This window comes from Saccostrea cucullata, unplaced genomic scaffold, assembly GCF_032062105.1.
Source record: "Saccostrea cucullata isolate Sc308-1 unplaced genomic scaffold, CSIRO_AGI_Scuc_v1 ctg43, whole genome shotgun sequence".
Classification (NCBI taxonomy): domain Eukaryota; kingdom Metazoa; phylum Mollusca; class Bivalvia; order Ostreida; family Ostreidae; genus Saccostrea; species Saccostrea cuccullata.
In genome coordinates, this window is record NW_026934231.1 from 509,948 (window position 1) to 654,126 (window position 144,179).

The 144,179-nt window shown below is 32.6% G+C and overlaps 10 protein-coding genes and 4 non-coding genes across 17 annotated transcripts in view; 6 read left to right on the plus strand and 8 right to left on the minus strand.

The window, feature by feature from the left end:
• The window catches only part of LOC134240283 (uncharacterized), a 22,966-nt gene extending 1,537 nt beyond the window's left edge, over positions 1-21,429 (plus strand). The window contains exons 2-4 of the mRNA XM_062722386.1: positions 5,680-5,819; positions 17,709-17,758; positions 19,809-21,429. Of these exons, the coding sequence (XP_062578370.1) occupies positions 5,680-5,819; positions 17,709-17,758; positions 19,809-19,937 (319 nt within the window). The 3' untranslated portion in view covers positions 19,938-21,429. The remainder of the gene's footprint in view (positions 1-5,679; positions 5,820-17,708; positions 17,759-19,808) is intronic.
• A 9,075-nt stretch (positions 21,430-30,504) lies between these two features.
• On the plus strand, positions 30,505-46,173 carry LOC134240315 (sodium- and chloride-dependent GABA transporter 1-like). Its single transcript, XM_062722420.1, has 14 exons — positions 30,505-30,695; positions 32,611-32,745; positions 38,131-38,269; positions 38,533-38,565; positions 38,653-38,785; positions 39,021-39,239; positions 39,548-39,654; positions 39,747-39,871; positions 40,458-40,561; positions 43,421-43,561; positions 43,820-43,916; positions 44,039-44,118; positions 44,400-44,591; positions 45,425-46,173. Exons 1-14 carry the CDS (start codon positions 30,566-30,568, stop codon positions 45,608-45,610), a joined length of 1,821 nt encoding a protein of 606 aa, XP_062578404.1. The 5' UTR covers positions 30,505-30,565; the 3' UTR covers positions 45,611-46,173.
• Positions 46,174-49,259: 3,086 nt separating this feature from the next.
• On the minus strand, positions 49,260-65,443 carry LOC134240251 (peroxisome proliferator-activated receptor gamma coactivator 1-alpha-like). Its single transcript, XM_062722342.1, has 11 exons — positions 65,279-65,443; positions 55,647-55,778; positions 55,454-55,516; positions 55,318-55,360; positions 53,971-55,074; positions 53,627-53,713; positions 53,298-53,424; positions 52,232-52,353; positions 52,173-52,179; positions 49,862-49,913; positions 49,260-49,632 (listed from the first exon to the last, which is right to left on the minus strand). Exons 2-11 carry the CDS (start codon positions 55,750-55,752, stop codon positions 49,508-49,510), a joined length of 1,836 nt encoding a protein of 611 aa, XP_062578326.1. The 5' UTR covers positions 55,753-55,778; positions 65,279-65,443; the 3' UTR covers positions 49,260-49,507.
• LOC134240331 (small nucleolar RNA snR60/Z15/Z230/Z193/J17) lies at positions 52,096-52,177 on the minus strand. The gene has a single exon (XR_009986409.1). It is a non-coding gene; the product is annotated as a small nucleolar RNA snR60/Z15/Z230/Z193/J17 (small nucleolar RNA).
• Positions 53,783-53,864, minus strand: LOC134240330 (small nucleolar RNA snR60/Z15/Z230/Z193/J17). Its single transcript, XR_009986408.1, has one exon. It is a non-coding gene; the product is annotated as a small nucleolar RNA snR60/Z15/Z230/Z193/J17 (small nucleolar RNA).
• Positions 60,044-71,608, plus strand: LOC134240289 (uncharacterized protein C6orf163 homolog). The gene is made up of 4 exons (XM_062722394.1): positions 60,044-60,297; positions 63,224-63,426; positions 68,387-68,589; positions 69,615-71,608. Exons 1-4 carry the CDS (start codon positions 60,162-60,164, stop codon positions 70,030-70,032), a joined length of 960 nt encoding a protein of 319 aa, XP_062578378.1. The 5' UTR covers positions 60,044-60,161; the 3' UTR covers positions 70,033-71,608.
• A 1,024-nt stretch (positions 71,609-72,632) lies between these two features.
• LOC134240316 (exosome complex component CSL4-like) lies at positions 72,633-75,184 on the minus strand. The gene is made up of 8 exons (XM_062722421.1): positions 75,133-75,184; positions 73,892-74,013; positions 73,633-73,704; positions 73,440-73,528; positions 73,314-73,347; positions 73,156-73,206; positions 72,957-73,038; positions 72,633-72,845 (listed from the first exon to the last, which is right to left on the minus strand). Exons 1-8 carry the CDS (start codon positions 75,158-75,160, stop codon positions 72,730-72,732), a joined length of 594 nt encoding a protein of 197 aa, XP_062578405.1. The 5' UTR covers positions 75,161-75,184; the 3' UTR covers positions 72,633-72,729.
• Positions 75,185-75,384: 200 nt separating this feature from the next.
• On the plus strand, positions 75,385-82,208 carry LOC134240317 (protein FRA10AC1 homolog). Its single transcript, XM_062722422.1, has 13 exons — positions 75,385-75,440; positions 75,531-75,589; positions 76,268-76,354; positions 77,047-77,092; positions 77,502-77,578; positions 77,833-77,910; positions 78,140-78,224; positions 78,413-78,458; positions 78,743-78,856; positions 80,288-80,330; positions 81,034-81,131; positions 81,583-81,691; positions 82,060-82,208. Exons 1-13 carry the CDS (start codon positions 75,411-75,413, stop codon positions 82,100-82,102), a joined length of 915 nt encoding a protein of 304 aa, XP_062578406.1. The 5' UTR covers positions 75,385-75,410; the 3' UTR covers positions 82,103-82,208.
• A 3,408-nt stretch (positions 82,209-85,616) lies between these two features.
• On the plus strand, positions 85,617-88,375 carry LOC134240285 (uncharacterized). Its single transcript, XM_062722387.1, has 2 exons — positions 85,617-85,718; positions 85,940-88,375. The coding sequence occupies exon 2, from the start codon at positions 85,951-85,953 to the stop codon at positions 88,117-88,119; it is 2,169 nt and encodes a 722-aa protein (XP_062578371.1). The 5' UTR covers positions 85,617-85,718; positions 85,940-85,950; the 3' UTR covers positions 88,120-88,375.
• A 12,642-nt stretch (positions 88,376-101,017) lies between these two features.
• On the minus strand, positions 101,018-111,518 carry LOC134240287 (T-complex protein 1 subunit eta-like). The gene is made up of 12 exons (XM_062722389.1): positions 111,426-111,518; positions 109,779-109,932; positions 109,538-109,644; positions 109,312-109,437; positions 108,671-108,723; positions 108,387-108,558; positions 107,761-107,925; positions 103,898-104,031; positions 102,750-102,902; positions 102,427-102,578; positions 101,816-102,004; positions 101,018-101,596 (listed from the first exon to the last, which is right to left on the minus strand). The coding sequence occupies exons 1-12, from the start codon at positions 111,429-111,431 to the stop codon at positions 101,370-101,372; spliced, it is 1,638 nt and encodes a 545-aa protein (XP_062578373.1). The 5' UTR covers positions 111,432-111,518; the 3' UTR covers positions 101,018-101,369.
• Positions 103,034-103,113, minus strand: LOC134240329 (small nucleolar RNA SNORD35). Its single transcript, XR_009986407.1, has one exon. It is a non-coding gene; the product is annotated as a small nucleolar RNA SNORD35 (small nucleolar RNA).
• LOC134240328 (small nucleolar RNA SNORD35) lies at positions 103,723-103,802 on the minus strand. Its single transcript, XR_009986406.1, has one exon. It is a non-coding gene; the product is annotated as a small nucleolar RNA SNORD35 (small nucleolar RNA).
• Positions 111,519-111,660: 142 nt separating the features above from the next.
• Positions 111,661-133,002, plus strand: LOC134240288 (protein RFT1 homolog). 4 transcript variants are annotated; one of them, XM_062722392.1, is made up of 14 exons: positions 111,661-112,115; positions 112,656-112,741; positions 116,792-116,908; positions 118,277-118,466; positions 119,450-119,551; positions 124,135-124,266; positions 124,471-124,549; positions 124,647-124,697; positions 125,393-125,508; positions 128,533-128,677; positions 129,089-129,194; positions 129,384-129,512; positions 129,681-129,801; positions 132,723-133,002. In XM_062722392.1, exons 1-14 carry the CDS (start codon positions 112,053-112,055, stop codon positions 132,888-132,890), a joined length of 1,605 nt encoding a protein of 534 aa, XP_062578376.1. In that variant the 5' UTR covers positions 111,661-112,052; the 3' UTR covers positions 132,891-133,002. The 4 variants fall into 4 exon arrangements, 3 of the variants coding, with proteins under 3 accessions (XP_062578376.1, XP_062578375.1, XP_062578377.1); XM_062722391.1 differs by lacking the exon at positions 125,393-125,508 and adding an exon at positions 127,615-127,745 and having other exon boundaries at positions 111,662-112,115; XM_062722393.1 differs by lacking the exon at positions 125,393-125,508 and adding an exon at positions 127,678-127,745 and having other exon boundaries at positions 111,662-112,115.
• A 2,198-nt stretch (positions 133,003-135,200) lies between these two features.
• The window catches only part of LOC134240286 (armadillo-like helical domain-containing protein 3), an 11,260-nt gene continuing 2,281 nt past the window's right edge, over positions 135,201-144,179 (minus strand). Inside the window, exons 6-27 of the mRNA XM_062722388.1 lie at positions 144,131-144,179; positions 143,850-143,942; positions 143,422-143,496; positions 143,111-143,197; positions 142,928-142,984; positions 142,690-142,733; positions 142,467-142,527; positions 140,894-140,940; positions 140,533-140,608; positions 139,863-139,944; positions 139,589-139,693; positions 139,335-139,393; positions 139,168-139,233; positions 138,672-138,741; positions 138,199-138,259; positions 138,031-138,119; positions 137,612-137,697; positions 137,313-137,439; positions 137,121-137,196; positions 136,868-136,946; positions 136,635-136,751; positions 135,201-136,316 (exon numbers count right to left, since the gene is read on the minus strand). The exon at positions 144,131-144,179 is cut by the window's right edge and continues 59 nt beyond it. Coding sequence (XP_062578372.1) covers positions 136,227-136,316; positions 136,635-136,751; positions 136,868-136,946; positions 137,121-137,196; positions 137,313-137,439; positions 137,612-137,697; positions 138,031-138,119; positions 138,199-138,259; positions 138,672-138,741; positions 139,168-139,233; positions 139,335-139,393; positions 139,589-139,693; positions 139,863-139,944; positions 140,533-140,608; positions 140,894-140,940; positions 142,467-142,527; positions 142,690-142,733; positions 142,928-142,984; positions 143,111-143,197; positions 143,422-143,496; positions 143,850-143,942; positions 144,131-144,179 — 1,696 coding nt within the window. The 3' untranslated portion in view covers positions 135,201-136,226. The remainder of the gene's footprint in view (positions 136,317-136,634; positions 136,752-136,867; positions 136,947-137,120; positions 137,197-137,312; positions 137,440-137,611; positions 137,698-138,030; positions 138,120-138,198; positions 138,260-138,671; positions 138,742-139,167; positions 139,234-139,334; positions 139,394-139,588; positions 139,694-139,862; positions 139,945-140,532; positions 140,609-140,893; positions 140,941-142,466; positions 142,528-142,689; positions 142,734-142,927; positions 142,985-143,110; positions 143,198-143,421; positions 143,497-143,849; positions 143,943-144,130) is intronic.

Sequence of the window (144,179 nt, forward strand, 5' to 3'; positions counted from 1 at the left end):
AATGAGAACTCACTTGGAGTTAATTTATAAATCATCATTAAAAAACATTGAAAAATCTTTTAATACCACACAACGATTATTTTAATTTGTAATATGGTATATACTTTTTGCCTGTAAAATCAATCCAAAAGCATGTATACCTAGATTTTAAACATATTCCTCAGTGTAAATGAAAAATAGGGTATAATAAACAGTAATTAAGCTCAAAAGACCATTGAAACAATACACATTGGGAGCACAGCAAAAGGGACCTCTAAAACATAAGAAATGGCATCAGGTGCAAAAATACGGGATCAGGAGAAAGCATCTCTTCTCGACCGACTACATCCACCGTGTGCTCCTTGTCATGATTGGACAAAAAGGAAAATTCAAGACAGTGTCAGCGTGAAAATAATGTCCTACAATTCGTATAAAAACGTGGGACAGAATTCTACTAAATAATAGTTTGTATTTACTGACAAGGTCATTGTATCGACCAAGAACTTTGCATAATGATAACTTTAAACAAGACTGTTCAAATCCTTGTTTTATTAGCTTGTCTCGTTTTAAAAATTGTTTGAAGGTTAGTAAATTCCCTTCACTTAATTTTTGCAACAATTATGCATTACTAATGTTTAAATCAAATAAACAAAAATGCAAAGTTTTTCAAAGAGTGAACATGAAGGAAAAACTTAAAAAATACTAATCGACGAAAGTTTAGTTTACCAATATAACTGATGCCTGTCCACTTTTAAATTTGTATTCAGTCTCTATTAACATCTAGGAGTATAAAATACCACAGAATGGATACAAAAGCATTTAACCTATTTCATAGAGTCTGCAACATCTTAATGTTGTTATTTACACCTTTGAACCTGTATTTAGTTGGCAGCTCAGCCATTTATAATTGATAGTTAATATACTAAGTAATAAATTACATTTTTGACCATATTTTCCCCCCAAAATTATTATCTTTTTTTTAATTACTTTTTTGTTCTTATGAAAATTACAATTAATACTAAAACTGATTTTAAGTCTATGTTTATAGACTTTATACTGAAACTGCGTAAGTAAGATCGGTAAAATAGTAACAATAATTAAAATGCATGTAAAATTTAAGTAATGTGGTGGTAAACTTAAAATAACATGCAAAAGCTCAGTTTAGTGATGGTAAAACTGAAAATGTTAAAGGTCTCTAAAAGGAGTATAGAATAAAAATGCATGTCAAAATTCAGAAAAATGGTGGTAAAATTGAAAAGTGAATGTTAAGGGTCGACAAAGTAGTGTCTATGTAAAACTGCATGTAAAAGATCAGTCAAGTGGTGTTGAAATTGAAACTGTGTGTTGAAGCTCAGTAAAATGGTGGTAATATTATCTATACTCTAAAGCTTGGTAAATTATGGTAATATTAAGCTACAGTAAAGGCTAGGTAATGTTGTGGTAATGTTATAACTGTTCAAAGGCAAGATCGTTAAAAAGGTGGTTATATTGAAACGGCATGTTAATACTTGGGAAAATGGTGGTGATAAAGGCTGCCTGTGAAACTCGTTGAACGGTAAAATTATTAGAACTTGTTGCAAAAGCTCTGTAACATTCTGATAATGTTAAGCTTAATATGCGAGATCACATATGGTCATTGAAGAATGTTTCGTGGATGTTCATGACATTTTTCTTTAAAATCTAATAGAGCCAATTTTAGTTAACTGAAAAAAAATTAAGACCACAAATATTATTAAAAAATTATTTTATATGAATACTTAAATAAAAATCAAGTAAATTACCTTTTAAACTTTATACAAACGTTACCTCAGGTTTTATATGGATTTTCGGACCGGTCCGTAATATGGGGTATTGTGACGTCACCCGTATCACACCGTGCAGAATCGGTGTATTTACTATACAATTATAGCCTTTTGATGAGGTCAATCCCTCGATATATAGACCTTAAAGAAAGCACATCGACCGAGAGCGAAGTGCGAGGTCGATATGCTTTCTCTAATGTCTATATATCGAGGGATTGTACCGAATCAAAAGGCTACAATTGTTTTATCATTTTTTATCAGTTAATAAGAATTGTCTTAAAATCCTTCTTTCTAATACTCCATCCAGTTTGAGCTAATCAGATAGTTGGAACAATAAAGAAAAATAATAATACTAACTATTACTAAGTATATGATAAAGTGATAATATATTTAACTGCTTTTTAAAGGTCTGAAATGTGGCGTTATTATAAAACTGTATGTAAAAGCTCTGGAAAGTGGCGTTATTATTAAACTGCATGTTTAAGCTATGAAAAGTGGCATTATTATTTAACTCAATGTCTAAGCTCGGAAAAGTGGTCGTTGTTATTAAACTTTATGTAAAAGCTCTAAAATGGGCGTTATTATTAAACTGCATGTATAAGCTCTGAAAAGTGGCATTATTATTAAACTGTATGTTTAAGCTATGAAAAGTGGCGTTATTAAATTCCATTTTAAGGTCTGAAAAGTGGCATTATTATAAAACTGCATTTTAAAGCTCTGAAAAGTGGCATTATCATTAAATTCCATTTAAATCTCTGAAAGTGGCGTTATTATTAAACTGCCCGTTTAAGCCCTGAAAAGTGGCATTATTATTAAATTCCATTTTAAGGTCTGAAAAGTGGCGTTATTATTTAACTCCATGTTTAAGCTCTGAAAACTGGCGTTATTATTAACGACGTTCAATCCTGATATTTAAAGTCTTAAACTTTTTTTGCCAAGTATATTTTTAGTTTCTACATACATAGCTTAATTAAAATTCAAATCAAAAAATGGGGGTCAATATGCTTCTTTTGGCGCTACAGTATATTTGATATGACCTTTTTGCACTGAAATTTGTGTCTTAATTAAAAAGTACATCTTCGACGTTTTACCTGCAATATTTTTATCGAATTAAAGCACGAAACAAAATGAACTCTAAGTCTGTTTAGAAAAAGGCACTTTAAAATTGTGACTGAGAAAAAGTTTCAAATTGCTTCGCATATTTAATTATTTGACCTTTCTGCACTACTAAAATGTGATTTTTCTGGCATTGAAAATTTAATATGCAAGAAAATTATTTTAAAGTCTTAAACTTTTTCTGATTTTAAGCAAATACTTCAAATATATCTTGAATATTTAGAAAAGAACATCAAAAGTGAGGGTATATGCTGTAAATTTTCAGATATTACTAAAAAAGTGTCAATTTTACGTTAAAATTAGCTAAATTTTTTCCCGGATTTTCAGAATATATATACTATATTTGTCACACTTTGTTGAAAGAATTCATAAGAAATAATTTAATAGATATTTCAGAACCAGCATAACACATTTTATTGCAAAAAACAGCTTTGTGTGCAACCAGCATGGAAAAATAGGAATCCAAAATAAACAGTACTTTTATAGTTCAAAAGGGAAAAACTGATCATTTTAGTCTAAAAAACATTCCGCCACAAAATATAGTCCCTAGTTTAACTCTACTTGAATAGAATTTAATCGCGGTTTTTTCATTGAATATAGCTCAATTTGCATTGTAGAATTAAGATTTAATGTTAGAATTTTAAAATGATGCAGAATTTTATAAATACTAGTATGGGACATGACCAAAATCCACTCAAAAGCTCAGGATCGAACGTCCTTAAATTCCATTTTAAGGTCTGAAAAGTGGCGTTATTATTAAATTCCATTTAAATCTCTGAAAAGTGGCGTTATTATTAAACTGCATGTTTAAGCTATGAAAAGTGGCATTATTATTAAGTTGTATGTTTAAGCCCTGACAAGCGGCGTTATTATTTAGCTCCATTTTTAAGCTCTGAAAAGTGGCGTTATTATTAAACAGTATGTAAAAGCTCTGAAAAGTGGCGTTATTATCAAATTCAATTTTAAGGTCTGAAAAGTTATATTATTATAAAACTGCATTTTAAAGCTCTGAAACGTGGCATTATCATTAAATTCCATTTAAATCTCTGAAAGTGGCGTTATTATTAAACTGCATGTTTAAGCTATGAAAAGTGGCATTATTATTAAGCTGTATGTTTAAACTCTGATAAGCGGCGTTATCATTTAACTCCATTTTTAAGCTCCGAAAAGTGGCGTTATTATTAAGCTGTATGTAAAAGCTCTGAAAAGTGGCGTTATTATTAAACGGTATGTAAAAGCTCTGAAAAGTAGCGTTATTATAAAACTGCATTTTTAAGCTCTGAAAAGTGGCATTATTATTTACTAGCATGCTTAAGCTCTGAAAAGTGGCATTATTATTAAACTGCAGGTAAAAGCACGGTTTCATGAATTGATTTTATGCAACATAATCGTGTAAGTTTTGACGAAGATAAGGAATGTCTAAGCTAGCCTCCTTCTTTTGTTCTTTTAAATTTTTTTCCAGTGCCCTTCATGTTTCTAATGACAAATATTATTATGCCATTCTTCTCATAATTGTTAATATTTCAGCAGATATTGAAAACAGTAAACGCGTGATATCCAAAAAATATTTTTTTCTCTTCAGCAATGTTTCTTTACCTAATAAAAAATTGCCCTTTGTAATGAGTCTGCAAAAATCTGGTTGAAATAATTGTCTCCCAATTAATAAAGCAACATGTACAACCGATGAAAGCAAGGATTTGCATAAAATCATATCACAATGCAAACACTTATCAAAGGAAATTTTTGGAGGTTCCCGGAATTCGGTGGTCAATGACGTCAGAGTCGGAATAGAAACTTGAAGTTAATAAGCTTATCAAGAATTTTGCTTTTAGCAAACGAAGAATCGTTAGAGAATTGTTCCACCGATTGCAGTAAATATCAAATTATACTGGCATGCTATTCTCACTGCACTAGATAACATTGTGCAGCATTCGACAGTCTGATGCCCAACGTGTGTAGGTTCAGGTGCTGTGTATCCTCCAAAGTTTGCAGGATCATTATTAGGATTAAATACAAGTATAGAGAATCTTAACAAAAGAAATGAATATATAAAGGACTTATCATGTCATTTAACCAGATTATTTGTCATGACGTGTTATACACTTAATATCCGCTTATTTTCTGAAAGGTGAAGGCCGTGGTAAAATCAATTAAATCCAGAGTCCGGTATCATTTATTTATGTAAAGTAACAGTCTTATCACCAATCAGATATTGATGACAATCGTGTATTAGCAGGAAACAAGGCGCTGATTATTGATGTTCATGTTCATATTAGCACGATATGTATATGAAAATAAATTATGCATTTGATATGTTTGCAAAATTTTTCTTGCTCTCTCTCTCTCTCTCTCTCTCTCTCTCTCTCTCTTCACGCGATTGTGTTAGTGTGTTTGATTCTTTTTTTTATCTTTCGCATTAAAAGAGTAATAAGACCCCAAAATACTCGTAAACATTACTCATTAAAATTTACTTTTGCGTTGTCAGAAAAATGACCGAGAAACATTGGCTTTAATATCGAAGCAAAATTTCTTTAAATTCTTTTTATTGATCCAGATCACTGCATACTTTTTTTTTTATTATATACATTAATGTAGATCTTGCATCATATGTTGAAACATAAATACTTGAATGCAAATTAAATCCATGATCGTTTAGACAAATGCAGTCACACAAACGAATGAAATACAAGATGCACGTACATCCTATACAATATCTACGTTTCAATTGTGCTAAAAAATTAAAGCAAAACATTTTATTCTCTCTTCCATTTTTTTTCTTCAGAAAAGCCAAGCGTGAAGCAAAAGAAGCTCGAATGCTGGCGTACCAAGCGGACCAAGGAATGCCATCGATGCATACCGAATGTCATGACACAACCGTCTGGAACTTCATGATATCTGAGGAAACTTACAATATTTCGTTTAGTAAGAGTTTAAATCTTTCCAAACTCACATATTCATTATCACCCAATTTCCAACATACCTTCTGTTTTTCTGCTTACTTTGGTATTATTCATTGTCGGTCGTTTTTTCATTTTAAACTATTTTGTCACATCTTTGTCTTTTATTTAATTTTCATTTAGAATAGAGTGTAACTGCACGTGAAAATTTTTCATCACTGTTAACTCGAAGCTGCAATAACTTTATAATTAGTGTGATGATTGTAGCATCCAGTTTTATTTACAGGACCTGTTTGTTATCGTTACCTTTTTCATGCTATGTTAGAAAGTAAACACTTACTCAGCTTTTTTAAATTCACTTTTAATATTTCTTTTAGTAAAATCAGGATGGCACGTAGAAAAAAAGGTTTTAAAATGTAATTTTTATCAATGAGGATTGGGAGGTTTACATTACGTGTGTTTTTTTTTTATATAAAGTTGCTAATAAATTATCGTTATATATATATTTTTAAATTTTATTCAGCAGATTTTTAAAAATAATTTTTAATTAGAACGGAACGTGTAGCTTGGCTTTAAATGCGTATGTTTAGATCTAGTTTAACTATAGTTTTCAATAGATTAATTGTAGTTTAATATCTAATACAAATGTGACTACTATATTCCGTAGTATTTTAAGAATTTTTATAAAAATAACAATTAACTTTATTTGAAAAAAGATAACAAAATAGAGTTTTGGACCAAGATAAGGAATGTCTCTAACTATAACATTTCCCGATAAGATTGTTCTTAATCACTTTGATGAAATTGACAAGCATGGCCTTGGCTCTGAGTTATTGGTGTAAAGTGTGAGTAAGAATTATAATCTAATAATAAGTTAATATAATTTCAAACTGTGCAATAATTCCTTCTTGAAAATCAAAATTATTGTTACGTTGCAGCACAAAAACTAACATAAAGGTCACAAGCTCGTTTAATATCGAAATATCATAAATACATAGATGTTTTTGTCATCTTTAAAGAACTTTTCTTTCTTTAAAAAGTACAGAATTTAAGACATCACATAAAACTTGAAGAAGGTTTGGTAAAGTTCTACCTTATCTAATACCAATCGTACTAAAATGTTGACCAAAACCTCAAAAATTAGCAAAGTCGGTAAACTAAACTTAACTTATTGCCTTTTTGTACCTTTTTGCATGCAATTAATACTGACTTTTAACCAGGTATCATTTGTGTTCTTAATGACAAACTTTCATATTTTAACAATGTTTTGCTTAATATTTTAAATAAAAGGCCAAATATATTTAACATTATTTGAACCAGGTCCTTAAAAATGAATATTTCCATTTCTAATTTTTTTCTCTGCGATAACTCTTTGAAAGTTGTCGGAGTTTATTTCTTGATAATTCTGCCGGAATGTAAATTAGGCGGGTCGATAGGTCAGGAGCTAAGGAGGCCTAAAATGCATGCAAATCTCGTGCGCATCTGTCTCTGTGGCTGACGCTAAGGAGGCAAAATGTGCATGTAAATCTCGTGCGGCTGCCTAGGTGTTTGACGTCATTTGGCGAGGACTACTGAAATTGGCATGGAAGTCCTCGTGTAATTTAAGTCTATGTCTACATCTTCAAAGTCTAAATCTACCATTTTATTTCACAATGAAATGAAATTATACGGAATCACTGTCTGGTTAGGATAGTATGCCAGGGACATCAACAATAGTGGGAAACATGGGATAATTTTAGCATAACGGGCTTCGCCCGTTATGCAAATTATCCCATGTTTCCCACTATTGTTGATGCCCTGGCATACTCTCCTAACTAGACAGTGATTCCTTAATTCAGATTTCAGTGATTGGCCATTAAATCCAATGAAACAGATTTACAGGTATATAAGAAATAACATCGAAATTCCAGAAGAAATGACATAGAAATAACAGAAAAACATAAACTGTGGTTTCATCATATTTCGTTGGCATCAATTTTCGTGGATTTTGTAAAATAGACGTTTTCGAGGATACGTAATTTCGTGGACAAAAGCATTGCCTATACAAATGAATGTCATATTTCTTAATTCAATGAATATTTGAATTCGTGGATCAGCTCAACAACGAAATCCTCAAAAATTGGTGCTCAACGAATATTGATGAACCCACGGTATGGCATTTTGTTGACAGTAAGAGAGGATGACCTTAAACTGACCTTCAAGCAAATAACACTAAATAACATACATTTTTGTGATATGTGTATTTCTTAGAAAAAAGCGTAGATGTTACATTAATGATAGAATGTCCACGAAGTAATATGTTTCTATACTTAGAATGTATATTTTGTTAAATGTATTAAGATTTTTCCAGAGTTTTAAAATTTACTTTTTCTATTAAGGTAGGATTCTTCTCATATTTCTTGTATTTAAAAATTAATGAAATTTTCACAGAATCCAGAGGACAATATCACTAAGTGATGGTATCAGTGAGATTAAATTTGACCGTTTAATATTAGACGCAAGGTTAGGTCAAGGTCATTACCCTTTTCCTGGACATTAAGAATAAAACATTACTGTTTCCAATCATGCGATCCCTACTTGTAATGCAAAAGATTGAATGTTTTTCTTTTTGCATAAAATGATACTGCGGTATAGGGCCTATAAGATGATATTACCAAATTGACATCGATAATTTAAATGAAATGGATATTTGCTAATCCGAATTTCCTCTACTTTTCTTAAATTTTTAGGATTTGTTAGTTATTTTTATATGCTTCCTATATTTAACTTTTTCCAATTTTCTCATATAATAAACTTGTCACATAAAGGTACAAAATGATACAAAAATTAAAAGTTTTGATCGTTTACTAAGAGAGAAATAACAGTTTTTTACGGATTTTTGGCGCAAATCTGTACTTAGATTTGAAGCATTTAAAAGCCAACATAGTTCTTGTATGTGTGAAAAATCTTATTTATTTGATATATTTTGAAACTTTAATCCCTTATTATTAATTTAACTTACATTTGAAAATTTCTTCTAGTCTTTGATTGCGTAAAAATTATAACTAAATTCAATGTTCTATAATAATTTTGAGAGGCAGAATAAAACATATTTTCATACGCCAACATTCCGCCAAAAATATAGTCCCTGCTAGTTTTCAAACACAGTTTACCATTTCTATTTAAAGTTGTATAATTGTGATGAGGAAAGAAAAATATGATCTTTTAAATCTCTTACATCTAAATATATAAGACATATCAACAAATACACTTTGAATATTCCATCTAGTCAGAAACCAGAGAAGAATCCTACCTTAAATAAGAAATCATAATATGTTTCCTAATTGTGTCCAATTGATAGATTTTTTCTAGCGTAGACCGAAGAACATGGAAAATAATAAATGAAATTAGCATTCAAGTCATCAAGGATTCGAATTAATTAGATAATACTCGAAAACAATATAAAACATTAAAGAGGTACTATATGCAGTGTTTTAAAATTTACCTTTTGAGGTAACAGATATGCAAATTAATTCCGCCCTCAACAAACTTGTTCTATATTTGGATAATGTGAAATCATATTTGTGAAGCAGGTGTTACAAATCATAAAAGTCCTCTATTCTGTTTTAACAAACTATGTGAACTGCACTCGATATCCAATATCCATTCAATAAAAAATGTAATTACCTCACAGCATTGCAATTTACTGGAATGTAAAACATGCATATTTATTAATAAATTTATTTATTTTTCTTTTTTTAATGCAAATGTCCATGAATTTTAATTGAACCATTTTATGATAAAAGTATATAATTGTTACATGACATTATGAAAACCTTTTATTCCTTTCTTTTTCTTATTTTCAAAACATGCATTGCATGAATGATGGTTACAGTTTTGATAATCTGTTCATTTGTATTGAAAAAAAAATCCACAAGATTTCACAGGTTAGTGTAATTTCACTTTTACTTTGCACGCAGACTCTGCATTAATGGTTTGCTAATATCATCGATTATTTGAAAACTATGGTCTAGATGCTCTAATTGGATTCTTAAAGTAAATCATTTAAAGTTCTTTAATTAACTCCATCGTTAAGATCCAACGACTGAATAACCTTGAAAACAGTTTGTGTCCTATAATTGATTTGATACTTGAAATTGTGTAATTTTAAATGCTTATTGTTGTTTAAGAAATAACGTGAATAGAATTTGGAGCTTATTTTTATGTAAATTATTTAATGCTGACTTCACTTTGTTTACAGTAGAATAAGTTAATGTGGAAATCGACAATGCGCAGTGGTTATAATGAACCTCATTCCTTAAGAATACTAGTAGAAAAACTTAAAAAGTTTTTAGCTTTAGCATTGCAGTCTACACTGGAAAGGAAATTACCAACAGTAATTATCAAACAAAGCTGTATTCTTAACTTTTTGATAAGAATTAACCGGAGAATTGTTTTCATTACAGTAATTCAATAGACATACAGCTTATTTGGAGGAAAATATATGGAAACAGTAACCAGTTAATCAATGGGCTGACTTTGTATCCGAAAATAAAGATGACTTCATTGCATGTAAAGTTCGAATTCATTGCTCCTATATTTCGTTTGTTGAATTGTCATTCATTTTAAAATTTATAAATATTTGCAAGTTTTTTTTTATTGATTTCATAAAATCAACATATGAAATAACAAAGTTTCAGAATTCCTTGATTATGTTGCCATTTATATAAGCTGAGTCAAATGTTCTAATTTTTTTTTACATCATAATTAAGTTAAGAAATATATGAGGGTAAAAATCAATAGATGCTTATAACCCACTTTATTCTAAAGATGTTAAAAATATGAAGTGGCAATACAATCTACAGGAATTATACACTAAAATATGGCATTTCTATCTTTTGTTTTGATTTCCAAAATTATCTCTCATGCGTAAGGAGAAGTAACGATGAAGGACTTGTGTTATTTTAGAAATAGATTTTTGAACGATACCGTGTAAGCACAAAATGCTGATCAATACAGTTCATTGTATAAACAGAAGGCTTAATGTAAAATGTATTACTGGCAGGCTGAGTGATTAGAATCAGAGAATATTGGAATTCCTTCATCTATTTACGCGGACAGTGATGCCATTCTCGTTGCCATTGTTTGCAGATGCAAAGATACCGTATTTATGTCTGAACTGGATCATTATCCAGATTTGGACAAACAGAAAATCCTTTTTAATGATTTTACAGGCCGTGCGTTTTTTGACATAAATTTTTGTAGAGGAAAATCGAATCATATAATTTTGTTCATTGGCTTCCTGTACGTACATGTGATATACGGGATTTTTTTTTAAATTTCGAATAAACTTATTGATTTTTTTCCTTTTCAAATTAAGCTTTGGTAAATTCAAGCATCAGAATAAAATAGACCGTTTCTTTTTTGTCTGAACGCCCGCAACATTGATCTTTGAGGTGAATCGTATCAACTCAGCTTTTTAGTTATTTAAAAATAATGTTTTATTACTGAGCATATAAATACCATGATTATAATAACCATGATTTGATTTGATTTGAAAAACTATATACCTCACTTTTTGAGCTAAAAATATGAACATTTTTTCGTAGACATGTTTTAATAAAACATGGACTGATTTTTTTTTTGAATACATATGATAACAAATCTTCTGCAATAGATTCTTAATTGTATTTGAAAATCTGAGGCGGACAAATTATAGGAGAACTTTTATGATTATCTGAGAGTTACAATATCGATTTACCATGTTGTTAAATATGTCTTAAAAATCATTAATTGCACAGTTATGCCCATGAAATATATTATATATTGGCATCCCCCCTTCACCCCAAAAACATCATCATAACTGAAAACAAATTTAAGAGCCGAATCATCCTCATAATTGTTCATTTCCTAATGAAAAGCACTGTTACATTATATATAGAGTGATTCTATGCTAAACTGTAGTTGAGCTCATGAAGTACAGTTTACAACTTTTTTAAACACTAAAAAGATACATTTTCTTTTTGTTCACAATGGTTTAGTATTCAAAGTAAAATGATTTCTTGGTGGACGTGAATTTCATAACACGATCAATGATTAACATATAATCACAATGAAAGAGAACAGAGAGGGGGTCAATTATTGATTTTCACAACTTAAAAAAACAATGTTTCTTTGACCTTTTTAAAAATATAGACGCCTTTTAGTCTAGTAATCTATTTTCATGCTGTGTTTAAGCAGGCAAATATTTGAATATATTTAACTTCTGAAAAAAAAATAACAAAAGTAAAGAAGTATTATTGAAATTTTGAATAGCTCTTGTTACTTAACAAAATAAGTTCGAACTATAAAAGGGTACCTTAACAGCATTTCTGAAATCACAGAGTATTTCTTAATGTAAAAACTGAAAATAAGTAAGAGATTACTTATACAGAAAAGAAAAAGATCAACGAACGTGCCTTTTTTTAAAGAAAATAAATTCAAAGTCTAATAATGACCAAAGTGTGACAATTTAAACTTTTTTTAACGTTCATTAGATTTACAACACATAAAGTCGATAGAAAATAGACATGATTCATATTTATGAAAGTCATATTCCAATACCAATAACAAATATCAAGAGCAAAGAAACCGATGACCTTATATACATATGAAGATAACGAACAGTTATCAGACTCAGAAGTCAAATTTAAAAAAAAAACAAAAAAAACAAAGATTTGTAGCAGATAAAAAAAACAAAAAAAAAACCGACCTCTGATAATTTTAGAGATGGGATCAGATGCCATGCATGGGGGAGTAAGCTTTCCCTGTCGATCGGTCACACTAGTACTCGCTTTTTGTCATGATTGGTCAAACAGAAAAATCTGTAGACAATTTTTTGAAACATGATCTTTCAATTTTTATTAAAAATGTTAGTTAATATTCGCCCTTAAGATAAATTTTCGCCTTGAAACACTTTTAAAGCATTTTTTTTCAATTTTCGAATTTAAGAATTATTTGGCTTGTAAGAAAACTGTGTATAATTTGTGGGGTTTTTTGTGTTAGCCATATTGATTATTTTCTGAAGGGATTATGAAAATGCAAATAATATGGGAATATAAACATGATTTTTCAATTTTGTTAATCATTCTTTTCGAAATACGGTAATGTAAATTTCAGATAACTGTGGGAAATTTGTTCACATCACTGAGCAATGTTTGTTACAACTACAACTAAGACATTTTTAGCTTATGAAATAATTTAATTGGTGTTTTCCATCCTTTAAATGTTTTTTCTTTTCACATATATTTTTTTCTGTAAATTACCCAACCTACATATAAAAATTCTATGAAAAAATTATGAATGATAATAACTTAAAAAAATTATTTTGAAAAGGACTTTGTACATCTTCCAAGGATATATGAGAAATGAAAACGTGGTAGGAATGGGAAAAAAATATATAAAAGATGTCCCAAATTACTAAAACTTTGAAAAAGAAACTTGTCTTTGTAAATTGTTTCTTTTCAGACGTAAAGATCAAAATCCAAGTCAACCTGCAAACTGTTATTCTAAATATTGCAACCTCTATCATTTGGCTTCAAGTCCTCAAGTGAGATTTAGAAACGATATATATGGAAATTGTCAACCGCAAAAAAGTTCATTTATCAATGCCAACGCAGGTAGGTTAAGGTTACAACCAAATATTCTACTTGCCTATATGATATGACGTCATAATAAACTATATGACGTGAAGTTTAGAGATAACAATTTCTTATAATCGATATCTAAGATTGATTTGAGGCCGTAAAATTAATCAAAATATGCAGAGGCATAATACAAACAGAATTTTGTCGTTTCTGGGTCTCTGTAGTTATCACAGGGGTTAAATACCAAACCCGTGACGTCATAACTGTTGATCATGCAGTAGCAGAGTGAAAGTGAAACGTAACGAGAATTCATGTAAACAAACACAAGAAATCGGAGTTTAAAAGCATTTAGAATGAATATCATGTGTGATTCATGTGGGAATAAAGCTTATGAATAAGGTATGGTAATATACTTCAACAATTTCTTCGTAACATTAAAGCAGGGAGGGTGTTTACTTGCCGATCAGCCTTTCCTCTGTCGTTCGTAATAAATAAGATGCAAAAGTTCAACACTACGACGCACACATTGAAACTTAATCTTTGTTTCTATCTAAAGTTCTTATTATATTGTTTTTAGAAAGTACTGCTAGAATCGTATGGTTTACGGGAATTAATGCATTTTTTTCGATGTTATGAACAAAGTGTAAAAATTTTGGGAAGGTTTCGTCAGGAAGTGTTGAATAATTATTTCTGTGATAGGACAGTAGGATTCTAGCAGCACTTTTCATGGTACAGAGATGTTTTTACATAATTATTATTACAAATTGAAATTAATTATCCCCGGGGTAGTGTTGAACTTTTCACTTTTTCATTAAGGCATATTTTCTAATTATAGACGTCACGTGGTGACGTCGTGGTGAAGTGCTTCATGTAGTATAAATCCCATTGAAGTCTGTAGAATGCATAATTATAACAAAAGTTTTATGCTTGACTTTTCTGATTTATTAGTGTTACATAATTATAAAAAAGTCTTAATTCGCCGAATTCTGGTCCATGTGCTACCTTAACATACCCGCGAAGGTTTAAGGTTTATTTCCTCGACCTTTTCCGATGTGTTTATTAAGACCTTCTCATTATGATATTTTGAAGTTTAAATATAAATGGATATTTCATCAGTTAAATTATCTGAAATATAGACATAGGTGCCTCATCTATAACTTCGAGGTCAAAGTTCAAGGCCAATGTCATCTCCAATCCAAACATTCCATCCTGTTTTCCTACTGTAAGAAGTTTCTTACTTATATTATTTTAACATTTGAATCAAGTTTTCTGGATACCTGTGAAATGAAATATATGAAGAGAACGAACATTATTTTAGCTCAAAAGCCCATTGAAACAATACAGATCAGGAGCACAGCTAATTTGGACCTCTAAAATATCAGAGGTGGGATCAGGTGCCATGGAAGAGTAAACATCCCCTACCGAATGGTTACACCCATTGTTTGCTCCCTGTCATTATCGGGAAATAATGGAAAATCCCATAGATAATTAAGTGTGTAAATAATAGACTCACAATGGCTATGAAAAACGTCAGTTAGCATTAAAGTGATAGATTTTGTTTACAGACAAGGTCATTGTATCGACCATTTAACTTGAAAAATGATGACTTAAAAAGAGACTTGATATTTTTGTTTCATCTTATTGTTTGTCAATAATTTATCTCGTTTATAAATTGTTCTTACGTAGAGCATGCTCTTGCGTATCAAATCAACTGAGAGAAATAAACCCCATATGCAGGTGATAAGGGTATATTGCTGCATATGTGAGGGCAGTTGAGGATTGAAAAGTTATCAAGTTAATTAAAAGCTTTGTTGTTAGGTTACCAAATATGAAACTCTGAAAATGCAAAATGATAATGAAGCAAACTTCCACGATAATGAAACAAAACAATAACGCATTTTGTTTTTATTTCTGATTTAGTCTTGCATTGGACAGGTACACAGTTCTGTGACTTGTTCGTAATCACTCGATTAATTGATCATCAAACTTATTTTTCTGAAAGAAAATATTTATATTAAATTTACCTCATATGAAGAGGCATTTGCTATAACATTGTGATGTCTTGGGGGGATATCGACAAACCAAATGTTGCTTTTTAAACAATTACTTGATCAATAAACGATAACTCTCAAACAAGGAAAACCTCAAATAAAAAATAATCATTAGCCATCATTATTTGCTTTTCCTATTGCATTCAATTCAAGAGCAAAACACAGTATGATTGGATAACTTCAGTCAAACGTCATACATTCTGTTAAGTTGTCTAATCTAAGCAGGACTATGAATATTTCCGCTTCCAGTCAAACTCTGATAAAAAGTGTTTTTTAATCACTTACTTATCTTTGTTTAAATAATCATTTCTACATATCATAGTCTAGTTTCTTCATTTCATCATGACATTATGTTGTTGTTGTAATGTATAAAATGAAACCTCTTTTTTTTTAACATTTTTTTTAAATTATCTGAGTGTATTGATTTTTCTTTGTATTTTTTTTTTCAAACACACCGGGTATTTTTTCTTTCATTAAGTTCGATAAATCAATATAATTCTTTAAAATTATATGCTGAGTTCTAGTAGCAATTGCAATTGTCAACGCTTTATAGAGTTTGAGAGTTAAAAGTACGCATGTATTTTTTAACTCTCAATGTACAAATGTAGTTGAAACTGAAGAAAAAAGTGCTTAAAAAGAACATTGTTGATGTATATCGTTGGCATTACCTTAAAAAGTCAAATTTTTAATGCCTAAGTACGCATTTAAGTTAACAATCAAATTTCAATGACCACCCACCAGTGAAATATTATATACAGGAAAATATCAAAGAAACTTTACAGAAGTTTTGTTTGTTTTGTTCTTTTTTGTTTTAGTTATTGTAAATATGGACTGAAAAAAAATTCTTTTTTCAAAGACAATTAACGTGATTAGGAACACTTTTCAATGTTCATAATATTCGAAAGAATTTGTTTTCATATTATTTCTACAGAGAATTTTTCTCTTTTTTGACCAAAATATATGTTCAGCCTTGATACTGAATATTAATTCGTTGTTCATTTTCTAAGATTGAACCCTCAAAACTGTAGTATTAGTCCATATAAATAAAGTTTCGAACATCTTGATTTTTACGATTAAAATAAGGTAATTGACCAAAGTTCAGCGGCACACTTCAAGGAGAATATTGCTGGAAAGTAATATGTTTCATGTACCTGGTTGTCAGGAAATTAAAACTGTCTGAAAAAATCAATAACATTGGGAAATTATTATTTGAAGATATGCAGCTTTAGTTTAATGAATAGCGGAGTTCATTAAACCGATATATCGTAATTTTGAATCAGTGAACTGATTCATTTGATGACCTTTATAACCTTTACCTTTTTGCACCTTTACGCAATCGAACTGGAAAGTAGACAAAAATCGCTGATACATACAGCGTATGAGCATTGAATCAGCGTGTACTTTAATTTCTTAATATGTGTCGGCATCTAGAAATGTTAATTACCATTTTTCACCCTGTACTATCTTTGATAAAGTTTATGTTCTTAACATGATTCAGATATATAAAAAATATTTTTAAATAAAGATCAAAAACGTGTCTAATCAGTAATATACACTTTAACATCCTCTTTTCTTCTTTGAAAAATTGACGTGATTCTTTTTTTGTAATTTTCACACAAATAGACATGGTTGGAATTTTCTTTTTGGAACAATTGAATTACCTCAAAGTCAGATACACTCATATAATGCCAATATTATACATAGGTATAAAGAAGACCTAGACTTTTATCTTTCACTAAAAATGGAACGTTTTTGTCGAGTATTCTTTGTGTTAATTTTGAAATTAATAAACCATTGAAATATATTTTTTAATTCACGGAGTTAGCAAGAGTCCAATTCCCCAAAGCAATGACTATTTCAGAACGAAGCCAAGGAAAATAGCTCTGGTCGACAGACACTGGGTTCTTACTTCCTCAGTCAAATGTTTTTAAAACTGTTTTAATTTACTAAAATAATTTTTGCAGAAGCTCACTTAACTGGTGCACGATAGAAGTAGAACTAAACCATTCACATTTATTCCAAGGCGATTGATTTAAAATCATACTAGGAACATTATTAGAGAAATATTTACACTTATTTACTCTATTTATTTTTTTACTCGCACTATTTCTTTTGAATATCCTACATACCTTTGACACTATTTTTATCCTGATTTCTCAGGATTAGAAAATTATTTTAATAAAATATTTTTCGAAACATTTTTCTTTATATCTTCAATATTCATTGTTGAATGTAATGAGAAAATATTTATATTTTTAGGAATGTACACAGGAGAAGTTTACTGCAACGGGGAAAAACAAGACGCCATGGTGAGTTTGAATGTACTTTCGTATTATAGGATGCCATGTGATTCTGAGTCACTTAGAATCGAATTTGTAATTTGAGAAATGTTCAAATGGTGCTATATATCACTGTTTTAACAAACAGCATCCGTGTGTCTAAAAATCTATACGCTCTTCAATAATGAATGTTTCAGTTATTATCACGATCCCCGACAGAAAGTCAATAGTAATTAAAGTATTATTGAGCTTCGATGTTACAGGAAAAAGTATTGTATTAGGGGACTAATTGCATTCTAGTAAGCCACAGATACGACTTCCTTATTGGTGGACTTCGAGGTAGAAAGTTAATACAATGAAAGATTACATAACAGTTATTATTGTAAACAAGGCAAAGATAACGAACAATGATAATCTTAAACTTGCTTTAATTATAAAAAAAATGTGATTAAAAACAATAATTGTAAAAAATAAAAAAGACATGAAAAATATATAATTATATACATACCACTAGAAATTTCAGACATGGGATCAAGTTTCCAGGAGGAATAAGCATCCTCTGTCATAACCGCCCTTAGTCCTATAAATTGATCGATGTAATTCATAGTCAGTCGTTAGTCCTATAGATTGATCGATGTAATTCATAGTCAGTCGCTAGTCCTATAAATGGATCGTTGTAATACATAGTCAGTCGTTAGTCCTATAAATGGATCGATGTAATTCATAGTCAGTCGTTAGACCTATAAATTGATCGTTGTAATTCATAATCAGTCGTTAGTCCTATAAATTGATTGATGTAATTCATAGTCAGTCGTTAGTCCTATAAATTGATCGATGTAATTCATAGTCAGTCGTTAGTCCTATAAATTGATCGACGTAATTCATAGTCAGTCGTTAGTCCTATAAATTGATCGACGTAATTCATAGTCAGTCGTTAGTCCTATAAATTGATCGACGTAATTCATAGTCAGTCGTTAGTCCTATAAATTGAACGATGACTAGTCAAATAGTATTAGATTTGATAAAAAAAAAATTAAGGTTACTGTTGTAGAATTTTCAAAATTCTTACTTAAAACAAAGTTGTTGAAATCCCTTAAACATCAACTTATATGTAGCCTCTTTTTTTGATTTTCAAAAACGTCTTTCATTTTTATTTACATTCAATTTGAGTTCGGATGGTGTTGTAAGAAAGAAAGGTATGTGAATAGTTGGTGTGTTTGTTGTTATAAACTACATGTCATTTTCCATTTTGATGATCATTTCGTTAAAGTCGTTCATAAGCAAATGCGGACCGCTTTATTGTCTGATGGCTTGTTAATTTCTTGGGGTTTGTTTTAAGTTTTAATACTACGGGGTTTACTTGTATACCAGATCGGAAAAAAGGGGAATCATATCTTATCGTATTTTTCTAAGTTTACAATAGTTTTGTGGACGAGGCAATAAGAAGAAATGACACAAAACATTCATTATAAAATTGATTCTTAAGTAAAACGGTAGTTTATTTTTATGTTAAGAAACGTAAATACAACGAACAGTAATGATACTCAAAAGTGCAATTAAACGATATAAGTTGTAAACAAAGCAAGCATATGCTTTTGTAAAACATCAGAGAGGAAATCAGGTGCCAGGAAAAGTAAGCAGTCCCCATTAACCGGGTACATATATGATGTGTGTCTTTCATCATGTTCGGGTAAAATCTGTGAGAAATTCAATTTTTATAAAAGACACCATGAATTCGACCTATAGATATCGGTAGATTGCAATTTTTTAAAATAAGATATACTATTGAATAGCGAAACTATAGCGTAAGAAAATTGTTGATATCCTTATACAGATTTTGAAATTTTTTGTATGTCTAAAATGCTCTATCATAAAGAATTGTCTTGGAAATATAAATACCATAAGGGGTATATTACTGCATATGAATAGTTGACAATAGTTGACAGAAGAACAGTTAAAAAATTCATATTTATCATAAAGTTTAGTCGTTTGTTTGCCATCAATGTCTTTCTCAAGTAAAAATGTACCCCAATATCTCAAGTAACAAGTGTTTAATAATTGTTCTACCTCCACTCCATAGGAAACATTCAGTGAAGAAGACTGCAGCTGTACTTACGACTTTGCCATGAATGGACATAAAGGCCGCATCATCACACGTGATGGCGCTCCGAATACCTTGACTGTGGATGGAATGTTGGTACCCAATTGATGACAAAAATATCTTCCAATCAGGGAGCATCAGTGGGCGTTTTAACTTTTTTCCCGCCATCTGTGATAAATACAAAATAAAGAATAAAATATTTCGTGATAACTTTTTTAAAATGAAAAACTGTAATTTGAAAAGAAATTTTTGGTACATTGGAGGTATAAACAAGGTCGCTTACACTGATTTACTTAAACTAACTTTTACGGGGACCATACTGTTGATTTTGTTGTATACACGTGATACTAGTTTGAGCAAAGTCAGAAGATTTATATGACTATCTAATATACTACTGATATGTAAAAACTTTTGTTAATGTTGGATTTCTTGTGAAGATAATTTCACTTTTAATTTACACATTTCCCACTAGTTTGAATGTTTAGCTTTATAAATACGTCATTATTTGCAAATGCTGCATCGAATAAGCACTGTAGTGTTATTATATTTTTGAAGCATTATGTAATGAAACATTTGCCTGTTGTGCATTTTATCATTTCTCATACTATATTTTATCTTTTAATTATATCTATAATAAGATCTGTGTTTTATCTAAAATATATTCACCGTTATTTTAAATTTTATTTTGAAATGTTTGAATGTTTATTCTAAGTAGATACCTTTTTTATGTTATGGTTATGTTTGTGTAATTATTTAAAATGCAAATTGTTTTAATTCATTTTGAACTTCATAGAGCAGTCTAAATTGATTGAAACCTTTGATCTGTGCTTTAAAAGAAAGTATGAATGTGCCTTTCCTTCATATAGAAGATTTCTAAAAAACCGACCTCATTCGGTTTATAGGCGTATTTGTGGTTGTACCTTTATAAAGTTAAAAAACAATTAAAAGATAATTTAAAGGCAAATGATTACACGTTTTTTTTAAAGTTTTGTATTTAGTGAAATATTTATAAACAAGTATTGTATATTTGTGATATTGAATGAACTCATATACTTTATTTTGCGTGTAGGCTAAAAAAGAACAAAGAAAATGTAATATAATAATAAAAAAGATATCCGTTTTGGTTATATAACGTAGTATTTTACAAAATATTAATTTAAAAAAATTAAATTAAAAAATATTAAATATTTCTTTTTGAGATGTTAATCAGTGCTAAATTATTTTTCTGAATTGTGTTAAAATATTTTTTTTTATTTTGCAATGAGGGTTACTATATTTTAATACATCTCTTTTATATCATTGTTAGACTTCATAATATTGTAAATACCTGTTGTAGAACTCTTTTCATGCATTCTTTATTTTCGCATAAAATAGGTGAAGGTTGAATAAACTCGGCCTATAACACAACTCAAGTTTGTATTCTTTTTTGATTCCAAAGTGCCAAGGTACTGATATATAATACGTATGCGATAATAAAGCTTACATGATAAATGTTCTACACCAGAATTCCATTCACTCGTACGATCCCAGTACATAGTGTACACGGGCTAGATGAACTTGTTTTTGTAACTGTTACGTAAATAAAGAGATATTGCATTAACATGTTTGTTGTTATATTTCTTGGCAGTTGTTTAAACAAATGAGTAAACAAGTGCTTGTCAATCTGTGAATCTTTGCATTTGTTGGAATGTAAAACCGTTGCTGATTTTAAAACCCACAACAAAGACAGGTATTAAAAGTGTTTTTTTTTAATTCTATTTCACAGAATATTTTTTGGAGAAAAATAACAAACTATGTATTTCGATAGGCCTCAGCTTTAATAATTGTTTTATTGACAAATATTAGACACGCATTTAATGACCATTCTCACTGCTGGTAAAGTGCGAATCGAGAAAATCTTGGTTTCGGACACCAGCTACTATTGGCACCTGTGAAATATCTGGTTAAATACATATTTTTTGATGTAAAACAATAAAAATCACTTTTTAGAAAGCAAATTTATTAAAATGTTAAGCGATTGAATTGCTTTAATACCCCCAAAATGCTCAATATCGAAACATTACATGTAAGAGGCTGTTTACAGCGTGTTTTTCATGTACTCGCATTCGAATGATGCATTAAGTCTACAGGACTGATTGGACAGTTAAGAGGGCAAAGTTAACTTTAATTCAACGTTATTTTATGCCGTGGACACAAACAATGTGCTTCACATTAATTATTTTCATGGAATTAGTCAATAACTAGCAAATTCAATTTGTAGGCGGTACAATTGATTTCTGTAAAATTTTGACACAGGCGACTTTTTATTTGTGTAAATGCGACAACTGGTTTACGTCTCTGAGACTGTTGGTTTATGTTACTTAAAGTGAATATTATGAAATTATTCAAAATTGCATGAAAAGGATAATAGTTTTTGTAGTTTATTGTCATTTCTGGCCATTTCTTACAGCAATACGAAATGTTCCATCAATTCTTGTTACGCGGATATTGTGTTATTTGTTATATTCTTTTTACTTTTAAATGGATTGATATAGTATAAATAAGCAAGATAATGACACCAAATAATTTAAAACTGCACCAGGTATACATATACGAATGTCGTGATCAAGCGATCAAACTTTTTAAAGCAGTAAACGAATGTATACTGGTGATTTTTTTCCTTGCAATTTATATTTGTTCAAAGCTTAATGTTTGCATCCTAAGAATTGTGTTGCATGTAGTCTACATTTATCCAGTTATATCTCAGGCACGTAGTATGCCAGTTGGGGTGTACTTTATTTCCTGAAAATAGTCTTTAGCTTTAGTTTTGATTCATGGTTTTAATTTTTTATGTAGACATGCCCCCCCACTTTTTTGTAACCGTAAGGTAGCTGCATTTCTGTAACTTGCTGGTCTGAGAAAAAAATGATATAGACTACCGAAGTGCTACAATGCCACCCAAACAAAATTCTGTCCAAAAATTGAGCACAAAAGCTGCGATTGGTACCGGATTAATTCCTCCAAATTCTTATCTCAACTGCACAAAAGCTAAAAAGAAATCATGACCTCTTTAGAATTCTTCACGAAGCATGTTACAATTGAAACGATGTCATCTGCAGAAAAAATGCGAAATTGGCTGGTCTCAATTTCATGGAGGGTTATTTACAACAGATATTTGTTGTGGAAATAGTAAGTGAAAATTGTAAAGGAATTTATTTGGAATACCCAGTAAGAATTTTTTTTTTAGAAAGTGGCAGTTTGAATCCGAGAAGCAGCACACTTTTATGCACAATAAATACCGGTATACATTTTTTCCATCTCTCCCGTCTTTGTACAGATATAGTTTTGAGGTTTAGCCGTTTCATCTTCGCTAGCCAAGGGTTTCTAATACGCTACTTTCTTCAGTTTATGCAGAAATATGAGAAACCCTCCGATAGCAAAGATGGAAAAATGGAATAATTAGAGAAAGGTCCCCAACACACGATAAAGAAGGACTGCTCTTCCTAGCTTCAGAACGGCAGAGTTATGGTTTTATGATTAAGTCTTTATAGTCAAAGATGAAAACATGAAAACCATAAGTTAACACTACACTCTACAGTTTTGGAGCTGTGTTCTTCCGAGATTGAACATTTTTTGGGTTGTCAATCATCTGCGATCCTCATCTTTCCTACATATACATTGAAAAATAATGTCACGGTTCTGTATGTTTAATAAATAGACCGGTGTCTTTATGTCATTCAAATATAAGAATATTTTGTTGAGATATTAAAATATTCCATAGAAGTTGATCATCGGAAATATCTAATGCCATCTTTCCAAGTCAAAGGTTAAAACTATTCATGGAGGGGATGTAAAAGTAAAACACTCTTACATGCATGATTCCCTTTACATGAAGGGTCATGAATGCATGTCTATTCCCTTCAAATACCATGACTCCCATTCTTATTAATGAGAGGTCAATCTTTTTTCCTTGGGTGGGGTGATGGGGTTCCAAGGTCATTTTTGTTTCTTCTGCATGCATAGAAAGTTGTAGCTTTAAAGTTCTAGATAGTAAATCGAAGATGACTTGAATACAACATGGATCTAGAATTATTTAAAATTTAACTTTTGGATAGAACCTTAATGAACATAAATACTCCAGTAACATACTTTTAGTAAAACAATTTCATGATTTTTAAGAATGTTATCCAATATAAAACTAACCAGAGTGAATTTTGCATTTTTGAATCCTTTATTTTTCCACATAATAGAACAATTTATGTTGGGGGGGGGGAGTATACATATGCAATATATTTTTAATTTTTTGATAGAAGCAACCAATCCTCGAATTGGAGGTATATATTTTGGGAGTTTATTCAAGAAATTTGCACTATCTGATGTGTCAATATTAAATTTAAACGTATTTCTCGGGTAACAATAAATTTATGATACAGCAGTAAAACGTCGCACTTCATGAAACAGAACAGAAGCCAAACGTAGCAATTACACGTGTCAAGAGTCGCACATACAGCAACCATACTCGCAATATTATCAGAAAACTCTATATTGCATCAAAAGTTTTAATCTTGTGAAGCATAAAAGAAACAGGAAATCATAAATGATTCATATAGTATTTACTCATATCACTTTTAACACAAATAATGTAGTGTTAATCGAGTTTACCACTTTAAAAGCAAATATGAATAATCTAGTAAAATACATTAAACGAGTGTAATCTAAAGCATTTACGGAATTGCTCCTTATTTGTATTAACAATTGAAACCATACTGGACATTAATAATTACGTCATTATCAAATGTTCTATAATTTCTGATAATTAAGTTGACATAGACTGCCTCATTGATGTAAACCAATAGTAGCTGGTGTCTGAAACCAAGATTTTCTCGATTCCCACTTTACCAGCAGTGATTCTGTGCAGCCCACATAAATTACAGGCGCGTCATGGCATCTGGCCTTCAATGGTAATCCATAGCAAGGCGTAACAAGGGTGCTCCTAAGTGATTCAACTGTGATATCAATATAATTACTACTATACCGAGTAAGGTAGTGTACTCCATAGCACACTTGTATTGGTTTCTTGGGTACCCAAAGCAAGCCACCACTTGCTCTAAACGCAAAATCTTGTAATTTGATTTAGAAAGAAAACGATATTCATATTCGAGTTATAATTCATGTTCTTTACCTTTTTATTTTATTCTAGAATTAATATATATTTGAAAATTTATGAATTATACATAATTCTTTTGATTTTTTTATTTACAAGTTCATGAAACAAGAATAGCAGAACCTCATTTAAAGTCGTAATTTCTTAAGTTCTATGGTCGATACAATGACCTTGTCAGTAAATACAATCTACCATTAAGTAAAATGCCGACTGACATTTTTCATACTAATTGATTACAAACTGAATTGCCAACGATTTTTGGGGGTTATTTCCCAAACATGAGAGGAGCACACGGCGGGTCTAAACGATCTGCAGTGGATGCTCACTCTTCCGTAGTAACCTGGTCCCACCTCTGATGTTTATAGGTCTATTGGGCTCTGCTCCAACATCCGTATTGTTTATTTGGACTTTTGAGCTTGAACACTGTTCGTTATATCCATAAATTTCAATCAAAAGTTTTTTTCAAGAACTTAATAATATCAAAAACAGTTATTCATATTACAGTACTTTGCAGTTAAAATGCTATAACTTTGGGATTTGTTTTCCAAACATCGTGAGGTTTATTCAGAAAGTTTGTATCGCTTAGTTTTCAAAAGTTTGTTTTTATGTGAAGCACAAATAACAACTTTTGGAATATCAATAACACGAGTAACACTAAGAATAACGTCTAATAACATGAATCACAAATTGAGTTCGATTTATTCTAATAGAATTCTAATAAAGATAACAAGATTAGCAATATCAATCACAAATTTTATCATGTAATACCACAATATGTCTTAAAGGCACGTCATAGACAGCGGTGGATCCAGGAATTTTTTGGAGGTGGGTTAAATTCTTTTCAAAGGCAAGAGGTAACTCGGGGCACTGAAATGCTCAGTTAATCCTAGAAGAGCCCTGGTTTGGGTTTTGTGGGCAAAGCCCTGAAATCTCCAGAACTTCAGCGATATTTAGGGTAATTTTAATTATAATTATCATAAACAAAGACGAAAAATTGTAGGGAAAGCATTTAAAATCAGAATAAAATTGGCTATTTCTGGAAATATTTATTATAATTCTAAGGTTATTCTCCAACCTTTTCCTTTAGAATATCTGAAATACATATGTTGAATCAGGAAGCTTTAACTTGTAGTACTTCACATATTTTCCCTAAATTACAACAAATAAAAAAATATATGTCCAATATCGACCAGTATGTCATTAATTAGCGTATTTCATCTAAAAATAACTCTTACTACATTTGTTTGCCTCGAAAAAAGCTGCTCAGGATCATCATTTCAAGCATAAACTGTACTATGAAATTTGTCAATTTTGTAATACTGTATTAAAGTACATGTATATGTATGTACTGTCCCATATGTATAAAATTCAATATTTTTAATGTAAATGTTGTTGATTAAAGGTACTTTAAGATTCCTTTGTAACCATTTACATTTTTGTATTTATTGAATAACAGTTCAGGAGGAACAACTCCAATTAATCCTCGGATCTTTGGCTTGGATTATTTTTCTTCTGATCATTAAAGTTTACTAAGATAAAATTTTTTTTAGTATATTACATGATTGAGTGAATTTGTATTAAGCAAATTAAGCTACAGCTCATTCAGTTTATACACTTAACACCATGTAAACATAAATTTAAAATGACGAAAAATACGGATCTCCGGAAAATCCAAAGATGGGATCAGGTGCCCAGGACAAGTAAGTATCACATGATCGCTCGTCAAAGAATCCTATGCATTGATCTAGTAGACAAAATATTCTGTAGTCAAATTGAGTATAAAAACTATGAAATACCGGGTATGTCGACCCTATGATTTAATTGCTATCAAGGTATTACAATTTATGAGATGCTGATTAAAGCTGATATCACTGTAACAAATTATCTGTCAGTAGGGAGCCTCGTTTAAAATAATGAATCGAATTCAGAGAAGGCTCTTGAACATCTCGTTTGTCATCAACTTAGTTTTTAGTTAGTCCTTATCTTCTTTCCAGTTAAACATAAAAACAATAAAAGATATGACAGACTCTGTGATTTTTTAAATTTTGATTTCACTAATATTATTAATTGAAGTTACTATTGTGAATTGATAAATTATGGGTGTATAAAATTTTGATTTTGCAAGACATCACAGATCACTTCTTATTTCATTTAATGAAAATGAAACATATGGAGATAACGAACTGTATTCAAGAACAAAAGCCCATAAAACAGTACAAAATAGGAGCAGAGCAAATACGGACCTCCAAAACATCAGAGGTGGGATCAGGTGCCATGGAGGAGTGAGCATCCCCTGCCGACCGTCTACAACCGCCGTGTGCTCCTTGTTATGATCGGGAAATAACGGGACAATTCGTCGTCAATTCAGTGTACAAATAATGTACTAACAATAAGTATGAAAAACATCAGTCAGCATTTGACTCAAAGATAAATTGTATTTGCTGACAAGGTCATTGTACCGACCATAGAGCTTACGAAATGATGACTTTAAACGAGACTGCTGAAATTCTTGTTTCATCAACTTGTTTGTCAATAATTAACCTTAATTATTGTGAGAAGTTGTTTATACGTAGATCATGCTCTTGCGTATCTAATCAACTGAAATATGTAAACTCCGTATGCAGGTGATGAGGGTATATTGTTGCATAAGTAAGGGAAGTTGATGATAGAAAATTTAAAGTCATCACGTTTATCATAGAGCTTAGTTGTAAGATTACCATTATCGTCTTTTTCAAGTAAAATATCTAAATATGAAACATATGTCATCCCTGTGGTATTTTTTTTTTATCTCAAGCTCACCAGGATATATCGTATAGACATAAGAATGGAAATTACCATTGTTCATTGGAAGTACTTCGTCGATATATCTAAATGTCGAGTTGAAGGCCATAGCAAGTGTTTTTTTTTTCCATGCATAAGATTTTGCACAAATTCTGCTTCATTTGAATACAAAAATAGGTCTGCTCATAACGGAGCCTATGGGAACTCCAATAGATTATTGGAAGACCTGTTCTCCAAAAACAACACAAATATTGTCAATCAGAAACTCAAGCATCTTTTTGATGTCGACTTCAGAGTACTTGTTTGCACAATCAGAATATTTTAACAAAATATTTAATGCTAATATAATGGACATCGGTTTCTAAGGCTAGATCAAAGGGAACCAATGTTAGCATGATATGGATAAGAAGTGATCTGAGATGTCTTGCAAGGAAAGCACAAGCTATTTAAATGTATCTAAAATACATTTATTTTTGCACATGTATTTAAGATATATGTAAAAAGCTTGTGCTTTCCTTGCAAGACATTCGTACATTTACGGGGTACAAATGTCCGGATTTAACAAGACCTTTTCTAAGAAAGACCTTAAATAAAACATGTATTTAGATTTATCAAATGAAAATAACTGCACAAAGAAATTTCACTTTCAGGCTAAATTTTGACAATTTTGAATTAAATTATGATTTTTGGAGATATTTTTTCCAGTTAGGATGCTGATATCTTTGAAAGATATTCGAAATTTTTTCAAATTCATTTTATTTTGTTAAAACACGTTCAGTTCGTTATAACAAATTTCGAAATAATTTTGATAGGTTCTTAATGGACTTCCGTAAGAAGTAGAATTAAACTGAATAATTCGAATAACTGAGTCGGATGAGTGAGAAGTGGAAACTTCAGGAAATATTTCTTAAAACATACATTAAAGACAAAAAAATGTGCAATTTGAAAAGCCATTTTCAAAAATAAGAATTAAAGAATCTAATGCAGAAATTAAGGAAATCATTGTAACAGAGTTAAAAAGCATACTAAAATATTAGTTTTATAAAAAGAAAATCGATTTTTCATTATCAAGGTTGTGAATGAATAAAACATTAACACATAAATTGTTTTCATTTTTTGGTAATATTTGTATAAATGAAGGCATAGAAGTATTTCAAACAAACACATTAACACACAAATTCATGCATTTACAAAAAAAAATTGAATTGTTCTAAAGGTGAAGTCAAATGACTTTGATTTTGAATATTGTTCGTCATCTCCATATCCTTTATGCATAGGAGGAGTAAGCGCATCCCCCGTCGACCAGTGACACCCGCCGTGAGCCTTATGTATTTATCATTTAGACGAAATACTTAGTACATGTATCCCTTAGTAAAATATAGTGTAAAACTTTGTAAAGTCGTTAAAATTGGCATGAAACATCAATTTATCTATCAGTAACCAGCTTTGGATTAAAAATTGATCGTTTTCAGAACATTCTCTTGTGTATAGCATAAACAAGGAAATATAGTGGCAAATACAAGTGATAGTGGAATATTCCTAATAAAAACCAGGAAAGATGACAACGAAAAGTTGAAGTTTACTCGTTTTTCAAACAATTTAGTTGTTAATTACATTATCGTTTATTGTCAGTAAAACATCCAAACTTGAAAAAAAATATATGGCAGATCATGTGTTGTCCTTTTAATTTAAAGTACATAAAAATACATAGTGAAAACCTTAAATAATTTTTTATATCGTTGTTTTATCATAGTTTTCATAACATTCTGTTACATTTTTGTCATTGGAGGATGATTTTTGGATATCATACATACTATTACATGTATATGGATTTTTGAAGACTATTCAAGTTTTTGAACTTGTGTCTAATACCTTTGACTCTTTTTCAATAAATTATGATCAATTCAATTTGATATTTGATAAAAAAAAATGAAAAGGAATATTCATTATTTCCAAATCCCTTCTATATTTTGATATCAAATAATTCTATTTTCTGATATTCGAAATTGATTTTTTAAAAAACTAAACAATTTGATGTTAAAATTTGATTTTTTTTTTTTGGTAAAAAAAACCCTTAATTTTCTTACAACAGAAAACAATTATTTTTTCAATACCAAATTGATACGCATATCATTGACATTTTAGATTTATACTTCTGACGTCATTGGGATTTGCAAATTTCATGTAATGTCCTTTGAATTAATTGGATAGCATGTTAATTGCCCGAGAAGCCTCTTTCAAAGGATGCAAAATTTTTAAATATTTCAAATTCGTGTGCTTATAAATGAGTCTGACTTCATGCTCAGCTATATAATACTTGGTCTCCGTCCTTTACTAATGCTTTAATTTTGGAATGAAATAGACTGTCATTTTCATGGTTATCAGCATAACATCACTTAAATTTTCAAACATGAGCAAGAACACGAGGCAACGCTTTATTATAATTATGTAAATGACAATTAAACTGCTTCCTAAAATCTTGGGAATTCGGAAACAATTTAATGTATCCGTATAATAAATAAAAGTAAAAATAACAAATGTTTAAACTCCGAAGTTTAAACATTTCGGAAGAAATGTTTAATTTTTACTCATCTTAAATTTTATTCAATTTTTTTTTATCCATATTTAAAAGATATTGACAAATTGCATCATGCAGTGTTTTGAGAGAAACTGCATTCGATTTTCCAATTCAGATTTATAAAACTCCTGCAAACATCGCGACAGCGTTCAATTCCAGCTGAACCTTCCTGACTACAGCGCATATGCTTCAGAGTTCCAATATCTATTTTTATCTTTAACGACAGAAAAGATCATGGAGGCCGCTTTGATAAACGGACCAAGTTCATCAAAATGGAACACGCTTCAGTGCGCCATGGTGTCCTGCTACTCCATAGGACTGCACGCCAGCATCTCACTTCCATTTTATATTGTGAAATATTCAGGTATGTTATCAGATCAATTAATTCGTTGGCCAAAAAATTTTTTTGCAAGTAAATGTGTAGCGATTAATAATGAATCCGTTGTTTCAGAAACCCGAGTCTTAGTCATCGCTGAATCATTTCTTGTCTCCAGATCGATATGGAATTAATTCGTCTTCTAAAATTGCTATTGAGTTACCCTTGCTTCAAATCGTCTCTTAAAAATGTTGATTTGATTATATCACAACTAACTTTCTATGATAATTGGTTTGTTCATCTACTAGTATACTCTTTAAATATCTACCCAATTATCATAGAAAGTTGGATTTGATTTGATCAAATTAACAAATATAATTTTTTGTATAAAATAAAAACTTTCGCTTTTAAAAACAAAAATCTGTGATTTAAATAGAGAAAATATTAGTTCGAATGCCACTTAATTATAATTACTAAAAACAAATATTGAATTGAATGATGATTTTTTTTTCACATTTAATCGTTTTTATAATCACATTTACTGTATGAAACATATGGAGATAACGAACTGTATTCAAGATCAAAACTCCATAAAACAATACAAAATAGTAGCAGAGCAAACACGGACCTTAAAAACATCAGAGGTGGGATCAGGTTCCATTGAGGAGTGAGCATCCCCTGCCGACTGGTCACATTCGCCGTGTACTCCTTGTCATGATTGGGAAATAACGGAAAATGAGTGTGTAAATAATGGACTAACAATAAGTATGAAAAACGTCAGTCAGTATTTGACTCAATAATAAATTTTATTTGCTGACAAGGTCGTTGTATCGACGATAGAACTTACGAAATGATGATTTTACACAAGACTGCTGATATTCTCGTTTCATCAACTTGTTTGTTAATAATTTACCTCGTTTTATAGATTGTTCATACACAGAGCATGCTCTTATGTATCGAATCGATGAAGGAATATTGCTGCATTTAGGATATGGAAGTTGACAATTGTAAAGTTAAATTGAAGTCATCAGATTTATCATAGAGCTTGGTTGTTAGATTACCATTAATGTCCTTTTCAAGTAAAATATCCAAATATAAAACAAATGGGTCAAACTCTGTGGTATCTCTTATCTCAAGCTCACCAGGATATATCGTATCGACATAAGAATGGAAATTACATTGTACCTTTGGGAAATCCAATAGATTGTTAAAATATATGAGATATTATTTGCAGGAAAAAAAATTCCAATTACAACAGAAATTTCCTTTTATTTTCAATGGCCAAAGGCAAATAATACAAAAAAAAAAGGAATTCAAGTAAAAATCGTGTAAAAAGCACATTTATTTTGATTTTTTAAGCCCTGTGAATTTCTGCAAAAAAAGAACCTAATTATCTATAGAGTGTATTTTTATAATTGTTTTATTAATGCCAAGTCCGGAAATATCCTGGATACTATGTACTCAACGAAACAGGTTACTGACTAACAAGTTGATTTTACAAGGGTATCAAAAATCTCGTTGAAAATCAGCATTCTGTTAATTTATCTTGAGTAAAGGAAATTGTATATTAAGAATTAATTTTATTTTGACAAAGTATGTGTAAAAGTATACGATTTTTATCAACTGAATTGTTAGTAAATTGAGTTAGATAGGGGAATTCCGACAAAAAAAATATTTAATTTTTTGGAATAATTATTTTTAGAAATAATATTTCAACAAAAGTCATTTTATTTATGTGCAATTATTATAATACACAACATTATACATGTACATTTCTTAATTACTTAAGGAATAACTGTCTTGTTCGCTGGATATGCCTGGGTATCAAAATTAGTTGGAAACGTGGAGAAATTTGCATTTGGTTAAATACATTATTTCCCAAAATAACACAACAACACAAAATTCAAGAACTAATATATAAGAAACAAATCCATGCAATAATATTTACATTTTTCCTTTCTAGTGACGTTTTTGCTGGCTCACTACATCATGTTATTGTCCTTCTGTGTGCCTGTCTGTTATGTTCAGATGAAGCTGGGTGCTATCTATCGACAGAACATTTTTGGAATCTTCAGCCTGTTAGTGCCTATCCTTAAAGGTAAATTAAACGGTCACGACATGAAATTCCTTAATACTATACGTCATCGGTGTATGTGTATTTGAAACCCCAAAAATGGACTACATGTGTGTCTTCTTCATTGTTGCGGCTTATTTGTGAGCGGTTTTAAATTCTTTTGAAGATTTTCTATTAGAAAACTTCTACATGTAAAGAACTCTTGTTGTGGCTTTAATCTTACATTTCAACATATCGACGAATTTTTATCTATGAACAATTGTAATTTTTATTTATATAAACTCTTTATCTCCCAGTGAGCTCCAAAAACGGACATCGCAGATCTGCATTTTACTGACTCTAGATTTTAATTGCTAATAAGTATTTCATATTCAACATAATTTCCCTATATGTACGGATATTACAGAGTCATTTGTATACTACGTTGATAACTGATTTAAGAACATGTTCTGAGTAGGTCTGGACCATTTTAAGCCAATCAACAAATAAAGACAAGCTACTGACAAATAAGAGGACATCATAAGGGCTTTCTCGTTTGCTGTTAGCTTTTGAAAATTCTATTGCCGTTAACTTATCTTGTTTGCAGAAACAAGTTGCAAATACAACTTACAAGTGAGTCGTAATATGACTTTTATGATTTGCCGATATTGTTATGTCTTTTTTCATTATTATAATTTTTGCCTACGGATTACTTTGTTAAACTAATCAGTACAGAATGATCATTTAAATGTAAATGTCTGTCAAATGATACGCAGTTTACATTGACACCTATACACAATTATTAAGAACTAACATATCCCAGGGTTGCGAAGGATTTAGCTGAACCTATTTTTGCATTCATATGAAGCAGAATTCGTCAAAATCTTGATGCTAATAGAAAAAAAAACAATTGATGTGGAAGATGTGGAACATTAAGAGAAATCGACGACGTATTGTCAATAAACAATCATGGTTATTTGAATTCTTATGTTTAATTGATACCATATATATGGCCTGGTGAGCTTGAAAGAAAAGATATCAAGGAGTCTGACAAATCTGTTTCATATTTGGATATTTTAATTGAAAAAGACGTTCATGGTTATCTAACAACCAAACTTTATGATAAATGTAATGACTTAAGCTTCTCAATCGTCATCTTCCCTTACTTATGAAACAATATACCTTCCTCACCTGCATTTGTAGTTTATATCTCGATTCAATACGCATTAAGAGCATCCTCTACGTATGAATAATTTTTAAAATGACACTGTCAGCAAATACAATCTATCATTAAGTCAAATTAAATGGAACGTTTTTCATACTTATTGTTCAACCAACTGAATTGTCGACGGACTTTTCTGTTATTTACCGATCATGACAAGGAGCACACGGCGGGTGTGACCAGTCGGCAGACGATGCTCATTCCTCTAAGGTCCGTGTTTGTCCAATTTTGTACCGTTTAAAGGCCTTTTGAGCTTGAATACTTTTGTTTATGTCCATATATTCCAATAAGAATATATTGAATAACTGACCAAAAAATATTACTTTAGTTTAACAAGATTCTGCTAAATATACCGAACCCAATAATAATCCGGTACGGAAAATACATCATGATATGGTGTTATGTTAATATAATTGATTCATAAATTGAATTTGTTTAAATTAGTACCATCTTCGATAGCCAAGGGTTTCCGATCCGAAATCTACTTTATAACCCTAGAGTAGATTTCGGATCGGAAACCTTGGCTAGCGAAGATGAAATTAGTACATGTATCTTTGTATCAACAATTTCCACAACCAGATAGAATTACTGTTATTTATTGTTTACTTTTGAGCAAAATTTAAGATGTTTTGAAACTATATTTATTTTTTTTTTGGTCTTCCTGTCTACTAATATTATCAACAAATATAATTCTTAAACATTTTCTTCGGGAATAAGGGAAAAAATCATCTTTATCTGGATTCTAAACATTCAAATAAAAATTCCACTCAGGCAAACAATCATTTGTGTGCAGTTGGATGCTCACTTGAATTTTAAAATGTGCTATTGATTTTTATGCGCTTATGTCGAGATCCTGCTTTCACATTAGTAAATCAAAACCTGCTAAAATCAATAAAATAATTAAATAATGACTTGCCTTTAGTCATTTAACCGCACTTCTGAGGTTCGACAGATCCGTACTTAATGAGCACAGTGGCGCTTCAGCCTTGATGACATAATATTAAATCGTTTATGATTTTTATTTCTTTGCATCATAATCATTAAAATTGTATTTTGTTCTATAGATTTTCCACATGCACTTATTTGTTCATTAATTTTTTTGTTAGATATTTAAAAAGATGAATAAAGTTTACAATCAATTTTTATAATTGGCAGTGTTCGTTGTTTACAGTGTTATAAAACTGCAAATTAGTAAAAAAAAAAAATTAAAAAAAAATCTTACTCGTATAAAATTATATTCTTGCAAGTAAAAATCCTACTATAAAACCAAAGCTTAATTATAGGAAAATATATTCGAATTGACTTTTACTTTTGATAACTTTTGTAAAAAGAAATTAGGGATGTCAAATCGGTCAATTTTTAATACTCGGTTACTCGGACGTTTTTCCGATCGAGTACCCGGGTACTCGGTAAAAGTGTATATAAATATTAACAAGTAAACATTGTAAACTCTTGTAGAAATAAAACCACATGCTTTGATAGGAGGTTTACCCGTTAGTGTATTTCTGTTGTAACAACGATGAGCACTTCGTGCCCGATGAAATTTAATATAAGATCGTTTATGTTCAATTTATTCATCAGATAAACACAAGAAAGTAAAATCATAAGTAGTTCACAGATTTTTTGTTACAAAAATTAATATGCTCCGTATATTGTAATGTAACTCTTTGTTGCGTTTGACGTCCAGGTATCAGTCGTACAGTTTAACTTGAACTTGATCAAGTTCGCCTAATAGAGCGGATTTACGGTTTTAATACACTTTTCGATCATAGATTTTCTAGTATTATGGGACGGTATTTTGTAGTTTGGTGCAATGATGGACATAAGTTTTTTTGAGCCTTTGGCTTCAACCATTTGTATTGGCACGTAATCAAACACGACCATATCAACAATCGCGCGGGCAATATCATCTGTCTCTTTTCCCGAGAATTTTTAAAAGACTTCTCACAGAATTAACAAGATTGTCAAATTTATAAAATCATAATAGACCTTAAACGATGTTCAGTGAAAACAAATAATTAAAGTTAATCAAAAATAAGGGTAGAAGACAGCCAAAGGTGAGAAAAGCCAGGTTACAGGTGCTTGGTCACGATAATTACTGTATAAACACTGCCACGGGCGATAACGGTCATTTAGAGGAGTAGGAAACCCTAATTACTGTAAGTACAAGTGCAATGAGTATTTTACCTTTTAAAACAGATTGTTTAATGCATTAATAAATAAGCTAAGAAATATTCAAAAATATACATCCGAGTAACCGAGTACTGATTTTAGTATTCGATACCCGGACGTTCGATCGAGTACCCGGTTAACCGGGTACTCGTTGACATCCCTAAAAGAAATATATAAAGATGTTATATATATTATTCTTCAAAATCATATGCCAGTTTTGAATATTCTAATATCTCAAAGAATAAAAAGATTTTGAACTACCATATCTATATTGGATTCCGAAACTTCATAAAAATCCTTACAAAGATACATAGCGGGTTCCAGTAAATGTTCAACCAAGCCTCTTTCTTAACTCCTGACTAGGATATTAACAGGAGTGAAGGAGAAAATTCAAGAGTACTGTGCAACAATATATTCAAGAAGTGTGTAAATCAGATGTGGATACTTAAAAATTCCAAAAGTCCATGAAACCATGATATCATTAACAGCTGCTTTTTCAATAAAAATGGAACTCGTTTACTTAACTTGTCATTGGTCATTTGCAAAATTATTTTGTTAAAAAACATTCTGGTTGTACACACAGATACTCTGAAGTTGACATTAAAAAGATGTTTGAGTTTCTGATTGACAATATGTTGTTTTTTGAGACCAGGTCCCTTCAACAATCTATTCGAATTTCAATGGGTACCAATTTCGTCTTGTTATTAGCTGACCTATTTTTGTATTCATATGAAGCAGAATTTGTCTAAAATCTGATGCGTGAGAAGAAGAAAACACTTGCTGTGGCCTTCAACTGGACATTTAGATATATCGACGACGTTTTGACGATTAACAATGATAATTTCCATTCCTATGTCGATACGATATATCCCGGTGAGCTCGAGATAAAGAATACCATCGAGTCTGACACATCTGTTTTATATTTCGATATTTTAATTGAAAAAGACGTTAATGGCAATCTAACAACCAAGCTCTATGATAAACGGGATGACTTTAACTTTTCAATCTTCTACTTCCCTTACTTATGCAGCAATATACCTTCAGCACCTGCTTATGGAGTTTATATATCTCTGTTAATTCGATACGCAAGAGCATGCTTTACGTATGAACTAAAACGAGGTAAATTGCCGGCAAACAAGTTGATGAAACAAGAATATCAGCAGTCTCGTTTGAAGTCATCATTTCGTAAATTCTATGGTCAATATAGTGACCTTGTCAGCAAGTACAATTTATCATTGAGTCAAATAGTGATTGACGTTTTTCATACTAATTGTCGATTAGTCCATTATTTATACATTGAATTGACAACAGATATTTCCGTCATTTCCCGATCATGACAAGGAGCACACGGTGGGCGTGACCGGTCGGCAGGAGATGCTCACTCCTCCATGGCACCTGATGTTTTAGAGGTTTGTGTTTGCTCTGCTCCTATTTTGTATTGTTTTGTCAACAGTGGATATCTGATCTTGAATACTGTTCGTTATCTCCATATATTTCATGAACAAAATAATCAAGGCAATGATGAAGAAATATCAAAACCTTTAGTTTTGACGGGATTTTATCATCATATTTACCAAAGAAATAATTAACTAAGCTTATATTTATATCCATACAGTGGCTTACAGATTGCATTGTCACTTTTGAACAGGTGGCAAGCAGCACCCGTTTGCATATTTTGTTGTTTGTAGGTTTTACAGTCATACATATCTCATAATTATCATAATAAAATACCTTTAGGAAAACAATTTCTACGATATAATTTTACTGTCTTATTATCTCAGCATTATTCATGCAAATTTTCGAAAAAATTATAGGATCATTTTAAATTTCAACAAATGCCTTCTTGTCCTGCTCTTGATAAATGTATTTTATTTTATGTTTTAGTTAATCACGAGGTACTGAGTATTACAAGCTTGCCTGCTGATTACACTTCTATGTTACCTTTGCGTTTGTGTTTTTATCCTGTTCAAGTTTTGTAGTGTTTACATGATTTTTGAGATTGATAATTCATTGTCTTCTTTTCTTCTTCTTGACAGGTTGTGCCATTGCGATACTGATTTTTTCCTACATCAGGTGCCTGACTGGAAGCTTAGAACTCAGTTACTGCTTGTACTACGCCTTCGCATCCTTTGTATTCCCCTACGACGAAGCCACTCATCCTAATCACTGGGAGAGGTTGGTTTTAAGGCTACAACTGACTTACTCTTCAATTTTTCAAAAGATAATGGTTGCTCAATGATACCTTATAGAGCCAATAACAGTGTGTGGGCATAAAAATTGTTGATTATACTGGCTTAAAATACATTTATTTTCATTTTGAATGGATTCCCACCGAGTTGTAGGAATCATAGACAATAGAATATTAACTAGATACTACCTCTTAGACAATGTTTTAAATGCGTCTACAAAACATGGGTTATTTTAAAATTTTGTTTCAGGTCTGGTCATCAAATGCCCATAGTATTTTTCAAGTAAGATTTAAATGATGAAATTAATCGAATTCTCAATAACCCTTAACAACAAAAGGCCCCTGTTCTAAGCTAGTTCAATTTTCTCAGGCAGAAATTTCTACAGATTTCTGACGGTCTCTCTGACGGAGGCTATTTGGTGTGGTATATAGCCTTGGCTCTACTGGTCACGTGGTGTATAGTGTACCTGTTAACCATAAAGGAACCATCTTTCATTGCAAAGGTGAAATTACCTAAAGCATTGATTTATCATGAACTATTGAGGATATACTAGTAGACTAACAAGAAAAATTAAAATTGTAAGAGGACTATAATAAAATACTGTAATAAATTTTTCAATTTAATTATTGCACATATTTTGCTTTTGGGGAATTTTATATTGTTTCAAATTATGCATTTAATGTACGTTTAATATTGAAAATATAAAGATCTTTATTTTCGTGTTATCTCTATTAAAGCTAGCCTGTGTCATAGCTCCTACAGCACTGTCTCTAATACTGGTCACCCTTATCTATGGCTGGGTGGTCCCCCTCCCTGGTGCCCCCTCAGAGAAATTCAGTAGACTCGAAATCATTAACGGGACCTTGACATACCACGAGAGAGACCTGAACGAGGTGGAAGAAGAAAAAGACCTTCCTGTCTGGAACATTTCTCTCAGCAAACTCTACTCGCCTCAGGCAAGGAACCAAAGAAAAAAGCACTTTGATAGAAACGAAAACATGTTTCACTTACCATAACACTAAAGTCATATTTTACACATATGAAAAGAAACTAACACAAACTGCGAGAAGTACCAATGAGATCTTCAAAAAAGTGAAAAAGCTGCAGATAGCGGATATTTATGTTCACAAAAAGATTAAAGAACTGAAAACGTGAAAAACGAAATCTAATTTGCTTATATTACATCTGTATTTTTGTTGATTTTACAGTATTGTTAGTTGATAATAATGTACAATACTTAAAACTTTGAATTTAATTTTCTCAGCCATGGATGAATTCCCTGCTTCTTCATATTTATTCTTTGGGACTTTGGTCTGGAGTCCTACCAACCTTTGGTGCTCATCTGTACAACAAAAAAGATACGATTGTTCGGTGAGAAAATTATATACTATTGCTTTTTCTTTTAAGATTTGAGTAATAAGCATAAAATGTTTTCCAATTTTAATTGGTTGTTTTTTTTTTAGTGCCAACGTGGTATTATTAGTTGTATATGGTTTGTTGCCTGTGGTATTTGGTATAGCATCTATTCCTTACATTTCAACCAATTCAGGTTATGGCATGTTTGAGTATGGAGAGAGAATGAAGCCAGGTATAAATCCCAATTACTTGATCATATCATATGATACACACGGGTTTCCTTTTAAATAGATTGTGCTAGCACTGATTTATAATTGTTGAAGTGATTGATTTCATTGAGGAGTAGGTTCTTAAAGAAATACACAAAGCAAAATCTGTTTTGGAAACGATTCAACTGACACATAATTGAAAGTCCTATTTTTTTTAACATCAAACCATTACACACGGCTATGAAAACCATCATTAACATGAAAGATATTTTTGGCCGTCTAGAGGAACCTCATACTCTGTAATTTAGATGCGACATCTGAGGGAAAAAAAAACTAGTGTTCACTGTATGTGCTGCTAGTTTTATCATGAATTTGGTTTTGGCAAACGGCCTCAAAAGGGAATATGAAGAATTAAAGAGAATAGCAATGAAACAAAGTTCAAGTTTGTGTTTTTCAGAAATTTTAAAATATATATTTCCCTGTTAAAATTTAGTAAGTACATATTGTGTTAACTTTAATGCTAACTTTTAAGACATCTTAAAAGGGTTTTTTTCAACAAACAAATTAATTAGAATAATTGCGTATTGTGTCTTCTTTGATGTCTTGTAGGTCTTGATCTCCTCCTTCTTGGAATGTTTGGTAAAATCCGCCACGTGCATGGAATTGCTTTGTGTTGGTATCTTGGAATCTATCTGTTTGGAATACTTCACGTGGTACGAAAGAATTATCATAAATGTAGCATTAAAATATACAAATATATTTGATATAAAAAGATGATAAAGATAAGGAACAGGGATTAGGTGCCCGAAGGAGAAAGCATACCCTGTTGAACGGTTACATCCACCGTGAGTCCTTTTTATTTGGTATGCAAATAATAACCCAACTAGGAAATGGAAAAGATCAGTCAAAATACGTCCCAATTATAGACTGTATAGTTGCTAAAAATGTCATTATAACGCCCATGCAAGAAAGGAATGCTGTCGACTTTATAAACGAGATTGTTGAAATCCTTGTATCATCAACTTATTTGCCAGTATTGTACTTTTGTTTAGGAATTCGTTGTACTCAGAACATGCTCTTGAGTTTTGAATAAACAACAGAATCAGGCAAAAGCGCGATATTATTATATAAGTGAAAAGGGATGACGATGGAAATGCTTAGGTCGAATGCTTTTTATTCAATTTATTTGAATTATGTTATTATCTATAATAAGTAAATCACCCAAATATGAAACATGACAGACTCTGAGATGTCTTTGATTTCTAGTTCACTGGGATATTTCACGTCGAAATATGAATGGATTGAATGATTGATTGTAGTGCTGTTTTACATCATAATCGATGATTTTTCATACATATGAAGACGTAAAACATGTAACAGTATGATTGAGAAAAAAAAATCTGTTGGGTAAGATAAAATGTCAACTAATATATGTGAGTCGAGTTGAAGGCCATATCAAGAGTTTTCCTTTCATGGTGACGTTTTGAATAAATTCTGCTTCATAGGAATACACTGTATATCAACGGGTCAGCTAAAAAAGGAGCACAATTGGTATTCATCAAAATTCAAATAATTTGTTGGAGGACCCCCAAAGAATGCATACATATAGATGTTCATGAGGAACTCGAAAATAAGTTTCGCATCAACTTCAGAGTATTTGTGTGTAGAATTAGAATGAGCATCAAAGTAATTATGTTTATGGCTGAGTTTGTGAAAATCTACAACTTTTTTAAATCTCCCGTAGCACCGTACAACTGAAGATTTTCTTTTACAGCAGTAGATAATTTTTGTGAGTAGTAAAGGCTTGTTAAGGCATTTTGCTTGTATGTATCATTGTGACATCTTTCATATTCGGATGTTTAATTGACAATAGGCTGTAAGGGCCAACACACAGCTAAAGTGTATGACAAACGAGATGACTTTATAAACTTTTACATCATCAACTTTGCTTATCTATATAGTAATACACCGCTATCCCGCTTATTTGATACTTTATATAGATTGCTTTGAGAACAATTAATTTTTATGGACGTTATAATGACCTTAAAACTAGTAGCAAATAAGCCTGTCATTGGGTTGTATTTTAGCCTAGTTGTTTGATATAAATTGTTAGATATCCGTTTTTATATAATAAATTCGACTACAGAATACTCCGACTACCTGATCAATACATAGGGCTCATGCCGAGTATGTTCCAACATCGGGGATGCTTACTCCCACTAGGCACCTGATCCCACCTCTGGAGTTTTCAGGGATCCGTGTGTTATGCCCTCCTTTACAAATTTATTGATTTATTGGTCGTTGTGATCTTCATCCTTTTTATTTTTAATGATTTTTTAAAATAAAATCTATGAATATTATAAAAATAGGGAAGATTGAAATCCTTTTTAAATGCATATTTATGTCGGCAAAAATAAAATTGCAAAATATTTCAATTGCATGTCTCTGTATAATTGCACATTGCAATTGGAATCGTAAAATATGCAAATGCATTCTTTGTAATACTGAGTATTTCCTTGGAGGGATCAGCTTGCATCAAATTCATGACTACAAAAGTACAATGATGCATGTCACGGTATTTGGAGTATTTCTTCTCTCTTTTATGTGTGGATATACAGTAAAATTTGTCTAATCCGGACTCTGGGTACTCCGGATTTTTGTCCATTCCGTCTATAAATTTTAGTCCCATGCACTTCTTTAACAAATTCATTAGAAAAAATTCTGTGTAGTCCGGATACTGTCTATTCTGTATTCCGAACGGCCATACTGGTCCCAATTGCTCATAATTAACAGTAATCATTCCCTCTAATCCGGCCACACCTAAGTTACTTCAAAGCAATTAACACCTTTCGTGGTGGATGTGATAATCCGTGTTTACATTAGCATAATTAGTGCCATGAGACGAACTCAGTGAAATGCGCGGAGACACAGCCCACTTGAAAAAAATATTATGATTTAATTACAATTAAATTTTTTTTAAAACTTTGTTTTAACTCCTTTTACAACATTATATCATGAACACAAACGCGATTCACAAATCAAAATATAAATCGGGATCGAAAATCGAACGCATTTCAAAATGGCGCCATAACAGGGAAGACGTATTTTTTTTTAACATAAAAATTAAAAGTTCAATCCAATAATTAGCACATCGTAAATAATTGTGCATTACTGTTTATACACTGAAAGAGCTCTTTGACAAGCGAAACCCGGTCCGCTTGATATAAAGTAGGCCTATATTATGCGTGCCTGTAGATTTTGATTTAGGTAACATTTCACCCGACTTTAAAACTCCGTGAACAAATACGAAAATACAATAAGTCATATGAGACTATTTTATAATTTATAGACTCCAAAATATTAATTGATATCATCATTAAATTATATTTATATTATGTATATGATGTACTTGTAAATAAACAACGAAATTTTTTCAAAATTAATATTTTCCTGCACTCCGGATTCTGTCTAAACCGGCCAAATTTTATGGAACCGACGGTAGCCGGATTGGACAAATTATACTGTATTTTCGTTTATTCATTCCTGACTGATACATGCATTTCCTTATTTAGACGTTTCATCTGCTGGTTGTGTGGGATGCCCTTTTGACGTCACTCCCTGCATTTCTCCTGCAGTTCTTCAGGAAGAGGTCTATTTTGGTGGCAATATTATGTTTTCTCTCCTTTATGTTCTGTATTCCCTACTGCTTTCAGGTATTGACTTATTGTATTTACCGAATATGAACAATGTGATAGAAGTAGTATTTATTAGAGATTATTCAATTCCATTCGTTTTTGCTCACGAATTGTTAACTAAATATTAAAGAATGTGCAAGTACTAAGTATATGGCTATAATATTTGGAAGTCTAAGCTTGGCTTAAAATTCTTACATGTACATGTGAAAAAGTATATAAAACAGACAACAATTGATTGTTCCTCTGAGACTTATCATGATTGTATAATTTAACCAGAGCGGTGTTTACCTGTACATGTTGGTCAATAGTTACCTGGATCGTCTGATCTTCACCGTTATCATCGTCAGCATCGTCCCTACTGTCATCGGCTACAGTGAGTGACGGTCATTCTTTTAAAGACAGTTAATACCTTAGTGAAAATCACTTAAATTTAACTAAAACTATTAGTTTCATCATGATAGAATTGACATTCCATGATTCTTTCGCTTTGTACAGTTAAACAGAATATGGTGTACTTGCTGTTGGAGCGGGCGTTGATGAGTCTTTGGCATGGATTGTCTTCCCTGGTCATAGCGGTATGTAAACGTGATACAGTTACTTTATAGATGTTTAGGCTAGGTTGATATTTGTAGGCTATGTTGATTTACTATATTGATGTTTTGCAGGCTATGTTGATTTACTATATAGATGTTTTGTAGGCTTTGATGGTATGTTGGTTTACTACATCAATGATTTGTAGGCTATGTTGGTTTACTATATCGATGTTTTGTAGGCTATGTTGATATTTGTAGGCTATGTTGTTTACTATGTCGATGTTTTGTAGGCAATGTTGGTTTTCTATATCGATGTTTTGTAGGCTATGTTGATTTACTATTTCGCTGTTTACGTGTACCCTTTCCCGGCCACCACCAGTGACCCACGATCAGACAATAAGTCGGATGAGGGTGGACAGTGTTTGGGATGGTTCATAGCTATCGGACCAATCGTCCTAGGTTTCATTATTGGTGCTTTTCATGCTGTCTACTCCGAAAAAGGATCATTCAGAGAAGTACCTTAGAGCTTTTTGAAAGTTTTTCCCATATTATATCGAATTAGTTTGAAAGTGTAATTGTTAATAACTGAGTATATTTCGAATGAGTAAATAATTGTCACACAAGTTTATTTTCCCTTCCGTCTTGACAAAATAGACTCGTAAAAATACAATTTTATGCAGAAAATCGAAGTACTAATAGTACCGAGAACCGACTCCTGAAAATAATTTAAAACTATAGGCCCATTTGATAAAAAGTTATATATATGGAATAAAAATATACTTTTGTGAGTTCAGGAGGTCGACATTCTTTACAGGAATACATTAAATTATGCATAGAACAAATGAAAAATTTAAGCGACACGCGGGTTGTCTCAGTTGCGTGTAGCTGGAAAAGGGATTTACATGCGTGCATACACTATCATACCACATCGTCGGAAATCTACGGTTGATCTCGTTTTTACTCATCCTGCACCTGGGTGATGAGTAAAGATGAGATCACCCTTCGGTATTCGACGATGAACACACTTATGTATCACGCGAACCTCGACTTTTTTACGCGTGGAAATAAGTGATGCTTTTTAGATACATGTACTTAGAAGTCGTTTCTATATATATAGCGTAAAAATTTCAGACAATATCACTTATTTTTTTACGGACTTTTATAAATATATGTACTCCAACTAAGTCGTCTAATTCCTTTTCTGCATTCAATACCTAGTTTCTGTAAAACACAAACCAAATATATCATATTTAATCATACAAGCATGATCTAAATTTTCTTCAGTGCATTACAATGGCAATATGTTTTTAAATCAAAGTTACACTTCTACATCTTTGGTTTTTTTCAGAGGTGTATAAGGGCATTGAAGTCGGAGAGTCTCCAGTCCGCAGACAGCAGTTATGATTATGACATATCTGGGAAAACACCCCACACGTCAACTACAAAATCTTACAGTGACGCAAACCTGTCAAAAATAGACACGGAAGTTGTGGTGAACACCCCTGATATGACTTCTGAGTCGGTCAAAGTGTGATCGCCCCCTCGTTTTGATGCCACCGTTACATAATCAAAGGATATAATTAAAATGGTTATCCCCCCCCCTCAATTTTTTTTTATCTTCTCAAGCTTCGTCGTCAACATAATGTAACTTTGGCTTAAATAATACTTTGTCAAATATGCGATCAAACTTTCAGTTTTCAGTCCGTTTTCATCTAGTGCTTTTATTTTATTCTCAAAAACTATTTCCTTTTACTAAAACTGACATTTTAATTTATTACAAATTTAGATTATGTATACTTTTAAAATAATACCTCTGAAAACAAATTTTAAAAAAGTTTTTATTTCATGTATACGGGTCGTATATGCATTTTTACGGGTACTTGTTTCTTATTATTGAAAGGTTTGTTAATTAAGATAAGGTCTTCTGGAGGATAAGAACATTTTTTTCAGTTCCAGATCCACAGCTGAGCGTCATCTGAGGATCCCTGGGTCCGGGAACCTTGCACATGCAATCTGCAGTTATTTTTTTTTTTTTTATAATTAATTATCTGAAGGCTGTGTTGTCTGAAATACTTATGAATAAATGTTTTTCATTTTTTTTGTTCTGAATATATTTTACACCTTATCATTCCTTAATGAGACACAGTATGGACTTCATTCTTGCAAAGTAAGTTACATGAACCTATATATGATCATTAGAAGTTTGCTTTTGGGTACATGTACCCATCTCTCATCCGCAACTCCTCCTATACCACTGAATAAAATTTAATGAGACTTTCACAAGATCTTTGTTACATAGTGCCATTTTGCACCTCCTACAAGTCAAGTCTGTATTTGACTTCAATCCCGATTCAAATTAACTTTTGTTTCGTCCAGTGCAAACTTACTCACAAACGAACACACGAAGTTCTCTAACTATAACGCCTCCAACTCCGTTGCGAGGGGATAAAAATCTATAAAGGTTGGTTTTCAATTTTTTTTTAGATATTATTTTTGAAATTAAAAAGCCTAAGGTCATTTTTGAAATTAAAATGCCTAAGATCAGTGGTCCTTCCCAAGAGACCCTGTAAACTATACAAGGTGCAGTTATGAAAGGTCCTTTACATCCCAAAGGCCCTAAGCACCGAGTACAGGTTTAAGTTTGTAGCCCTTCACTAGCAAGATATGAATTCTCAATATGAGTGAAAATTCCCCAAAGGGATGTTATACAACCACAAAATCTAATTTAATTCCTTACTCAGCAACTCAAAAGTAAATGCTACAACCAATATTGAGCCATGCAGTTTAAAATTGTAGTAATTGTCTTTTTGCAAACATTATTTCCCTGATTAAGATATTTCATCATCTCATTCATATTTTTATATACAATTTGATTCCTCTAACACTTATTAAAAAAATTCAACTAACAACAAATGCATTTTAGTTTTATTTGTTTTCGAAGAAAGATCAGAATGGCAGTCAAAAAATCTCAAAATATTTTTTACTTGGTATTGTTATTTCTGGGAAAATATATGTAAGCTGATGGGGTGGCACTAAATAATGTAATAATGAGTACAATTGATACAAAATGATCCATAACAGTACATGTAATTATGATAATTTTATCAGAACCATCAGCACTACTGCAGGAAAGTAAATATATTCAAATATTTGAATACCTCTATATGTAATTGTTAATTAATTAAATTTGTTTGCTCAAAAGTAAGTAACAATTCTGATAATTCAGCACATCATAAAAATAAATATCTGCTGATAGCAGATAGGAATAGGAACATACAATGTATATTAATGAAATAACCAGAGACTGAATAAAAAATTTATAAATGGCGACAGAGTGGTTATTAATGGCACAATGGTTAGAAACATTCCGAATTAGAAAAATGCCATTTATATGTATTAACACAAACCACACACAAAATTGCAATTACTGCTTATGGCAACGAACAAAATCTGGTGAAGCATTCATATCCAAGGAACAAAACATGTCAAAAAAATAAATCAAAGACTGAAACTTGCAATGGAGGAAGTTACAAAACACGGTTCTGAAAAATGTATAAATAAAGTTCACTTATATAAATACTTATAAAAAGAACAAAATCAAAAAACTGCAACACTTTTTGTTGATTAAGTTGTATTTACAAAACATTCTATATAATAATTTTTTCCTCAAAGTCAAAACAGCACTGTCAGTACATATATTTAGAAACGACATAACATACTGAGCATAGATAAGGCTTATGACTTCAAAGATACTATTGTACTTCATCAAAAATGCATTGAAATTTGGTGATCATTAGAGGAGAGAAACATGAAATTACAGAATGAAAAATACTGTCATTCAAGTCACTTAGGGATAAGGAAAAAATAATCAGAGACCCCATAACATTAATATTCAATACTTTATATTGAAAACAAGTGAGTTATTAAGCATAAAAAAACAAATATTGGCATTTCATAAATGTGATCTGGCCCTACATGACACATACGTGTATCAGAGATATGAAGTTTAAAAAAAAAATTATTTTTTAAATTATGCAGTGATTTCTTCCTTCATGCGTAATTATTCTTCAAATTTATTATTATCCATCTTTGATGAATTTTTACAACCATGTTGATAGTACCAAGACCACAATCTAGCACTAACCTACATGTATGAATGAAAACTGTATTTGTCACTATTCGCAGTAGCATACAACTGAATAAAACAACTGAATAATGTTTAGGTTAAATGTCATATACATGATATTTTGAAAATGCATATTTTGTTACAGACCATGCAAGTGTTAAGTTTTACAGAAAACCATTATTGATCTCAAATACTTAAATCTGACACTTAATAATGATTTGCATCACAAAATTGGAAGCAAGCACTATTTAAAATCAGTAAGTTTCTAAAAGTGGGGATGTACAGTTTCAAACTTTAAGCGACACATAAAACTTTAGTAATGACACTTTTTAAAAAAATCAATTTAAACAATTTGAAAGTGTCAAGAATTTAGCACTATTCTGAACAAGACCAAACTTTGAAGATCATTAAATACTTGAATGTCTTAAACGGTTTGCTGTTTAAAGAAGACAATTTGCAAATGGGCGACTCCTCAGCCACCTTGCATCTTGAAAACTTAGCAGTGTAAAGGAATAAAAAGATACAAGCAACAATATTCTTAACCTAATGCAAAACAAATGATATGTACATTTATTTCCCACTCTTACCAAATAATGTCAACTGACAAAAATTTCCCCCTCTATTCCATAAGTCAAAAAATAACGGACTCAACCAAAATGAATCTACCAACTAAATCCTCTTCATTACCAGAAAATTTGTTATCTGATGCAAACAAGTGATATGTACATGTACTTCCCACTCTTACCAAATAATGTCTACTGACAAAAATTTCCCCCTTTATTCCACAAGTCAAAAAATAACAGACTCAACCAAAATAAATCTACGAAACTGAAATCAGACCAAAACTGTAGGAGGAGTAGCATTTTGAAAGAATTTCACAGAAATTTCTATTTTTAGTAACCACGGCAACACCGTTAATCAAAATCAAAAACCGATAAACAGAATTATGTATCTTAGTGTAGTCTACTTGTGTGCCAAGTTATATACTGAAGGAGAATCTACCAACTAAATCCTCTTCATTCAGAAAATTTGTTATCTGAGCAAACAAGTGAATACATGTACCAGACAAAAATCTCTTCATTACAAGAAAATTTGTTGATCATTTCGCCAGATTGTATCTATACAAGACCTAAGCCACACATTTACAATACCAGATTCATAAACATTGAAGATGTCTTTGAGACAAAGTGTTTAACACCAAAACATGAAAATTCTTATTCTGAACACAATAAGTCCTATTAACTTGTTGATTTACTGTTTGCATAAATGAAAGACATGGTTTCCTGATGAGTTGCGACTCTGGTATCATAAAGCTTTTTTCTTCTTTTCTTCGGCTAACTTCCTTGCTTGTTGTAGAAGTGAATCAAAGTCCAAAGGATCACTCTTCCTAACAAGGGGGTAGTACTCTTCAATCACCTCATTTTTCCCATCTGTAATTAAAACACATTTTTTATTCAATGACTTACATCTGAGCAAACGTCTTTTCTTGAGGAATCATTATCGATGTATTTCAATGAAGTTTGATTTTCCTAGATTTTGAGGGTACCTCTTAATCATGAATTTACAACCTCAAAAAATATTCCTCAGGAGATGATTAGAAAAGAAAATAAAAATTCCCTATATTCACGGTGTTAACAAATCCAATTGTACATTCAGTACCTAAATCAGCATATTCCACTTCACAAAATTTTGCCACCAAAACAAAGGTAATCTCCATGTTTTATTTGGAAAATTGAGCAAAAATAACAAATTAATTGGTTTCTTTTGCATTAGACCTTTTTTATATAGGTGATTTTCGTGCAGTCCATGGTCATTTCAGTAATTGCAAAGCCATAGTTACTGGCATTCAATTAATTTTAAATTATCACGCTTTCTTTAATTCAAATCACATGTAATCAATAATTTTTGTGTTTGTTCACAAAAGCTATTTTAATAGCCAACGCTACAAATGTTTCATCAATCAAAACAACGTGGGCTCTCTGGGTTTTGAAAATTATTCCCACATATCGTAAATAATGTTACCACGTGTATTTGTATATCCTGCATTATCATGCATGTTAGTTCATGTAGTTTTATCGTACATTTTGGTGTGTTAAAAAATCATTCAAATAAATACCAAATTTTACACAAAGCATCTATGGGTGAAGTGTGGAACAAAAATTGTGAATTTCATGGTCCCTTGGGATTGGGGTGGGGCCAAAACCACTAAAATTAGTGCAATAAAAAGTTTTATTTCCTGGACATCAAGCAGTCAAACTGTTATTCGCTGCGTTGTACCAAAATTGTGAAGATATCGGGTACACAGGGTGGCACTCATCGATTATATAGCATATTGGAAAGTCATTGAATTAACTAAGTATATAGTTTAGAGACTATTAATAGCTGCAATTGTGTTAATTAATTATTATATAAAATTTAACAATTTTTTAAAAACTTACTCTCTGCTTGGGTATTAAATAAACTAATAAAGACATAATTACGATGAGAAAGAATTGTAAAATGTCGTTTACATGTAGCTATGGTATGGATTAAATAGAGAAAATGCAAATTTGTTTGAAGTAACTTTTATTCAAAGAATTAACCAAGTATATAGTTATGATGAGCAAGAATGCCTCTTCCTAAATTGTGAATTTTATGGCCCCAGGGTCAGGGGTTCTGGTGTTAGGGTGGGGCTCTATTGATTATATAGAGAAAATGCAGAAATTGTTTGAAAATCTTCTTCTCTGCTGCTTGGTATTCAACAAATTAACTAAGTATATAGTTATGATGAGCAAGAATGCTTCTTCCAAAATTGTGAATGAATTTACAACCTTGATTATATAGTGAAAGTACATTAATTCTTTGAAAATTTTCTTCTCTACTCCTGAGTATTAAATAAATTAACAAAAGATATAGTTATGATGAGGAAGAATGACTCTTCCAAAATTGTGAATTTTTATGGCCCCAGGGTCAGGGGTTCTGGTGTTAGGGTTTCACTGATCATATAGTGAAAGTACATTAATTGTTGAAAACTTTCTACTCCTGGGTATTAAATAAATTAACAAAGCATAGTTATGATGAGGAAGAACTTCACAAAATTGTGAATTTTTATGGCCCCAAAACAAAGGTCAAATGTTAGGGTGCTCTATTGATTATATAGAGAAAATACATTATTTCTTTTAAAATCTTCTTCTCTGTTCCTGGGTATTAAATAAACTCAAAAATACATAGTCATGATAGAATGCCTTTTGAATTTTATGGCCCCAGGGTCAGCCACCTTTTTAGGGCAGGGTTCTATTGGTTATATAGAGAAAATGCAAAAATTGTTTGAAAATCTTTTTCTCTGCTCCTGGGGATTAAGCAGATGAACTACCTATATAGCTATGATGAGCAAGGGCCATTCTTCCTGAATTGTGAATTTCCACACCCATTTAAATGTAAATGTTTTTTATATACTGAAAATGAATTAAATTGAAACCTTCTACTTTGTATTAATCAAATATTTTTGATAATCAGGGTGCCTTTTCCAAAATTTGAAATGTGTGGACCAAGGGTATGGTAGTGGCACCATATTGATTATTCTTATATTTTTTAGTCGAAACAATTTCCACAAAGTGGTTAAGTAACCAAACAAACATGCTAAGTGTATACTTATGATGTCTTTTTCAAAATTGTGAATGTCATGGTGTCTAGTTTAAAACATGAACCAATGTCAATCATTGTAAAGTTGTTGCATGATGCTCAGGTGACCTATAAGGCCCATGGGCCTCTTGTTTCAAAAAGTTGCAGATCCAGAGCTCCATATTTGAGCTTTCTCTAAATCAACACTGATTTGCTAATTTTCCTGAATGTTGATCATGAAAATGCATGATATCAATAAATTGACAAATATTGTGGTTCTCCATCAAATGAACAGTGAGTATCAGCTAGGAACGAAAGACATTTGTAAAGTCTTCATATGAATCTGCTGAACTATGATCTCATCACATACATCACTGCTTCATATGGAAACAACTTGAGCAAAATCAGTAAAACCTAAAATTGACTCACCCACACTCCCTGAAATGGACACTAACTTCTTCTATTTCTCCAAAACACTCAAATCTTTTCCTCAGCTGTCTTTTAGAGTAGTTGTTTGGAATTTTCCCCACATAAATGATTCTTCTGTCTTTCTGCATAGAAAACATAATCATTTGAGTGAGTTTTGAGAACTTAACAAACTTCTCATTGTCACTTAATTTCTCAAGCAATATATCATTAAGATTTTCAACAAATAAATAAAAGAAATTTATGAGGGTTCAGTCTATGCGAAAGTCACCGGACCGTCGGTTTTTACCGGTAAAATTTAGGTCGGGTAGGTAAAAAATTTCAGTATACAGGACCAAATGTCCGATAAAAATTAAGGCCAAATAAATCTAAATTAAGAGGTACACATGGTCAAATTCCCCACAAATATCCTTTATTTGACCAATTTAGAAGTAATACCTGATTAATTTTTATGTATTACAACCCTGTCATGATTGTTTTTATTCTAATTTGAATTTCCTCTGTCAATGACTAAGATTTATAGCTCATACAGTCATACGTAGATTCGGTTGGGAAATTATTTTAAATGATCATTGAACTTGAGTAACCATAATGAATATAAATATACACTGAAAGTGCATATTAAATTTTATAAAGAAAATCTTTGATACAGTGTATGTTGTATAAGTCAAATATGAAAAAAAATGCATGCAATTGTATTAATAGATACCTTTTACAAAGAAAAATTATAAATAGTTAACTTGTCTATTTCACTCTGAATTTATTTATGCTTAAATTTCACAGTGAGAATTAACCCCATCCCACCCACCCTCTCAATCTCAGTATCATAATGATGTATGGATTTAAAGGAAAAAAATGTTGGTCTGGTAAGAAATTGTTTGGTCTGGTAAAATTTTTATTTTTACCAGACATTTTGTCCTGTAAAAATTTTTAACTTTCGCATAGACTGAGGGTTATAGTTAAAAAAACAGCTACTATAAAATTTATTATATTAATATAAAGAAATCTTGAATTCTTTAAGTTCTTTTTTAAAATAGATTTTCTAATTTTATTATTTTTTCCGTCTCACCATTTTTTGTGCCCTCTCTTCCTCTCTACGTTTCTGGCGTTCTGCCAGACGTCTCTCATGTGACAAGCTTCGACTTCTACTTCTGTATTCTCTATGTCTACTGTAGCTTCTACTCCGACTTCTAGACCTGTCATATATAATAAAAAAAAATTTAAATGTAACAAAAATCAAACAGTCTCACCTTTTTTTCTGATATTTCAAGAAAATTATTCCTATACACTGTATATTTTTTCCTCTTTCAAAGTAATGGTGATTCTTATGAAATAATGTAACTCTGAAAACTTTAAAATGTCCCAATTTCCATTAATTAACCCTAAAATTAAACTCACCTGCTGGAAACAGATGAAGACCTAGATCTTGAGCTGTATGACCTTGATCTTGACCGGGAATATGACCGAGATCTTGAACGAGATGACCTACAATGGGTAAAAATACATATATTATTTATTTTCATTGAGTTTAGTTCTTTTGTAATCTTAATGAGCAGTGAGTATCAGCTAGGAACGAAAGACATTTGTAAAGTCTTCACATGAATCTGATGAACTATGATCTCATCACATACTCCACTGTCAGTATCAGGTTAATTGAAAGTCCAAAAATTAAATTACCCAGTACTCCTTTTTATGTCAAATTAAGTCGGAAATAAAAAAGTTAATAAAGGCGTCAACTGTACCTTGAGTATGAAGATCCATATGACCTGGATCGAGATCTGGATACAATGGAATCATAAGTACCACTTCTCCTCCTCCTTCTTCCTCTCCTGTCACGATCCCTTGACCTTGACCTACTTGAATTTCTACTGGCTGACCTTGAACTTGATCTATGGTTCATAAAGGGAGACCGGCTTCTACTTGAGTATCCACTGCTTGACTTGCTCTCCAAGGAGACATCGTTGTTGTCATACTTAGTACTATTTGTGAAACAGCTATGATAAGCTGGTAGTCTACTGTAAACTGAGCTGTCTCCCTGAGGCATGGGATTTGGCTCAAAGAAGTCCTGAATAGTAATGCCCCCTCCATTGCTATCTTCTTTTGGAGCGATATTTTCCTTTTTAGATTTGGACTGTTTGACGCCATTCAGTGACAAGGCTGTGTAGTAGGACGGAATTTTATCAAAGAATTTATCATCTTCCTTACCAACTGGACTCTCGTCTCTCTTTCTATAGTTCCTGCCACTAAACTTCTGTCCTTTCTGTTGTGAATCACTTGGTTTATTTGAGACATTATCCTTAGCAAGGGCAAGATTTTGTCTATTTTTGAAACCATCTGATGTGGAATTTGTCAAGTTTTTATCTTTTTCGTTCTCCACATCATCAAATTCGTCTATGATCTCTCCATCTTCCAAGTCCAGAACATCACCTGGATGACAATTTAAGTTTGACTGCGTTTTGTTTCTCTCTAATCTGGGGACATTCTGACAGTAGTCATGATCCAAGATGTCTCTGTAGTAATTTTTATTCACTGAAGTTTTCTCTTCTGCCAGAATGTCAGAGGCAGTACATACTGGCTGTTTCTTTGGGGAATACTTTTCCATGGACTCCAGTATAGATTGACTCACTTCTGCGGACGACTTCTGTAGTATTCGTTGCAGTCTGGGAGTGGTACTGGTAGGCTTTAATGCAATAGCCTGGCCACGCCCCCTTTTTGACGGCATCCCCATTGGCAAAAGAATTACCGACTTCCTTTTATTTAAAGCTTTGATCTTGTGCAGCGCATCTTTGCTATTACATTTCTCTGGGATTATTGACACTGCTAATTTTTCAATGGTTTTTGTTTCACTACAAATACAAATTTTTTCCTTTAAATCAAATGCATGAATGTCAATTTAATGAAATCGTTAAACTTGTTTACTCAAGGCCCATGGGCCACAATGCTCACCTTTTGCCTGCTGTTTTGGGGTGAAATTTTAAACTTAGCTATAACTGGCTTTATAATTATTGACCTTGAATGCAGTATTTGAATGCTTCAATATTGCTAGGACTATGTTAAAATTAATAATTCTTAAAAGAATTTTAACTTACTTGCTCATTTTGAGATCTTCAAATCCAGATAAAGAATTTGATGCTGAAATGAGGATAAAACATACATAAAAGTTGAACAAACTGGAGAAGATGTGAATAATGGGAAAATAGATTTATAAAATGGTATGGTTAAAACCTTCTTCAAACTGTTCTAGTAGGCTTCCCACATCAGCAGCTTCTATACCAACTGAATCATTATCTAAAAGAGATAATTAAAAATTTATACAAACATGACTGAGAGACTAAAGAGGAATCAATGCACTATTTTTTTTTTTAAAAAAGGACATCAAGATAAAAATTATCCTCTGTGAACATCCCTATATACTTACAAGGTGTTAGGTCAGGCATATCAAAATTAAGTGGTAATTCTGCCGGGTTAAACTCCTCAAACTCTGCCAATGACACAACAGAGGTTATGTCTGGATCTCGATCCATCTTGAAGGTGAACTGTTGTCAATTATCTAAAAAGACATGGACAGCATATGAATTTTTCAATAAAAATTATCAAAATGCATTTGACTTAAGTTTCCTATCTCTGGGGTCACACTTTGGAATGATTTGTTTGATGACTGGTTCAACCTATTCTCATCTGAGATTCAGACAGCTTGGACTAACACTTTCACAGTCAGAATCTCATGATAGTGTTTCATAATGTATGTCTGGAAATTAACACTAACTCTTCCTGACAGATTTAGCTATTGATATACACCTTGGGGACACTGCTGATCAGGCCAAAAATAAAGTTAGCTTTGTTTGGCGTTGCCGGCCGACTCAGGTAATTCTCTGTGGTCCGAAGAAATTTTTTCAGCTGATATGGATCGTAATTTTTTTTTCGTCCTATATATCCGGATTTAGCTGTCTGAACGTTTGAGTATTATAGAAAACAGAAAAGAATCATGTAAACGCTTGATTGATCAAACAGTTTTCATTTAAAAGCGTCAATGTGATGTTGAATATATGTATCAGAAATCCAACATGGCTGTCGAACGCGGTAAATTTTGTATAAGAGAAGTTGATGGCATGACTCTCCGCAGTAATGTGTTTAGTGACAAAATATACTGACAAATCAGTTATACCAGTTTGAATTAGAAATTGCAAGATACAATGTCCTGTCCGATTAGGTAGTTGAATCTAGCAGCCATGCTTGGATTCAGGCATGTGAAAACTTTATGCCAATTCAAAATCGGCGAATTTTTTTACCATGTATATTAAAAGTTTTAAACTAATCAGTCAAGGGCATCATGGAAACAAGTTATTTTTGAAATAATTTGTTTCAGTTATTAAATGTCAACATTTTGGGTTATCTTCCCCTGATTATGCTTTTCTTCAGTAACTTATTCCTGTTATTGATACTTTACTACTCATTATTGCAAACCTACTGGCATCTGAATAGCTTTATTCATGCTGTGCTTGGGTTATTAAGTACTGGTAGATGGTTCATGACAGGAAAAGTAATCTATCTTTAACATTTAACACATTGAAGTCCAACAAAGTATAACTTATAAAATTAGTTTTATGAATTCCTTTGAAATTATAAAATTTTATGGCAAAATGTTGCAAATATACGTCCGACATCGCTTTTTACAAGTTAGTTCGTTCTTCGAAATAGCTTTTTAAAGTTGGGTTTGAGCTCACATAAATTTAACAACACAGGTCAATAAAATGCTTTCTTCATAGTATTTATGATATAGATAATGAAAGCCGCCAAAATGTCAGACCAAGTTGGATCAGTGGATGTGAAAACATTCAAGCGTTGAAGACCAGAACATTTATGCATTTCATAAAAATAAAAGGTGAATAAAAAATTAAATGGAATCGATACCTGGAAAGAGCTATTGTAATAGATTGCCCTTTGAACTTGGTAGGATACGTTCGTCATGTTGAGAAATTAAAAATGATCGTTCCGTTCCCAGATAAAAAATTACATGGGTCAGAAATGTTTATTCCCAAATACAAAAGGAAAAATGTTGTCTGTCAGTATAACAAGTCTTTGAAACCTAATGTTAAAACTGATTCATGGCGAAAATTGAACATACAAGCAACCTGTTTTTCCAGAAACAAACTATTCTTAAGAAATTTTGTGAAGGGCTAAATTTCAAAGAGAAATGCTATGAAATACACTAATGAAACTGTTTTAAAAAGATTTGTAAAGAAATTGTTTTAGAAAGATTTTAAAAATAAAGAAAAAACATGAAATTTGACTTTTAATAGATAAGCAAATCGAACATCAAGAAAGATTGATACTTGAGTACCATTCTGTGTTATAAATCTGAAGATATACAAATGCAAAAAAGGTACCTTTTTTTAAAAGAAAGGTGTAAATTTCCCAATTTCAATAGCAAAATTTTAATTAGAAAATAAAAGTCCATGAAACTTAATCGCAAAAAAAACCCCAAATGAAACAAACTTGCAAATGAAAGTGAAACTGTACTACTATTTTAATAGTTTGCTCCAAATGCATTCGTAAACTGGTTCTGGGAACCAGGTTTTTGTTTTTACAAAAATATGTACTAACTGTGAGTGCAGAGTATCTTGTCATGTAGTTTCGACATAAAACATTTTGGTTTTAAAAATAGACATTTCATTTAAACATTAGTAAGCTGCACCTAGAAACAAATATAATTGTATTGGTAAGCAAAGTTCCCATGTGATCGAGGAAATTGTTGTGTTATAGCGACTGTCACTCAGAAATGAAGACATATAACCGCAATATCAACACTCAAAAATAGTTATGACAAAGCTAATTTACTTTCATAAATAGCCTACGTACCCATGTTTGTTCTATTTACCTAACTGTTTATTCAAAACCAGAGTTAAATTGATGATAAAATGCTAGAAAAGCAAAATTTGAGGATTTTTAAAAATGAATTTTGGTTATCAACTTTTAAATGACGATAAAATTTTGGCCCCACAAAAAGTGGTGTGAGAGCCCTGGTGTATATTTTAGACAAAAATGATATTAACCAAATGTGAAACTGTTATATATTTCTATTAATAAGCTTTAATTTGTAAAAAAATAAAAATATAATAAATTTTTCTCCTGGGTGTGCAGGCAGCAATTCCAAACAAACATTTTTTTAAGGATGGCCTTATTTCAATTATTTCATCCTTAACCCACCTAACTTTAAAACTCTTGCACAAAAATCTACAGCTTTGCACAAAAATTGTAAGACATAGAGATTGTACAGTAATATCCAAAGATTTTAGGAAAATTAGTCTCAATGTTGGCACCATGGTAATTGCTGAAATGTTAATGAAATGGGATTATTTTCCTTGAAAAATATCATGTTATTTTCTTAATATCATCATATCTCCTCTGGAGATATTAAGTTTGTTTCAGTCTATTAAAAGAAGTACATATATTTACAATTTTGTTAGCCTTAAATCATCTTAAATCAGCAGCAAACTCAAAATATTAATGTTTTTTTGCAAAACTAATAGGCATTCTACTTTTTAAGCATTAACTCAAATGAGTTACTTCTTTGTTTAGGAATAAATAACATAACAAAAAAGTTATTTTAGAAAAAGACTGCTATAGGATTTGAAAATAAATAACAACTTCAAAATAATACAATTTCACCGGAAACCCATCCAAAACTAGAAACAAACTGAAATTGAAAAAAAAATAAGCTTCCAAACGTATTGTACCAACAATATTTTAATTGTATCAAAAATGTTCTTTCAAAGCTGCGATGCTTCATCTAAAACAGATACAATTTCCAAAATCCAAAACTAAAAAACTTAAATGAAAGCTTCCTTGCACTAAGACTATATACAAAATTTCTATTAAATACACCTAAAAAAGACAAACTATTGGATTTCTTCAAATGGGGGTACATAAATTAGTGCATTCTCTACCAATGAAAATTATATAGATTCCTTGATTTTTAAAAGAATATCATTGATCATTATGCATTAGGCCCATATAAGCTGATAAGAGTTTAACTTTACGGTTCAATTTATAAGATCATCTTTTGTTTTTATAACTTTCTTATACTTAGGGCCCTAAATCTTAAAACAATGGACGAGGCCACCACGTGGACCATGAATAAAACTTCTATTATTCTGCTCATAAACAGACTTAGCATGTTTCCACTTAAAACAATGGGCGAGGCCACCACGTGGACCTCGTGTCACGTTGTGTGGGGCATCTTTTTGACATTTTATAAATGAATTATGATTTATCACAGCATTAAATATTAAATATATACCTATAACTACTTCATTTTGGAGTGTTATATTAGAATGACAAGACAATTAAATAACATCATTTCATATTTCTTTCCACGTGGTTGAATGAAACATACAATGTTCTGAATGGTTAACGTAACTGACGTCAAATGTACAATTAAACAAATTACCATCAGTAATAATAACTAATTAAAAAGTTACCACATCACGTTATAGATATTTTCTATCTATAATATAGGCCTATGTCATTATTATTCTTCGACTCTTTTCTTTCACCTACTCACCTACCGTTCACACAAGTTCCCGAGAAAATGACGTCAATGATCTCGTGCAGTCTCGCAAATTTCGTGATCTCTCCAGTAGCAACATGGGACGCTAATATATATTCATACGCAAAAAAACAATAGTCCTCAAAATATTTGTCACGCGGTATTGACATATTTCATAGTGTTATTATAAATATTTGCTAAATTCTTGATACATTTTATACCCTAAAAGTTGAAACAATAAAGATCTTTCATTTATTTCTGTTTCTGTTTTATGCAGCGTAATAACATCCGTAGGAGTTCCAAGGCACCAAATTTTAGATATCGAGATGGTATTGAGAATTTTTCGAATTTAGTGCCTTTATTTGTGTTTTTAAATTATTGACAATGACTGATCCCGTTTCTCTAAGCTTACCAGCTTTGTCCTCAACGAACAGTTTAGTACGATATAAAGGAATTCCTAGACGATACGAGGAAACAAGACCAGTCTTTATCCAAGGAAACACTCATCGAAAGATTATAGGTTCAGGATATTGACATTTCTTTACCTTTTTTAAGAAATACTAAGAGACAAACGTTTCTAACTATTTAAAGAGGTATTTTCAGAATGCAGTAAATATTTCGTCCCTGATTTATTTTTGCTCCTTTTGATTTGATTGCAAGCACAGGGGCTTGCTCCCAGCGTGTAATCATTTAGCTGCAGATCTGTAGCGTTATGGTTTTATATATTTGTCTTTGACCATAACGCTACAGATCCCGTAGTGCAAAAAAGGTGTAATTTACGGCGCAATATTTTTTGCGCTCTTTTGGGGAGAATCTCTCAACTTTCTAACATTGGTCAATCAACTACCTTTCACTCCCTAATTCTAGACACATTCTGTAGCCAATATGTATAGTTTATCCACTTCCCAACCATTTATAGTTTTCTCTACAGGCAATAAACTCGCTGGAAGTGAATTTTCAGTAATCTAACAAATAATTTTAATCAAGCGAGTTTATCACTTGTAGAGACGACTATAAAGGGTTGGGAGATGGATAAAATATACAGATTAGTTAAATGAATGTCAGACTGCTCGGCCCAACGACACCTCGGCCCAACGATACCTCGGCCCATTGACACCTCGGCTCCCACGGCTCGGCCCAAATTTGCAGACACCTCGGCTCACGTAAAAGACACCTCAGCCCAAACAGAAATATAATATTTTATTTAAATATATTTATTATTTATGCTGTTATATATCTTTGAAATGCAAAAGAAAATTAATTTGATACATTTGCAATCTTCCAAGAAAGCAAATTGACGGTAATTAAAGAAAGACAATCCATTTATAGTAACTTGATTATAAGTGCTAATCACTAAACAAGTTTTCAAGAAGACATAGGGGGTGGTGACTATGAGGAGTTAATTACGAGAAGCCATAATTGTTAATTGTTACATTGTTAATATTTTATTGAATTGATTTGAAAAAAAAATATGAGTTTTCACGATTAAACAGTAAAATATATATATCAAAAATAAACAAATCAATAAATCTTGCGGACCAGGGCATAAACTTCTGTGTAGACCTATTACATGTACCTCCCAATCAACGGATTGTAATTTGATGTTGTGCTGTGGTTTGTTAGAAAATACTGAAATATTGAAATTATCGTATATTTATAGTATAAGTATAGTGATTAAATATTCATAGTACAAATTTACATTACCGTGGCATAGAAAGAACCAGATAAATTTAAACTAATTTAAACAAACTAAATATATAATTTTATTCCTAACGGGCCGAGCAGTCTTTGGTATGGGCCGAGGTGTCAATGATATTGAGCCGACCTGTCAGGGCTGAGGTGTCAACCAGCACGGGCCGAGGTGTCGTTGGGCCGAGTAGTCTGTCTACCAGTTAAATAATGTGTCTAGAATTAGGGGTTGAAAGGTAGTTGATTGAACGATGCTTCAAAGTGGAGAAATTCTCCCCAAAAGAGCGCAAAAAATATTGCGCCGTAAATTGCACCTTTTTTGCACTACGGGATCTGTAGCGTTATGGTCAAAGACAAATATATAAAACCATAACGCTACAGATCTGCAGCTAGTAATCATTATATTTATTTTAAAAATCATATACGGTAATGATAAAACTACACAAGTGAGGACGCTATTTTGGACCCCTTCCTCGCTTCAACCTCTGTTTTCATTATTTTTTCCTTATTTTACTGACTCACCGCCTCGGATCTGTCAAGTAATGATTCTTCTAAGACCCTATGCTTGAATTTTCCCCTTGGGGCCTCTGCAATACACATTTCAGACTAAAAATAATCCAAACGCGCTCATTAGGACAATTGATTATAATCGACAGAATGCAAAAACACATTCGTAAACCTCGGGATTTTTCTACTATTTAAAACATCTGCTTATTATAAATTTTAAAAAAACGTGTTCTAATTCCGTATTCGAATGTAAAACACCAAGGTTACTTTCCCTTTCTGTCCATTTTTACCATTTCAATTAAGGAGGCTGGGGGGTCAACAAATTAACCACAAATTAACCACCAGATTTAACTTAATTTTTTAGATATGATATCTTAAGCTGTCAACTATCATTTGGCAAGAAAAATTTCAAAAATTTTAGTTTTAAAATTTGATCATTTTCTATATCTTCATATGGAGCTCTTCATCTAAAGGAGATAAATATAGCCTAAAAATGGCCACTACCCGCCAGCCCCCTTAATTTGATAAAAATGTCGCTAATACAAATCAAAAATTGTTGTAAGGTTGACAGAGATTCTGTTCATAAATATCAATCTTTAGTTGCCTGTAACAATTTATCTTCAACCCTTTACTTTGAAATAAAGGGAAAACACTGCAATATCGATGAAAAGAGATTATCACTACACATTCTGATGCAGGTCTTGCAAGATTTTAAAATTCATGAAATGAAAACAAACCTTGGCAGTATGATAAAATGATTTCATCAGATTGTATTTTTTTTAAAAATGAACCATAAAAATGATGTTAGTAAGTACTAATGGTATGATTCTATTGATAACTTGTGAGTTTGACATTTTATTTGGTTTGCAAGTATCGAAAGTCCATCGGCAATGCCACCTTTTGATGGCCAATTTCCAGTTTTGTAATGGAGCCATTCTGACGATTTCCTGGCACATTAAATATCCAAATATTAAAAAGCCTGGAAAACATCTGATATTTTTAACTATATCTTCATAACACAATTGTTGTCGAGGATTTGAAATGGGGCTAGATTGTAGGTGTAAGAGAGCAGAAATAAGGGCAAAAATTTCCCAAATTTGTAAATAAAAGTAAAGTGGTTATATTAATCAATGCACTTCATATTTCATCTACATGTATTAAAAGACTGCTGTCTCTTTCATATTGCATTCATCATCAATTTGCTATTACTGTATACAGCACATATGAATTATTACTTTCCTTTCACACAGGACTTGGGCGGGATTTGGAAAAAAGAGTACAAGAAAAATATGAACAAGAGAAACAGAAGGCAATCAGGGATGCTGAACAAGCAGTGTGGGCAGAAGCCGAGCAACTAAAGTCAGCAGCACTGCTGAAGGCGAGAGAAGACTCCTCAATAGACCTAGAGAGAGCAGTAAAAAAAATCAACAGACAACATGAAAAGGCACTGAAGGTAAACAGTCCAGTCCAATACGAAAATTCGTAATATTACGAAAAAACGAAAGATTACGAAAGACTGTAATATTACAAGTTATCGTAATATAAAACTTATATTACAATTTTTCGTAATGTAGTTAAATTACGAATACGCATAATATAGCAGATTGTATGAGACTATATTACGAGTTTTCGTAATCCAAGACAAATTTAAGCATTGCAAGAAATTGAGTGGTGGGTAGCAAAGTATGACATCAGTAATATATCAGATTCCACGGCTACTGATAGCACGCGGTCAGTTTGGTCAGTTACGCCTATCAGAAAGCATGGAAATTCAAGAAGAAAGTACCGCCAGCGATGGGTGAGTGGACAATTTCTTTTTTCATTCTTTTATAGGAATTTTCCCAAGGATAAGACCAATTTTCCAGTAAATTTCAATATTCGCTTATGCATGTCGCATTGGTCTATATCACCCGAACTCCCTACTTTTCTTCCGAAGTCTACCCTAAAAATCACACCCTCGTCTCATAATACAACTTTTCGTGCAATTCTTATTGAAACACACCGAATTCAAATCTCAGTAAGAGTCGTACAAGTTATCGCCCGTGACATCTCATAGTAAACGTCATACTTTACTATCCGCCACTCAATTTCTTGCAATGCTTGAATTTGTCTTGGATTACGAAAACTCGTAATATAGTCTCTACAATCTGCTATATTACACATATTCGTAATTTTACTACATTACGAAAAATTGTAATATAAGTTTTATATTACGATAACTTGTAATATTACGCTTTCTCGTAATCTTACTTTTTTTCGTAATATTACGAATTTTCGTATTGGACTGGACTGGTAAATATAATACTCTAATATTTACACACACTGAATGATACTATATAAGCAGAAATTTTAGGGAGGATTTAATTTTGGCATTATTAGCGAGGGTTTCAAGATCGCTAAAATTGAATATCGCTAAAAATTAATTGAGCTTTATTTGCAATAGCTTCTTAAGATAACTCTTTAAAATCGCTAAAATTACATATCGCTAAAAATAAAATACCTATTTTTAAGGACAAATTGCTAAATTTGCATCTCGCTAAAATTTCCACTAAAAAATATATGGTATGTTGTTTTGTAATTATTATAACCATGGTTGTTTATCAATATACTTTAACAGTGCTTTAATTAACAAGACAGTGTATAGAGGAGTTTCTCTTTCAATGAAACATGCACTGGTTAAACCTACTTAACATAAATATTTATACAGTTAAAAATATAAACAATAAAATGTCTTTTATTTGTTAGCATTTAAGTTTGTAAAAGATGAAAATTTGATCATGCATGGAGATAACAAGAATTGAAACAAAATTAAAGAGTTCCCCTGCCCGTATATGGAAAAAACTTGTTCAAATTAGCTACATGTAGCTATAGTCACAGCACCATATTCAAGAATAAGAAAGGACCCTGTACAATCTATTGGCCATTGAGTAGTTTTGTTTAGGACAGCTTTATTTGATGGGTTCAGTTGTTATTAGTAGGGTTGTGCTTTAGCCCAACAGGCCACAGAATTTTCCTGCCTCTAAGGAGAATTATTTTTCTCCTGGTTATTCTAGCATTGCTTCCTCAACCCCCACTTTTAAAGGGAGGAACCCAGAGCATCCTTCTTCTTTTAAAATGGATCCATATCTATTTTAATTTTTATGAACTTTTTGTTCAGCAATATTTTTATAATGGCCTGGATATTCAAACGTCATTATACTTGTACGCAATCTTGTCCTGCCTTTGAAATATTTTAAACAACAGGGTAGCCATTATCACGACAATCAAGTTTAAATCTGTAGTTACCTAGATAAGTTAATATTTACCCTGCAGAAAGTTTGGTGATTCTCTTTAAATCATATTGCATAATCCACAGGCCCTGTTTGTAGAGATGTCCAGCTGCTGCGCTGATGATCATTGTCAGTGTGTCTGTCTGTAGTTCATGTCATTCTCTTGTAGTCCATGTGGGCCATTAATCACATCAGTCACTGTACTGAAAAGGTTCAGTGATAATATGTGTGTGGTCCTATTTTATCAGAGGAAGCTTTTATCAGTAAACTTTGTCAACTATCATCTGATTATGCAGTAATTAAACAAACCTAGGAGTGTTCCAGAAAGAAAAGCATGAAGAAAACAGAAGCATTTGAATATAGTTCACTAAAACTGTGAAACCTATCAGTGAAAGAGAGTCATTTAATTTAATTAAACTTGAAAATTTTTTTATAAACTTTGACAGGACTTGTCTTTTTCACCTCTATATAGCAGAGTAAAACTTTTTCAATGTAATTAAATTCTTATGCAACCTGACATTTTCTCTTATCTTCGAGGAGTTGATATCCAGCTGCCTAGACTGGCATAGTTTAATATTTATAATTGTGGCCAGAAAACTTTGTTTATCTATTTAGAACATCGGAACTAACCTAAGTTTAAGTTTAATTTGTGTTCAAAGTCCACCTTTTTTGCAATAGGATATAGAAAAGTGTTAATGTATACTGCAAAAATAAATTCAAAAATAGGTAAATTATATACATTGGCAGTGATACATATGTACATTTAATACAGGACATTTGAAATTATTATGTTTTTTTGCAAATCATGATGCAAAGTCTATTTCAACTATTGTACATATCTGTGTCACATATTGTTCTCGTACAAGTGTCAAATTTTTAAAATATATATGATTTTGTATTTACTTCCAATTTGTATGACCTTGAACTTGTCCACATGACCTTAGTGAAATTATCATGTCTTACATTCTTTCCATAAGTATGTACGTACTATGTTATTCAAAAATGATAAGGTGACTGTATATACTTTTTCAAAGGAATATCTGTCTAATTTTTTGGTTTCATGATGTGATGAATGGATTGGCTTGCATAATAATTTGCATAAATGTTGAAGGCATTTATGCATAAAATTATCATGCAAACCAATCAATCGATCATCATGGAACAAAAAAAAATTCTGACAGTTACCGTAAATCTGGAAATTTTTGCTGTAGATAAAGAACTATATGCGGTATTAACCAACATTTGCCCCCCAAAATCAAACTTTGATGGAGTAATATTTAATTAAGTCCTTAAACAGGGGAGTATATGCTGGCTTCAAAGCACTGAATAATTTCATAAGTAATGACGTCATATGTACGTAATGACGTCACAAAAATGACGTAAATTTCAGTTTTTTATGAATTTTGCAGAAAAATGTACATATTTCGTCGATATTTTAAATAAAAGTCACCGAGCGCATGTGTGTTCAGGATTAATATTTTGATATAATGTGTAGAATGATAATATCAATGAAATATGTCAATATTGTTCCTGAACACACATGCGCTCTATAAATTCTAAAGCTTAAATTGTTGAAATTTTGTCCATTTTGTCCTCTTTCTGAAAAAGGATATAAAATCGGACTAGTTTGTGACGTCATAAAAACAGAAATTGTGAATACACTGCTCTGGAACTATAATATTTTCTGTTAACTTATATTTCTTGTACAATTTATTGAATTCAGCACATTTCAGGAAGTTTTCAAAATTTGACTTTTGTGGGGGCAAACATATGCAATATACCGCATATAGTTCTTTTTAACAAATTTGTGAGTTCATTGCATTCGCAAAAATATTTTTCTTAGAAATAAATTACAAATAAGAAAATGTAAACAAAGCAGTGGTCATTCGCAAAATTTTGAAACATAAAAATTAATCAAGAGCATTTTGACCCGAATTCGCAAAATAAAATTGACGTAAAAATTTCCAGATTTATGGTATTTCTCATATTTATATGCTCTTGATTCCGCAAAGCCCGCTTCTGTCTCTGTTTGTCCCGCCCAACACATGATTTTTTTTAACCGCCCATATATAGGTCCCTGCCCATATGGATGAACCAGTAGATTGTAGTAAAAGTACATTCACAATTTTTAATTTTATCTCAGACAAAGACATTGGAAATGTAAATATATATATTTATAAATGCAAGCTCTCTGCATGAAAGTTGCAGACAGACATGAAGAGAAACAGACAGACAGACAATCTTAAGTAAAAAAAAGAACAACACTGCTAAGTCCTTTGTCTTCAAGTCATAGTTTTGAACTTATTTGAATTTAAAATTTTCAATGCTTCACTATTTCATCTCCTTTTTATCTGTTTTTACCGTTCATTGTATCATTATGAGATTGCATAGGCTTGCAATGAGATGACCTTGCTAAATTTTTCCACCTGGAATTTTCCACCAAGTATCATACAGGCCATGTTACTGTATGTACATGTACTACAGTCTTGATGTTTTTATTACGTGAGGTATACAGTGTAAGCTATGATAATTTAACTCTATACACTGAAGTTTCACGTGTACTTGATGATGTTAGGTACCTACTGGACTTTAATCAGTGCATGAATAATTTCACATGTCAAACTAACTTAGAGAGGGTAAAAAAAAATCTAAAAAACAAAACCATTAATATGTACCTGCAGTAAGAATTTACTTTAAAAATTTTAATCCTTGTTATGTAGGTTGCTGCTGAGACTTCAAAGAGCAGTTGAGGCAAACTATTATTAATTTAGTCTAGAATTAGTCTATATAATATATATACTTTGAGAGGTAATAATTGCATGTCAATCATATTTCATAAATAGTCTGGAACAACAAAGTAATGCATAAAAAATCCTTTCGCTAAAGCAAATCAAGCATTGCATGTTCAATTGTTTGTCATGTTATTCGAGTACCAACAGAACACCATTTTTTAACTGATCTATAATGAAAGGTTGATTTAGGAGTAGGGTGAATTGTTAATAAAGTGTAAACACATATCAGTTTTCATTTAACCAAAACAGTTTACTGCTTATGATAAATTAAGCTGGTACATGTACGTACATATGTATTACGTGTGTTGTAGTTTATTATAAATTAATGCCTTTAATTTATTTTTGCCAATAGGAAGAGGCTCTTAGGGTGGAGATGGCGATGCAGAAATTAGCGATTGAACAAGTCAAGCAGGAAAGAGCTGAGGCTGAGGAACGACTAAAGGAAGCAGTGAAGAAAACTGAGGCTCGCTGTCACCAGGAGCTGGTAGAGGCGGTGATAAAAGCTCGCGAGGAGGAGAAGAAGATAGCAGAGGAGGAGGTTAAAAAAGTGGCCAAGTACGTAGTGATAATTAAAAGCTGTTGTAAAATTGATTTCTGGTGGATTTTACGGTTGAAATAGATGTAAATTAGTTTTGTAACGTGAGTTTCAAATATGTGAAAATTTCTACAAGATATTTGTTGTTTTAGGTCATCCTAATTTCATCAGATTTCTTTATAATGTACTGACTTTGATGTTTTGCAATAATTTTTTTTTAAATTACTGAAAAAATGAAATCAATGAAAAAATAAGGAAACTCTAAAAAGAAATTCAGATTTTTTAAATTGATGATTGTAAAAAAAAAAGTAACTCAGCAACTTTGGTGCAGACAACAACGCACTTATTCATGAATAATTAATCAAAACTGAATATGATACTAATTCATGATCACGCCAACCACTGGATACCCAATGATTGCCCTAAATTTTGAATATTTACATTTCCAATAAATTTCCCCTATGATTCTTTACAAAATAAAATGCAGTATATTTTCTCATGAACTACATTAGGTATGTATCACGAATACGCATGAATATCTCCATTGTTACGTCATAATACCGCTCTTGACGTCAAAAAGTCAAAAGATATAGTGCACCCTGTTTTGTTTTAAAAATGACAGTTGAATGGCGTAAATTTATGGCAAGTCATCAGAAAAATAATGTAAATATAAGAAATGAATTTAATTTTTTGAAGATTCATGAGTTATATGAACTACAATGCTTCACGCCGGCATATTTATCATGAAGCGCTAACGCGCTTCATGAAATATGGTGGCGTGAAGCGTCGTAGTTCATAACCTCATGAATCTTCAAAAATTAAATTCATTTCTTAAATATGTCAATTTATGTACATGCCCAGACAGTGTATGCAGTTATTGAGCATTTTAGAAGTTATGTCCCCTTGTCCATGACTTGTCTAGCTGATTATCATTCCCTCTTTTTTCAATACAGAATTCTTTGAAAGATTATTAAATAAACAAACAAATTAAAAAATTAAGAAAGGTTAGCAGTGTTTAAGAAAATCCTCCTTTAACTCTTTGTAGGGCAGCACAGGAAAAATTTGAGAAAGCGGTCCAGATAGCTGCAGAAGAGAAGAAAAAGGCATTAAAAGAGCTGGAGGAGAGAAAGGAGAAAGAGAGGGAGAAGGCAGTGGCGGAAATGGAGGTGGCCCAGAAAAAGGTGGCCGCCCAACAGCTGGAGAAATTAAAGAAGGAGTACGAGCAGATTAATGCCAGACTTAAAGAGGAAATCAAAGGAAAACTGGACATAATAGACAAACTGAATCTCCAGGTAATCTGTATAGAAAAGGCCAAGAAAAACGTGGAGGAGGTACTTCATGATACGAAAACGGATTTCCAAGATTTCATCGATAGACTGCCAGACTCCATTAAAGGCCAGGTGGGGTACATGGTACGACCTATATACATTGACGAGATTGGACGGGTGCCTACAATTGTGTAAGAGCTGAATTTATTTCAGAAGAGAAACCACTGAATCTTCTTTCTAAGTGACCTACTTACTGAGTGTATGAATATTTCATTACATGAAGTCCTAGCTGTAAAATTCCGACTTTATATTGTTTCTTATACATTTCCTGAGATATTTTGACATTGAACATTCCTGTATGTAAAGATGTATCAACTATCAAGCAGGGTTCTTGACCTCTTTAAAGAATTTACTGCAAATTATCGGTATTATTTTTTACATTTGTTTTACATTTGTCAGTAGAAACATGGATATTCAAGGACTTCTGTTGTTGACTGCAAGTGCCTGCATTTATTTTCTTTTAATTTTGTTGCTGACTATCAAAAATACCAATATATTGGATTATTAGAATATTTTTACCATAAATCTATCTAAACAATTTGTTATGCAAGCTAGTGTTAAAAAAAATACTCATGTATCTTTTGAGTCTTGAAAGTGAAGGGTGTATCTGGCTCTCAATATCCATTATAGATAAATAATATACAATTATGGTACCTACTTTGGGACTTAATTTTTTTTCAACAGTGCACTTTTTTTCACCAAATTTCACTGAAAAATACTGTTACAGTATAGTATGTATCGTTTTCTGTACATATGGCACTCAAAGTGAAAGTACATGTATATATGTAGTCATTTTATTTTTAAGTTTTACTCATTTTAAAAAGTAGTACAAAGAGATTTCTTTTTAAAAAATCTTCTTCGGGAAGTTCCCAGAACAACTATAGACCATAATAAGATACTTGCAAGCATCTTCAAATAGCGCTTATTCAAATCATGATCACACTAAGTAGTCAAAAGTTTCATGGGAAAAAGGATGGAGGGGGGGGGTCTTTTTAAAAATATTCTGAACAACAGCAGGAATAAGGTGATTCTGGTGAGCAATATGGCCCACAAGTTTCTTATTATTAGGTATGGTGAGCATTGTGACCCACAAGTTTCTTATTATTGGGTATGGTGAGCATTGTGACCCACAAGTTTCTTATTATTGGGTATGGTGAGCATTGTGACCCACAAGTTTCTTATTATTGGGTATGGTGAGCATTGTGACCCACAAGTTTCTTATTAATAGGTAAACTAGAAAAGAATTCATTTTCAAATGTTTTGGTTTATAATCAGTTTTTAACATTGATTAATTGTGAGTGGTGTACATGCTTCTAATTTAGTTAAAGAAGTTAAAGTAATGGTAAACTGTGAAATCATTAATTTTTAAGGGGAGCTGTTTTTGAGGTTTGAATAGACCCGTGAATCAGTGTCCACCACAAAATGTAAAAATTCATAACTCCTCAACACCTCTCCAAGTACCCATAAAAAAACCCTACAAATCAATAATTTTTCTCAAGCCTTGAAAATTTTACCCCTTAGAAACATGTGATTTTACAGTCTTAGGTCAGTTAACATACTTGTACGTAATAAATTGTGTGAGCATTGTTGAGTCACCAGATTATTTATTTCTGCCTTGGAACTCTCGATCCAGTCACAAATTTATTATTTTTATACACTTGTTTTATTTTTGTACAATATACACTAAAAGCAATAAAATAATGTATATTTACAGATTGTTGATTTATGCAAGTACTTGGTAACTCAAGCTAAGAAACATTGGAAAATGTATGCATTTTGAAAACAGAGAGCGACAGCCAATTGACCCCTGAAAATGTGTCCACTATACTACTATCATTCAATATCAGAATGTCACTTCGTTTGATCAAGCATGCTAAAGTTTCAAATGATGATCACCTTTTCACATCAGTTGGATGTTTGATTTAAATGAAAACAATACTACTTTGGATATGAAACAAGGAACCCAGCAATATACTGATTATACTGACAAATTGCATTGAATGATGGTTTACAATACATTTTTATAAAGCAGCAACACATGATCAGTCAAAGCCCATCGCTGGTTCCTCTATTTACACTCTTTGCATTGAAATTATAAACATTTAATCGAGGAGAAATATGGTGATCTCCGTTTGAAACTTTACCATGCTAGATCAAACAAAGTAACACACTGGTATTGGAATGATAATACCTATCTGATTAGTCCTTTATACATTAGAACCTCTGTTTCAAATCAAAATAACTGAGTCTTCTGGACAAATGGACATCTCATTCTCACCTGCCTTTGATTCACACATTCCTTGACCCAAACACTATACACTGCTGAACTTGGTCAGACTAAATTACTTAGTCTAGTGAATAGAGCAGATGAAAAAGTGTCTTCAGTAAGTTTTTTTTTTCCTCAGTATGAATATGTTTATTCAACTTTAAACTATTAATTGATTAAGTTAAGCAGGATTCATTTATTTGTGCATTCAACAATGCAATTATAATGAAAAAGTGAAGATTTTATGATCATATTCCCACAGAAAATCTACACAGTACTGTAGATCACTTAATTTTCGCGACACCTTATTTTCACGAGATAGTCATTGACTTTTCAAAAGTGAGACAAAATTTTCACAAATTATGGTCATTGCTCTATATTATCTTAAGGAATTCTATGATAAGCAAGAATGACATTTTCGCGAGCATACCGTCTCACGTAATTACGCGAAAATAAAGTTCTCACGAATAAAAAGTGATTTACAGTATTTATATTGTCTGTTTTTGCTTTCATTTGTCTAAGTTGGATAAACTGAAGTAGACTGTTTCTAGTTTTGTTTGTTTTTATTAAGTCCCAGCATACTGTACATATTTAGGTTGAACTTTGGCGACCTTTCTGAACTCCTCTGTCAATGTTTTGGGACATTTCATCTTGCACCAGCTGATAGGTTCTAATGTGGCCCCTGTTTGTAATCACAAAAATTGGAGAAATACATATACTTGAATATTTCTGAATTCAAATTACAAACAAGAATTACTTACAACAAATTTGCTGATATAAAGAATGAATGTACCTGCTTCGCTTGTTGCCATGACAACCCCTAATTCATTTTCTGCTGTACTGAGTAGGTAAGAATGGGCATCTCCTAATGAAAGCTAGTGTACATTAAGGATTTTTTTTTTTCTTAAAAAGTAAAAATATTATTTCTTTTTTAATACATGTACATGTAAAACGTTTTAGTAATAAAATTAAAGTGTGATTCAAAGGGATACAACTCTTGCAATGACTATATCTCCTGGTCTGAAACACTTGTACATTTCCACCTACAATGAAAAAACTATTTTATGTTGTTGACACAAAATTTTTATAATAAATTTTTAAATATCATGGCTTTATACAAAATGATGTTATTAAAATGATACATGTATACCTTGTCTTTTTCTGTTGCACGGACATCCTCTTTCCTTAAAAAACAAAGGTGTGTGATTATTTATTGTGTAGACTTGTCTTAATATAAGTGTGATATTTAAAGTCATTAACTTTCCCTTTTTCTTACCTGATTTGTCCCCTGAATGGCTCCTTTAATGGAATTTTTCCCACACTGAGAATCATACATTTACAGAATCTAGGATTGACATTTGTTATCTGAAACATGCAGTCATAAGCTACATTTAGCATAATCCTGCAACAAAACACAATAGTGCTGCAAATTTTGTTTCAGTTAAAATTAAACAATATCAGATTCATACCCTTGTTGTAACAATGGCATCTAAAGAGGGAACAACATTTTGTTCTTCTTGTGTTTTCACTTGAATCAGTGACTGAAATTCAAGAAATAATTGATAAGAAATATAGGAAAAATGTAATTTCCATCTTATTTCTTTTATTTATCTGTCAGATTATAATATTTTTCTCAAATACAGTTGTACTACATTTCAAAAATTGCTGTGATTTAATTATAGTAATATAATAAATACAATTAAACCTAGCAGTCACAGTAGAATGTACCTTTCCATCTTCATTTTGAGACGTCTGTAGATAGCCGGCTAGACTGGAATAAATATAGCCATTCCTGGAGTAGGTACCATTACCCCCTTCACAAGTCTCTTCCAAACGACAAATCCTCTGACCTTGAAAATCAATAATTATAAAAAGACTTCGTACATTAATATAATAAGGTCAATGCATTTTAATAGTGAAGTCAAGAGTTCAGGTATTTCCACTGAAATTTTGAAAAGACCTGTAAGAGTAGAGGGCAAAGAAAAACCTGTTCAACAGAACTCTTTCATGCTAATCATCATATTAGAAATATAATTATTAAATATTAAATTTAGACTTGCAACGTTTGTATATTTCGTCCAAAAAAGCATGCATTTATTAAAATAGCTTCATCCAGGGGCACTGGGAGTTAATGTAACGAAATTTATTATACTTCTGTTTTAATGTTTCCTATATTAAATTCAGAGGGTAAAATAACTATCCTTTATAGTCTACGCATAGCAAAACTATACCCCGGAGTATAGTTTTCTATCTACCCTCGGAAAATTTTCATGAATTTGTTGCCGCCAATTTTGATTTCCAGCGATAAATCTTTAAACTGATGATGTCATAATGACTTCAGTAGCATTGTGACGTCATAAGGTTTTCAGATTATTCTTGCAGAATTATCTTACTCCAAAGAAATTCAAACCTCAGAAATTAAATTATACATCAGTATAATAAAACGCTTATCTACTGGTTGTGAGTAGAATAGCTCTTTTATCAAACCCTTGACAGGAACTATTCCCCTCGGGCAAGCCCTCGGGGAATAGTTCTCTGTCGTGGGTTTGATAAAAGAGCTATCCCACTCACACCCAGTGGATAAGTGTATAATATAGTATGTGCATGTATATATCTTTTTTTTTTTTATATACATGCACATACTATATATTTGGACTTGACAATATTAAACTGTGACTAATTGTGTATACGTGTTTACCAATTTACACAAATATTTTTTTTAAAAAAGGATGAAAAAACTTTAAAAAATGAAAATATTAAAATTCATTGTAAACCTGTTAATTTAATCGGGCACGAAAATCAAAAGAAATGAAACACCACGATGTAAAAATATGTTAAAATAGCTTCTTTCAGACATTTACTGTGTTTAAATTTGTAAAGTACACATATCTGAAGTGATCTGTACTTCTTGTATATCTTATGTTTATGAAAGACCAACAAAATCAAAGGGATCACAGAATTCTCAGTACCTGGTACACAGATTGTGGGCGCAGCCATCTTTAATGGAAAAATGAACTCGTCCTCAAAAAGGGGTAATTATATTTAAAGCCAATTCATTCAAGACAAAGTGCTTAAAAATGGCCATATCATTTCAATACAAGCATAGCGAGTTAATGTAAAATATTCCCAAAGTTTATATCTGTTCGTTTTTTACCAAAATGTTTGACGTTTAGAAGTGATCAAAGTATCTTTGGCCCCTTTTATTAAATGGGTAAGTCCATTTTACTTCCGTTTATTTGTAAACAATATGTCAGAAGAAAGTATAGACTTCTCAAGGGTAGGCATTGGATTTGTTTTTTAATTAATACCTTAAAAAGACGATAAACTGGTCTCTTATTTAACAATTTTATATTTTTTCGCCCCACAGATTCATACCGGAGGAGGGTACACCTCAGATTTTGATTCTGATGCCGAGAAAGAAAGAAGGCAAGTTTATTTTGACATAACAATAAAGAGTAATTAAATATTACTTTCATATAGCATGTTTTTCCAAGCTTGGTAACTAAAGTTATGAGCCATTATATTTTATATATACCTATTTGATTTCACTAAATATAAGAGATTTTACCTCATCACAAATTAAAGCCATATATGGCGTAACTGATCAAAAAATATATTATTGAAAAATATAAAATTAAGTAAAGAAATATAATTAATACATTTAAATTAAAACTTTTCATACAATTCTGAACACGGAGAACCCCTCGTTTCAACTAATAATACGATTTTATCTTCTCTGTAATGTGTTATTTATAAATCTTTTGTATTTTCTTCCGAGTCGGAGAAAATTCCGAGAATCCAAATTAAATTGTGATAACTTTATAACGCAATTGACTTAGATTTTGTAATTTAGGGAAAAGTTCTATCTTTATATAAAGTAATGATACAAATAATAAGTTCTTATAATTTTAGTGTAATAATTTTCATTGTACATACGCCATATATGGCTTTAATTTTACCTCATGAATAATGATCACAAATTAAATCATGCAAGCAGAGAATGATAAATATGATAAAGTGATTTGATTTAGCATTATACTATAGGTATGGGTTAAATGAGATATAGGAATCTGATTTTCTGTGTATTTTTCATGTTTAACAAAGGACCAGGAGACATGATCTTGTCCCTGAGCGTCAGAAGACAACAGAAAAAGTCGCCAACAAACGAGAACTGGAAGACGAGTATGGAAGGTAGGAATGACAGCTGTGGTTACCTTGTTTGGTGTAGGGTGGTTTCGCGCCGATTACGTGTTCGCGCCGAGTGGTGTCGCACCGAGTGGTTTCGCACCGCTTATCTGGCTTCCCCCCGATTACCTGTAATTATAACTTAATAGTTTGTAATTAATCAACCCCAAGCTTTAATGTCGTGTCATGTCGGATAATTATCCCACTTTAAGTGAGGCCATTTTTTGCCAAATGATGACAAATTTGATCGTCTAATTTGGAATAATTTAGGACTGGATGTTATAATAAATAAATAATACATGTATAAATTTATTAAAACCTTATTGCTAGTCATGTACAAGTAACATTAATAAATACACGTGTTTAATAGATCTACTATATAAGAGAATAAAGTAAGAATACTGATATTAAGGATATTTTAGGAAATTATACCTGCCATTGAAATCTTTTTGATCAACAATTTCCCATTTATATGCTATATAATAATTTGAATTTTGTTAATTTTCATTATAGCGGTATCTTCAGTAATACAGTGGCGCGAACCCACGTGGTGCAAATCCACTTGGCGCGAACAAGTGATAGGAGCGAAACCACTCGGCGCGAACACGTAATCGGAGCGAAACCACCCGCATTCCCTTGTTTAATGAATGATACTCACCCAAAGACATGAATTTTACTGATTTAATCTTCTTTTTCAGGGAAGAAGGCAAGATCCACAGAATGCAAATCCTCAGTATGGATGCAGTATCCTTTATATAATTACTATGACTTGAACAAAACAGCTATAGGAAGAGTTAGAATTCATAATTTCTGAAAAACGAACATTCTTCCTTTAACTACCATTTTGTCTTTTTTTCTCCCTCTCCCTTAAGTGTAAATTCTAGTAATTTATTGAACTATCTCAACTGTTGACCAAATGAGAATTCTCCCTAACAATAAATTAACTGGATGAATAAAAAATTACAATTCTTTTAATATATAAGAAAATTCTCTGTTCAAACAAAATCTAGTTGCAATCTGAACTAATTACAAGAACTGCCTTTAAAAAAAATAGTCTTAAAATGTCATTTGTGTAACTCTGTCATTTTAAGTCACCTGTGCACACTGAATGCAATTAACAGTCTTTCCAATTTTATAGTCTTAACAATTGTAGTACACCAGGCATAAGAAATATGTAAATGATTACATTCAGTATTATGGAGGATCAGAAAAATTCTTCAAAAGAGACAAGTAAGAGCAATACTTTAAAAAACTGTTAAAAAAGAATATGTGTTCTAAGATGCATATAGTCACACCTCATTATCACGAACTTGATTGAACAATGTGAAACTTAGGACTAGATATAATGAGGTTTTAAGACATAAAGAAAATGTGTTTGGGAACTCATGTAGACATATTCAAAATATCAATTATTAATCGGGATAATGATTTTCTGGTGTGCATATAACTGATATAAAGTGAGAGTTTCAATTTTTTTTTCACAGTTCTAAAGACAAGACAGACATGGATGTGATTAAAGAACATCATAAATTTCTGTGGGATGAGGATGAAGCTGACACATGGTGAGTCACTGAATAAGGTCCCCTCATATATTTCTTCTCTCACAATGAAAAACCCCCCAGATATTTGATCACCTCCTAAAAGACCTATCTTACTTGAAAGCAGGGATAAAAATTCTTACTATTACAAAGAAGGAGATACTGTATCACCAGTAACAGTCATTGGCTGATATCAAAACTTTAAAATCTTTAATATGGAATAATTTAATGTTAGTTCGATGTACTTTGACAGGGAGAAGAGGCTAGCCAAGAAATACTACGACAAATTGTTTAAAGAATACTGCATAACAGACCTCAGTCGGTACAAGGAAAACAAGGTAGAAAGGAATTATTTATAGACTCTCTGAAATTAAGATCGCAGTTCTTACTTTTGAATTCATTTTGATATGTACACTTTATACAAAGCCTGTTTTGTACACAAGGTGTGAGTGGAGATTTATAATGAGAGCTTTACACAAGAAGCATTATAAATTTAGATTTCTGAAAGAGAAAGGCCTTTTTTCAGGTTGCAATGAGATGGAGGACGGAGAAAGAAGTTGTAGAGGGAAAAGGTACATGTATTTATGATATTGTTAATTTTACACAAGTGTCCAGTAAAGTAGTCATAATTTTCATTTGTCAGATTGAGAAAAAAATGTATGGATCAGGAATGATCAGAAATTTATAAGTCATTGGTGATTTGATGACTCTTATACGCACATTAACATATAATACCCTAGAGATAATTTTGGATATTGTCTACACTGAGTTTATGCTTATGGGTGCAAAGTTTATGCCCATGGGCAACATAAATACTAACATGGGTATAATTATTTCAAATACTAATTTATTTTAGGTCATTTTACCTGTGGTAATAGAAAATGCAATGAAAAAAATGGTTTGAGAAGCTGGGAAGTTAACTTTGCATATGTTGAGGATCAAGAAAAGAAAAATGCTCTTGTTAAACTAAGTAAGTGATTAAGTGGGTTATAAGGAAACTTTGTGTTGTGCATTGTCACAATGTGTAGGAAAAGGGTGAGAAAAGCATATACGAGGGTTGATCCAAAAGTAATGTCACAGTGTCCATATCTTTTATATTTGGCATCATATTATCAAATACAATATACCAAAAGATGCACAAATACAAATCTAATAAACATTGAAATTTTCATTTAATAATGTTTATTTAAATTTATTTTGTAGATGTTTAAAACATAAAGTATATGGGGTGTCACCACGTCACAACTGAACGTCACATTTTAAAGTGTTTTTTTTTTCTTAGAATGCAAAATACAAACACATTTAAAAGATTCTAAAAAAGCACCCATTCTCTCATTTTTTTTAAAATACACAATTCAAGTCATTTTCTAGTCTTTAATTGAAAATTAAATGACGGCATTGGAATTTATGATCATAAACATTACATTGTTTTATTCTCTTGAATTGGACAAAGGGATTGTCGAAATGGGGAAAAAACGGCTCGACGAGTTGTTATGCATTTTTGCTTCAAAATATGGGAATAATTACTAGCGCCAGTTACATTAATTAATTAGACTAACAGAATAAAGAATATAAATAAGAGACTTCCTTATAGATGGTTTCAGGAATTTTGGGCAGATGATGGGTCATTGAATGATCAGCAGAGGACAAGAAGACCGAAAGATAGCAGATCGGATGGAAACGTTCAATGGTGTCTGATGTTGTCAAAAATTACAGACGAATAGAGTGACATGTGAATTTTTAAGTTTGCCATATGCCACTGTTCAAAAAAATTTGACAGAGGGCTTAATTATGAAAAGAGTGAGTGTATAATGATGCAAAAAATTCTTAAAGAAAGTGAAATTGTTTGCGAATCACAAATATTTTTTTTAATGAAACGAAGGGGAAACGCTTAAAAGTATGACGTCGCGTATCCGTCATATGACGTAATATTTAGGTGCAGCGACTACCATGAACGCATGTTTAAAATCTGATATTTTGGAAAGTATACATCATATTCCTTTGAATTTTTCAGGTCTGATTTGAAGTAAATAAAGCTTTCATCATGTATAATTCTGTTGTTTTACGATGATTAATAGCAATGTAATGAAAGTTGTGACATAACTTTTGGATCAACCCTCGTACATCTACTCTACTAAATACCAAGATTTCTAAATGTAAAATAAAATATGGTTTGCGACTGAGTTGTATATAATTCTGAGCTACATTGAGAATTTATTCAGATTTTGATTTTTATAGAATCAGAGTCATATTATCAAAGTCAAATACAAAATTCTGTAAATCTTTCAAGCATGAACAAAACTTTTTTTTTGCTTGAATAAAGTTTGTAAGTACCATAAAATTCAACATATAGAGAAAGAAAACGGTGTTTATGTGTGATATTATTTGCATCTATTTTTAGGACTCTGCCCAGATTGCTCATACAAATTAAATTACCATCATAAGTAAGTATAAAGATGAAAGTAAATATTAAAATATTTTTGAGTGATTAGAAACATTTGAAATCAATGTGTTAAAAATGCTTAGCATTTTGGATGTGTTCCCGTTTTGCACACATTTGATAATTAGGTATAGAACAATAGGTGTGAAGTGTGTTTTGATAGCAATTATAGTCTGATTTTTGGTTTGGATTTACCTGTGAATACCTGATTTAGCTTTATGTATTCTTAAGAGGTTTAATACCTCTATAAGATATAACAAATAAGAAAGAAAATAGAGAATAAAAATTAATTTCAAAAATAATGCCCAAGACAAGAAGATATTAAGGTCATCAGATAATTATAAGATCAAAGTGACGATCCATGATTGCTGCTGATCCAAGCTGGTAAAATTTTAGTTTTTATAATTTTGTGTCTTTCAATGCTAGTAAATTGTAAATACATGTAACTCTTATTTATTTAATTTATTTATTCTCTTATTTTTCACTATAAGTTCACCTTTCACCTACTAGTCTTACTAAGTATGGTATAGACTATAGCAATTAAGTAATTATCTCACCTGGTCAAATTCCCGTTTTGCACACATTTTTTAATTACCTGTAATTCAAATGTGTGCAAAACGGGAACAAACCGCATTTTGGTATACAAAGAATTCCATTGTATCCAAACTTTGATTGATTTTTTTAAAACATCATTTTATCTTTTTCAGAAAGAAAGAAATACTTCCTAAAAAGAAAAAGAGGGACAGACAAATTGAATCAAGTTACAAAAAGCACAAATCTCATTACAGGAATTCATCAGAGTCAGGTATACTGTAGATCATTTTATTTTCGCAACACCTTATTTTCGCGAGATAGTCACTGACTCTTGTTTAGCGAGACAAAATTTTTACAAATTGTGGTTATTGCTCTGTATAATCATAAGGAATACTATTATACACAGGAATTAAATTTTCGCAAGCACTGTCTTGCGTAATTACGCAAAAATAAAGTTCTTGCGAATAAAAAGTGATTTACAGTAGTCAGCATAGAGTATTTATATAAATAGCTAAAGTATTGCCAGGGAATGAAATATTGCATATTGGACAATTTGTAATCCACATGTTAACAGATAAAGTATTGTCAGTGCATAAAATATTGGACAGTTTGAAATGAACAAATGAACAGATAAGGTATCATCAGCACATAGAATATTGGACAATCTGTTACATGTACCGGTGTGGTAGGTGTGTAATGAATTGTTACTTGGGAATTTTCAGAAGACGCAGAACACCCTGGGGTTTCATCAAGTATGGAGAAGGAGAAGTCTAGTGAAGAGGAGAAATCTTTATGGAGTGGTCCAGCAAAAATATCAGAGGAAAAATCAAGGTATTCAATCAGAAATTTTGTTACTTCAGAACACAACAAAGCCATGTCAAATTTTACACTCCACTTTACCTTTACAAAAAGTATTGTCAGAGGTGATGATAAGGTACAGTACTATTGCTTTGCATCAAGATTACAACTAGTTCCTATTTTATGAATCTCAAGTGAATCATTTGGGATTGCATTCAAAAAAATTATCTGATTTTGTTCTCTTTAAGGAAAAGGGGAGGCAGTTGTAAAAATGAGAATTTCTAGAAATGGACTGAACCTATGTCAAATTAAAATGATTATTTTTGTCTAATATCCAGCTTCTAATATAAATCCCATGTACTCTCATGCTTGCTAAAATCAGTAATTTTTTTTTATTTCAGAGAAGAAGAATTTGAAGATTACTTTGAAGATATGTTTTTATGATAAACTATATAAAATTAAACAAAATTGTTCTTGTATTTCCAATCAACCCAAGTGTTATTCCTCTCTCTTAGTCATGTCTGTATCTGAACTTGACAACCCCATGCCATAAGCCATAATCAATACCCTTCATACATGCCAACTTTCCCGATTTAGGCGGGATCCTCCCGATTTTACCCTTTCATCCCGCCTTCCCGATCGGGAGAGAAAAAATGGCCTAATTTCCCGATTTGAAAAAAAAATCACCTTAAAATTTCAGATTTTAAAAGTTTCCCTACCGCTGAATTTTGACAATGGGATAACAATGTCAGACTTGTATATTCAATGCACACAGATAAGTTTCATTGTTTATTTAACCAGATGTTAATTACTAATTAGCCACAGGAAAACTTCACGCATGAACGCAAGTTGTCCAGGTACGAGTAGCTTATAGCTTGGGGCAATTAGGGTATTACTTGTCAGTTTTAAAAAGGTGAAACACATAGATTAACGTGAAAACTGTTAGTCATTTTCTTAAAAACATAAATTAAAGACAATAAAATACTAATTAAACCATAAAATCGGAATCCAAAGAGATCGTTTTTTGAAAACGAATGTAAAAAATTACAAAGCATAGCTGATGATTTTATCTACCTATAATGAAAACTATTTCTAAGTTGCCAATTAAAATATTATGAAAAATGAATAATATGAAAAAATTAAGATGAAACAATCAAGTGTATTTCAATTACAATTTCTTTTCCCTCCCTTCTCCCAGAAGTAATGTGCATGACTTAAAGAAATACCCACATGGCACCATCAAGCCTGACAAATTTCATGACTGTTAAAAAAAGGAATTTTCTTTTACATAGGTGGTATAAATTTCTGTAAATTTAATATAAAAAATCTCAAAAATATATGTTTCCAGAAACAGGACTTTACAGTATCAAAACTTCATATTTTTTAGCCTTTGAAAAAATGATTTAAAAGTTGTAAAATTTTCAATTTTTCACTAAATTATGTGTTCTGGTAGAAAAAAATGTTATTTACATATGTAACTAAATACCCCTTCTTAAGTGAAAGAGGCACTTATTTTAGCAGAAATATTTCAATTTTGGAAAGAAAAACATTATTTTTTGTGTTAAATTAATTCTTAAGTTGTATTGATAAGTAATATCAATATTATAAATTAAAAAAAAAAAATTCATAATCATTTAATTTCACGACAAAATGTCGCGAATTTAAAGCTTTGAAAATTGTCGTCATGCGCTAAATCCCACATGGGAATTTTCAAAAGTTGGCATGTATGACCCTTTCTCTGTCAAGAGAAGAGTAAATTTTGAAGTCTATAAAAAAAAATACGAAGAAAATGTGGCTCTTTGACAAATTACACACATTTTTGATAAATTTCAGACAACTCAGTGTCATATAATATTGATTATGTTAATAATGAGAGTTTATTTCCCAAAACAACTCCATCTAGAAATTTGCAAGCTTTTTCTATAATTCCCCTAAAAGAGCCCACATACAAAAATCACAAGATTTATCTAACCAATCAGGTCAGTTAACAATCTTCGAGGTTTCAGCAGTTGTGTTTACATACAGTAAAGATTTGTTCATACCTCCACCTCCCCATCCACCAACCATTTTCTTGGGTAATAGACATGCAAAAAGGGTTCATGATGTTATTTGATTGTGTCTGTTATGGTTAGTCTAATATTTTTGTGTGATTGTCTTGGCATATTACTTCATGGTATGTTTACCATTCCATTTTTCCCAAGCATGGGATATTGTACATGTACGTATATCATTCAGCATTATTGTTGAGTACTTATGTTATGACAATTATCAAATATTGCACATAGCTCATACTTAGGTAGGATTACTCTGCTCTTTACACAGGTGCTAGTGAACATAGCTCAAAAATATAATGAATCATGTGAGCATGTCTCACGTTAGTGCCTTAGTGGACATAGCTCATATAGGCAAGATTTCCTTGCCCTCAGCCTTCCTGTATCAGGTGCTAGTGAGCATGTTTCATATAGGCAAGTTTTACTTGCTCTCAGCCTGTTGCTCATCCAATTCCAAAGAGTAAGTTCTATCTTGTTAAGTAATTCGAGTCTTCTTTTTTATGCTGCTGATAAATACTTAGATCACTTTGTGTTCAATTACATAGCTGCATGAGCCCTATAGGCAAGTTTTAAATTTAGATTAATAAATGATGAAACTTGATAACTTCTTTGTTGTTTTGGGGTAAAAAATGAACACCTTTATTTTGTTAATTACACACAAAAATATAATGTCATGTCAGGTTATGTAAAACACCTCCTCATTTCACACAGTCTGTGGCACTTGTTGAATTAATTTAAAAAAGTTTCTATACCGTTTTTCTACTTGATTTGCTTATATATTCAGTCATTTGAGTATCAAGATAATTCTTTGAAGTCTCTTTTTAAGAAAATCTTTTAACATTTGTACACCAACGATAACTAACCGTAACTGTTCTATCCCTTGTTAACTACCGAATTAGTTAACTATAGCCCCCCCCCCCCTCTTGAAAATCAATGTTTGTTAGATAACTTTATATCTAGTACAATTATTTATCCAGCATATCTTTAGATCCAGTGGCGTAGCATCGCTTTTGAAAGTGGGGGGGGGGGGGGGCCAGCCAAAGGAAAAAATTTTTTTTACTTACCTGAAAAAAAGTTGACAAGCAAAAAAAAAAAGGAAAGGGTTGCCCAAAGTCGAAAATCCTATTTCGTGGGGTGGGGGTGGGGGTAGGGGGTAGGTAAACTTTTTCTCAGTGTCAACTACATTAAGTACCAATTCTAATACTACATTTTCGGTAATTCACTAAAAGTGAGGGGGCAACCAGGCTTTCAATTAATATTTCCTGTAGTGGAAGTAAGGTTGGGAAAAAAAGTGGGGGGCCGGGGGGGGGGGGGGGGGGCTGGCGATGTTGCTACGCCCCTGAGATCATGATTTCAACAATTTGTACTACCTAAGTAACCCCCCCCTCCCGGAAAAGGACCTGGTCTATTCAGACAATGACTTTTTTTAAACTAGTGGTTCTTGAACATGTTCATAGTTTACAGACAAACAGACAATGGAGATAAAAGATCACTTGAACTTTCAGCTCAGTAGTCCAAAAATTTTACTTGGCAATCGTAATAAAGAAAAATCGTAAAAAATGCCTGGAAACAGATATTTCGGTCTATATATCAGCTTAGACGAGGTAAAAAAGAAAAAAAAACTAACAGGAGGAAATGGAAAATATAGCAATATGGGCAATTAAGCAAAACTCATACTAAGGACTTTAATTGTTTCTCATTGTAAATAGTTATCTCGTTAAAATAAGATATGTTTATTATAAAAACTTTATAACTCTATAATAAGCAATATCCTTTTAATACCCAATATAGAACTAATACATTATGCTATGTCAGCTAGAGTACAGTACTTGATAACGAATCACGATGTTTTCTGCCTGGTACTACTATGTAATAATTTCCGCTTCAGTACCAGGAATTAGAAATGATATATATTCATTTTGTTTAACTTTTATCTAATCATTCCTTTTTTTTCAACTGACGTGATCTTGGATTAATTACAAATCTCACTGCAGTTTAAATTATTGAGAGTTGTAAGTATATACATCAATTTATGAATAAATTTATTCTAAAGTTTTAATCGTCCAAATAACCAAATTACAGATTTGTTTTAAGTTCGCCCAAATCATCCAGCAGCACAGAATTTACATCTTTATGCGTACTAGTGAAAGTCGCTGATCTTTAATTCTTATTCGACGTTTCTTTTTCCTTGTGTATGCACAATCATAATTTCGTAATTTTTCACTTTCAGCCTTAATAATTATGAAGTGGATAAACAGCATTCTACTGACATTTTTTATGTCTTTCATTGCAAGAAGTAAAGCTAGTTGCGAGATCAGCAATTCCTCTGTTTCGAAACACAGGACGGACTTTCAAGGATTAGTTTCAGCAGGGAATAAATTAATTTATGTTTATATCAACTCAAGCTTCTTAAAAGAAAACATAGTTGACGAATTTCATCGCAACCGAATCCTGGAATGGATTTGGGTTACTCGGAACTACAAACATTTTCTTGGTTATCCGCTTGACTTGGATGTACTCACTCTAAATGTAATGAGAAGAGACGTCGATGTTTTGAGACTAAATATCGATTTGGTCAATGAAACGAACTGTGTCAACGTGTCTGATCCTGGTTTTATACGCAGCTATCTGACAAACATACTAGTATTTAATGAATCTATTAGTACATGTAAATCATTTTTTGACTCTGACGTAAAACGTTGGATTTGTCATCGATTCTTCGAAAATCAAGAGTTCAAACGTACTCTGTTTGATCTTTCGCACGTTTCTATTGGATACGACTTTCAGTGTTACTCCTCCAAACCCAATGTTGTGACGCAAGATGGGACGCATGAGCTGAAGTCCAGGGTTGTGTACCTTATTGTTGCCCTTGTCCTCCTCGCCTTTTTATTCACCCCAACTTATCTTTCTGTCGCAATACCAGACGAGACCAAGTGTCTTTTCGAACATTACCGGAAGTCGGACTACCCATACAGCCCCCGTCGTTTGTTTCGATACGTTCTTTTTTATAAAAATTGTTGCAAATTTGACTGTCTCGTCCGATTCACTCTGATAACTTTTCTGTGTTGTGTACTGTTCTTCGTCTTAAAACGAAGTATGTTGTTTGATTTACCAACTCCGTTGTCCGAGTACCCAAGGGTTTATGACACGACTATTGAACAAATGTCAAGGGAAATGTATGCTTTCAAAACTGTTTTGTTTACCATATGGTTTTTGATAATGATGATTGGTCTCTTCTATCTCTCTAAAGACCAAGGGGATACGTTCTTACTTCTTGATGTTTTGGGTTGTTTGGACCGAGGAGAATTTGCGTTGCCTAATACAAAGACACGGTGTGGTCCTCTTAAAACGGTATCCGTTCATTCTGTCTTAGCAGTCTTGCATGCAGAGGAATGCAAATCCATTTGCAGGCAAACAATTCACAAGTTCTATTTACTTGTTTCTGTTAGGTTTTGGACAATTATTTTCCTTGAAGGTTTTCGATTTGCACCAAACAGAAATTTACGATGGATTTGTGTTTCTTTGGCAATAATACAATTCCCTATAAATGTCTGCGTGACTTTTCTTCTAATCTCGTGTCCTTTACTTAACTACACATTTCAAAGCTTATTGTGCTTATTGCAAAAGTTTACAGAAATAAATAGCAATAATTTTTACATTAAAACTTTACAAAAGATTACCGGTTGTTTATCAACAGTACTTTCTATTGGTTACATGTTTGCACTATATTATTACTTCACAGACAATGTCATAATCATAGGCTTTACATATTTCTTCCAAGCCACAATTTACCTTTTATTGGTTGCGGCTCCTCATCTGTATGCGACAAATTTTCGAATCTTTTTGTTTTGGGGATCGTCCATTCTATATTTATTGTTATATATTATTGAAAGTTTTGATTTGTACAAAGTGCTTCTAAATAAGATTTTAAAAATCAATGGTACATCCGAAATTAAAATCAGGATTTTTGAGAAAATAGCAGGGCGTTTCTTTCCATTGCGATTGGAACTATTTGTTGTAATTGGGAAAATATGCGTAACATTCATGATTCTGTTCATCATTTATGATACTCTTAAATTCGTTCATTATTTGGACGAGAAAAGTTCTTTTGATCTGCATCAGGTTTTCTCTCTCCTCTTTACTCTTACTCCAGGACTTCTTGAAAAGTACTTCATTGAAAGCAACAAAGATAAGGTCACAAGACTTGGTGATGAAATTCGTGATTATTTAATGGAACTAAATGAAAATCCACCCGTCGCCGAGAACACTGTACCCTGCTGTTGTGACTGCTGTCGTGTGATTGGCCAAATTGTTATGGAAAGGCGGGAAATATACACATGTGACATATCCTGTTCGAGTTGTTTACTTGAAACTCGGAAAAACCATAACAACTACGATGAAATGCAATGATTCCTTGAATTATACTTGACTACAAAGTATTTTGAGAAATAATACTTCAGAAAAATCCAAAGACTGTCGTGGATTTAATGAAAGCAGATTGCAGTTGTCAAACACCACCAATGATAATATTTATGTAAAAGATACAGATGTATCTTTGAAGGAGTTAACAAGATTGGCAAGACGATTTCCTTAAGCGAAGATATCTTTGTTAAATAACATAGATATAGATTTACTTTAGAAAGAGAGATAATAAATTAAGTTTCATATGCAATTCTGTTTGTCTTGCTTGGAAGGTTTGTAAAGGAAAAGAGTATATCATGACATGGTTTACAGTATATTTGAAATGTGTTTCTGAAACACTGATGCCCTTGTTTAGCATCTTATGGCGAGGGTGGTCAAAATTGATGGTATCCAAAGGAAGGCCTTGTCACAAGGAATAAACCTGTGAAATTGAAAGCCTCTGTACCGACTAACAAAAGTGATGGCCAAGGTTAAAGTGTTTTAAAGTGGGATAAACTCTAAGGTCAAAGTCAAAGGTGGTATCTCAAAGAAAGTTCTTGTCAAAAGGAATATGCCTGTAAAATATGAAAGTCTTATAGTCCCATCCACCCAAAAGTTACGGCCAAGGTTAAAGTTTTTGCGGACAAACAGCCAGACGGCCGGATGGACATGGCAAAAACTTTATACACTTGCATCTTTGATTACGGGGGCATAAAAATAATTTGCCAACAAAACATACAGTATTTTCATATATGTAGTCAGAACATTTGGCAAATGCATTACACATTAACTGTTCTTCAACAATGAATTTAACTATCATAAGTGTATTTCACTATTTTGTACCAGTGTAAGATAAAATCATTATCAAAACATTCTGTCAAACTCAAAAATGCCACACAACATTCTTGAGGAAGTCAAATTTGTTCAAAAGTACCATGGCCACATTTGGGGATAAATGTTTTACATAAGAATTATGTCACCGGGTACACAGGTGCGTGAAAGCTCAGTTGGTTAGAGCGCTGGCACGGTACGCCAGAGGCCCTGGGATCGAGTCCCGGTTGAGACTTGATTTTTCACCACCTGTGACATAAACACATTTCTGGCTGACATCTTGTACATACTGCGACTCCCCATATCTCTCTGGCTGTTTACTGACTCTAGTTGATCTTCTTGGAGGTGGAGTACTAATACTGGGCGAATTCACTGAAATTGAAGATCTAGAAAAAGAAGATGGCATAGTAGATTCATGTAAAGAAGAATGGTTCGATGACTGTCGAAGAGACGAATGGTTCATAGTTGACTGTCGAGGAGAGGATTGAGGACTTTGTCTATGACGACGCTGTGGTATGATGTATACCGGTACTCCGCTATCACTCTCATCTGACGAACTCTGAGATGAATCATCTGAAGGAATAGTGGCTATGGTCTGATGACTTTGATTCTTTTTGACCTGTTTGGAAACTGGAGATGAAATAACATTAGTCGGAATACAATTAAAAGGCAAAAGAAAATTTCTGTGGAGGGTACGGGTAGACCCTTTTCCGTCCTCACACCTAACAACATAAACTGGAATTTCTTCATTTGGAATACCTAAAATAATGTAAACATATTCATCCCACTTGTCTGCAAGTTTATGCTTTTCTTTGAAACCCACTTTTCTAACTAAAACTCTATCCCCAATTTCTAACTTAGAATTTCTAACTTTCCAATCAAAATTTTCTTTATTTTTCTCTGCATTTTTCTTTGATTCTTCTGCGGCAACTTTATAAGAATACTGTAATCTTTCTTGAAGTTTATGAACATACGACTGGTGATCTTTTGCTCCTACATTCTGATTTCCTGGTTTGATTCCTAAGAATGCATCTAGTGACAGGTGTGGATGCCATCCGAACATTAAAAAATGTGGAGAATACCCAGTGGCATCATTCTTGACTGAATTGTAGGCATGTACTAATGTTGTAACATAAGATTTCCAATCTGCTTTCTGGCTTTCCTCTAGTGTACTTAACATCTTAATAAGGGTTTGATTAAATCTTTCAACTGATCCGTTGCCTTCAGGATGGTATGGCGTTGTTCTCGATTTCTTGATATTAGCTATCTTGCAGAATTCTTTGATGACTTTGCTTTCGAAATTTCTCCCTTGGTCGCTATGATGTTGATCTGGAAAACTGTAATGGACAATAAAATTTTCATATAAAGCTTTAGCTGTTGTAGTCGCTAACTGGTTTTTCAATGGAACTGCGCAGGCGTATCTGGTGAAGTGGTCTGTAATAACAAGGATATTTTCAAACCCCCCTTTACATTTCTCTAAGGACAAAAAATCAATACAAAGAATTTCTAGTGGTTTTGTTGAAGTAATGGGATGAAGATTGGCTCTTGGTCTGACAGGTGTTTTACTTCTGATCATCTCTCACAGTTCTCTACGTAATAGTAAGATCATATGAAGAGAAATCTTCGTCATGAAGAATGGGCGGAGTGAAGCAGAGCCCATTCTTCGTGACGAAGATTTCTCTTCATATGATCTTACTGACTTACAATGAAGCGCATTGAAGTGGTAAAATTTTCTGTTCGGATGGAACGTTTTGAGCTATCTTTAGACACGCCCATTTTTTTAGAAAGGAAAAATCGGTCAAATGATTCAATTGAATACCTGTAGAACAGGTATTTCATAAATAGAATAGCCAATGAAATTGAAGGTCTACATAAACACCGAGTAAGCACGTGTTCGACTGATACATGTGTTATGCTAAATCCAATAAACACGATAAAATCATAATTATGTATAAAATCGTCTCAATGCGTGTTTTACATATAAGCGGAAACTCTCTATATGTCTCTTTCTTATATAAAAATTTTAATTTCAGTGTAACTCATGTTTTTTGTGCGGAAAGTGTAATGTCCTAAAACATTACGACGAATATTCCTGTCTCGTTTCTAAAGAAATGGGCGTGTCGTAATGTTATAATTGACGTTCAAAACATGACTCAGAACGTTTCATCCAAATGGAAAATTTTGCCACTTCAATGCGCTTCATTGTAGAACAGAACTTCAGCCAATCAAATGCATGGATTAAAAATAAACTCCTCCCACGGCTGTATCATATATAAGACTCAACTTGACCGCTCGTTGTACATATTGAGCACGCAATCAATATCGAACACACGCGGTTTCAGAATGGACTCCCAACTTATTCAGGTTAGCACGGGATTATATGAAATACCTTGATTTACTGGGGAAATGGTATGGTAAAGATATTAAAGTTATTGATCTAATGAATACCATAGGCATCGGAAGCAAATTGAAAGTTGGGGGGGGGGGGGGGCTAAACCAACAAAAAAAGGTAAACCATAATTTTCAATGCCTTTATAATGTATATATTTGGAAGAAAAGTGGGGGGGGGGGGGCTAAAAAACCACCCCCCCCACCCCGGTTCCGACACCTATGAATACCTATGTAACAAGAATCGTAATATCTACATTTTTGAAAAATGATTGTGTTAAGATGACAAGGCCCTAGTCAGCAGGAGTGGGTATGGCTGTCAAATATCAAATAAAAATTTGATGAAAATTGTGATTAAATCTGTCTTTAAAGACAAGGTTCGTCTTTGATATACATGACGATGGTTGTATTTTCTGTATGCACCGAAATGTGTAAAAAAATAATATTCAAAAAGGCGACAAAAGATTACAGTGGGGAAAAAATGTAGCAAGGCATAGAAAGTTTAGATATCATGATTGTAAACAGCACATGGGTTTTGAATAGTTTCTTTTTGTGTGCTGAACAAAGACCAATGAAGACACACCCATCTAACTGTCAAGTGAACCAATCAGACACCATTGAATTTTTCAGAAATAGAAGAATTCTTCACCATGAAGAATCAATTCTTCGAGAGAAATGGAAGCATTTCATTGGCTGAATAAGTAGGTTATGTTCTAACCTGGCTTTGATGTCTTGTTCTAACCCTGGATAATAAACTCTCTGCTTCGCTAGCCAAATGGTCTTCTCTATTCCTGGGTGTCCTACTTTGTGAATTCCTACCAAAACTACATCTTTGAAATGATCTGGCAAACAAAGTTGAATAACTTTCTCTCCGTCTAAGAAGGAATTTCTGTATAAGATCTCATCGATGATCTGAAGTTTCTTTCTCTCTCTTAAATATTTCTGAACCATTTTTGTTTCTTTCCTACCCTTCTCTCCCTGCTCTAAAATCTCTATGACTCTGGCTATGGTCTTATCTTCTCTCTGTTCTTTCTTCCAGTCGATGTCTGACATATCTGTTGCTGTAATCTCGTCTGATGGAAAGTTCTGTGATAGTGTTTCTGCAGCTGAAATGTCTAAAGAAACTGAATTATGTTCCCCAAACGGAGTTTGGGAACATATTGTTTTTACTCGGTTTCTTATTATGTTCCCCAAACGGAGTTTGGGAACATATTGTTTTTACTCGGTTTCTTATTATTAAGGTCTTCCGTCTTCAGCGGAAGACCTTACTGTTATTCTTAGGTTTCTTTTCCACTATTTTTATTATTTTTTTTATTGTTTTTTTTTCTTACCGATTTTGTGCACGCGATTTCTTGGAAACGGCTCCATAGATTTTCATGAAACTTTCAGGACTGATAAAACATCAAGCAAACCTGATAGATAATTTTTTGTTTTGATGACGTCACTTCCGGTTTTGAGATTTTCGCGATTTAGTGATTTTTAGAGGGTCACTTTGTCCGGCAGTTTTCTCAAAAAGTACTTAACACAGAAGCATGAAATTTTCAGCGATGATAGAGCAACATGTGCTGATGTGACATACACCAATCTTTTTCTCCGGAAGTGCAGCATGTCGGCGCTCGCTATGGCCCGAAAATAGTCCTACCAAGAATTTCAAAATTTTTAACACCTTTTCTACGATAACTTTTTACCTAGAAATATTTTGTCAAAACATGTAGAACAAAAGAAATGTAGAATTGCACGATCTTTCAAATGATATCCAAGAAAAAGGGCTGGCCCCTAAAATAAAGGATCCCGAGGGGCCAAAACGTTTTATCTGATATCTCAAAAAGTGTTGACAATTTGTTATGCATCATAGAAGGGAAGTTGTTCAAAATAATAAATAGCAGAGGCAGAGATCATTTAAAGTCGTTAAAATACCGTCACTTCCGGTCAGGCCGGAAGTATTTGTAAATGACTGGTTTTTTTGCACACATAACCGTAAATGTCTATCAATCTCGACATCATCTTCTTCAGAATTAGACGGAAGACTTATTTGTTGCTTTGCAACAAGCTCGTCTAGTTATTATTATTATTGTTTTTTTTTCTTACCGATTTTGTGCACGCGAGTTCTCGGAAACGGCTGGTTCGATTTTCATGAAACTTTCAGGACTGATAGAACATCAAACAAAGCTGATATATGATTTTTTGTTTTGATGACGTCACTTCCGGTTTTGAGATTTCCGCGATTTAGTGATTTTCAGAGGGTCAGTTTGTCCGCGAGTTTTCTCAGAAACGGCTTAGGATAGAAACTTGAGTTTTTCAGCAATGATAGAGCGATATATGTAGATGTGACATACGTATTTCATTTTCACCGGAAGTGCTGCACGTCGGCGCGCGCTATGGCCAGAAAATAGACCTATCGCGAATTTCAAAATTTTTAACACTTTTTCTACGATATCTTTTTACCAGGAAATATTTTGTTAAAATATATAGAACAAAAGAAGTGTAGAATTTCAAGATCTTTCAAATGGTATCTCTAAAAAAGGGCTGGCCCCTAAAATAAGGGGCCTAGAGGGGCCAGAAGTTTTTCCTTTATATCTCAAAAAGTATTGAGAATTTGTAATACGTCAAAGAAGCAAAGTTGTTCAAAATGTCAAGCTAAATCTATTAGAGTCGTCAAAATACGTCCGTCGACATCATTTCCGGCCAAACCGGAAGTAGTCGGAAAACGCGTATTTTTGCCGTTCTTGACAAGTATTTGGGTAACATATGTCTCTGGGGGCATAAAAATTAATTTTCTGTCCGTCGTCATCACTTCCGGTCAAACCGGAAGTAGCAAAAACTGGCTTATTTTTGCATTAATTAACATATGTTAAGAGTATTTAAACCATTTTTGGGCGTTATTACTCATTTCTTAAAAAAATGACAGTTACTTCCGGTCAAACAGGACGGAAGACCTACTCGTTGCTTTGCAACGAGCTTTGCTCTAGTTATTATTATTATTTTTTTTCTTATTTGTTCTCCGGTACTTTTTTGTCCGCGAGTGTTCTCAGAAACTGTTCACCCAACTGAGCTAAAACCTTTTTAGGGTTAATAGGTGTGTAGTGTAGGTGTGCGGAACGAAGGTCATTTTGCGTGCATACGCCTGCACGTGCGGGCGCGTGAAATGAGTGAAATGACAGATATACTTAAAATCGTCACAACTTTTATATTTTTTAATGAAATGTCTTGAAACTCATTATATAAGGATATATTGATAGTGTAGATAATATGACAATGTCAAATTAGCAAGAACTCACGCGCATGCACGTGCACTTCGCTCTGATTGGCAGAAACAAAAATCTCAATATCTCTTATGATTTTTGACGAAATGCTTTGAAATTTTGAATATAGTCATGCCTTAGGATATGCTACAATTTGATATATACAAATTTTCATGAAAACACGCGCATGCACGTGCGCTTTAATCTGATTGGCTGAAACTTTCAATGGCTATATCTCCTTTGTTTTTTAACGAAATGCTTTGAAATTTAAAACATAGTCATGCATTAGAATATCCTACAATATGATATACAAAAACGTTCAAGAAATCATGCGCGTGGACGTGTGCTGCAATTTGATTGGCTGAAACTTTAAATGGCTATATCTCCTTTGTTTTTTGACGAAATGCTTTGAAATTTAAAACATAGTCATAAATTAGGATATCCTGCACTATGATATACAACAAATTTCAAGAAATTACACGCATGCAAGTGCGCTGCAATCTGATTGGCTGAAACTTAAAATGGCTATAACTCCCTTGTTCTTTAACCAAACAGGATGGGATTTAGAATCTAGATAGATATAAGGCCCTCCTACAAGAAGGTATGGTCATCATGCACGTGCACGCACGTGCGTGCATTTGGAACGAGTGAAACTAAAAATATACTTTCATTAGAGTTTTTTTTAATACTTTTGGACTAGATGCTTTTATATATAGTATATTTAAATATATAGAAAGTGTAGACAAGATGATATGAGCATTGCATACGTGCATTCACATGCGTACGCGTGCAATGTTAAAATTTGAATATAATTGGTATCCTTCATGGAAAAAAACGTTTTTAAAGTCAAAAATGCACAGATGTCTTATTATGTTCCCCAAACGAAGTTGGGGAACATATTGTTTTTACTCTGTTTCTTATTATTATGTTCCCCAAGCATTCTTGGGTTTTGATAATTTATATGTATGGAAATAAACCTACAACATTCATACAAAATACTAAGCATTCATTCTTTACACACAGTTCACTAACTTTAAAGATACGTTTTACAAATCTTACATTATCTTTACATTTAAATTACTTAAATCTATATATAACTGGAAATTATGAATATAGATAAAAGCTTACCAGTCTACATCACCCTATACGCTATACATTCATTAATTGGTGCTTCTACCTTGACGGTATGCATGGGTATGGGTATAGGCGGACAGGTAGTTTAAAACTGGTTTTGTTAGTGAATACAACTCACTCTCTCTCTCTCTCATACACCCCTTTCTCTCTATCATACTAAATCACGTGACATCAACAGCGAATGAAAATAAAGACAGACAAACAATGAAGACACTACAGCTAAACCACAAATAGGTGGATCCAACATCCAACACCTGGCTACAATTACATAGCGGAAAATCTATAAAAAATCTTTTAAACAACAAGCATATTCAAAGAATTATGGTCCCCCGTAGATATAAAAGCCCTATCTCTTCTCAATCAAAATTTATAAGGAAGTGAACCTGATGACCCCATATGGCAAAATAGCGAAGATTCAACTTTTCTTAAATGCAAATTAAATATATATACCATTCAAAAAAAAGGTCTTGCCTCAAGTATTACATACGTGAAGTATGGAAGTCTTTGCCCTAACCGTACAAAAGTCCTGGTCAAGGTTGAAGTTTTTTTAAAAGTAGGTCAAACTCCAAGGTCAAATTCAAAGATACTGATATCCAATGAAAGGTCTCCTCACAAGGATTACACGTGTGAAGTATAAAGAAGGATATGGAGATAACGAACAGTATTCAATCTCAAAGTCCATAAAACAATACAAACAAGGAGCAGAGCAAACACGGACCTCCGAAACATCAGAGGTGGGATCAGGTGCCATGGAGGAGTAAGCATCCCCTGCTGACCGATCACACCCGCCGCGTGCTCCTTGTCATGGTCAGGAAATAACGGGAAAATCCGTCGTCAATTCAGTGTATAAATAATGGACTAACAATAAGTATGAAAAACGTCAGTCAGCATTTGACTCAATGATAAATTGTATTTGCTGACAAGGTCATTGTATCGAGCAAAGAACTTACGAAATGATGACTTTAAACGAGACGGCTGATATTCCTAGCCCTTACCGTTCAAAAGTTATGGCCAAGGTTAAAGTTTTTCATAAGTACGGAAATTTCCAAGGTCAAGGTCAAAGTTGTTGGTATCCAATGTAAGGTCTTGCCACAAAAAATACATATGTGAAATATGAAAGCCCTAGTATCTACCATTCATAAGTTATGGCCAAAGTAAAAGTTTGGAATTTTTGTTACAAGTGGGGCCAACTCCAAGGTCAAGGCCAAAAATTCAAATATTGTGGCACCCAAAGAAAGGTCTTGCCACTAGGAATATACATGTGAAATATGAAAGTCATAGCCCCACTAAATCAAAAGTTATGAGCAAGGTTAAAGTTTTTGTGACGGACTGACAGACGACTGAGATTTAATCTCCCCTCGCTTTCGTGAAAGCGGTAGAAAATAAATAGAAGTTCACAGTATATTTCTCATTTTGTAATCAATCCAAATATTTTGAACATTTTAAAAGACCATATAAATGAAATGAACATTTTATTTACATGTATGTTCCCAGTGGATGTAAATAACAGTGATATTTGTTCACAGATACTGTTTTGTTTGAACAATTTTCCTGGGGGTAAATGCCACGCACCATATATTGTTGAAAATTAAATAGATAAGCTCATTACACAACATTTCTACCTTCATTTAATTTTCTCAAAGCCCAAAAAACATTTTACACTGGTCCTCAGTTTGGTTAAAATTGGTTCCGTGGTTCTTGAGAATAAGTTGAAAATGTAGAAAGTTACAGAGAGATGGCGAACAACAGATGATCAGAAACGCCCATTTTAAGGGGGATGTACAAGCCATATTGAATGTAGTCTGGTGTAAAATAAAAAATACCAAGAATGCGCTTAATACTCTACTAAACTAGCCCAAAGTTACTCAAAGTGCTAATGCACTAATTACCTACTGTTAGAGACCAAAATCAGTTAATAATCAAGTTTATTTTGTTTTAATTAGGAGGAAATTAATCATGTTAGAACTGCGCAGCTACAGCATTTACGAGATGAAAAATGCATTGAATATAGTGTTAGTTTGATTCATTGATAATATGGCTACAACCATTTGTTTCGCTTTTTTCTTGTCATTATCCATAATTCTTGAAAATTTGATTTTTCATATGGGTGTCTTCCTGAGGCCATGTGTTCATTTCGTCCGCCATTCCTCTGTCACACAGAGTTCGAATAGCATTGGTTTTAAAATAAATGCGACCATAATAACATCAAGACAAGAAATTACTAAGTAATAATCATTAGGTTATATTACTTACTACTTTTATTTGTTGCATTGCATCGTCTGATTAATGAAAAAAAAGCGATTTTAACCCCACTCCAGCAAATCGGGAAAAACTGTTCTGTTTACAGCTCGAGTTTCCTCGATAATATCATTCCACTGAGCACGTGGTTCAATCGGCAATCCTCGGCTGACTCCGCTACGCTCCATTCAAACCTCGGATGTGATAGGTGGAGGAATACGCAACAGATCGCTACATTTCTCCGCCGGAAACTGCCTTGTCACTCATTTCATATTTCGCTTTGCCTAAAGTTCTTAGAAAAGGTATCTTTATTGGTGTAATTCCTCGTGTTAATTACAACCAAATGTTAGTATTCTTTGAAAGAAAGAACACAGTGTTGGGCGTGCATCAAAGTAACTCGGATTTCAAAAGTATAATATTTGAATGAAATTCAAATAAGATCACATGACTGAATCAGCAAGATGGAAGATCACCATTGACGTCCGAGGTTATGTACGAGGTACGAGTCATCCGAGGAACTCCGATTGCACGTGGTTGGCATGTGCATATATCTGCTGTGGATAGATGCGTTTATTACCATGATTATATTTAATTTTTCATGGGAAAAGTCTTGATGATTTGTTGGTTTCTTTAAAACTCAAGAAAAAAGATAAAACATGGCCTAAACATATGTGATTACGGTGGGTCTTTTTTCTGTGGCGATAGAAGTTATTTTCAAATGGGGCACTGCAAGGAGAATGCTTAGCATTTAATTTGAAAATGTTAAACAATATGCGGTGCATGAAAAACAAATTGTAATTACATGTTTTACATTCGAAAAGTTGGTACATGTTTCTATTTTGTTTAGCAGTTAGATAGAAAAAATAGGCAGTTATAGGATTTCCTTCAGGCACCTCACAAAAATAGCTAGATTGTTTGCAATGAACCACACATAGTATGGAGTAATGTTTGGACATAAAAACGCATCATGTCTCATTATGTTGACAACATTGTAAGCTCTCGCTCATTGAACATACGAAACTTGATAAAATATATTGAGTTGTTTCTTTGAAATTTAGAAGCAAGCACAATGTTTGCAAAGAAAAGTCCATTGCATATGCTATGTCTATCACGCAAAAAAATGAGAGGCTACCCCCCCCCCCCACCCCCCAAAAAAAAATCCTATGTTTGTTTTTCAAAATAGTGCCAAAGATTCAAAAATTTTGCATTACTAAGTATGTGATGGAACATGTACTAGCCTTATAAGACAATTTGTTATAAAAATATTTGGTTGCCCTCTCTCCCGATCTACTGCCTACAAATGGCCCGACTCATTTTTTTTTTGTTACATCCCATTACATGTTTTTTTTTCTTCCGTCAACGAATATGTTTAAAATTTTAGGAATTTTTTCCTCACCTATAAATACGGACCCAATAATTTTTCCCTGAGTTGGGAGGACCACCAAACGTCATTTTAAAGATGGTATAAAATATTTATTAATGTTGATTTTTTTCTTTACTCTGTAAAATTGTAATTTTGACAAAAAGGGCAAATAGAAAGAGTTTTTGTATTCATTAAATCTCCTAACCCACTCTGAATGATTTCATTCCTTTTCAAATGTTGCTCCGCTAAAATCAAAATTGTAAATGTTTATTAGACAGAGTATACGAGGGTAGACCAAAAAGTAAACGATATATCTTAGGTATTTGATAGTTATATTTTGAAATATTCAAGTATTTTTCAAAGTGTAAATTGGAGGTCTTTGATAGCATTTTGCTTAATTAAAAACACATCCCTTTTCAAACTTGCTAATATATCACTGGGCAATATAACAAGTATCATATTTAACCATCTGCCTTCCTTCACTAAAACGATCTATCCAATCATTGATTGAATTTGTAGGAAGTCATTTGTCTTAATAAACTATGAACAAATTCTTATATGCTACTTCAAAGGCATTTTAAAGATATACCATAAATATTTTAGTCGTTTGTTAAACGAGTACCACTGAGGCAACCATTTATCGTCACAAGTACCTGCATAATGACGTCATTATAAGCAAGACTTTATTCAGCATATATGCTATTTTATAGAACTTGTGTTTGGCTATGTGTGCACCAAATTTGTTTCTAATCTAAATTGTGGTTTTGTAGATATAGAGATAGTTCGCGAACTTTTTGATCACCCCTCGTACTAGTAGGTACTAAATCAAGGTCATTCATATCGATTTTATGTGTTTAATTTCTTTGTGTTTCATTGGTGATAATTAAAATTTTGATATATATTATAAGTTATCTGTGGCAAACTTACAAACTCTTAATTCTCAACTTTGATGGTGCTCATTTTTCCTTACCTGGAATCAAAGAGTTTAAGATTTTTTTCTTTGATATCAATAAGTACATTATTTAACAACTGTTCGATAATAATACTAAATAAATTACTTCAAGCCATACTATAGCACATTTCCTCTTTTAAAAGTGTTCATACTATTTGAAATATTTTGCAATAGTAATTCTCTTCCACATTTAAAGATTGTTATGTCCCTCCATATTAAGAAGAGGTCTGGAAAACAAAATTCTGTGCTAAAAATAGACCACGTGCTGCTTTCCATGAACTACTTTCATGGTTCTTTACACTCTTTTTGAAGACAACGATACCTTGTTTTGAACTTGAAATTATCATTTAAAAGTGCAAAATTTAGACATTTTCTCAACAAATGGTTGTAGAGAGAACATTGATGCACAGTTTGCATATTTTTTTGGATTTTTTAAGGCTCTGCTGAATTCTGTAGCTGCGCAGTTCTAAGGAGCATATCAAAAGCATTTTTCTGCAAAAGTATAGGTTATATATGCACAACATGCATTCAGATATGAATATTTATTGTATCTTTATCTTAAGGACTTAAAATTTGATCAAAATATGATGTATTTTAGCCATTTGAAGAAATGTTTACATTTTGTTCTCACAGCACTAAAGGTGGCCGTACATCCCCCTTAACTTTCAGCTCAAGTGAGCAAAAAAAAAAAATTGTCAAATGAACTTCAGATAACTGTCGACTTCATAGTTGTCAAATGAACTACAGATAACTGTTGACTTCATAGTTCCTCTGATTTCAGAGATTTATTTATTTATATGAAATAAATATACAATCAAAGCACAGTCTAAAAATCATACATTTCATAATATAATGTACATCATCACAGCTCACAGAGAAATAGTCACTCTCTCACAATGTATAAGGGATTTCACACTAGGTTAAGTATTAACAGCCTCAGAAGCTGAAGTCTATAGATGAACACTTGACTCGTAATCTGACGCTGTATGTTTAGATTTTAAAAGGGCATCTGTGATTAAGATTGCCATTTTTCCAGATCTGTTGAACTTTTTCAGGTGACAAGACTTAGACCTATTTGTTCATAATTTGTTCCTATTTCTGGTGATTCACATCACATGGGTCTCCCTCGACCACGCCCCATGCCTGGGGGGCCACCACCGGGGGCATCCCCTCCTGATTTAGGATTTTTAATTGTTTCGTCAACAGAGAGGATGAGGCAAGTGGCTTCAGATGCAGCAGTGATAGCATTAATTTTGACAATGGCAGGCTCCCAAACACAGTTCTCAAAATTATCAGAAATATCCTCCTTCATTATATTTACACCATACCATAAACCACCTGTAACAAGAAAATAAAATGCATCTGAAAATATTTTGTACATCTGTATTTGTATATGCATATTTTCTTGTGCACAGGAATAATTTTTTTTTGTTCTGGAAAAGTTATCAGATAAATTTCCAAACTACATGTATCTATGATAACAATTTTCTATTCGAATTCTGAAAACCTAGTGCCTATACACATAAATTAAGGACAAACAAAATCTGCCTCAATTACCTTCTGCATGGCTCTGTCTAAGTTTGTTGAGAATGTTCGTAGCATCAAAACCTGCATTATCACACAGTTGTCTTGGAATGATTTCTAGAGCTTTGGCCATTGCACTGATCATAAGTTGCTCCTTTCCTGCTATTGACCTGGAGTAGTCTCTCAGGTATTTACTCAGTTCCATTTCAATGGCTCCTCCACCTTTAAAACATCACAGCATTTATTTAGTATTATCAATTAAGAATACTGTGAAAGCAGAAATATTCGTGGGGGATTAAATTTCGTTTATTTCGTTGTTAACAATTATCAACGAAATTAAATCCCACACGAAATTTTATATGGCTATATATTAAATAGAGTTACTCTCAAAACAACGAAAATAAATGCCCACGAAACTATTTTGATGACAAATCAACGAAATTTTATCCCCACGAAAATTTGTGCTTTTACAGTATTACATGTTTTCTTCTCACTCACGGTAATGTAAAATTTCAACTTGGATTGCTTCATAGAGAACTGAGGGCAGCGTACGATTAAAGAATGGAAGATGACCCTTCAATAAAATAAGCAATGTATGATAGGACTTTAGCAACCTACACACCATGCTGGAATATCTTTCTCACCTGCTACAACAGCATCGTTCTTCATGGCTCTTCTGACAATCATAATTGCATCATGAAGTGACCTCTCGGTTTCCTCAATGAACTGCTCTGCTCCTCCTCTTAATACGAGTGTGCATGTTTTTGCTTCTGGACAGCCAGTAAATAGATTGTACCTAAACAAAGCCAATGTCACAGTGTAAATACCGAATAAAATATATTAACCTATTTTTCTCTTTCATAACAATCTGTCAAGTACACCTTTATTTCCAAATCCAACTTAAACTTATTTATGCATGCAATTAAATGTACAGGTTTTAATTCTTGTTTCCTGTTTAAGTTCCAACCTTTCTCCTCCTATCTGAATTTCCTCGAATTTCTCGCAGGATCCGAGAACACTACCCTGTAGATTCTGACATGTGGTCTGTATAGATCCCCCGCATGCTTTCATTGTTCTTTTTAGATCTTCCTCCGGGACTCGGCCAGCACAGAACATGTCCCTGAAATTTAATGAAAATACAAAATTACGATTCTTTTTCAAAGTTTTAGTTTACATTAAAGATATTTTTTTAACCGCAACAATCTGACAACTGCCTTCCACAAATCGGATGCATAAAGAATATTAGAATGAGACAGGTGCTCAGCAAAGCCATCTGGCATTGACTTCAAATTTCTTTCTCAGAAGACCATCGTGAGTAAACATCATGGCACCTGTCTTTTTTTATCATTATCATCCATTTCAATTAAGGCAATGTTTGCTTTCGAACCTTCCTTCTTTTTCAAATTGATATTTTTTATTCTCACAGGTCTAACTTTCTACGATATGCATAAACTTAACTGTTATCCCTTTGAAACTCCTTAAGAAAAAAATTTCTTCAAAACTCTTAAACCAACCACTAAATTTAAGCCTCTATTTATATTTGGTTTGTTGCTTCAATTTGGAATATTCTAATTAACTTTTGTCCAAGTTTAGTAAGCTTCAAGTCAGATGTGAGGAGGGTAAGGTGCAATGTTAGTTAAAATTGTGTATAGTAAAGAAAAAAGAACATTGAACTACTTCCGAATTATTACAGTTGCACAGGCTTTTCAGCTTTCCCTATGGTCAACATTAAAGTTAATTTTTATATGACCCAATTACAATTTATATCTTTACATGATTATATTTTTATCCCAATTATCTTATTTCTCTAGCTATCAAAATGTTCAAGAAAATGTTCAAGAAATGTGCATTTTCTTTCGATACCTGAAATTTAATGATGCTTATATTAAGCAGTCTTTAATCTCTACTCCTACTTTTCTACAAGCAAAGTGGATATTTGACAGATGTGCTCAGCAGAGCCTATTGGCATTGTCTTCAGATAGAAACTTCAGAAGACCATCGTGAGTAAACATCATAGCACTTGTCATGTTATCTATAACTTTTTAAAATCCTTTTTATCAATCTATAAAAATCATCATCAATTTTTATCTATTAAAATTTAATATTACCCATTACCTGTCAGCAAAATACTGAGTAGCTACATCCCCAATGGGGAGTTTGGACAGCACAACCTTGGCCCCACTCTTGTGAATCCAGTCTAATTTTTCGTACAGGATTTTCCATTCTGCATCAACAATGGACTGATACTCCTAAAATAACACAAGCAAACAGGGTTCGACACTAACTTTTTTACCGTGGTGGACCGCAGGTCCACTTGTCAAAAATTATTGGTGGACCTTCTCAATATCTGGTGGACCTTTAAAAATGTTTGAATGAATGAATCATTACACAAGGCGTTACTTAAAACTAACTTTAATATATACCGAGTCCAGTCAGACTAATAAAGCATAAAAATCTAACCAGTCATCAGAATCAAATCAATCAGGGAAAAGGGACACTAGTCAGATTTTTTCAGATGTAAAACTTAAAAAAAAAAAACAAACAACATATTAATCTACAAACCAAAAAATATATATATTAATAACTAGAAAACTGACCAGTCAGCAAGGGCCCCGCCATGGGGTAGAATTAATAGGGTGCAGCTTACGGAATTATTAAAAAATGTACGAAGAATAAGCAACAGCAACTGTATTCTAAAAATTTCAAGATAATTCCTGAATATTCAAAAACCTGAAAATAATATCCTTGTATTTACATTAGGCAGTAAAGAACAACTTAACATTGAATGTATATTTAAACAATTATGAAGCTTGTGTTATATAAAATGCCAGTCTTCAATGAATGCAAATATCATGAAGGCTTGACCTTAACTTCAAACAAACAGCATGCAGTTGCAGACAAAGGTTTTCATTAAACTTAAAGTGACAGACAAAGAAAAGCCTACTAAATTTTCTGCAGCAGGCTAGATAATTAATCCCAAGGGATTAATTGTACCTCTCTCATCGTTTTCTTCTTAAGTTACAATAAGAACTTTTTTCAGTATTAATGATAGAGTGGGGTTTTTATACAACTATACTAAAAATTAATAATATTCTTGAATTAACATAAAGTGAAAAAAGTAAATCAAAAAATCTTCTTTAATCTATTTTTTGTTATTAGAATTCAATGAAATCATAACTATTAAACAAAAATAAATTATAAAAATTTATATTTAAATCCACATTTCAGAGCATTCATAGCATTCCCAATTGACTTAACTTCAAAACAAACTTCATTTGCAGACAGAGGTGGTAATTCATCTCAATTTGACAGATAAAGATAATGCTCTGGATTTTCTTCAGGAGGAAAGCTAATTAATCCCAAGGGACTCATAGCAGCATTCACTTTACAATGGGAACATCTTCAGCAGTTATCTCTCTTTGCCAATGCTTTGGTATATAAAGTTAAGAAATCTACCCCACCACCCCAGCTCCAATCCAGGGTACATAGAGAACCAAACTTAGCATTAAAATATGTATTTCTGCCTACTTAGTGTTAAATCTAGACCCTAAAAAGGGCATGGTAATCAAGAAATCAAAAGGGCACTTTGTGTCGCGACGGGATCTCACGAGGGCACTTTTAAAACAAATGTATTAAAATGTCTTTATAAAGATTATATTAATCATTAATTTTTACATACTTTAACATTTTTAATTACCTTTAATATCCTTTCATACTGAAATCTTTATTTAAACAAGTAATTTAAAGATAAATTCATATATCTGTATTCCATTCATTTTTTTAAAAATATCAACACAATTAGCACACCTGGGCTGACATGACAATTATTGAAACAAAAAAGGATATAAAAAAGGCATTTACATCCAATTTCTTTAATCAAAAAAGTAGTAAAGTTACACTTGAGAAAGTAATGGTATTAATCTAGCTGAAACATCTTCAAAAATTATTAAAGTTTGGAGGTATGTTTTTTTTACCTACTTGGACTGTGTTATTTGTGTACTAGTACAGTCAATTTAAAAATACTTTTTTCAGGGAAGAGGGGGAGGGACATTTTGAAAAATACATGTAGAGACCATTCTATTTACTTGGAAAATATTCTACCAACAGGATAAAGTGAAAACTGGTCTTACTCCCAATATATTTTGTTAAAAAAAAACTCTGGCTTTAATTAGAAACATTGACCCTCAGCTTATCAAATCTATCAGTTCAATCAAAGAAACTAACTTAACTGTTGTTTTTAAGCCTTTTATAAAATTACATTCTTTTTTTTTGGTGCACTGTAAGTATTTTATTCAGATAAAATATCCGTTTTTTCTTCAAGTTCAACTATGTGTTTTATTCTACTTTCTGTTTAAAAAACGATCCTGATTTTAATTAGTAAATAATTTACAAGTTAATTTATCCTTGGTCTTGGGCTTATTCTTGCATAATCAATGCAATCAAATGACAGTTTCTCAAGTTAAATCCTCTACCCTGACAGCCTGAGGCATGTTAATTAGCCAGGTGGCTGTGTGGTGCGTTCAAGCGTGAAGTGATTTCCTGTCGTTGTGTAAACAAAGGGATTATCAGCATGCACTGAATAAACAGAACAGCAAAGGAATATTGCCTAAACTGGGCATATTTATTAATTTTGGGTTAGGAAATAAGGGCATGGTGCTGGAAAAAAGGGCATGGCGCCGAGAAAAAGGGGCATGGCGCCGCGCCATGCTAGTTTGCTTTAGATTTAACACTACTACTGAACTACCATACCAAATTTGTACTTGATTGGGCAACCATAAAAAAAGTTGTCCATTCATTCTTATGCATAGTTAAGGAATCTACCCCACCACCCCAGCTCCAAACCAGAAGACATATAGAACCAAACTTAGCATCAAAATATGTATTTCTGCCTACTGAACTACCATACCAAATTTGAACTTGATTGGGCAACCATAAAAAAAGTTATTAGAAAAAAACAGAAAATTTGTGGACGGAAGAGTGACAGACGGACAGACAGACAGACAGACAGACGGACAGACAGAGTGATTACTATAGGGCACCCGCAAATTCTTGCGGGGCCCTAATTATCATTCAGGTACAGTGCTGAAAACCTGCATTTATTTCGCTTCCAAAGGTAGATTTCATTATAAAATTTCAATTATTAATAAATTTGTTTGCAGATGAAACAAGTGAATTCTTCACGTATCTATGGCTAGATATTTTTTTTTACTACGAAGCAAAACTGACATAGGCATGATAGGTACATGTATGTGTATTAATTAATTATTTTCTAAATTCATTGTTTATTCAAAAAAGTAGTGTTAAAATGTATATCAAGAAAATTAAAAAAAAACAATGCATATAAATGCAGCTGTCAATCAATTTTAATTATCTCCAATAGTGTGCGTTCAGGCGTGAAGCGATTTCCTGTTACCCAGTGTAATTTTCACACCTTTCTGTGCATTACGTAAACAGAGGAGAGACTGGCTAATTTGGCACGGATTTTTCATGCTTCTTATTCAACATGTTCAAGGTCCGTGTTGAATGTTCTATTGTTAATATTGGAGTTATGAATTTTACATGTAAAAAAATATCGATTTGCTAGGTCACCCTGATTACCTAAAACATTATTTACATGCATATTTATTTCTTGTAAAATACAGGTATTGAGGAATTATTTAATAATTTGAGTTACAGATTACGATTTATAGCAAAAACCCCTGAAATTTCACTTTTTTTTTTTTTTTAATTTTTTAATATGTTGTTTAAATTTTAAGTGGACCGACGGTCCACCTAGTCCAGAACGTTTGGTGGACCTTCCAATTTTTTGGTGGACTCGGGCCGCCGGTCCACCGTTAGTGTCGAACCCTGGCAAATCCGTGTGGGATCAGAAACTTATTCCATAGGCTTAGAAATTTTCCTGTATTCTCCTGACAATGTGTTATTGTTATTATATTATAATATTGTATTATTATTATATTGAGATTATGGTAACTCACCTGAACGTTATCCACTCTGACTTCAGCATTCTCTTTCTCAGCTTTAAGTTCCAGTTCAACATTAAGTAGCGCAATCTTTGGTTTCTCATATTTCTTAGGTTGCATTTCAAAGCCAGCATAGCTAAATGTTTTCTTGAATGCTACACCTGCCACCAACCTGGAGTCCTGCAATCCACAACAAGGTACAGGTTAGTAAACTTGAAAGGCACATAAATTATTATCCAAGTGCCCCATTTATTGTCCTAATCATGAAACTCTGGATCAATGTCAAAATTGCAAGAGAAATACCACTTTGTTGTTTATATGTACCTTCACAAGCTATGGTCATACTCAGAGAGAAGCATACAACCAACTCTCAGGAAGAAAGCCACACCCCTATCATGTCTACCCTGACTAAAACAGCCAATGGCTGACACACAGGGTGGAGGCTCTTTATATACCACTGATGTAACACCAAAAACCTGAGAGAGGTCCTCAGTTGACTTATCAGTGGAAGTAAGTTACAGTATACAACTTTATCTAAAATTCTGATTTATTTTTCTAACACGAATGAGTGGAAATCTGCAACAATGCAAAGTAACTACATTCCTAATTCTCTAACATGCATGAATGAGTACTTCTCTCACCTCTAAGGCTCCTCCTGTGACTTTCTTGACACCAATCATGTTCAATGGGAGTAGTTCATCTAATAACATCACAGCATCTACCACCATTTTAGCAAAGAAGTCCTTCTGATGAGCCACAAGTTTGGAGCTCAGTGTTGTGGCTGCACATTTCTCCAGTAATTGCCTGTGCTCCCTGGAAGTAACAATATAAACTTCATTTTCTCTGTGTTAAACACTTCTGACAATTATATGTATTTCAGACTCAGTTTTGCTACATGCTGACTGCTCATGAAATGGTTTCTTACTTCTTGTCATCCTTCTTCACTTTGACAGAAATTTCTTTGATTTTTTGAACACTCTGTTGAAAACAAAGTACAGTACATAAAATCATAAATCAAAAGAATATTTCTTCATTATCTTCATATGATACAAGATACAATGAAGCAGCTTTCAAATTTTAAGAAATTTACTCAATAAATACATGGACTTCATCTTAAGTCTATCATCATAAAGTTGAAAATGATGAATATATAAATATTGTTAGAAAAAATTAATTTAGATCTTCTGGAAAAAACAGCTTAGTATAAAGAAAAAGTAGAATAATCATGTCTCCAGAAAGTTAGAACCACTTAAATACTTGATCTCTGAATTGGGATTTTCCTTATTTCATTCTAATTATATTCTAATGAACATATACAATAATCAAGTGTTGGAAGGAGTTCGAACCGAGAAGACGATGTTTGTCATCGCAGTCTCACGACTTCCTTTTCTCTGTCCTCTCTACATCAGGCTCTGAATCAACAATGTGTTTACTTTTAACTGCTGACCCCAACCAAGAAAACTTAGAGGAATCAACAATTAAAAGAACACTGGACTCAGAACTGTGATATAGAAGAGGATTAGGAATTACAAGTGACATTTCTTACTCTAGAGTCTAATAACTCACTAGATTTGTAGCTTTTCTGAATGCCCTGATGATGACTTGAGGATGTACATTTTCTTCCACAAAAGGTTTGGCTTGTTTCAAAAATTCACCAGCTAATAAAACTACTGATGTTGTACCATCACCCACCTGTAAACAAATGGATAAAAAATATCTTAATGAAATTTTAAAACAAGAAATCAAACATGCTTTGGCAATAACAAGGTTAAAGTGACTGCAACATTTTTACCTCTGCATCTTGAGATCTAGCTATATCAACTAATGTTTTAGCTGCAGGGTGAACAATATCCAAATTCTTCAAAATTGTGGCTCCATCATTTGATATTATAGACTTTCCTGCAAGAGTAGCCAAAAAAGTTCTTTTAACATATTCTTTCATGGTGGATACTGAGGCAACAAATAATTTATTATGACATGTTTTGTGAATTCAGAATACATTCAATAACAGCTTTTACAAATTTAAGAGTCACCTTGCTCACTGATGATTAGTTTGTCCATGCCCCTTGGACCCAGTGTAGTTCTGACAGCATCAGCTATGGACTGACAGGCATTGATATTGCTAACAATCTGGGGGATTCCTTGTGAGGAATCGGTCCCTTCCTTCAGCAAGATAATCTGTGGTTGCTGAAATGAGAGTAAAATGTTTAGATTTGGATGTTTGCGGCAGTTGCATCAAATGTGACGTGTAGCAGTTTCAATAGCAGCAATGTGCAACAGGAAAGGAGAAAATGTATGGCTTGACCAGGAATTAAACCCAGGACCCCTGTACCACTAGTCAGTGGCTCTACCAACTGAGCTATCCAAGCTGCTATCCACGTCCAAAATCATTATGATTGCACACATTTCAGAGATCTGCTAAGTAAATTACAGCTATTAAGATTCCACACATTTGGGCAAATTGTCTAATCTCTTTCCAATGAAGGGGTCCTTTAATGCATAATTTCACTCCCCTTTTGAAAATGTTACTTAACTTTAGGAGGAACTTCAAAGGCTTGCAAGCCTTTATGGTCATTTTTACATTTTTATAACGTTCAGTGATTGAATACAAAAGCATTTACTTTTTATAGAAGAGATAATCATATCCTTGGTAACGCGATGTAGAACTGAAATGTTTATCCTCAGTGTCCAATAAATTTTTAATTTTCAAACTGCTATACGTGGATTCCTAGTTATCCAACGATAAGCAATCTCAATTTGAAAAGAAATCACTTGATAAAATATACCATGATGTTAAATATCATAAAGAAAAGTTTCGTTGTTGGGAATATTACATATTTCGAACATTCCAGAGTAACATGTGATTACTTGCAATTTCCAAACCACAGGGGCATCTTATCCACTCTGTTCTCTACTTCACATATAAAAATACACAAGGGAAGAATCGAAAGTAGCACACGATTTTTAAAAAAAGTCAAAAAACAACTTACTTGAGAAAAGTTACACAAATCCTGAAAGGAACTAGCGCAAATAATGTCCTAGTACTTATCCAGGCTAAAATATTCCAGATATATCCATCGTAAATAGCTTTTATCCAACTAAAACCCCAGCTTTCTGCACAGTGTGAATCTCTACGCCCAAGAAAAGATAACTCACCCGGATGACAATAGGGTAGTACCCGAGGCCTTCCGAGTGCCATTGGAAGACTTCGGGCACTACCCTATTGTCATCCGGGTGAGTTATCTTTTCTTGGGCGTAGAGATTCACACTGTGCAGAAAGCTGGGGTTTTAGTTGGATAAAAGCTATTTACGATGGATATATCTGGAATATTTTAGCCTGGATAAGTACTAGGACATTATTTGCGCTAGTTCCTTTCAGGATTTGTGTAACTTTTCTCAAGTAAGTTGTTTTTTGACTTTTTTTAAAAATCGTGTGCTACTTTCGATTCTTCCCTTGTGTATTTTTATATGTGAAGTAGAGAACAGAGTGGATAAGATGCCCCTGTGTCCAAACAAAACAGCACAAAAAATACAAGCTTAAGCAAACTCAAGTTTCTTGTACTTCATAAAATTCAAATCTATACTTAATCTTTTCTTCATTTCCTTTTCATAATTCACAACAAACAATTCTAAATAGAACGATTGGGATGGATTTTAAACATAGGCATGATTGCACCTACCATCATTTTCGGCTAGTAACCATATTATACAGGAGAGTTCCAATACAAAAGAGGAATAACTCTTGTTCCTCCTTGTCAAAAAAGAAGATTTTCGCATTGTAAATTTTGTCTTTGTGTGATTTATGATTATTTACTCAACGAAAGAAGCAAAATTTAATAAAAAAAAATTAGGAATGATTATACAGAAATTATTCGTTTTTATTACATCAGATCGGGTTCACGTGTTTCATATTTAGTTTCACTTTCACTTTTTTCTCGACAGTCAGATACTGATAGTGAGATAGACCTGGACGTATGGAAAGACAGAGCCACTGCAACAAGCTAAATCATGACGAGGACGAATTGTAGTTTGACAATTTTATTATGAATTTAACATGGTAGTTTAGTGTAATACTTGGATGATACCTTTATTTCAACAAAATTTAATGTTGAACAATTCAAGGTTTGATGGTAAGCCTTCTGGACCATGCGTTCAACCAAATTATTTGGACTGACTGGAGTAAAACTTTTTGTGTGCTGTTCATCGGCGATCGAATTATGATACATGAAATGTAATCGATACAATAGATTTTCCAGTTTTTTCTCCGTGTCTTTGTCTGAACTGTTATAACATTTTAAAGTGAAAGGATGGAGGGACGTGATCTTTTAGCTGGAGCAGCAAGAGCCGCTATTTATAACATGGCTCTACAGGTCAGATTCACTTGAGATGCATATAAAAATTAATTTCTTCTGACATTATTATTTTTACTATATTTTGAATGTTTGAATGGTTTTCATGGTAGATCATTTTAATTCACTTTAGTAATTTGTAGCCTTTGTAGGCCGGGGTAAATTTTTGTAAAAAATTAAATTTGTATGTCTGGTTCTATGTGACAGTTTTCTATGAATAACTAGGCTATATATGTATTCAGAATATTCAATGCAATGGTATGTTATCTTCCTTGTGGATGTAATTTCATTTTGTATGGCTGAACTAGAAAATATCTGCAACTATCAGAAACCTGCAACTAACTGTAAAAAGAAAAAAAACCACCACCATGGGGTTGTTATATTAAATTTTTGCTTTAACCCTCTAATATTGAATACTGATTAATCCTACTTAATTTTCATTTTCAGTTATGCATAAGGATCATGACATTTGTACTACCACCATGTGGTTGTTATATTAAATTTTTGCTTTAACCCTCTAATATTGAATACTGATTAATCCTACTTAATTTTCATTTTCAGTTTTGCATAAGGATCATGACATTTGTACTAAATGGGGTGGTACTTCGATACATCTCTAAGGAAATGCTAGGAGTGGTCAATGTCAGGTAAATGAATGTAACACATTCACTAGAAAAGAGAGAGAGAAAGAGAGAGAGAGGACATATGTATCACATCATCATCACTCAGAAACAAAAAAAAATCAGTTTCTAAATCAACATGCTTGGAAAACCAATCAGCACTGAGCAGAGTCAAAATTAGATACACTGCCTACAATCTGTTGTGATTTCTTGACCCCCCAGACTTCATGCAGTCAACACAAGTTGGAGGCGCTGGCTTCAAATTGCTGATGTGCCATTGTTCACAATGCTGACAGATTGCCAATATTATTAAAGTTAAAAATGTTGCCAAAGATGACCAATGGGCATATTGATAGAGTAATAAATCATTGCCTGTTGTAAGATGGGCATTCATCAAAATGTTGATATTTTGAAGAATTTTGTCTAGTCAACACTGTTAAAGAAAAAGTTTTTTAAGAAACAGATAAGAGCTAACTTTAAAAAATCCAGAAATTTTTATTTGTGAGATAATATTTCTTGAAAAAATGTGCTAGTAAATTATCTACGCAGACAGCATGGACAAGTTTACCAGAAATCTGAAATTTATAGAAAATTACATCCAGACAAGAAATTAGAGATCCAGATTGATATTACTTGAGTGAAAAATTAAGATGGAGATAGCATGTAGAACAAAGGAATTTTATTTAAAAAAACAGCTGCAATTTAATGTTTTCAGACTTCGTATGCTTTCCTTCATTGCCTGTTACAAATGCAGCATGCTGTATAATTATTTTGCTATACACGCTAGCTCTCATAACTTTGAAGTTTATATTTTCAAAGTGCAACTTCAGGTAAAAAAAAAAGTTGATTTTTAGGCCACCTAAGTCACTCCAATCAAACAAATATCAACCATTCATCTGATAGCATCAATGGTGGTACAAAAATAGTGAATTTTATAGTCTTAGGGTCAAGTGTTAGATTGAGTGAAAGTTAGGCTCTACATGTAATACTCATAAAATGAAAAAGCAAATATTCCTTTTCTCCACACATAGATATAAAGACAAAAGAGGCCTCTTCAGAAATTGTGAATTTCCTAGATCCTAGGTCAGGTGTTCTAGCATTAAGGTTGGGCTCTATTGATCATATCATAAAAATGCACAAATCCTAGGAGGGCAGTTGAATGTTTAGTGAAAAACATTTTTTTTTTAAATTCTTCTTCTCTGCACCTGGGTATTTAGCAGAAAAACTAAGTGCATTAATCATAATAAACAAGGGTTCCTCTTCCAAAATTGTCAATTTCTTTTCCCCTGTGTAAGGGGTTCTAATGTAAGGGTGGGACTCTAATAATAAATATATAGTGAAAACACATTAATTCTTTAAAAATATTATTCTCTCCCCCTTAAGATAAAAGTGGTTTTTATGGCGAGCAACTGTCCCTCTTCCAAAATTGTGAATTCCAGCTCCCTTGACTTAGGGGGTTCTTGTGTTTTGGTAGGGCAAACAGAGATCAAAACTGTAACTGATAGCAGAATTTTTGAAATTTTGGACCACCTAGTGTCCTTAACTTTTTGGTGGGTATGACTTTCATATTTCACAGGTGTATTCCTTGTGACAAGATCTTTCTTTTGGTATAATTGAAATTTGACCTTTTGACCTTGATGGAGTTTGACCCACTTTTTCCAAAAATTTAAGAACATTTACCATAGACATAAACTTTGAAAAGTCGGTGCTAGGGCTTTCATTTTGCACATATGTATTCACTGTGTCAAGAACTTTCATTGGGTATAAGATAATTGACCTTGACCTTAGAGTTTGGCCCACTTTTAAAAATTTTAATCTTGAACATAACTTTTGAACTGTTAGTGCCATGGCTTTCATATTTCTCAGGTGTATTCCTTATGACAAGACCTTCTTTGGGGTACCAGCAATCTTGACTTTTTGACCTTGACCTTAGAGTTTTTCACATATGTATTCACTGTGACAAGACCTTTCATTGGGTATAAGATAATTGACCTTGACCTTAGAGTTTGGCCTACTTTTAAAAACTTTAACCTTGACCTAACTTTTGATCTGTTAGCACTAGGGCTTTCTTATTTCACAGGTGTATTTCTTGTGATAAGACCTTTTTTTTTTTTACCAACAATTTGACCTTTTAACCTTGGCATTTAACTTGCATTTGAGAAATTTTAACCCTTGCCATAAGCTGCCATCTGGGGGTACTTTTTAAATGAAGTACATTTGTTTGTAATACATATTCTCTGCTTAGTTACTGTAATTTATGAGCCTGATCATGATAAGATGTAAACTCTTATTTTCATCAATTTTTAATTAAATAGCACTGAGTGCTGAAATTATCCGATCTGAAACAGATAAGACTAACTCAGGTCAAATTTTGGGGAAAAACTTCAAGTGAAAAAAAAAATATGCAAAAACATAGCAGAGATATGAGATATTCAGTGCAGCCATCTTCCTACTCCATTCAACATAATTATTAGGAAAATTCTAGTTATTTTTAGGTGAAGTTTGAAGTTCTAATTTGAAACATTGACAGTATGTACCAGCAATTAAATGACATATTGTTCATTATTGATGTACATGTTGTATTTAAATTTAAATAACTGTAAAATTTTACAATTTCACTTTATAAGGAAACAAAAACTTATATGATATCAATGTAGTTGAAATTAAGTACAGTGGAGCATTATTTACCCAAATGCTTAGTAATTTAGGTTCCCGTAAAAAAATTCTGACTGACAATATAGTTAATGGTAACTTCAACAAAACTTTTTTAATTTTAACATTTTTTTCTTGAATTTGATAAAATTATATTTTTCTCTTGGAAAGCCATCCAAATAAAAAAAATCATTAAATATAGAAAATAGATATTCAGCTTATTTGCAGTATAGCACAATATGTGACATTATTTAAAATTTATAGGAGGCTAGATAAACTGTATCAATACAATTTCAGGGACATGTATGAGGTTAATGTTCATAGAATTAATTATTTGTAGAATCTGGTATTTCTGGCCTTGAACAGTTTGTGTATCTTCAAGAATGACAGATGTGTGTCTGTCTTGTATCAAAATTTTGACCTACAGGGGAAAGCAGGAATGAGCAGAGAGAGGCTAGCTGTATGGGTTGTTGGTAAACAACCCATAATTATGCCATCTTAGCTGTCAGATGCATTTCACTTTTAAATAAAATAGAGTGATAACATGTAATGACTTTCTATTAATTTTAATATAATGAATTCATTGGAGGAAATAGCTAACATAACCATTTATTCTTATTTAAAAAAAAAACTTCTAGTTTTCATAATAATTTAAATCTTTGAATACCCACTACATTATACATGTAAGTCCAAAATATCTGGCTTTTCCAGACATTTTTCACAATTTTAATATTTTATGTGACAGGAATTGTCAGAACCATGCACAATGCCATTACAAACACCTGGAAATTTGCCACCTCCAATCAGAAGCAGCATTCTTGAGTTGATTTTTGATACTTGTGAGCCCAATTTTTTTTATAATGCCCTCCTTCAAAGAAGGGAGGGCATATTGCTTTGCTGCTGTCTGTCTGTCAGTCAATTGATCTCTGTCAGTCCACCATCAGTTTCCGTTCATTTTCTTTACAGAGGTTGCACATATTGAAATGAAATTTAGTAATACGAATATCTAGATGACATGGAATAACCCCAGTTTTGTTCAGGGGATGATCGAGCCATTTAGGACAGAGTTATGCCCCTTGGACTTAGAAAAATTCCAATCATCTTGATATGCTGAGTTTTGCAAAGCATGCAAATTTGGCCGTATTTGTCCATTATACATCCTATTTGAGCTCTACAATTTATAAAAAAAATGGCTTTGCCATTAATCACATGTACAAAAAAAAGAAATGAATGTTGCAATTTATATGATTAGATAATTACACCAGCTTTTTACTGTAATATTTTAATAGGTACATGTATAAAGAAAATTTTATCAAAATTCAATATGTAGTGAAGAAAAATAAATTACAGACATTCCTTTTGGTCAACATTAATTATTTCAGAAGTCCTATTGTTTCTATGATGTGAATGATTTTTATTTTACAGACTGACACTGCTGTATACCACTACCCTGTTCCTAGCAACAGAGTCATTTGACCAGGCCTGTCTCAGCAAAATAGAAGATAAAGACTGGCGACAGGTTGTTAACCAGATGTGGCTAACGTGAGTATATTCCTTAAAAGGATAAAACAAGTGCTTGTTGGTTATTCCATGTCATCCTGTCTTTTTCTCAGACCTCAAACTTTATCGGTCGACCTTTAGCCTCAATCTTTCCATCATGTTTATGCTTCACTGAGACCTCCAGAGTTGTTTTCTTGTTACATTGGCCTCTGAAACCATCTAAATCAAATGTCATGTCAGAATAGTATATATCTAAGTTTTATTTTTTATTTCATTCATTTACTTGATTTATATGATGTATAAAACAGAATTATACTTTATATCAACATTATAATATATCTTTTATATTTCTTGGAAATATCAACCAAATATACACCAAAACATCTGCAAGGATCTGGGAGATTTTTGTTTTTATTTCAAGTTTTCAAAGTCTCCTCTCATCCTTGCTTCCCGTCTTTCACATTTTACCGTATTTTCTCTACTTCAGACCTTCTGTTTCTCCCTTGTTTAATAATGCCTTTATACTTATACTTATTCTCCCTCAGGTCCCCTTACTTATAAATATGATATCCTAGATCTCTCATCTTTGTTTTTCATCTCAAGCTAAGCTCTGTTTCACCATAGATATCCTCTCTCATCTTGTCCTACATCAGACCTCATCTCTACTCCACGATAGACATCATCTCTCCTCACTGGTTCGCCTCTGGCCTTTTAAACTTTACCTCACCATATATATCCTCAAACCTCTGTTCTAGTACTTCAGACTTGGCCTTAGAACTTTTCTTCTTCCTTGCATTGCCACTTTTGAAATTTCATTTAACATTCTTTAACACCATTAAACCCATGGTGGTTTTTTCACTTTTTTAAGACCCAGTTATCTCCCCCCCCCCCTCTTCACTAGCCAAGGGTTATGGATCATTGTTTACTTGCGTTTTTCATTTCTGATATTAAAGAGTCAAGAAGTATCCTGAACGCAAATATCGTCATTTACAAAAATATTGCTGATTGGTCGACTGGGTGAACCGAATCCCAATCAGAACTCGAGGAAAAAAACCCATCTTCTATCAACACTGTATGCCAAGGGATTATGAGGAGAGTAGTGTATCAGAAACCCTTGGCTAGCGAAGATGTCCCCCCCCCCTTTACACATAACTCCAAGAGTGTCTTGCTATAATAGTGATTTGAATGAAGATATATGAATTTTTTATGCATAGAATAGGACACTTAATTGCTAAAAAACTGAAAATTTTAGATATATTTATTGACAAACAAAATCCAGGTAAACTCAAATCTATTCATTCATTCAGATACAGTGAAACTTGTCTATCTCAGATGTTGTTTTTTTTCCCATTTTTTTAAACCAGTGATGTCCCAATCAGACAATTTAATATCCTGTTCCTCTCTCTACAGTTTTCCCATGAGTATTTTGGTGTGCCTGGTGTTTGGATGTGTTTGGATGTTTGTCTTGGAGAGCCCAGATTCAGAAAGCATTCCTTACTATGGTACCGGTGTTGTATGCTTTTGTTTGACGACCATTATCACTACGTTAGCCAGACCACACTTTATCATAGGACAATGCCACCTCTTCAACAGACTCCGGGTATTATATTACATCACTTCTCCACTGTATAGACTCACGTGTATGAACTGTGAGGTTTATAAACAAGTAATTCTTGAATGAGCATACTGGTTGGTTGTAGATTTGCTTCTTAACTTTAGAATATTCCCTGCTACAGAGCTGTAGCATTATGGTTTTATATTTTTGTCTTTGACCATAAAGACTAAATGCCCATTTATTGGGCCTCTTGCTTTTGAAATCACCTGTTTCCTTATAAGGATTCAGTGGGGACCACAATTTGGGATCAAGATTTTTAACTGTATAATTTTCTTAGCTTGGAGGGGCTGACTCAGAGTTGAGTTCAATCATTAAATTAATGAATTCGGGATAAATATCTTACTTTTAAAGGTAGACAAACAATTAATACTACAATATAGCTATCACTGGCAGTTCTTATAGGGGTTATTAAACTCACTGGCACAGAAAATTGATGATAGAGATACCAGATGTAGGTTAAATGATCCTGCATGAAAACAATTAATTTTTTGAAACTATTTTTCAATAGCATCATATTGCATGTACTTTTATTAGGTCATTCATCAAATTTATTTTTAAGATGTTAAAAAAAACCCACACTTTTTTAATATTGCTGAACAGATAATTATTTTTTTAATGTTTTACGTAAATGCTATCAAATTTTCTTTAACCCCCATAGATTAATGTGCAGATGCTATCTAAACTACTTTAAAAAATAAAAAAAAGAGTAATGAAAATTGAGGTATAATGTCTGTATTTTTGTTTATGTAATGAAAGCCTTCAATGAATTTAATTATATATCAAAAATGGACAAACTTTCTTGGAAAATCTACCGGGTAGTTTCAATAAAGAAATTGTTGAATTTAATGTCTATTTAGAAAGAAAAGCCTTAATGATGCTATTTTTTATTATGACAATTTATAACTAGTTTTTATGTATTTGACTGAGCTTTAATTTTGAGCTCTAATAAGACCTTGTGTTTTGTACAGGTGCTCTCTGTGGCTCTGTCAGAGTTGGTGAGATGTCTTATTGCTGCATTCCTAGTCATTTACTTCCCACACTGGGGTCTTATAAGCTTTTCTATTGCTCAGGTAAGTAAAAGAAGCAATCAACACATACACATGTAACTGGTGGTGGGGGGGGGGGGGATAGTAAGACACATTAGGAAGAGGATTAATGTAACAGCATCTAGTCTATTTAGTCTGCTGATAGAGTAATTCTCTGATAACATTTGATAATTTAAGGTTAAATATGTCATATTTATGATGGAATTTTTAACCACCTGTGAGATAAGTAAATTCCGTTGTAGTTTTATCCTCTCTGCAGGTGCATCCTTTTATATTCTCAGCACTCCAAACTTTTGATGCTTTAAATAGGACTGGGTATAATGATAAAAAAGTAATATTAAATTCATTTTTCTGTTAATCTATTTAAATGAGAAAAATCTTGCATAAATGTGGCATTGTACATTTTCAATTTGTAATTCCATGGTAGAAATTAATGACTAAGATTCTATAATATTAGGATATTTTGATTTAATTTAAATGTGACCTTCTGATATACAGTGGAGCCTCATTTATCCGGACGCTTTGGTTCCTAGTCAATTTGTCCGGATATGTGAAGCGTCGGAATACTTGAATCACCAGTTAAACAATACAACATAACGTTAAAAAATTCCGTTTCGATTAAAAAATCGTCCGGATACTGAAGCATCTGGATATCTGGCGTCCGGATATCTGAAGGTCCACTATAATTGAAAGGGCCGTAATTGATTGATGATTAAACATTTCATATAAGATATCCATCCCATGCCTAGAAAAACAAGTGTCTAAAATGCAGATAAACAGTACATTCATATTTGCACCTACTGTTTACAAAACTTTGAAATATCTATTTAAGAGTTATAAACTTGAGCTGCTCCAAAAACATGATAAAAACTGCAATGTTTTGACTGGGCTTGAGGTAAAATATTAGACATCAAAGCATTTTTTAGCTTACCTGTCCACCTGTAAACATTTCACATTTTTGACTTCTTTTCCACAGCCACAGGGCCAATTTCAACCAAACTTGGTATAAAACATTCTTAGGTGAAGGGGATTCAAAGGTCCACACTCTCATTCAAGGGGAGATAATTCAGAAATAGTGAAAGTTTAGTTACATGTTTTAAAAATTTTCTTCGCAAGAACCACTGAGCCAAAAACGTTGAAACTTAAACAAAACTGTCTTTATACAGTGTAGATTCAAGTGTATTAAAATCATGATCCCTGGGGATAGGATGGGATCACAATGAGGGATCATAGTTTTACATAGGAATATATAGGAAAAATCTAAATGTACATTCAAGTTTTGTTCAATTCGGGAGGGGGGGGGGGGGGGGGGGAGGAGAGGGGTTAGAATGGGGCCACAATGGGATATTAAAAAAGTTTTACAAAGGAATATATAGGGATATATAGGGAAAAACTTTAAAAATCTTCTCAAGAACAGAAAAGCCATGTGTATTGATATGGAAGAATCCTCAGATTATGTTAGATTCATATTTGTTCAAATCATAACCCCTTGGGGTAGGGTGGGGTCACATGGGGGATCAAAGTTTTAGACTGGAATATATAGGGGAAAACTTTGAAAAATGTTTTTCTCAAGAACAACAAAGCCAAACTGATACTGAAGCATCCTCAGGTAGAGTCGAATTTGTCAAATTATGACCCTTGGGAATAGGGTGGGTCCAAAATGGGTGATCAAAACTTTACATAGGAATATATTGGAAAAAAATCTTCTTCTCAAGAACAGAAAAGAAATATTTAGTCATATTGATATGGAAGCATCCTCAGGTGGTTTTGATTCAAGTTTATTCAAATGATGACCCTTTGGTGGTAGGGGGCACAATGGGGGATCATTTTATGTAGGAAAAATCTTTTAAAAATCTGCTGCTCAAGAACAGCAAAGTATTTTGTTATTTTGATATGAAAACATCCACTTATAGTTTAAAATTCAAATTCAAGTACCTCTGAGCCTTCCCCTTATATTTTTATTTCAGAACATATTTTTGCATTTCTCAGTCAAAGTGCTCAAGTGAGCAATGTGGTCCATGGGCCTCTTGTTCAGTAGTGATTTTGTGTGAAAAACATGTACAAAAAGAAAAAAAAAATGGTAAAAAAGTAGATCAAAAACTGACAGATTGTTATCAGATCTGAGAAGCAAGGCATCCTCCCTGAAAAAATACACACTGTTATGTCACATAAATTGTTTAACAGATTCTGAATACTGCCTGGAGTTCCTTAAGTGCACCAATAGCTGGGATTTCCAATATTCACTTTCTTAAACTTCTTTCAGTTGACTTTCTTATGTGCTCACTATGTGTCTTCAGTGGCGGATCCAGAAGTTCATGTGGGGGGGTTTTGAGGCCCAAAGGGCCGAAGGGGGAGGGCATGGGAGGGGGTGTCCCCCTCCCATAGGTGGGGGAAAATTTTGTTTTAAATGTTTCTAAATGGTGTATTTTCCAGCATTTTGGGGGTACTTTTTTTTTTAGCTTTTTTAAAGACCGATCATCACAAATTTTTGATAAAATGTTTTCAATTGAATTTAACTTTAACACAAGACTTTAGACTTTGCTTTAAAAAAATGTTAAATCTGACTATTTTAGGAATGCAAGCAGTTGACTTCAAGTTGTCTTAGTTTACTTTAAATGCACCTACAATTAATTTAGTCCTATGTCAAGCTGACTTCCAAGATACAACTAATTTTTAAACACTAAAAAAATTAAAAATTGAATTCTTTTCAGAATCCCTAACTTGTGCTTTTCAACTTACTTGAGTATATACTGTCAATATGATTTGGAATATAAACACACGTGTACAATTAATGAAAGTTCAAACTGTCTAAATGAAGAAAAAAGAACTCTTTACATAAACTGGAGAATCTGTCAAAACTAGAGGGGTTTGCTAAGCCAACCTGGTTTTGTAAAAAAAATTATATTAAAACCCTGTATAATATTAGTTATTTCCTATCTAGCTTGTAACACGAGCTTTGATTGGTTACAAAGTCGGGTGTAAATATCCGTGCACCCGACTTGGGCCGGTGTGTAAATAAAACGTGACACACTCTGATGTCACAGTGCATACATTCTCAATACGTAGTTTTCTAATCGATAGCCTCAGGGTGTATGGAATAAAACCCGGGGTAAATCCCCGTACACCCTTGATTGGACCTGGATAAGGAATTTATTTCCTTTGTACCAATAAAAATGCTTTGTAAACATCAGAGTCTGTCTCAATCTATCGATTAGAAAACTACGTATTGAGAATGTATGCACTGTGACGTCACGTTTTATTTACACCCGGCCCAAGTCGGGTGCACGGATATTTACACCCGACTTTGTAACCAATCAAAGCTCGTGTTACAAGCTAGATAGGAAATAATAGTTTATTCATAGTTTAAAAAACATGCATTTTTATCAGCAAAAGAGTATTACTGAGCAGCACCGTAACTTTGCAGTTTTCTGTTGTTGGTACTTGATTACATTGTACTGTGATCTTGTGACTTCACTAGATACACAGACTACCCGATGTCTGAGGCACTCTCTCTGTTGATTACCTGTGTATTGAGTGCGTTCAAGCGGAAAGCGATTTCCTGTTACGTAGTAGTGTATATTTCACAGTTGTACAAACAAAGGGTTCATGTTTATTAGAGTCTTATCAATGCAACAAAATGATAAAATGACACTTGTAAAAAAAACAAAAATCAATGAGCGGGGGGGTTCGGGAAAACCCCCCCAAACCCCCCTGAATCCGCCCTTGCTCTTTCATGTATCTTGAAAATACATGCCAAAGTTTGGACTGAATTATCGTAAAAGAAAAACTTGTTTATGTTGCAATGGCAAGATTGCAAAAGACAAGCCTTCAATAAGACTAGGCATTAACAGATAGGAATGAACTAGATTTCTGTTTTCTTGTACTCTATTTGTTTGTGTTTTTGGACTGAGAAAGTGTCTTGACCTTGACCCATGGTCATTTTGTCACTGGCAAAAAAAGGTTTAAAAAACCTTGTTAGGCAATATAACTTTGTAACTTGTTGGACAATGACGTTGTAATGCAGAATTATTTTAAGTTTGCAACCTTGGTTCAGATATTGTTTATTCACAGGGGGTATATCATGATCTGACCCATAATCATTCAAATTTAAGTTAAAAGGCCATTGAAGAAAAAGTGTATATTATTTGTTCAGGCTATGACTTTGAATTATAGAATCTTTTCAAGTTTACTGGCTGAAAAAAATGTAAAATGGCTATAACTTTGGAATGGAGAATCATCAGAAGATCTTATTTGTACAAAGATTGTTTAAGACCTAAGGGTGTTTCAAAATCTTTACTTAAGGTCATAAGTTCAAGGTAGCTGGATAAAAAACATTCAGTATTCATGACAGATTAATAATTTTTTTATTGAAAAAAACATCGGGTGTTCATATTTCACTCAAAGATCATTTATGACTGGAGAACAAGTCATTTTTTTAAACCAAGGTCTTTTAGCAAGTTGAAGGTCACATTTGCAAAACTGCAAATAGGCACTATAAACATTGCAGTTGAGGGAATAATTTTGTGAGTTTGCTCACAGTACCTCTAGTTAATATAAATGTTAATGTTTTGAAACTATATTTATTGTGAATCCAAAATCTTTTTTAGGTGACGAGTGCCATTACTTATTCAGTCATTTATTATGCTGTATATTATCTAATGATTAAGGCAGAGGACACAGGAGAATCCTTTGTGTTTCAGTCTGTTAGGGACTTCTTCCCTAAGATTTTACCCAATAAAGTAAGTAATAATGATCACAAGCAGGTAAACATCTAGACACTAAATGAGAATTTCTTTATGTTTTTAGCTTCGGTTCTTTTGATTTTTCATTTCTAAAGGAAATTGGTTTTTCATGCATAGTTAAAAGGTAGAAGAGTTTGTAGATTATAAATTTGAAGCTGAATATTTACGATTTTAATTTACAAAGTTTTTCTCATGTTTCAGTCCTTTGTTGATTGGCGGTTAGTTTCATTAACAAGAAGTTTCTTTAAGCAGTCCATCTTCAAACAGATATTGACAGAAGGTATTGAAATCAGTGTGATAAAAAAATAAAGAGAATATGTCCACATTTTTAATTGGGAACAGCAAGTAGTAATTTTTTCTTTTGATTTATTTTTCAGGTGAAAAATACATAATGACCGTGTTTGGGGTCCTAAGCTTTGGAGACCAAGGTAAATAAAAAGATCATACCTGTAAATTCATGTAAGGTTTCAGATATCGATGCCACCAAAGTATTTAGGAAAGCAAGCTAGGGCAAACTTGTATACACTTATAAATAATATGTTCCAATTATTGGTGCCCTTGTATTATTATTAGTAATGAATTTCACATTTGTTATGAGTTACAGTTGAGCTTTGGTAACATGTATCTTGAACACAGGTATCTCAAATAAGTTGGATATGTATGTCGAAGTAATTTAGAAGTCCCAGCCACATGTTTTTACGTCTTTTGTCCCAGATATCTCAAATCCTCTGATAACTTTTTTCTCAGTCCCACTGAGTTTGAGATAATGAGGTTTAACTGTATTAAGTTTAGTGGGTAGAAAAATGAAATCCAATACATGTATTTTGTACATATTTTATATGTTGAGAAGTATCATGTGTATATACCTTTACAAGTACAGTTGAACTTCATTATCTTGAACACTGATATCCCAAATACCATGGATATGTCGAGCTGATTTGGAAGTCCCTACCACTTAATCTTTAAGTACTTTACCCTCGATATTTCAAATCATTGGATATCTCAAAGTTTTTCCTTGGTCCCAACAAGTTCAAGATAGTGAGATTTGACTGTACAATAAATGTAAAATACAATTTTGTACCTGTGTGTTTACCTGTATTGTTGTGACTGGTCTACCTTGCAGGTTATTATGATATCATAGATAACACAGGTGTGGTGTTTAGGGAACTTGACGATTCTCTTCAGTATTTCTTCTACCCAGCCCTCCTGCGAGGTTTCCCCCTACATTTACAACCACCTGTACGTTCTGCATCCTGACATGCTTTGTTTTATGTTGTGTTAAAAAAATTGGTAAACCTTGAAGAATGATTGTGCATGATGTGTGCATAAATCAGATATTAATATGACAGTTAAATGAAAGGGGCAAAGCATAGGGTAGTGGGATTAAGAATGAGACCAAGCTGAGACTATGTACAGCTGTCCCGAGCCAGATACAGTGCAATAGAAAGTTCTAAGGTATATAGTTTCTGTCCTGTCCGTCCATCTGTCTGTTGGTCTGTTTAAATGTTTGTCCACAAAAACTTTAACGTTGCCCATATTTTTTGAGTGGGTGCATGGGGCTATGACTTTCATATTTCACAGGACTTGACTATTATTGGGTACCACAAAATTTGACCTTAGATTTTGACCCACTTTTACCAAAATTTATCTATCTTTAACCTAAATGGCCATAGATTTTAAACTGTTGGTGCTAGGACTTTCATATTTAATTTGTATATATTCATTGTGACAAGTGCTTTGTTTTTTTTTTTTTTACCTTGACCTAGGAGTTTGACCCATTCTTTAAAAAAACTTTAACCTTGGCCATAACTTTTTGAACAGTTAGTACCAGGGCTTTCATATTTCATAGATGTATTCCTCATGATAAGACCTTTATTTGGATACAAACAATTTTGATAATTTGACGTTGGAGTTTGACTCGCATCTGAGAAAGTTCAACCCTCGCCACAGCTGTCATACGGGGCCTCAGTGTTTCACAAACACATCTGGTTTTGTGTAAGCTTTATTTAAACTAAAATATATTCCTGTCTTTAACAGAAAGGTTGGATCTTTTCTTGATGTTACACATTAAATGTTGAATTAAGGCTGATGCTGATGATTTAAAGATGCAGCATGACCTTGACTTAATGTTAAATCAATTATCAAGGCCATGTAGTTGACTAGGAGTATATAATTTTTTGTGTTATTGTGACCAACGAAACAACATGAGTTACTTCAATATATAGTATTTAGAGATTTGAAAAACAATATTTACAATGTGTTATGCATACATTTGTACATGTATAAATGTAGCACTAGAGACATCCATATATTAATAAACAAGTATATACTGCTGTGTGTCCATGATATTGTACAGTAGTTGTAGTGTTAGCAAATGTATTCTTGTATTGCAAAACATACTTTTCTTATACTCAAGGTGCTTGTGGATAAATAGAATTTTCCTAACATTTCATTTTCATAAAGTACAGTATTCAGTATTATTTTTCTTGGGTCCCCACTTTCACTTAAGCAAAGGGACAATAAATCACATTTGTCTGCATGTTTAGCTGGCCATCTGTCAGTATATCTGTCACAAAAATTTAAACCATAGCCATAGCTGAATAAGAAAAGATTCGTATCTTCCAAGCTTTTGACTTCACCTTGGAAGTTTTACCTACTTTTTCCCAAATAAACAGTTATTTCTGACCTCCTTCACTTGAAATTTGACCTACTTTTAGAAAAAAAATTATGACATTGGAACAGTGTGGCTTTACCTGAAGAGTACAATGTACCCTGATTAAACAGTATGTAGTATTTGAACAGATGAGAGACCTTTTAGGTCTAAATTTTTGTATAAATTTGTAGGGGGTATATATATTTTAAAAAGTAAAAATTGCATTCAGAAGAGCAGTTTTGCCAAATGCAGTTCTTTACAAGCCTCTTTCAACCCAACTCATTTGATAAATTACTGCTTGTGGTCTTTTCAGAGATGTTAAGCATCTCAATGGTATCTAGGTCTTATATTTAGGCATGTAGATTGTGAAATGTTGTGTAAAATGTATGAGATTACTTAACAACTTTATTGTTTCAATACGTACATGTATCCACTCATTGCACTGCAGGAAAATTGTCCTTTGGTAAATGATAAATAGTTATGTTGAAGGTCTCAGTGAAAGTTAGTGTCAGCCCAAAGAGCAGTAGACTCTTCTCTGAAATATCCTTGCTTGCATTGCAGCAGATGATTGCAGATGTTGAACAATATTATACTTCCTTTACAATCAAGCAAAGGAAAGCATCATTGACTCTAAACAGTTGTTTCTACTAGAGATTGCATGTTGACCAGTCATACCTTACATTTGCTTGTAGGAGTGTATGACATCATTAACAATTTGGGTTCCATGGCTCCACGATTTATTTTTCTTCCAATAGAAGAGAGCAGTCGTCTCTTTTTTTCCTGTTCATTTGCCCGAGGCGAAAATCTTCGACAACAAAGCAAAGTAGGTTCTGACATGTACAACATTAGATCAAAGTTATTGTGCAGTACTTTAGTGAAATACATGTATTGTTAATACTGTATTAGCTAGCCTTTCTCTGAGTGTAGAAGCATGCAGATAGTATAATCTATTGTTAATGTACTAATATAACTACCTTAATTTGACTGAAAAGAAATATTTACATAAAAATGCAAATGATTCAAGTATTTTAATAAAGTTTACGTTATTTTACACAGTTTCTGTTACATGTATAGATACTGTAAAGTGAGATTTTTTAGTGAGATACTGACTTTGTCTAAATATTTTAGATTTGGTATAATAGGTCACAAAAATTTAAATAAGTAAATTTGCACTCTTGCATTTACATGTACAAGTACCATTTAGGAAGAACGATAACTTTGATCATCTGTTGATAAACATGAAAACTCTTCTGGGGAATTATCAGTTCTCTCTATACTTTTAGCAGTTTTTGATTCTGCATTTAACCCACAAATTTGGTACTTGTGTTTCTTTGCATAATCCCTCTCTCTTGGTACAAAATTTAAGCTTAGTACTGGCATATAATACTAGAAGTATGTAATAGAGCTCGGGGTCTAATGAACTTTTGATATTGGCATACATTTAAGGAAGTAAAATGACAAATTTTACACCCACAACACTAAAAGAACCCCCCTATGTTTTTTTTTTAAATACATGCATATACAGTCATTTTTATGCTTGTATGAACAATGAAATAATAAAAATAAACATTGAAGTCCAGTGCATTTAACATTTTTTATTCCTGTTTCAGGACTCGGCAGACTTAGTGACCAGCGTCCTAGAGCACCTGTTGAAGACAGTGACTCTGATTGGCTCTGTCATCCTGGTGTTTGGCCAATCTTATGCTTTCTTGGCCTTAGATCTGTATGGAGGCTCATTGCTCTCTGCAGGGACTGGTAAGTTTTTTGGTAGACCAAAACATGATGGGGTTAAGAAATTTAGGGCTATTGTAGAGCTCCTGTCTTAAGTAGGATCTGTCAATAATAGGGCTTCAATAAATCATGTTGAAAGGACAAGGTATGGTAACCACTGAATCTGGTCCCTTACTGTAGATTCCTAAATATACGTGTGAAATTAATTATCGCGTAATTTTGCGAGAACCACAATGCCTTTGTGCTACCTGTACATTTAGCTGTAAATGGTAAAACAGTAAATCACATCATACATGTCTTCTGTTTTACCTTTCACAACTGCAGGTGATTTTATGTGATTTTCAAGTCTTCTGGTATTGTCTGAGGTACGTGATACTACTTGTTTCTATGTTTTGTTGCCAGCAGTTTATAATGGCTAGTGCTCTTGTTTTCCAGGTCCCCTGTTACTAAGGTGGTACTGTCTCTATGTATTGGTGCTAGCAGTTAATGGTATAACCGAATGCTTCTATTTTGCTGTCATGAGTAAGAAAGAGATTGACAGGTTAGGAAAATTCTTTTGATATACCCTGGTATATTTCAGTAGATATTTTAGTCTAAATATTAAAAAAATCTTGTTATTATTGCCTGATTCTGTCCTCTTTGTAATACATGTTGATGGTATTTTACAGTTATAACCATAAGATGTTACTGTTCTCCATTATTTTACTGGTGTCTTCTCTGTTCCTTACAGTTATAACCATAAGATGTTACTGTTCTCCATTATTCTACTGGTGTCTTCTCTATTCCTGACTCGTCTGGTGGGAAGTGTGGGATTCGTACTGGCAAACTGCATCAACATGGCCTGTCGGATACTTCAAAGGTATAAAGACGGAAAAGGGAAGTAAAGAAATTTACCTTACCAACTAGAATTATGTGATCATCAAATCTCTTCAGATCTTCGTCACATTCCTTGGTAAATGAAACTCCTTTCACATTTCAAACCATGATATTGACTATTGAGTAAATTTAATTAGTATTTCCTTTTCAGTGTTTATTTCATTCATAACTACTACAAGGATAGTGGATATAAACCTCTGCAGGGCTTTATCCCCTCCTATCCAGTCCTGGGAACACTGGTCGCTGCCTATTGTATTACAGCATTGTCAGAGGTAAGATCACTGGCTGCTGCCTATTGTATTACAGCTGTGTCAGAGGTAAGATCACTGGCTGCTGCCTATTGTATTACAGCATTGTTAGAGGTAAGATCCTGGCTGCTGCCTATTGTATTACAGCATTGTCAGAGGTAAGATCACTGGCTGCTGCCTATTGTATTACAGCATTGTCAGAGGTAAGATCACTGGCTGCTGCCTATTGTATTACAGCATTGTTAGAGGTAAGATCACTGGCTGCTGCCTAGTGTATTACAGCAGTGTCAGAGGTAAGATCCTGGCTGCTGCCTATTGTATTACAGCTTTGTCAGAGGTAAGATCACTGGCTGCTGCCTATTGTATTACAGCATTGTTAGAGGTAAGATCACTGGTCGCTGCCTATTGTATTACAGCAATGTCAGAGGTAAGATCCTGGCTGCTGCCTATTGTATTACAGCTTTGTCAGAGGTAAGATCTCGGGCTGCTGTCTATTGTATTACAGCTTTGTTAGAGGTAAGATCACTGGCTGCTGTCTATTGTATTACAGCAATGTCAGAGGTAAGATCCTGACTGCTGCCTATTGTATTACAGCCGTGTCAGAGGTAAGATCACTGGCTACTGCCTATTGCATTACAGCTTTGTCAGAGGTAAGATCACTGGCTGCTGTCTATTGTATTACAGCTTTGTCAGAGGTAAGATCACTTGCTGCTGCCTATTCTATAACAGCAGTGTCAGAGGTAAGATCACTGGTTGCTGCCTATTGTATTACAGCTTTGTCAGAGGTAAGATCACTGGCTGCTTCCTTGTATTACCGCAGTGTCAGAGGTAGATCACTGGCTGCTGCCTATTGTATTACAGCTTTGTCAGAGGTAAGATCACTGGCTGCTTCCTTGTATTACAGCAGTGTCAGAGGTAAGATCACTGGCTGCTGCCTAGTGTATTACAGCAGTGTCAGAGGTAAGATCACTGGCTGTTGCCTTCTGTATTACAGCTTTGTCAGAGGTAAGATCACTGGTTGCTGCCTATTGTATTACAGCATTGTCAGAGGTAAGATCACTGGCTGCTGTCTATTGTATTACAGCCGTGTCAGAGGTAAGATCCTGGCTGCTGCCTATTGTATTACAGCATTGTCAGAGGTAAGATCTCTGGCTGCTGCCTATTGTATTACAGCATTGTCAGAGGTAAGATCACTGGCTGCTGCCTATTGTATTACAGCCGTGTCAGAGGTAAGATCACTGGCTGCTGTCTATTGTATTACAGCCGTGTCAGAGGTAAGATCCTGGCTGCTGCCTATTGTATTACAGCATTGTCAGAGGTAAGATCTCTGGCTGCTGCCTAGTGTTTTACAGCTTTGTCAGAGGTAAGATCACTGGCTGCTGCATAATGTATTACAGCTTTGTCAGAGGTAAGATCACTGGCTGCTGCCTATTGTATTACAGCATTGTCAGAGGTAAGATCTCTGGCTACTGCCTATTGTATTACAGCATTGTCAGAGGTAAGATCTCGTGCTGCTGCCTATTGTATTACAGCTTTGTCTGCTGCCTATTGTATTACAGCATTGTCAGAGGTAAGATCACTGGCTGCTGCCTATTGTATTACAGCTTTGTTAGAGGTAAGATCACTGGCTGCTGTCTATTGTATTACAGCAATTTCAGAGGTAAGATCCTGGCTGCTGCCTATTGTATTACAGCATTGTCAGAGGTAAGATCACTGGCTGCTGTCTATTGTATTACAGCAATGTCAGAGGTAAGATCCTGTCTGCTGCCTATTGTATTACAGCATTGTCAGAGGTAAGATCACTGGCTACTGCCTATTGTATTACAGCTTTGTCAGAGGTAAGATCTCGGGCTGCTGCCTATTGTATTACAGCAGTGTCAGAGGTGAGATCACTGGCTGCTGCCTATTGTATTACAGCTTTGTTAGAGGTAAGATCACTGGCTGCTGCCTATTGTATTACAGCATTGTCAGAGGTAAGATCCTGGCTGCTGCCTATTGTATTACAGCTTTGTCAGAGGTAAGATCACTGGCTGCTGCCTATTGTATTACAGCAGTGTCAGAGGTAAGATCACTGGCTGCTGCCTATTGTATTACAGCTGTGTCAGAGGTAAGATCACTGGCTGCTGCCTTGTATTAAAGCTTTGTCAGAGGTAAGTCATACAATCAAACCTTGTCATCTCAAACCATACGGGGACGAGAATCCAAGGATTCAAGATGTTGAGGTTAAAATATATTTTAAAAAAAAATTCTTGGGACCTCTGTTCATGGTATTCTTAATATAGGTTTTCAAGATACCAAAGTTTACCTGTGTCAGAATTACATTTACTAAATGTTTTGATAATAAAGTACACTATAATTATGCCCCCCTTTGAAGAAGGGAGGGCATATTGCTTTGCTGCTGTCTGTCAGCCTGTCAGTCTGTCATTCGGTCTATCTGTCGGTCCACTATCAGTTTCCGATCATTTTCTTTGCAGAAGTTGCACATATTGAAATGAAATTTGGTATAGAATTATCATAAGAATATCTAGGTCAAGTTTTGTTTTGGGTACGGTTGAATAAATTTTGACAGAGTTATGCCCCTTGGACTTTAAAAAAAATTACGATTCTTTGCAGTTTCCGTTCATTTTATTTGCAGAGGTTGCACATATTGAAATGAAATTTGGTTTTATGATTTGTCATAAGAATATCGAAGGGGTCATAAGTTTATTTACAAATTTACACTTGGTCCCACTTTATAAAAAGGATGAGAACTGTTAAATGGGTGTCCTAAAAGTTTGTGAATTTTTTACTGCAATGACAAAGAAAAAAAATTGTCTTCATAAAGATCATTTGTTACAAGCATGATGCACAAAATTGTGTGTGCATATAAAACACAACTTAATAGAATAAATGTTTGCATCATGTTGACAATCTTTTGAACTATAGATAAATTTTCTTTCTTTCAGAGTTATTTCTGTTGTGGCTATGGCAACCTGTTCCGACTCCTTCATATTATCATTGGAGGACTCTGTTTATTGTGTGTTCTGGTTACTATAGCAATCAGTGAAAAACAACTCGTACAGTTCGTGACAACTCAACTCTGGGGACGCAAAATTGGGAAGACTGACCGCTGATGTTCTGTACAGACGGTTATAAAAATTAGGACATCTTTAACGACTTCCCCAGGATATATATCCATTATTTTATAAAATACGAATGGGGATAATTACTAAATCAATAAAGGAAATAAAAACATAAGTATATGTATTGATTATTTCTAATGCAGAAAGAAATCTGTGTGTTTTGGTGATAGAGGTCAGCACTGACACACACATGCATCTAAATAGCTTAGGTTGTTAACTACCAGAATAAATATTTTCATTACGCCATCATTAAAATAATCTTTGGTTGCCCTCTTCCAACTTGGGGTAAAATTAATTGGTCGATAGGTAGGAGGGACAAGCTTTTTTCCAGAAATTTTTTCAACATGTTTGTTGACGGAATAAGAGGAATAAAAAGATGGATATATTGTGTCCTAGAATGTAAAAAAAAGTTTTGAGTCGGGCCATTTTAGTAAGTCAGTCTGGAGAGGGCAACCAAACAATTTTTTAAAGATGGCCCTATCCAATTTCTTTTGTTCTGTGCTAGTTATATTCATCTATTAAGACCACAGAACATTAACTGGCAAAATTGGAAATATACAGCTTACGTCATTTCTTTCTGCTGCAATCAAAACATTCAATGATAGACAACGAAACGGGTGGGTACAATTTGACGCAGACGCAGGGAAAACATTGGACTGAAATTCATTTTCAATCCACCTGAGCTGTTTTCAAAAGCAAAGGTGTGAATGTATGATCCAAAAGACAAATATAACTTCAATTCCCAAATACATGTTGGTTGAAATTTATACTATACTGACACGCAAAAGAAACGCAACAAGCAGTAATCTACAAATGTTTGATTTTTTTATCTTATGATATTCAAAAGCGAATAAAGTAAGGCTAAACTCACTTTTCAGAACATAGAGATTTGATAAAAATGTTAAATATTTGTCTGTTTACTTTACTAAGTAAAATATGACTGTTAAAACACCCCCCTCCCAGCCATTAATGTAAAACGTGCAAGACTGCCCTAAACAACGATTGAAGCTTAATTTCTACGATACAATAGGTTCATTAATATCGAGATCTAAGCAAAGGAAATATTCTTTGGCATTTTAAATGCCCGTTTTTCAGATGACTAGATCGAATTTTCTCTAACTTAGAGCAGTGTAGCCACCCTTGGATTTCCGGTACTAGGGCTTTCCTTAATGAATATGATATGTAAGACCCTGTTTAGGTGTAATGTAGTGAAATTTCGCATCAGCAATTCTCCATCACCTTTACATTGAAATTTTCCAGTTAGAGCAATGGAAATGCGTACATAGGCCATTTTCAAGTAGCCTTAGCATCATTACGAGAAACAAAAGAAGAGTTTATTTTTTTGAAATAATGCTGCATTACTTATGATGAACAGTGAAAAACCTTTAAAACTCCATAATATTGCGAAATGTTTTGTTAAACATGCAATTTTTGATTTCTGTTAAGCAGACTCAAACTTGACTTCCGGTTATGGTATGGAAATCGTTCAACCGTTAGATTACCGATGTTTACCAAATTGAAGATATTCTTAATTCTAAGATACAAAATTCTTTACTTTGCATAGTTATTTACCCCTAAAGTAGGGTGTTGCGTTTCTTTTGCGTGTCAGTATATAATGAGTTTAGAGCCTATAATATATTCTTATAGACACTTGTAAAAGTCATAAAAGACATTTTTTCAGGAGACTGCCATGATTCTAGAAGGGGGGGGGGGGGGGGTCAAAATTTGTCGAGTCAGATCAAGCATTGTACCAAATAATTTTTAGGATGACGAGCTTTTTTAGTTTTGTCTTCAATGAAAAATGTTGACAACTTTCTTATTTATTTCCAAGATAATTACCACCCCCCCCCCCCCAAACGCACACATAACATGTACATGGCATAAGTTATACCAAATCAAATATCTGTCCCTTCATATATTCCTTTAAAACGCTGGACATAAAATTCCGGTTTCTATATTATTTTCAAACTATTTGTTCTCTGGGTCAATCAGTATTAATATGCCTTCTAGTGTAGCTGAGGTGGATTGAAAATGAATTTCAAACTAGAATTTCAATCCAATGTTTTCCCCGCGTCTGCATCGAATTGTACCCACCCATTTCATTGTCTATCATTGAATGTTTTGATTGTAACAGATAGAAATGACATAAGCTGCATATTTCCAATCTTGCCAGTTAATGTTCCGCGGTCTTAGTGTATTTAGTCATAAATTTATAAAATTCCATTCTGTTAATCTTTACAGGATGGTACTGCATTCAGGTGATCCTTAAGGCCCTTGAGCTTCTAGTTTGAATTGACAAACTTTGTGTTTGAAATTTTAATGCCAAGTTTATTTAGAACTTAAATAAATATACATGTTGTTAAATACATGCTACTTTTTCTTCTTCTTGTCAACATCACATAGCCATACATAACATTTGTACCCCTACATGCATTAGCTAAGGCATACACATTTTTCAAATCGATACAAGGATCCCACAAAAAATCACTGGAAACATAGATTTCATCTATATATACATAGAATAGAAAAGAAAAACACTACCCCTTCTGAAAAATATGTATCAACTTCAAGTTAAGGGTTTTTATTGAAAAAAAAAGAAGTTGCAATTAAACCCCTTTTGAAAAAAAAACAAAACAATAAAAAGTGTCTTTTAATACCCACATACTGTACATATAGCTAGCATACAATAAGACAGAAAAAAACCCAGTGCTGAAAGCCCATTGGTACTATATAATACACATCTGACTGCCTCACTGTGAGTACATCTACTACTGTAATTTACAATGTTTGACACTTATTTAGACATTTTTGTGCAGTTGCAGATTATAATTCTCTGTACTTGGTGCAATCATTAGTAAGCACAAAAAGTGCTTTATAAAATTGCACATATCACTCCTTTCTATGCCTACTATGTGACTTTATTAGGTAACAAATGCATCAATAACTGCATAAAGGTAACAAATATTGAATACTATTGAATAAATACATCAATCTACATGTTTTGTAATCCTTACACATTTTTCAAAAAAACCCTCTGTTTTCTTGAAAATTTCTTATAAAGCCCCTCCAACGTGACTTTAATATGACAACAGTTTTTAAAATAACTGATTAATTGTACATGTACATTGTACATGTCAAGATAATCTTTGTAGATGAAAATTCCTAAAGCTGAAAATAAAGGCAAAAACTTGTGTAAAACGTACGTAAAAATTCACCTCACATCTGTGGGATTGTACACAAGTTTTATAAATAAGAAATGAATTTATTTCCTGCATCACTTAGTTTGCAACCAGTTGATCTCTATTACGCGTAAGTCTGACGACCTGTTTACATCTCGGCTACACTCTGTAACACATGGTGATGATACTGGGCCAGATTACTGACACTTTTCCTCACATCCAACACCACAGATCGTACCTGTAATGTTCAGTTGAATACTTCATTTATAGCACTGTCTATTCATCATATTTGTAGATTGTTAACAAAGGAATTTTTTTATAATGGTATATGAAGCACCTTTAAACATTTGAAAGAAAAATAAGATAACACTACTGAAAGTGATATAACAATGAAATATGTGCATAGGACAATGTATGTTTATGACTTTTTTGTTGCTGTGGGAACATGTGACATTTTTGTCATAAAACATATGTGAGTTTACATGTATGACTTTTTTGTTGTGGAACATATCTGTATTATTTGAATACACAGGCCATAGGAAGTCAAAATTCTTACCAGAGTTGTGAAGAATGCACTCTCCCTTGGTTTTTCGGAGTATCTCTCATACTGATCCAGACTGTCCTGTAACTTTAATGTCAGACTGTCATAGTTTGCTCTCACGACATCCAGAACCTACAGGAAGTAGGACAAAGGGTTAAGGGTCATTCAATCACATGGTCTGTGAGTTTATTTGTTTTTATACAGACACCTCTACTAATACCTGAGTTTATTTGTTTTTATATTGATACCTGTTCCTCTGTGAGGGAGGAGAGCTGATTGGCGGCCGCCCAGGAATCCACCTTAGGAGAGAAGTGATTGATGATGGCCCTGTCAACGTGAAACATAGAAACATTTTTAGAATAAACATGATCTGCAATATCATTACTTAATTTTACTTTCATATCATGACTTTATAAATGTAAAATTTAATGAAGAAAAATATTTCAATGAAAGCCTAAGCATTAATTTAGCATTACACAATGGTTAGTTGTCATAACTTACTTGATATTGACAAGATGATTGGTTAATCTCGCTGCTGACTCCTTGCTTTCTCCATCACTTGTAGTGTACCTCAGAGCTAAATGAAAAGTTAATAGACATGAAAACCAATACATGAGTCAGAATAATATTGTGAAAAAATCAGCTATTCACTTTCATAAAACACTATTAAAATTTCTTATATTAATTTTTCACCCATTGAGTAGAGGTTGTCAAAGACTTGGTGCATTCTGATGATTTCATAATACAGTTCATCATAGCTGTTAGGATTTGGCAGGAAAGTGTCACCATAGGTGATGAACAAGTTGAAAATGTTCACAATCTAAATGTTTAGATGTACAAACACTATTAATTCCTTAAAACTGACTTCTTTTTATAAATGAGCATTGCATGTACTTAGGATATTCAGTTTCAGACTAAGCAAAAAAGAAGAAAAAAAAATACTTACAACAAATCAAACAAAAAGTCTGTCTACAATTTCTTTAAATCATTACCTTTGAGGACAAATGGAAAATATTATTATGCTTCTTTAGGAGATTGGACTCGTTGGACAACAGGTACTTCAGAAGATTGATCAGAGCTGCAATAAGAAAAGGCAGTCAGCTTCATTATAAAACTCTACTATGGCATCATTGTAAAACAACACTACCGAGTAATTAAAGTCATACATAGGTCCCTTCAAAATGATTGTAAAGTGTATAATTGTTTAACTTGAGCGTTGAGATTAGAAGCAAATGATCTCCATATGGGTGGTGACCTGTGATATTAAAACATTTGAATTACTGCATCACCTTAATCTCTTTAGAGGTTTTCCAACTGTTCCCTATTTCATACTTAAGAAAATAAAAATTAAAAAAAAAACCATGCAGTGCGTATTAACCACCGAGTAATAATGGATCACTTGGAGACTAACCTGTCCACAATTCTTTCCATGGATACTGAAGTCGAACTCGACACTTCTTCTGGTAGCACAGGACCCGCTGCGTGATTCCCAAACATCGACTAAAACAGATAAAATATTTACATAGAGTGCAGAGCAAGAAAACTATAGTGTCAGAGAAATCTCCAATGGAAGACTTACTTGTACAACTCTAAAGGGAAGGATTTCATCATATGGCTCATTATAAATTCAACCATTAAATCTGAAATACATATGAATCAAGGTAAACATCATGTTAAAACTTGGGGAGTTGTCCAAATGATTTGATAGTCTCCTGATCAAACCATACATATTCTGATGTATTATTCTAGCCCTTTATTTTTCCAAAACTTTCAGAGTTGTCTTGAGGCATTTTGCAAGTCCTGCCATGGTTCAAACATCAAGATTTTTCTACATTCCATTTTACTGGTCAAATTTTATAGCTATTTAATAAGGAATCATTTTAATTAAATGGTGTATGAAAGATTAACTTTCAGGGATTGGTAAATTTATCTAAGCACTGTATTGTAATAACAAAATCAAAGAGCTACCTTGGAAGATATTTATTTTGGCAAGTTAGCGTATCATACTTAACAAGAGAACACGATTTTTAGTGATTGTTGTATAATTTTTACCTAAAAGAGCACAAACAAGGGGACGAGAGGGAGTATCTTTTTCTACTTTCACTTTCCGATGTCTCATTGGCTGAAAAAAATAAAGAACATATAATTCTTATTTTAATGCATAAGGTAAATCTAATATATTGTATAAAATCACACCATTTACTATAGATATGTTTTTGGATGATTTTAAAACAGGTTTTGTTATATGATTGTATTTTCTTTCAATATAGTATCAACTGTCAAAGAGTTATTCTCTAATGACTTCACTTCTCTATCTAGCTATACTAAAGACTTCATTCTCAGAAAGTATCAAATATTAATTGACTCATGTTTACAAAATTTTGAATTATTCAATAGGTGGTATTCTCCACTTATATGAAAGACTGTAAATGCATTTTTATTTGAAATCTTCTCTAGAACACAATGTTTTTTCCTAGGGATTCCAATGTTGAGTGTGTAATCTTACAGATGTATTATTAAGCATTTGAATTAAAACAAAAAAACAAACCATTCTGTGTAGTTTGACTCTGAAATTTATGTTGACATCATGCATCAGGGAGTTGGCATACTGATCCTAAAATTTAAGTAATAAATTGAAAGATGAATATCACTGGCATAATTATTGGAAAAAATTACAGTAAGAGAAAAATTCAGGATTAATTTCTTCTCCCTCACCTCTGCAATGCATGTTAATATGACTAGACAAAGTTTGGCATTGCTGTGTCTTGTTTCATCTGGATATAAAAAAGGGTTTTAATTACTATATATGTCCATTGTACTTTGATTTTTATATTATATTCAAAGTTATACATTTTGTTTTTTCCCCTCTAATCTATCTATTAGACTTATATAATAGCCACGACATAAAACTGGGATATTCAGTGACATGCAAGAATTTCTTTAGTCACTTTTTGCTGTTTCATGCCTACCTTTTGTATCCTGCATGACTATAGAACTGTACTCCAAAAATGTCACCAATAAATTTGTAGGGTGACTTGACTGCTCCAACAGGGCTTTGTCTATATTTTGCAGGGCTACATAGATATTAGAAAAAAAGAAATAAATTTTTCCTTTAGATGTTTATATTTTTTGCTTGTCTTAAGTAATACATGTATTAACAGATAATTAATTTATATTGTACAGTGTATATTTTATTTATACATTAAGTGGAGAGGGACAGCAAATCTTGTATTGTTGACTTACCAGGGGCTGGGTCATTGAGAGGGTTGGACATGGGCACTGTCGGGGAGGAGGGGGGCGTGGTAGGTGTTGATGGTGTGTGGGTCTGGTCAAACAAAAATAAAATCCATCTTACATATATATAATTCAAAATAGATATTTTGCTGCTCTTTTATTTTTGCAATGTTAAAGATTTTTTTGAAAATTAAGCTACATTCAGTAAAATGCCAGATACTTCATTCTTCAAGAATACATAGATACTTCAAAGTAAAACTGAAGTTACAACCAAGTTGTCTTAAACATATTTTAACCAATTTTAATGGATTCATTGAGATCAATATAATAAGGTTTGACTGTATACTTTGTATATGCATTCCGGAAGTGAAAATTGCAACAAACAACACTTCATGAATTGATTCAAAATATTAATTTTGCAGAAAACAACCACCTTACATACAGAATCCAAATTTTGAGCCACTTTATTTCTCCCCATCCTTACAAAGCCAGGAGATCTAAGTCATTGCCTTTTGATGTCAAACAGGCATTAGACTCAGGATCCCTGACATTGTGAGGAGGATTTCCCACTCACATCAAAAATCATATAGACAGACAAAAATTATAAACCACCATAAATTTCCTTTATCTACAACTTTTGTTCTTAATAAACATAAATTGCATAATTTTCCAGACTTACATGTGTTAAAGCGGTGATAAAATTTCTGTTTAAATGAATTGCTTCGTATAAAGCCAATAGCACCAAATCATTTGCTCTGCAAAAAATAGAAATCTTTTTGATATCACAACACACATATCATCCATTTCTTTTTAAATTTTTAAGTATTTTGATTGTTAATATATACTTAGTTTGAGTTTTCAATGTATACCTGTCAATTGAATTATATGTCAAAATTTAACACTTATTCGACTATGGATATTGTGCTGTATATGAATTCTTGAGTTCTATGAATTCAAACAACAGATTTAATGTCAGATTTGTTAATTACATGTAATCTATATATCATATTTTTTTTTAAAGATAATGCTTGGTTATTTACCTCACTGCTGCTACATGTTTCTCGTCAGCTACAAACATATTGCCAACCTGAAATCAGGGATGGGGTAATTGAATAAAGTAATTGTAATTGAGTGTAATTAATTACATTTTTCAAAGTAATTGGAAGTAATTTGTATTTGAGCGAGCCTTCAATTACAAGTAATTGAATGTATTTAAATACATTTCAAAAAAGGTCATGTATTTTCAATTACTTTTCAATTACATTTCAATTACTTTTTTTCAAAATGAAAGTTTATATTTAAAAATGTGTCTTATACTGATACATTATAGTTTTATACTGGTGGGTTTATATTTCTTATTCCCATGTTTTAAAAATCTCAGTTCTCCCTATTCCCACTTGCAAATAACAATGATTGTTTAGGTAGTAAATTTGTTTTACAGCAATTAGACTAACTACATCCCCTTTTAGATTTACCTGAATTCTATTTATTTTAAGATAGAAAATAATGAATGGAATTGTGATAGATATTATTTATTTCCTTAAAAAATATGGATTTCAGAAAGTAACAAAAAAGATCTTGACATACACCATACTGGTGTAGCATGGGCTTGTGTTTGTACAATAATTAATTGTCTCATAATGTTTAATTTGTTTACACAGTGTGTCACACTCATTATAAGGTAAAGGTCTAATTTTGACCAGGTGTGAACCCCTATCATACCCAAGAAGAAAAACACTGAATGAAAGTTCGAATTCGATCGCTATACAAAAAATCTTATTTAAAAAAAATCTTTTTTTTTATTAAAGTAAAACTAGAAGTAATTGAAATGTATTTAATTACATTTGTCAAAGTAATTGAAAGTAATTAATTACATCTGAAAAAGTCAATGTAATTGTAATTGCAAGTAATTGACAAAATTATCAATGTATTTGAAAGTAATTAATTACATTTCAAAGTAATTGACCCCAAGCCTGCCTGAAATGTTCAAGAAGTATGTGAATTAGAGTTATTTCCCTTACTAATACAAAAATCATAAAAAGCATAAATCTTCCCCTTAATCTTTTTCACCAGAAACACATATTGATTCATGTATTGATATTTAAATTTCCAAGCAAGAACTATTAATGTTAATATCAAGTTAAGCTGCCAAAAAATGTGGATGAAAAAAATATGTGTCCAAAGCTTATTTAATGAAATACTCAATTCACACAGAAAAAAAAACTATTCTCAACTCAAAGAATTTCTTCAAAATTCTATATAATTTCAGTAAATTTTTTATACAATAATTTTAATGGTGAATGTTTTAGTCCAACAAAAGCATAAATATAAATGGAAAATTTCATATTTATGGCAAAAATACTATCTTAATGCAGTTATATCTAAATTCTTAATGATTATTAAAACACACACCATAAAATCTTGATAAGAAAGAATGAACCAATCAACAGTTTAATGATACCTTCTGGTTCTATAGAATGATGACTGGGGATGACATGCACACAATGCGTGACACATGCCTCCGAATTGTTACGCAAGGGCATGTAGACCTTCTGACTCCAGAGCCATGTATCATTTAGAACTCAAGTAAATAAATTTGTCTAAACAACTTACCATACTGGCAAAAGCAGAGAACCATCCTGGCTGTGCCTCAGTACTGCGGCACTGATACTCCCTAAACAAAGCACATAAAGTCAGCTTTTATGAATGGCATCAGTAGGAAAATCAAAGGTCTGAACTTGATATCATTGGCATATATGCTATTAATATGAATTAATCAAATAATCCCTTTTTATGATATCTAATATAATGTTGGTTAAAAAAAAGTTTTTGTTACCTGTTAAAGTCTGATAAAGCCCCGAGAACGACCTGGGCATATCCCTACAAAATCAAAAAGAAGCAAGATATGAAAGAAATCATTTCACATGTATTAAAGATATCATAACAATTTTTAAACCCATGGTTTACTTTATATTTTCTTTTTGGTTTTCAAATTATATCTGGCCTGATATATAAAGATTAATGAAGAGTTTAGTTTCATGTAAGATATTTTTTTACAATGTAGTATAACTCACTGTTAAAGCCAACTCATCATCCAATATAGACAGCTTCACAATATATGGATTTGCAGACTGAAAGAAATAATATTTAAAACAGGTGAAAAACATACTTTGTTTATAAGACATATTCAATTATTTTCACACAAGTCAATATATTTCCATGTTAAGTAACAGTTTAGAATGTTAGGTGATATTTACCTCGTATTTCCTGTACTGAACCAAGAGAGTAAGAACCTGTACAGCATCGCCACCCAGTACCAGCCTCAGGTCAACATTACCCAGAATCTGGACATACAATTCATTTATTACAACAAATACAAAACTGGAATCAGATTCAGGTATTTTTTAAAAACTATGTTTATGTTTTACTTTGGTTATTATTAGTTTTTACAGATCATCTTTGTCAGACATAATCTCTTGATCAACTACATGTATATAAAAAATGAACCCTTGGATATTTTTATAACTGGATGATAAATATATGAATAAAATCTTTAATGGTTCTATACCTGGATGATAGATTCAAACACACTGTTGATCATGAGGTACTCCAGGAGTGTATTCTGACTGATGTTGTCTGAAGCCTGCAGAATAAAGTAATGGTATTATCAGTGAATATTGCAGGGATATTCAGAAAATCAATTTAAAGGAACACATTGCTTTAGTTCTGACATATACCATTTTAAGTTATTACAACCAGAGTTTTGCATGACATCATAAATCAAATGAACCATTTAAGTCATTAAAACAAGAAAGCTATATATTTCAAAACATCCAAGTCCTAGTACATGTACCCATTTTTAAATCTGCTATTAAATATAAGGGATACTAAATATAAATCCCTTTAACCCTACAGATGGATAATAAGAGGCTTGCTAATGAGAATTCATTATTGTGATGGCTTTATATGGTTAAAATAAATAAATTCAGATCTTACTGTGGCTAACACCATGATGAATTTAAGAACTTGCTGTTTTATTGCAGTTGGATACTCTCCATTTAGGATGTTATTCAAATTTTCCACCATTTCCTGTTAATAACAAAATAAAAAATATCATCTTTAATATCAACAAGATTGTCTTATTGATCAATATGTAACCCTCCATATGCATATACATGTAATATATACATGTACATATTTTAAAAAGCTCTTTTTCATTTTTTGGTTTGTTAACATTTTGTTTAATGAAAATAAGAGCTTAAAGGTGTAAATATAACCTGCATGACTGTTTCTGCAGCATCAAAGCCTATCAATATATTTATAACA

Bases quoted from the DNA above. Each gene is read 5' to 3' on its own strand.
- LOC134240315 (XM_062722420.1), top strand. From the start codon at position 30,566: ATGGAGGCCGCTTTGATAAACGGACCAAGTTCATCAAAATGGAACACG. The intron at 39,872-40,457 runs GTATAAATCCCA...GATGTCTTGTAG, and splicing joins TGGAGAGAGAATGAAGCCAG to GTCTTGATCTCCTCCTTCTT. The intron at 44,592-45,424 runs GTACCTTAGAGC...GGTTTTTTTCAG, and splicing joins AAAAAGGATCATTCAGAGAA to AGGTGTATAAGGGCATTGAA.
- LOC134240251 (XM_062722342.1), bottom strand. From the start codon at position 55,752: ATGGATCGAGATCCAGACATAACCTCTGTTGTGTCATTGGCAGAGTTT. The intron at 55,075-55,317 runs GTAAGTTAAAAT...TTGTATTTGTAG, and splicing joins GAAGATCTCAAAATGAGCAA to TGAAACAAAAACCATTGAAA. The intron at 53,714-53,970 runs GTACAGTTGACG...TACCCATTGTAG, and splicing joins TATGGATCTTCATACTCAAG to GTCATCTCGTTCAAGATCTC.
- LOC134240289 (XM_062722394.1), top strand. From the start codon at position 60,162: ATGACTGATCCCGTTTCTCTAAGCTTACCAGCTTTGTCCTCAACGAAC. The intron at 60,298-63,223 runs GTTCAGGATATT...CCTTTCACACAG, and splicing joins CACTCATCGAAAGATTATAG to GACTTGGGCGGGATTTGGAA. The intron at 68,590-69,614 runs GTACGTAGTGAT...AACTCTTTGTAG, and splicing joins GAGGTTAAAAAAGTGGCCAA to GGCAGCACAGGAAAAATTTG.
- LOC134240316 (XM_062722421.1), bottom strand. From the start codon at position 75,160: ATGGCTGCGCCCACAATCTGTGTACCAG. The intron at 73,529-73,632 runs GTATGAATCTGA...TGCATGTTTCAG, and splicing joins ATGCCATTGTTACAACAAGG to ATAACAAATGTCAATCCTAG. The intron at 73,039-73,155 runs GTATCCCTTTGA...AATGTACACTAG, and splicing joins ATATAGTCATTGCAAGAGTT to CTTTCATTAGGAGATGCCCA.
- LOC134240317 (XM_062722422.1), top strand. From the start codon at position 75,411: ATGTCAGAAGAAAGTATAGACTTCTCAAGG. The intron at 77,579-77,832 runs GTAAGAGCAATA...TTTTTTTCACAG, and splicing joins AAATTCTTCAAAAGAGACAA to TTCTAAAGACAAGACAGACA. The intron at 78,857-80,287 runs GTAAGTGATTAA...ATCTATTTTTAG, and splicing joins AAATGCTCTTGTTAAACTAA to GACTCTGCCCAGATTGCTCA.
- LOC134240285 (XM_062722387.1), top strand. From the start codon at position 85,951: ATGAAGTGGATAAACAGCATTCTACTGACATTTTTTATGTCTTTCATT.
- LOC134240287 (XM_062722389.1), bottom strand. The intron at 107,926-108,386 runs GTGAGAGAAGTA...TGTGGATTGCAG, and splicing joins TCACAGGAGGAGCCTTAGAG to GACTCCAGGTTGGTGGCAGG. The intron at 102,903-103,897 runs GTAATGGGTAAT...ATTAAATTTCAG, and splicing joins ACTCAGTATTTTGCTGACAG to GGACATGTTCTGTGCTGGCC.
- LOC134240288 (XM_062722391.1), top strand. From the start codon at position 112,053: ATGGAGGGACGTGATCTTTTAGCTGGAGCAGCAAGAGCCGCTATTTAT. The intron at 119,552-124,134 runs GTAAGTAAAAGA...AATCTTTTTTAG, and splicing joins TAAGCTTTTCTATTGCTCAG to GTGACGAGTGCCATTACTTA. The intron at 129,195-129,383 runs GTTAGGAAAATT...TGTTCCTTACAG, and splicing joins AGTAAGAAAGAGATTGACAG to TTATAACCATAAGATGTTAC.